This window comes from Pituophis catenifer, unplaced genomic scaffold (genome assembly GCF_029215685.1).
Source record: "Pituophis catenifer annectens isolate HBS135680 unplaced genomic scaffold, rPitCat1.0.hap2 SCAF_7, whole genome shotgun sequence".
NCBI classification, from domain to species: Eukaryota; Metazoa; Chordata; class Lepidosauria; order Squamata; family Colubridae; genus Pituophis; species Pituophis catenifer.
Window position 1 is genome coordinate 74,526,894 of NW_027256887.1, and position 111,090 is coordinate 74,637,983.

The 111,090-nt window shown below is 39.3% G+C and overlaps 2 protein-coding genes across 2 annotated transcripts; both read left to right on the forward strand.

The window, feature by feature from the left end:
• The first annotated feature begins 6,523 nt into the window (after positions 1–6,523).
• On the forward strand, positions 6,524–43,095 carry CAPRIN2 (caprin family member 2). The gene is made up of 20 exons (XM_070946607.1): positions 6,524–6,775; positions 7,694–7,756; positions 9,250–9,336; positions 10,476–10,714; positions 11,758–11,840; positions 13,214–13,369; positions 17,028–17,071; positions 21,698–22,420; positions 24,099–24,140; positions 24,429–24,545; positions 25,703–25,834; positions 26,393–26,468; positions 27,042–27,094; positions 28,636–28,731; positions 33,084–33,267; positions 35,395–35,577; positions 39,575–39,678; positions 40,295–40,358; positions 41,039–41,080; positions 42,527–43,095. The coding sequence occupies exons 1-20, from the start codon at positions 6,524–6,526 to the stop codon at positions 43,093–43,095; spliced, it is 3,309 nt and encodes a 1,102-aa protein (XP_070802708.1).
• Positions 43,096–48,291: 5,196 nt separating this feature from the next.
• Positions 48,292–99,123, forward strand: IPO8 (importin 8). Its single transcript, XM_070946796.1, has 25 exons — positions 48,292–48,375; positions 54,628–54,709; positions 56,355–56,511; positions 58,931–59,089; positions 60,091–60,247; positions 63,177–63,266; positions 64,719–64,813; positions 65,122–65,206; positions 65,962–66,096; positions 69,142–69,241; positions 71,005–71,081; positions 71,856–71,972; positions 73,090–73,179; positions 74,027–74,192; positions 76,168–76,328; positions 78,087–78,212; positions 78,517–78,583; positions 80,104–80,229; positions 83,357–83,454; positions 85,849–85,944; positions 88,241–88,461; positions 91,294–91,499; positions 92,947–93,171; positions 94,138–94,254; positions 98,075–99,123. The coding sequence occupies exons 1-25, from the start codon at positions 48,292–48,294 to the stop codon at positions 98,167–98,169; spliced, it is 3,132 nt and encodes a 1,043-aa protein (XP_070802897.1). The 3' UTR covers positions 98,170–99,123.
• The last annotated feature ends 11,967 nt before the right edge of the window (positions 99,124–111,090 follow it).

A 111,090-nucleotide genomic window follows, 5' to 3' on the forward strand; every position in this document is an offset into this window, starting at 1 on the left:
TACAGTATTCTTCCCCTGCCACACCTACCAAGCCACGCCACGTCCACAGAACCCGTAGTAAAAAAATTTTAATCCCATCACTGCCACAGTCCAATTTGCCTCTCCTCCAATAGTGCATAGTATTGTGGCAAAAGCAAATCTGGATATTATAAAATATCTAAATAGATATTTGATATATTGGTATTAAATATCCTATTTATCTAATTATTCCTCTCTCCTTCATTTTTGAACAAAATTAATAAAAGTTAAAGCATACAAACTTACTAAAATAAAATATCAATATTATCAGTTAAATTAAATAGGCTCTTAAAAACAAATGGCCAAGAAACTTGTAAGGTACAAACTCACTTACACAGGAAATTATAGCTTGTGTTCATACAGCAGGCTAACTGTTTACCAAAAATTTTAGCATAGCATGTTATGAATATCCAACCTCTTTAGTTAGCTTGGGTTCAAATGTCACGTATAATCCAAAACCTGGGATATTTGAATTAATGAATAAATATTTTTTTAATCTTAGTTCTTTAGCAAAGAAGGAAAGGCTGCATCCCTACAACCATGACTAATTTAACTAGAGTTTAATCAATTACCTTGGTTCTTAATTTGTGAGACACAAATTAGCTAACCCTATTTTAGGTTAACATTGCAATTGTAATCTCTTTTATGTACTGCAGCAGAGGCACTTGCAAATAATTCATATTATGATTGCAAATAATTCTTTTCAAACAGATGCTTTCAAACTTCATTTATTCTTTTGTAAAGGAGTAATTTGTTTTCTCAATGAATAGATCATCTTTTCTCCAATAGTGTAATTGTTGTTACATCTTATAGATTTGAAGCCTCATATATACTGCTCTAGAAAAAATGAAAGGCAGAAATAATCTCCTTTTGATATATTTCAAATAATTAGAAATGTAAATAAGAACATTTATGAATCTGATAAATATTCTATGGACTCATAGATGCAAATATCAAAATGGATATTTCTTTAGAGCAAAATGGCAAATAGATTCTAATTTAAAATAGAAAGAAAAAAACATCCTACAAATTGAGTTACCTAAATAAACCATTTGCTTGTTGTTTACTGTATTGTAAGTTATCTAGTACACTAGTTATTAAAGCAACTAATCAGAACAAACTTCAATTTGATTCTGATTCCAATAATACCTACTACCAATATATAAGCATGCTGTTGAATGTTGCATTTTCTGTATATTTATTTTTATTTATTATATTTTTATAGTTAACAATTCTCACATTAAAGTGACTCTGGGTGGTGCACAACACTTAATTAAAAAGCAATAAATACATAAAAACAAACAATTTAAAACATAACAAGGGCATACAATTAACCACAATAAGGAAGCCATCACAGAATTTCTCCAGTCCCCTGGGACCCTCAGGCTGTTAACTCTTCAAATGCAAACAGATTTTCCACTAGAGCAGGGCTGTCACTCCTGGCTTGCAGGCTGGATGTGTCACGTGTTGACCATGCCCACGTCCAGTTTAGCGAAGGGGAAAAATGTCCCGATACGTCACGTAATGTCACCGTGATGACATGAGTTTGACACTCCTGCAGTAGAGCAAAATAACTAAGATAACTAAGGGTGTTTCAAATATTCACTTGAGGACTATCTTTCCATGCTATATTCTCCCCCCGCCCCCAAAAAATAACCCTCCTGAGTTCAGATTACAGAAAGATTAGCTGCTTAAAAAGTAGATAATAGTTTTAATTAAAACAGTTTAGAATTGTGTTTCTTAAAACGTTTTTCTCTCAGGACACTTTCCCACTGTTAAAAGTTATGGACACCAAAGGAGATTTGATTGTTGGGATGTTTATCAATATTTCCTGTATTTCCTGTATAAAAAATTTAAATTGGCACTTTCAGTACCACTATCAATTCTAACAACTGTTTAGTGGAATTTTATTATAATATTTTTCAATATAGGCTGGCAAATAATTTTGATTTCATATATCTGAAAGGGTTTTTGGGGATCTCCCAGGGGTCCTTGGACCATACTTTGAGAAACACTGGTCTACAGAAAAATGATTATAGAACTGTGTTACAAAAGGATTGCAAGTTCTGTTCTGGTACCAAAAACAAATCTGCAGTGTTGAGAATTAAACCAGAGACAGGGATGAAATGCTACCGGTTTGCACCGGTTCGGGCGAACTGATAGCGGCAGCAGTGTGTGGTTTGGTGAACCGGTAGCAGCAGCAGCTTGAAGCTCTGCCCACCCACCCGGACATTGTTACTTCCTGGTTTTAACTGAACCAGAAACCGGTTTGCAAACCACAATTTCATTCACATATTACACTGAACCAAACTACAAACAACTGCATTTTACTAAACCAGATAGAACCTAGACTGTCCAATACTCCTTACAAAGATTTGGTACAATGAAAAAGCAGCAATTAGCCAGCCAAGATTTCAGATCATCACAACAAATATTCAGCAAAGTCTCTGATCAGCTTCAGCTTTTAAAAAAATCTTAGTGTTTTTTTTTTTTTGAATAAGTAGATGCAGATTAGTAACCACAATGGGCTTCTTTTCAGTAGAGACCTAATCATGAAAGCCCCACCCTTCCTCCCCTATTCTTTTATTAACTCCTCCTCTCAGCTGGTTCCTCCATTCTTTTCCTATTTGCTTCCAAACAAGTAAAAACCATGTAGGCTGGGCAGATAGGTAGAAGCTAGTTAGAAGCAATTCTACCTGGCTTTCTACTTTTATATTTTGCTGAAAAGCTGGAATCTCTCATCTGGGTCATTATTTCATGGCTCTTTGGTAAGTTATTCGTTTCTGGGGATGGACTGTTGTGTACAAACTGAAGTACCACAGGCTTTTTCAAGAATTAGAATCATAGTTTTCTACAACAATTGGAATGTTCACCTGGGCTAGGAATTAAAATATAAACTAAATTCCCTAAAAACATTGAAATGAGACAAAGTTGTCACATTTAAATGCTTTTTAATTTCTGGTTACATTACTCTGATGTAATTCAACTCAACCTCTGAAATGATTGTGGCCTGGTAGTTGTTAAAAATTTCAAACTAATATTTAATTTTTAATTAATTTGTAAATTATAAAATACAAAAAAAATGGATCCATGAAGTCTGGAAAATAGTATTTGGGGAGAATGCCCATGGAGTATATATATTGAAGACTTAATCCTTTTATTTTCAAATATTCTTTGTAGTGGCTATTTACATTGCTTTTATATTTATACAAATGCTGTATGAATATAAGAGCATATTTGCCAGGTTGTTCCTTGGCAAGAACATGTTATAATTCTTTAAGAGCATGTTCTCTGACCACAAAATTTGCCTTTCAAGTTTCCTTTGTGGAAAAAAAAATAAGCAACAATTGTACAAAACCAAATATAATGATATTAAGCCGGAGTTCCCAGCCAGGGGTGCGAGATGATATTCCAGGGGGTGCGAAAACTTACTTATTATACTGTATAATTATATGCATATATTTATTTTTAAGGGGTGCAAGAATATATTAGTAGCGTTCTAATATAGGGTATAGAAAAGATTGGGAAGCCCTAGTGTAAAGGAATGTCTTTTAAAAAAAAAAACTTACTTAGATACCAATGAGGGTCAAACTCTATAGCCTGAGAACCCCTAATCGTTGGTCATCTGCTTTTCTATAAAATATTCAGTTATGGATTATGGCCGAAAAACCTAGACAAGTATAGAAAGTACTTAGAATCAACTGCCAGTCTTAAACCAAGCAACTTTAAAAGGCAACTGGAATGCTTTATAAGTAAAAAAAAAAATCCCTTTAAATTTAGGGGTGCTTATATCTGGCTATAACCTTATAGGGTTAGGATCATCACACAATTACGCTGAAACGGGAGGGGGGGGTGTAGAGAAAGTGGCCCCGAGTGAGGGGAAATATTGCTTATTTATTCTGATGGAAAAACAATTCTAGGTTTGTAACTAAAATTGCACGTAATATAACTTTGAAGGAGTAAGGGAAGACAGGGATGCAAGGGCTTCTTTTGCGCAAGCCCAATTCAGTTCCCTCCCCTCAAAAATTGCTTTTTTGTGTGTGTTTCGGTGCACTCCTGAATGTGGCTTCTTTTCCTTCAATGAGAAAGCGAGGTGAATATGCGTTTTTTGCCGGCTTCCACGGGTTATTAACACACCCGAAGCTAAAACTACGGTCTGCTGGCTCATCGCTTCTGACACACGCCGCTCTTATTTTACAAGCCGCTCGTTCTGCCGGGTTGCGCCGACCCAGCCAAAGGATGCTTTTTTCCCCCCTAACCTAACTCGGTGGGAAGCGGGTCCTGTCTCTCGCTTTGCAAAACCTCCCTTTCTTCGATCAAAAAAACCCTACAGGGACCCATGACGAGCCGCAGCGCCGAATTTCCCTCAGCGCGATTAGAACCCGGCATTCCTTCGCTCGCTCCCCCATCCCCACCTTTCCCTCCCCTCCCCTCCCCTCCCCCCCCGCGGTTAACGGTCCATCCAGTCACGTGGCGAGGCCCCGAATGCCGGAGACGAAGGCCATGCGGTTGCTGGGGTGGGACAGGGCGGCCGAAGCCGGTTGGTGATTGGACAGGCGTCGGCTGACCTTCCGCGGAGGCCCCGCCTCTTTCGCAGCTCCGGGGGCGTAGGGTTTATAAGCGGGGATGCGAGCGGGCGGGTGGGCTTGAGCTGCTTTGGCTGCTGAGGTGAGTTGATGGCCGTGGAGAGGGGAGGGGTAGGGTAGAGGCGGGACGGGTGTGAGGGACCGAACGGGGCTGTGATGCCGACGGATCGCGGAGCCTTGAGGGTGGCGCGTGTTCTTGGCTTGACCGAAGGATGTCGAGGGAAGAGGAGACGAGCCCTGTCACGGTCCCAATTCGACGAAGGGATGTCTCGGGAGCTCCGGTCCGCCGACAACATGGACGGCTTTGAGCGGAGGATGACCCAGCGCTGCCTCGTCATTAGTCCCTCACCAAGCTTGGCTGCGGGCACTGAAGGGGGTCCCTCTTTCCCTCCCCCCCCCAGTTCTGGCAGGGATGGAACTTTCCTGGCTTCTTCTTCTTTTTTTCTTTTTTTTCCCTTACCTGCTTTCAAAAAAAAAAAAAAAGACAGAGAGGTGGGCTGCGAATTGGTGTCTCCACCGTTTTTTTTTCCTGGGTGGGAATTAAGACTGATGCTGATGCTCCTTTGGAGAGGATAGCTAGGAAGTGAGTCCCTAGTAGACTTTGGGTGAGGTGGTGGAGCTGCAGTCCTTCTAATTATCTTTAGAGTAAGGGACTGCTTGTTTCTCTTTGGAAAGAGGAAAAAAATACTGATTGAATAGAATAGAATTCTTTATTGGCCAAGTGTGATTGGAAACACAAGGAATTTGTCTTTGGTGCATCTGCTCTCAGTGTACATAAAAGAAAAGATACATTCGTCAAGAATCGTAAGGTACGACACTTAATGATAGTCGTAAGAGTACAAATAAGCAATCAAATCATATTGGGAAACAAGTCAATATAAATCGTAAGGATACAAGCAACAAGGTTACGGTCATACAGTCATAAGTGGGAGGAGATGGGTGGTAGGAACAATGAGAAGATTAATAGTAGTGCAGACTTAGTAAATAGTTTGACAGTGACATTGGTTTACCTTTTACTACTCTTTTCATCATTCCACTGGATGTTGGTACAATATTTGTAAAATGGGACTTTAGTCTTCAAAAGCACGCACACACTTACACTGTATATGCCCAGAAGCATGCACACAAGCACACACATGCATACAAAGGTACTCCCAAGATCTGTTTTCTTCTGCATGGCAGGGCTTCTATCCCTTTGGAAGTTTGTATTTTTATTTCGAGGGATGCTGGTGCAGTGTAGCCTTGTTCTACCTTATGTGCGAACTGTCAGTAGTAATTATTCTATGCTCCCTTGGTCATCAGAAGACAGGAAGGGCAGAGGTTTGGCTGCTTTCTCTGCCCTCTCTGTCTCCCTATAGGTTGCTGCTAACATTTCATTCCAGAGCCTGTGTTTTTTAGTGCATTTGACAAGAGCCTACAAGCTTCTTTAAATATCGCTTTGGGATTTTAAAGAAAGAAGCATTTGGAATTGAATTCTATAGATTGAACGGTATTGTGTTTTTGGCTTGGTGTGAATTGTGGATGGTCCTTAGTGGATATGGCTGTTAGCACTGTACTAGGGCAATAACAGCAAATCGGGAGAAATTAAAGCGTGAAGAATGTTGGTACTTCTAGGACTCTGATTAAGGAGCTATAAAGTCTGCAATTCCTTAAGGCTGGAATACTGTAGCGAATATCCTTGAGAATTTCTAAAGTGATGCCCGCATTCCACATTTAAAGGAGAAAATAGTTTGTTCCTTGAAAGTTCTGTGGTTCTGGAAGCATCTTTTTGCATTGCAGTGTATAAGGCATTTTCTGCTGAAGGCACACAGCAGATCTCCCTGGATTGCACTCGCATATTGATGCCGCTTGCTTTAAAGACGCTGTGAGGGAGAGAACAGCTAATCAGTGCCAGTTTCTTTGCAGCCCTAGCCGTTTCAATGGTGCAACTTTCACAGTCCCCCCTCCGCCGCCCTTCACCTTCATGCCACTCTGAGGAAGGGGAAGAGAAGAGCATGAAGCCAGATAAGCAGCAGGTGACCCAAGGTCCTCGAGGGGATAACCAGCCTCCCATGAGCCCCCTGCAGGCAGCTTTGAATTCTGCAACCACAGCTTCTCAGGCATACGAGACTTACATTGATAATGGACTTATCTGCTTGAAACACAAAATTAGGAATATTGAGAAAAAGAAGGTAGGTATATTTTCTAAACAGAGTTCAAGAAATAATACTGTAGTACCATAATTGTGTTTACTGTATAAGCTGCCTTTGCTTATGACTTTCCTCCCTTTATAGATTTGGAAAGCAAGGTGCTGGGGGAAATAATGTAGACTTACTGCTTATAAAAAAATAATTTGCTCTATCCATTGGTCCAGAATAAGTGTACGGGTACTTTAGATATTTGCAGCTTTTAAAAGAAATTTTAAGATGGACTTTACATTTAATTTTAAGATAGCCTTGTGATTACAGAGGAATGGCTTTTAAGTAGATATGACATACATATTCATTTCTTTACTGTGTCCTTTATTATACAACAGCCCCTTGTAATAAAAAGTATAAGTTAAGTTACATAGAATTGCTGTGTAATTTTTGTGCTGTCAGTATAATGAAGCCTGCCTGACTGGAAATAACTTCATGCTTCATTGATCCCTTTCTTTCTGCTGAAAGATTGCTTTACAATACAGCTGCCAGAGATTTGAATTTAAATATGTTAAAAAGCTATAGTTGTTAACTATAAATATATATTATCTCTAAATCACAATGGTGCTTTTGATGTTCTAACATTTCTATTCATCAACAGTCCTAAAACACTTTCTGTGTTTAAAGAAATGCTAGGTCATATTAGCTCTGTTTGCAATTGCCTATATAGAGCCTGGACTGCAGCAATGAATTATAAAGGGTACTTTTTGATTTATTGTTTCACTGATGCCTAAATATGCAGTGTACTTAAATATCTGGTATATTTTCCAGAGATGTCAGATTGAAAGTTAACCTTGCAATAGCATGATATAGTATATGGTAGCAATGAAGGTTGCAATTAATGATGGTGCTTGTGTGGTTCAAGCTTGGCCTGTATCTGAAGAAAAAACTTGTTCATACTTGTGTTTGCAGCTCAAATTAGAAGACTACAGGGATCGGCTGAAAAGGGGGGAGGTCCTCAATCAAGATCAGTTGGTAAGATTTCTGGTTTTATACCTCATTTTTACCGTTTTAGAAACATTTTTTTACATCTACTCTTTTCATGATCAGTTAAATGGTACTTGGGAATGTCAAATCTAGCTAGCTAGGCTAAATTCCTGTTTAACTTTCGAAACCTCTTGGTTTTTTTATTTTTTTGTTCTGACTAAGATTTAACAGAAAATATTATAGGCTTTAACAAATAAAATGGAATGAAGATTGACACTAATGGAATACAAGGCTTCTGGGAAATGAAACATGCTTCTTTCAGTGAAACTGCATCATTCAAGTTGCCCACCCCATTGATAACCTATAATTTACTTAACTTTGGCCTGTTTTATTAATCTAGTTGATAAAAAGATCAAGGTAGTGGTACTGGGTTCAAACAGCATGCTAATCAACAAACTAGCCAACAACATTTCAATTTAGCATGTTTGTGCAAACCATAGCTTATACCACTTAGACACAAGAGCTGTGGACATTGTCAGTAGAATGGACCTGTCTCATCTGCTCTTTACAGCCTTTTCTTATTTCCTGCAGCATTATCTGAGTATCTTGCAATATAGCCAAATAATATTTTTCTGGGTGTTTCAAGAGATTTCACAATTTAAGGTACTTGAACAAATTTGGTTAATCTGTAATGTGTTAGCAAAATCAATTGTCATGATCTTTCGAATAGTACCATAATGCAGATTTTTATAACCTGGGAGCATTCTATTGTATTGGGATCACAGCTCCTACAAATAGAAATAATTATTTTAAACTGCATTATAATCCATTGAAAAGGTGGTAGTTAATTTGTAATACTTTAGAACTTTTTAATACTTTTTGGCTTTACTTTTAACAAAAATTTTATTATAAAGTTATTTATAAATTTTATATGTGGTGTATATTCTTAATGCTGTGTTTACAACAATGTCTGTTTATGTGAATATCTTTCAACAATCTTTTATTTAAATAGTCACAAGTATAATTCTTAAAATGTTGCTTCAGCATTAAGCCCTTAGACTCAATGATTGTTGCTTGTTTAAGTTTATTTTTACAAAAGTAAACCAAAGTTGTTTTTCAAGTTAAAAATGTCATAACTGCTGGGGGAGCAGGGGGGGTTTCAACACTTTAATATGATGTGGAAACCTTATTGATGAAAAAAAATCATGTTTTAAAATCTAAATTGCCCAAATCAAAATGTGAAGAGTATTTATTCTGATCAATATGAAAAATAGAATGCTTGTTTAAAATTAGCCAGAATGCTGTATAAGCAAATAAATCCTGACCAAATAAGATTGGCTGATTTTTCACTTGTGTTTCATTTTGAGTGTAAGACGGGCAGAAAACATTTTGTTTTAACATGTGCACTTTGCATAGTAAAATCAAGTTAGTGTTTAAATCCACCCAAATATGCCATACATTTATTTTATTTGAGGTGCTTCAAGACCTATCTCATTAAACCTAGATGCATTTTTAAATGAATAAAAACTGACTAATTGCAGGAAGCTGTTGAAAAATATGAAGAAGTTATACATAACTTGGATTTTGCTAAAGAACTTCAGAAGACATTTTCTGGACTAAGTCAAGAGGTGAGTAGAGCATATAATTGTGCTATTAGGTAATTAAGTTCACTCATTAGAAAATGTGTGAGTAATTGGATAGATTTCCCCGATTACTAAGATAATTACAGACTTGACTTATGCCTCTTCCATGGCAGAGAAGCTGCTTCTGACCAGTCATGATATGTAGGATGTTTTATTGTACAGATAGTCCTCGACTTACAACAGTTTCTTTAGTGACTGTTCAAAGTTACAACAGCTCTGGAAAATGTGATTTATGACCATTTTTCAGTTACAAATTTTGCAGCATCCCCATGTTCATGTGATCAAAATTCAGATGCTTGGCAAATGGTTCACATTTATGACCATTACTGTGTCTCAAGGTCATGTGATCACCTTTTGTGACCTGACAAGCAAAGTCAATGGGGAAGCCAGATTCGCTTAACAACCGTGTTACTAACTTATCAACTGCAGTGATTCATTTTACAACTGGGACAAGAAAGATTGTAAAATGGGGCAAAACTCCCTTAACAAATGTCTTACTTAACAACAGAAATGTTGGGCTCAATTGTCATAAGTCTAGGACAGTGATGTTAACCTTTTCGGCACTGAGTGCCGAAACTGGAGTGCATGCGGCAGCCAGCTGCTCTTCCGGGTTCCATCGTGCACATGTGCGCTGGCCAGCTGGTCCGGCGTGCATGTGCGCCGGCCAACTGCTCTCTTCTGGGCTCTGTTGTGTGCATGCACACCCAGTGTGCATGCGTGCACCAAAGCTCGGAAGAGAGCAGCTGGCCGGTGCGCATGCACGTGACAGAACCCAGAAATGCAGCTGGCAACGGTGTGCGTTCCCACAGAGTGGACTGTGCGTGCCACCTCTGGCACACGTGCCATCACGGGTCTAGGACTACCTGTATCTACAAACAATCAAAAGAACCTTACAGAATATGGCCCATATTGTTTTGATACATTATAGGATATTATTCTGACAATTCAGTTTCTTGTATTTTAGGCATTAGTGTTTGTAAAAGCTTGAAATTTGGGACTTGGGAAGTTCCTCATGAATGTGATTAAAATAATCATTGACTGAAGGGATTTTCCTGAGCTTCAGTCTGTCCATTGTTTAGACCATTTATGAACCCACCGCCAATCTCTTCCTCACATTGATACAGCTACTAAAAGCACAGCGGAAAGCGCAACGAAGAGAAACTTTACTGAAACTTGAAGCAGAGAAGAAAAAGCTCCGCACAATACTGCAGGTCCAGTATGTGCTGCAGAATTTCACTCAAGAGCATGTGCAGAAAGACTTCAGAAGTGGCTTGAATGGTGCAATATACTTGCCTTCTAAAGAATTAGACTACCTCATTAAGTTTGCAAAATTGACATGTTCAGGAAGAAATGAAACTGTTAGGTAACTTTTCTTACTTTACCTTTCAATCAAATCAATCTTGCAATAGCATATTGAAAATTACGGTTTTAAACCATTGTTGTCATATTGCTGGATTCAGTTTTGGGAGCCCCTTCAGGATGTAGTCCCTGAAATAGTTTGTTTCCTTGTCAAAGAGAAATGAAATAATCCTTTTGTGAATTTTTGGTCTCAGTTCTCTTGTGTGGCATAACTACATCAAGCAAGAAAAGTGGTTATTTGCTCTTAGCTTGCCATGCTTCGAGCATAACAGGCATCACCTTGAGCAACAGGTAGATTTAGTGGGCAGTGGGTTTTGATTAAATTAAGCATTCAAACCTGTATGAGGAGAATCTCCATAATTCTGGCATAATACATACCTTAAAGACTACAGAGAGTGGCCATATGTACTCAGTTGCCTTGACAAGGAAATTTCATACATTACCAAATGAAACAAATTTATTTTAGTAATATGTGGTCTATTATGACTACTTTGGGACTTATCAATACATTGTTTTATTACTCATAGATAGGTTATTTTAGATAGGTTAGGTTATTTTAACCTATTCAGTCTAGAACTATGTATAACATTATTCATTCACATTCATATTCAAAAAATTCAGTTTGATGTGCCTAATTTTACAGAAATACGAACATAATTTTCCTATTAAAATGTATTTTGAAGATATTCCTTAAAATGTAGTATTTTAGGCTCAGTTAAATTCTCTTGGATTGGAGTATATAAATGGACGTTATCATACTGCCATCAAATACAAAACTAGATTTCAGGCAAAAATGAATTATTTCTTAGTATTCTGAAAAAAATGAACCTTGTTTTAATATCCATTCCTACTGAGGTGGCAGCACAGGAAATTGGATTGACGTATTTAGCTGGAATGAAGTATATATCAATTGCCTCCTTGGTTCGAACTTAGTAAAGTAAAAAGCCTGTTGTCAGCTAACCCTAGTTTGCAATAAATAGTAAGCCAACCTATTAGTTAAAATTTAATTGCAAACTAATTTTTTGAAAACTTTCTTTTCACTTTAAGCATTGAAGACCAAATGGAGCAGTCATCACTCTGTTTCTGGGACCTGCTAGAAGGCAGTGAAAAAGTAGTGGTTGGGACAACCTGTGAGTAGCTTAATAAAAAGAGGCTCTTCTGTTATAGTAGGATCTGGTTTTAGAGATGTAACTACCCTGTTTTCCCGAAAATAAGCCTCCCCCTGAAAATAAGCCCTCCCCGAAAATATTTAAACACAGAGCTGGAAATCAGGTAAGATGGCAAGAGGAGCGCCATCTTGCTTCACGCGCCCCAAAATAATAAGACTTCCCCAAAAATAAGGCCAAGCGCTTATTTCGGGGTTCAGAAAAATATAAGACAGGGTCTTATTTTCGGGGGAAACACGGTATTTAAGGTAAAAGGCAAACCTGAGATAACAACTTTTATTTCAGTCCATTCATTGCTTGGTCTTTCCATTGTCTCAGAAATAGAACATTGCCAGACTTACAAATGTTGTTGACCACTAGGGCAAGGGTTTTAATCAGACATAAAAGAGAAGACCATATTAGAATAGTGGGATTCAGTAGCAGAGGGGCTCCTCCGGGTGCCGTCGGCCAAACAATGTCGACTGGCAGCCCCTAGGGGGAGAGCCTTCTCTGTGGGAGCACCTACTATCTGGAACAAGCTCCCTCCGGAGATACGGAGGATTCCGGATCTGTACACCTTCCGCCACGCTCTTAAGACCTTTTTATTCCACCAGGCGGGCCTAGCCTAATCCTTTCCCTCTTTTTAATTATGCAAATTTTAATCGGTTTTTAAATGATTGGGGTGTTTTAATCTGTCTGGGCCAAATTGTTTAATTTGATTTTACTTTGTTTTTAAATTTTGTATCTATGTATTTTTACTGTTTGGCTGTTCACCGCCCTGAGTCCTTCGGGAGTAGGGCGGTATATAAATCAAATAAAGTAAGTAAGTAAAGTAAGTAAGTAGTATTGTAGTATCATCAGTAGTACCTGTGGTTTATATCAGTTTTAGCATCTATACATTGCGGGTGGTAGATAGGACATTTAATTTATGAAGCAATTTGAGCTTGATACCCTTATGTTTAAGGTATATTTTCTTGAGAACATGTTCATGGGATATATAAGGGTCTTCTCTGTTAATTTGTGTTCTCATTTGGCTTAACACCGATTCCCACATTTTGTCAAGCTATAATATGGCTTATTTGCATTTTGCTTAGTAATCCACCCATTATTGCAAACTAGGTCATTATGGCTTATTCACAAAACGTGATTTGAAATCCTGGCTTAGCATTTGTCTGTATAGGGTATGAGCGTTTCCAGTAATGGGGGATACTGCTATTGGAGAAACCCTGATTTAGATAAGCTGCAAAATACATGTCACTAACATGAAATATTTATTTTTTAAGATGCGTGGTTTCTGCTAACCAGAGTTTTAAAATACTTCAGGAATATCATTCGACATTGATCACCTTTTCTTTTAGATAAGCATCTGAAGGATTTGTTATCAAAGCTGATAGATTCTGGATATTTTGAAAACATTCCTACCCCTTGCAACAAACCAGAAAAAGAGGAATTGAAAGAAGAAATGCTTGAAAAACCCAAACTGTTACCAAAACCAGAGTCTGTCAATGAAATAGGTAATGTGTACATTTAAATCTTAAATTACATGATTGACCTTGTCTGGACTTTCAGGTTAAGATGGGCTTGTATCAAGGTTTGTAAGCAAGACTGGGAAATTAAAAATGTCCCTGAAGACAGACAGACAAATTCCCAAGACATGGTGTTTGTGAAGTCATCATCAGTCCCATTTGACTCAAAGGAAATGCCACTGAAAAACCAATAACTTATTTCTAGCCTATAACCTTTTGTGAAACCACATCAGGGACAACATCTGCAGAAATATATCTATGTTAAAAAAACAGAAATATCGGTTGGGGTCTGTCCTTTGCACATAATTCATTTGCAATTCAGATTAACCATACTGTGTTCATTTAGTTTGAATTGTATTAGATTTCAGGATGGAATTGGTTTAATTGCTTTGAAGTTGGTAACATAGTTTCTTAGCTAATTGTTAAATGTTTCTGATTTGGCCATTTGCAGGCTAGATTGGTGCTTTGAGGATTTTTAAATCTTCAAAACCTCTTGTAAACAAGCTAGAAATATATTTGATAAATTTTAGACACCTAGGATTCCAGATACCCCAGAAGTTATTGCTAGTTTAGTTTAGGTTAATTTTCAAATGTTATTTTCCTTCCCATTATTTTTTGCAAATATTTTTTGGTTTGTCGGTACTTTTCAACCCACGCAGAGCTTTAATTTTTCTAGATTAATAGGAAGTCTCCCAAATACTATGCAGCAGGATAGTATGAATGATCAGGATATTTTCATGATTTCTTTCAGTTTTTATTTTATAAGATAAACTATTTAGTGTGTCATGTGGCCCATAATAAGAGTAATAAATCATTCAATGATACATTTAACACCATCAAACATTTGCCTGTTTATCCCAAGGATCTGGTATCACTTAGGACTCACTAGGTGGATAATAATGCCAAATACAGTCTAAACATCTGGCCAACTGTGCAACAAACCATAATGATAATAGCATGATTTTATTACAGGTAGTATTCAAGTTACGAATGTAATGAAGCCTGCCCATTCCATTCGTAACCGGAGGATTCATAGTAAATCTTGTACCTTGATCGCCCACACATTTGTTAATTGAAAGCACAGTTTGTTAAGTGCACATGAGGTATTTCAGGATGGGGAAGGCCATGGCGGGGGGGGGGGGGGCTAGTAATGGAACAGGCCACCTGCCTAAGACTCCCCTCCCCCCAAGGCCTCCCTGATCCACTGAAATACCTCATGCTCCCCACAGTTGCTTTCCCCACTCACCCAACCTGCCACGCCAGGTCACTTACCCTGCAAAGATCTAGCAAGCTGTCTCTCCAGCCTCTCAGCTGTGTGCGCCCCTCCGAAGCTCCGTTTTGGCGTATCCAGGCCTCGTCCGACTCTTTGCAGCCCAAAATGGAGCTTCAGAGGGGTGCCCCCAGCTCTCCGGAGCTCCACTTTGGCACAGGCCTCGCACTTTATGATATCAACAATAATATAAAGTAGAAAACATATTTCAAAATTACAGAGTGCGGATTGCAATAAAGTATGTTGATCGAAAATATAAAACTTTAGGAAGTTCAAGACCTGTTTCCAATGTACCATATCAAATGTGCTCTCTCTAATACTTGCTGGATTATGACTATTGAGTTAAACCATTTCATCAAATAAAAATCTAATACTATTGGAACCTTTATAGTCTCAGCTTGAATAAGATACAGAAGAGTTGAGAGAACAGTTGGGAATAAATCAAGTCTACTCAGAAGTGACACTGATTTTTGGGGATTATTTTCTGCAAAAATGGACATTTGTACATCCGCTATGCAATTAGGGTTTTCTCAAGGTAAGGTAGTTATCCATCACATAATGCACAACTAAGTACAATACCTTTCTTCTTCAAAATTCTGTGAGGCCTTTACTTTAGAGCATGGGTGTCCAACCTTGGCAACGTTAAGACTTGTGGCTGTCTGGGGAATTCTGGAAGTTGAGGTTCACATGTCTTAAAGTTGCCAGGGTTGGACACTCCTGCATTTTAACAGGATACCTTAGTCACCCTGAAAAGAAAATACCAGTGTGTCCACTTCACAGAGAGGTTTTATTCCTGTCATTCAGGAGTTGTTGAAATTGTGGATCATGTATTGCTGTTGTGCTGGTTTTATGATGAAATTTATTATCTGCATTGAATTCCACTTCTAAGTACATTTTGCAGTCCATAAGTCAAATTTTGAAATTTCATTCTTTTGTTACAGATATTACAAAAGTATAAAGTTTTTATTTTTTAAAGTTGCCAAATTTTGTTTCAGAGCTTTTATCATTAACAAGCAGATAGTGAAACAAAACATCTATTATTAAACTGACTAAAACAAAAGATAATTTGTCATCTCTTAATTTTTAGGCTCATTTTATATGATTTGTCATGTAATTGAGTATGTTCTTACTACATTTTATACAATAGTTGAATAATATATGATTAATCATAAGTATTTACTTGTTAAGCACTAGTATAGTACACTTGTATTTTATTCTATTTATTTTTCTTCCTAATTGAATTTTTAATGTAGTCTCATTAATACAGTAATGTAAATTCTATTACATAATTACACTTGTTTTTCAGTGACCATAATATTTTTGGAATATTATTCCAAAATAAAAGATACAGCAAACCATTACTAAATTGTTTAAATAAAAAACAGTTCTTAAAGATATCTCTACTTAAATTGGATTAGCACAGCTTTTCAATACTGACTGGTTTTGACAGTAATTTAATTAAGTCACTGTTAATCTGAAAAAAATTACTATCTCCTGTCTGCCTAATAACATTTTTCATTCAATAAAGATAAATTCAAACTTCATTTAAAATGTTTTTTTTTTTTTAAATTATTGTAAGATAGGGATATAAGCTTCACAGATGTGTGGTCTGTTACAGTGTTTGTGCAAAATGCTTTAATTTTAGATTCAAAGAAAATGAAACTCAAGTGTTGCATTATGGTTTAGGGTGTTGGGATTAGGCTTGGGAAAACACACTTTTAAATGTTTTAAGCCACAAAAGTGTCCAGAATAATTTTAGGCCAGCCGCTGTCCTGATTGATCTCAAACTTATAGGAGGAAATTGAAGGAGGAAAAGTTATGCAAATTTCTGTCAATTCCTATGGATAGAGAATTTAATAATGATTGCATTGTTTGTCTATGATTAGATGTTTATGGTGCTCTCTTCATGCATTTTTAGGATTTTAAGGAGCAGTCATAAAGCATTGGTAGGAATCTGCACAAATATAATAAGCCTAAGTACAAATCTGCAGAAGTTGTTTTGTCATCTTTTGCTCTATTAGATTTACTGAACATGCATTTTGACCAAGATTGCCTAAATCTATGCATGCAACAGTAACAATGTGTGTGCTTTGTACTGAGATAAATTACATGTTGCTAACTTGAAGTAGGAAACAGAATTATGTCTGAAATCATTCAGTCCAAAGTCTGAGTCTAGTTTCATATCTTGCCCTAATCTGTAGTGTATTGATTTTGGCTTAATACATTGTGTGAAGTGGGTCAAATGTGTCTTCATCAAATTACGGTTAACAAATTATAATATATTGTGTTAATTAACTTCACTCTCTTCACACAATTACAGCACTTGCTTATGCAGGTACTTGAATTAAAGTTGCTTTTTTTTCCTTGCGTTTCCAGAATCTCAGAGACAGCATGTTCAATCGGAGATACAACCTCAAGAAGTAAGTCCATCATATTATCTGGTACATAGTACACAGCGGGGTTACAAGTAGCTTTTAATATAACTTTGATTATAAGGTTTGCATAATATAAGATCTCTTTAAAATCTTGAAGAATTTCAAGTTCCAACAAAATAAATTGATTTTCATTTATTATTATTGACTTCAACTTGTGTTTGCTAAATTCTTTCCTCCCTCCCACCCTTCCTCCCTCCCTCTAGGAGCAAGGTCACAGATGGAAAATGTCTATTTCTATTATTTGAAAAAGTAAAAATGTACCAGGGCATCATCGGTATTTGGTAATTCTGAAGAATCCTAAGTTTTTCTGAGGCACATTACAAGCTTACAATTGTTCATGACACAAATTGGCACCAAAAATGTAAAATTATAAATCCACACCAGCAAAAATTCCCCACAAAGCAAGTTCAAATAAAAGTAGACCTGTGCAGAATGTAGATTGAAGCTCAAACTAAAAATAGCTCTAAAATGAACTGAGCACAATATAAAATCAAAGTTTTGACCTGCTCTAAATTACTTACATCTGTGAGGCTTGGATTCCTCCCAGGTCTTACTGTGTGTTTACATTCTTCCTCATAGCTAACTGCTGCTTCTGGGAAGATTTGAATACTTTTTTTTCCAAGCAAACTTTTTCCTTGTTATTTAACTTGGGGTGGGAGAGTCATATTAACTTAATATGTCAACTGGCCTTCTTCAGTTTTCTTATTAGATAACTGCCAAGTTTTGTGTGAATTCTGATTTAACAGAAGCCTGTCTGTCCCAGGTCACGTCTAACAATTGGATTTATTAGACTTTTAGGGTATGCTGAAAAATCTGTTAATACAGCACTATATTTATTCTAAATTCTTGATCAAAATTTGTGTTTCACTGAACTTAATTAAAAAAACTTGCATAAGTTATTTAAGAAGCTAAAGCATACAATTCAGCCTTAGTTTGTTCAATTACAGGATCTGACATGTAATCAGTAAAAGAAAAAAAACCCAATAGTTGGATAATAGCTGGATGGGGAGGAACAGGCTCAGACTCAACCCGTCCAAGACCGAGTGGCTGTGGCTGCCGGCGTCCCGATATAGTCAGCAGGTGCCATCGCTGACTATTGGGGGTGAATCTTTGCCCCCCCACAGGAGGGCTCGCAATCTGGGTGTCCTCCTGGACGCACGGCTGTCTTTAGAAGAACACATAACGGCCGTGGCCAGGGGGGCCTTTTATCAGGTTCGCCTGATCCACCAGTTGCAGCCTTTTCTGGACCGGGACGCCTTGCGCATGGTCACTCATGCCCTTGTCACCTCCCGGCTGGACTATTGTAATGCTCTCTACATGGGGCTCCCTTTGAAGAGCACTCGGAGGCTCCAACTGGTCCAGAATGTGGCCGCGCAGGTGGTTATGGGCGCAACCCGTTGTGCCCGCGTGACACCCCTCCTGCACGAGCTGCACTGGCTCCTAGTGGTCTTCCGGGTGCAATTCAAGGTGTTGTTACCACCTTTAAAGCACTCCATGGCATAGGACCCGGGTACCTTCGAGACCGTCTTCTGCCACCAATAGCCTCCCACCGACCAGTCCGCTCCCACAGAGAGGGTCTCCTCAGGGTGCCATCAGCCAAGTTATGTCGGCTGGCGACACCCAGGGGGAGGGCCTTCTCTGTGGGAGCCCCAGCCCTGTGGAATGAACTGCCCCCGGAAATACATAAGATCTCCGACCTCCAGGTGTTTCGTTGCGCATTGAAGACCCTGTTGTTCCGCCAGGCCGGGCTATCAACATAATAATTTTAATTGGGGTATTTTAAATTTTTGGGGTTTTAATCCGGCCAAATTTATTTAATTATTTTAATTTTTAATCATTGTTGTGTCTTGTGTTTTTAAATTGGCTGTACACCGCCCTGAGTCCTTCGGGAGAAGGGCGGTATAGAAATAAAATTATTTATTTATTTATTTATTTATTTATTTATTTATTTATTTATTTATTTATTTATTTATTCATTTATTCATTTATTTATTTATTTATTTATTTATTTAAAAGGAATCCATCTTATTAGTTCTGAAATAATAATATTTCACATCCATTAATATCCATTACATTTGCCATATGCAGTAACTGGACTGGAAATTGTCTATAAATATTGGCTATGCAAGTGACTTATTTTTATTTATCTTCTCAGTATATAGGCTAAGCAGGAATAGAATTCTTTTTTTTTTATTATTGAAAAGTTTTATAAGAAATACAAACAATTTTCTCCCCCCACCCTTTCCCCTTCCCCACATAATAGAAATTGTACATTTTCTTATACATAAGAAATCCTACATATACATATTTCCCTTAAAGAAAGCATTAAAATAAGACATTCTAATTACATTCGGAGTTGCTCTTCTTCTCTTTCTTCCCTCATTCCACAACAAACCTTCTTCTTCTCCTCCTTTCTTTCCCTTCCCTCCCTCTTCTCTCCTACTTTCTCCTGCCTCCTCTCCCACCTCATCCTATTTCCTTTCCCTTTCCCCCACTTCTCTCTTCTTTTCCTCCTTCTCGCCTTCACTCCTACTCCTGTCCCCTTCCCTTCCCTTCCCTTCCTCCTCTCCTTTCTTCCATTCCTCACCCTCCCTCTCCTCTTCCTACCCCCTCCTCCTCTCTCCTTTCTAACTTCTTTGCTGTGAAATATTTTCCTCCTTTAGTTTCTGAGCAACTCCTGTATTCTACTCATAGAATATACTTTCTTCTGCTAAAACATTTCTCTATTCACCACTTTCCCCCCCCCATCCCTTATCCCACCCTCCCCACCCCACCCTGACTTCCCAGAGCAAAAACAGGGTATAGCATCTAACAAACATATGCTAAAATAAACTAACAAATTATAAAGTTCAGAACTCCCACATGTTCTTTAACTCCCTTTGCTCCAATTCATCAACCTCCCATTTATAAATTCTCAAAACCAATTAAACTAAATTCATTCTTCCTACTTATTAGAAAAAAAACGTTTTCTTGATGTATAATCCGATACTTTAGCAGTCTTGCAAACAGTAAAAATCATGAATAAATTCCATTTCTATACCCTCGAACATCATTCTTTTTGAACATTTTTGAACATTCTGTTTTTGAACAGAAGAAAAATTTTTCATCTTAAAATCTTACACATTTTATCTCATATATCTTTTAAAATAATATAGTCTTATGTTAAGCATTTTAAAAATCTCTTAATACCTTTAAAACACTTATTTACCAAATATAAATATATTTATAGGAATAGAATTCTTTATTGGCCATTAAGCTTTTATATCTTAGTGATAGATTACATTAAATTTATAATTGTTGAGCTGACCAAAATGAAGGTTTGTAAATTGGTTAAGGCAGTAGTCTAGAAAGCAAGAGACCTTGAATTCAAGTCCCGTTTTAGCCATGAAAGCCAACTGGGTGACTTTGGGCCAATTGCATTCTCTTAGCTCAACCTATTTCACAGAGTTGGTGTTTGGGAAAAACAGGAGGAGGAAGTTCTGTTTGTTGGATATGTTTGGCATCTTGAGTTATTTGTAAAAATAATAAAGGTGGAATACAAATAAATAAAGATGTTAAAAGGAAACATGTTTTATTCCTTTCATATGTTTCCTTGAATATTTTTAAAACAGTGATCAGTTCCTTTAACTTAATGCAGAAAAGGGCATCTAAATTGTCAGAAGTAAGAATTAAAGGCTGAGCTTATTTATGAAGACAACTCTGAGCAGATATTTAAATTAGGCAATCTCTTACAGATGCAATAATAGTGGAGTGGGAAACGAGCCAATCTGAAAGACAAGCTTGTTAGTTGGCCACTTCTCATGAAGCAAAACATGATGATGGAATTAAAAGTCCCATTCACTAATAAACACAGTTCACAGGGAGGCACTGCTTCAGAGAGCCGGGAATATCTTGAAGTGATGTGTTATTCACCTCCCCTCCTTCCAGTCTCATCTGTCTGTCACCTTTGCCAGTGAAAAAGGCAAAAGAGTTAGTCCAGTTGCAAGAGAATGACATTTGAAAAGGTGAAGGCTGCATGGCTAAATTGGCAGGCTGAATTCGGCTCACAAATTGGAGACCAGACATTTTCTGAACCTCCCATTTCCTTATACCACTAATTTTAAATTTTAATAAGGAACAACTGAAGAGCTGAATAAATATGCTATATTTTTTATTTATTTTTATTTTTATTTATTTTTATATGCCGCCCTTCTCCAGAGACTCAGGGCGGCTTACAATGCATTAAACGCTTGCTTACTGTTCCCACTAAATGCAAAAGGAGAAGGCAGTATATTGGGGGGGGGGGGGAGATATGTTTGGATGATTGACAACAGCCTCTTCAGTTTGTCTTCTGGTAAGTGGACATGTTTTGACTGGATATACAGTATCCACTTTGGGATTAATAAGTATTTCCTCTAAAATTTGGAAATGTCCTCACTGGCCCTAAAACATGCCCTCCCACAAAGTAGAGATTCTATTGTCTTTACTTGTTGCTTTAGCAATAAGGTATATTTTGATTGATGTCTGTTGGCTCCTCTGATGAGAACTAGTGTGCACATTAATACAGCTTATGCTGAATTTTATGCTACTCTACTGAAATGTTTCGTTTTTGTTTCGGTCTGTACTACACAGTTTCTTAATAGGCGCTATTTGCCTGAAGTGGACTGTACTGCCAAGCCTGAAGGAACTAAACACTGGGAAATAGAACATGCTACAAAAAGTGATCCCCCCAAATCCTGGGAAATGCTGGTTGATGTCGAAGAAGAGGAACAGAAAAGGCAAAATCCAGAATCCATGAAATCATTGGAATCTATAAACCAGGAAGGGAAGAAGAAGCTGGAACTTTCACAGCCTTGGGAATCGCCTCTTCAAGAAGTTGATGATCATAAGCTTGATGTTCCGAAGCCTTGGGTGGCTCCAGTTAAAGAAGAGCAGGCCTCTTCCAAATCCTGGGTAGCAAAAGAGAAAGAACAGCAGGAACCAAAGCAAGAAGGTCCCAAGCCTTGGGTAACTAAAACTAAAGGAGGATTGGAACAAAACCAGGAAAAGCCAAAAATTTGGGTGTCTCAAACTAATATGGAAACTTTGAAAAAAATAGAACCCATGAAGCCTTGGGATGCACGTGTCCGAGACGAGATGGAACAAAAGAAACAGCAACCCGAAAAGCCATGGGTGGGGCATATAGGAGAAGAGGATGAGCAAAAATCCCAACCTCCAAAAGTTTGGGGAACATCTGAGAGATCACAGCAAGTGGTCCAGCAGCCATTACAGAATACTCCTAAGATCTGGGGAGTTGGGAATCTTGTACCAAAGGATCAGACTGAGCTGAAGAAGCTTGACGGGGAAATGAAAGAAGTGAGTTGGTATAAACAATAGCATCCAAATTAATGTGCTTTGCTCATATGATTTGGCTTACTGAAAAGTAATTGCTTCTACACCTATTATCCATTTCTATTAAATACTAATCAATATACTAGTGATAATTTAGTTATTTTTCTATGTAGATTCTAGGCTAAAGAGAAGGAACCCTGACATTTCATACTATGTTAATCTTCCAATGCCCCTAATAATGTAGCTGCCCTGAATACTATTTTTGCTTTAAATGTAATGGCTAAATGCAAATAATGGTCTGGTTTTGGCAAAGCAGAAAACTTCTATTTTATGTTGCATGCCTAAATTCTATGCTAGTCCACTGCCCTCTTTCTTCCTGATGCACAGTGGAAATTTAGGTTCTTTTTCATGACATTTGAACTTCAAGAATTGCAGTTTTCTATTTAAAAATTAGACAGGCGTTTATATTTAAAAGCTGTAACAGCATCTTTTGATTCACATGGAGCTTCATAACAAATATGTATAGGAGATGAAATTGTGGCTTTATGTTGGAACTTTCAATATTATTGATAACCATAGGTATTGAGATGATTATGTAAGTAAGGTTATGTATGTAGGGTGAAACTACACAATTTCTAATTGATTACATTCGCTAAAAATAATTGGTTTCAAATTACAGAGCAAATCTTTGTGTACTTAGACATGTACTTAGGACAAAGCAGATAATTTCTTAAGAGGCTTTCAATCTTATATGCGAGAAAGGAAATATATTGAACACTTCTTTCCTCCCCTATTATTAGATTTGGCCAATACTAATATTTTAATTCAGTTTTAATTGATTTCAGTCATAAAGATATATCTCACTGAAAACATAATTTCACTATTGCATCTTTTTAAAAAAAAAAAAAAAAGCTGAGGGTATATAATAAATGGTTATTTCATTGATAACATTGCCATATAAAAGCTTAGTTCCAGTGAAACTAAGAAAATCAAAAGCTTTAAGAAGAATATTATTCAGATTTTAAAAACAATACATTTAAAAGATAGCAGATCAAAACAGGAAGCATGTAGAACCTTGTGCTTGGGTTAATTTTGTAAATTGGCAGCAATCTGATGCCTCTTACTAGTTCTGCCTTCCCCTCTATTTCCTGCTTTCCAATGGTCAAGCTTGGAGCAACTCTGGACTCCAGCTGGTATTTCTGAATGCCAGGTCGGTCTGATAAAGCTCACTCATCTGGGATTTAAACCAGGATGAATAGGGCAATCTGGCATGCATTATTTAAACTTGCTTTTGGCAAGTTATTTGTATCTTGCTCTTATCCTGGGGTCAAGATGAATAAGAGTTCCCATTTCATGGGTTATAGAGTATTTCAGTTCTAATTGCCATTTAGTGTATTAGTAAGTTTTAATGAGACATGTTGTTCTCTAGGGGTTGATGATGTTTTTTATTCTTTTTCTTTTGGACATTGTCCAAAGGCATATGGTCTGAGTTAGGCAGCCATATAAATGTTTTAGTAAATAATAATTTAAAGTATTTATAAAGGGGGGAAAATATAGATAACTTGTTTGTTTCTCATTCTTACTGAATATTTCAAAATACAGTAAGCTGATTTTACACCTGTTGATATGCATTGAAATTAGAACTTTTTCTATTAGAACTATTGTAAGTTTGGTCAAATATTTTGCATGCTTTTTAATTTAGAGACGAGAATGCAGATCAAAGCTTGAATCAGATGTGAAAAAAGTGGGTAAAGTAAAAATATACGGTGATGGAGTTTGTAAAAGCAAACTAATCTTGCATGGTGTTCATAACATTGTTTTCTCTGTGCATTTGCATGAAAGTTGTTGAAGTAGAAGTAGAAATAAAATGATGTCTGGGCATCCTATGTAAAAACAAAATTATTGAGGTTCACAGAACAAAATAAGCACTTGACATACTTTGGTTTTTAGCAGAAGGAAATCTTGGCTTTCAAAACTTGTTGCTGAATTGGGTTCTAATAAATAGATTTTTTTTTTTTTTTGGCTTGCATAGGGTGGAAAGACTGGTGGAGTAAATGAACACAGCATTGATGCGTCAAAGAAAAAAGGGAGCTTTCAGTCAATTGGAGAATCATGTAAATTACCCAGGAATATCCAAAACGTCATGCAGGTGTGCTAGTCAGATTATTACAATATTTTGGAGTATTTAAAATATTTCTATGAGTAGATGTTATACTTCTGCATAAAATGCAGTATTCTGCTTTAGCCTTTTTAAGAAAGTAACCAGTGTCATAGAGAGAGAACTACCTCTACTGTGATACTCCCCCCATGGGAGCCTCAAAATAACTGGCAGAGCCATGTCTTTAAGCCAGAGCTGCCAATGGCGCATGCGTGCGCCTGAAAATGAACGTCTTCCAGCTTGTCTTCTGGGTTTCTGATACGCATGCACTTGCAACGATCAGCTGGCTGGCGCGCATGCTCATGCAAGAAAACAGAAGCTCTTCCAGTTTCCAGCACTGCCGCAAGCAAAAAGGCCAGCTGATCGTCGTGTGCGCACCAGAAAAGGAACAGGTGACGCCACATGTGCCAGGCGACATGGCTCCGCGTGCCACTTCAGGCACACGTGCCATAGTTTCACCATCATGGCTTTAGGATCTTATGGAAGACCAGGAGGGTCAGCACCTTTAAATGATTACATATTCCAGGTTCAAATTGTTGACTAGGTAAAAATCGTTTTGTATAAAAATCAACTTACTGCCTTTGAAACAGCTTTATATTTAATTATGTATATTATTCATAGCCCTTGAGAATTTTGAAATAATATGAGCTCAAGTAGACAGACACTGAAAAATGTTTAAAAAGCTCATTTTAATATAATAAACAGTGGTTAACTTCTTATATTACGCTGAGCCTTAATCTGGTTTGTTTTGCTTTGATTTAGTGTTTTGTGCCAACTCTGTTATAGCCTTTATTAGGACTTGACTTCTCTTATAGAGTAAGAGCAGCAAAATGGCTTTGCTTTTCTGCTCTCATTGCATCTATGGTAGCTGATCAGTGGCCCTCTTTTGGGTGGCCAGCTTCCTCCTAGGTAAGGAAGAACCTGAAGACTGAGTCACTATGAGGGCTGTTCTAGGCCTCTAACAGATAAAATGGCTCAGATTTGCTTGTTTGGATTTTTAGAAGGGGGTGTATACATTTAAATTACACTATAAGGGAAATATAATGGCAAAGAGTAGAGGAAGCCTGATTTAAGCAATCTGAAAAGAGCTGAGTGCTCTGTGCAATTATATGCTCTTCCCCACTGCTTGCCTTTTTCTGTCGTATTAGGTAGCTAAGCCTGTGCACCAAACAGCTGCAGAGTTTTGCTCTACTTCTAGCCTTCCAAAGGATCCAGTACTCAGAAAAGAAAAACTGCAAGATTTGATGACTCAAATTCAGGGGACTTACAACTTCATGCAGGTAGGTTTATTGGTTAATATAATAGCATGGGAACTACTGGAATTAATGATGAACCAGGAAAGGTAGGAATATAAAGGAAGAATGACTTCAGTATCAAAATTTTGAGGCCATATCTGTGAATACATCAAATACACTAAAAGGTAGATTCTGAAATTTTCCATCTCTCAAAAGATATTGGCCCTGAAACGTCAATGATCTTGAAAAGGTGAATTATATATTTTTTGCATTGTGAATTTTCAGCATATCTGGCCTATTTTAAAATCAAGACCAGGGAGAAATATTCCTCAGTATGTTAAATTTTTACTTATAAATTAGGATCCTGAAATTATCGTGGCAATAGTCAGCTTTATGGTGATAAAAACAAGGTGTTCAGTAAGATATTAATTAGTCTTAATTAATATTTACCCATTTATTTCATTGTTAAACTAATGATAACACTTCTAGATTATATTTGCATTTTGCTTTTTGGATCTTTTAGCTGTGTATATAAATGTGTGAAAGTGTGTATATTTTTATACACACATGTATATCCAAAAGAGTAACACATTTGTCTTTAAGGAATCACTTCTGGATTTTGATAAACCTTCACAAAGTGCTGGCTGTTCATCACAAGCCTCTTCTGTTGATTCTTCTGGTAATTCTATTTAATACATTTAAATGAATAAAAATACATATATTATAAGGAAATAAAACAATAAAATAAATAACAAAACAGTTGCTTAGCGTTCATATTCTAATTTTAACTAGTTGATTGTGTTTATGGCAAACAAAGTGACTTATTTGAATGTCTGACTTTATAAATAAAAAGAGTTTGTATGAAAACTTTAATTTTGAATCTTTGCCCAACATTTCTATTTCAACATTAATTGAGATAAAGAATGTATCAAAGCTGTATCTAAATTATATCAACATATTGAGGAGGTAATGTGGTGTGTAAAAAAATACTGCAGTATTTTTATTGTTTATTTAATGAAGCATTTGGAGTTATATCTAATTTTGATTTCAAATTGAAGACTTTAAAACTCTATCCTTGTTTAGTCTCAACTAGCTATTCAGATGCAAATCAATAATGCTAAATATAATTATAGCTGTCAGCCTTTATAAATCTAGAAATGGTAATACTGTGTTACCTAATACAGGTGACTATCGAACTGACTGTTTTCTTAAATTATTGGAAACAGTTATAACCAACTTCTTATTTTTTTAGCTTCTAATGAACAACTTTCAAGCCAAAATGACTTCCCTGAACAATCAATACAGGTAAAATTGAAAGTTGTCATTTGTGAAGAAAGATGTCAACTTTTAAATATATTATTATATGGTTTATTTGATTCAAAATTTATTTTTATTTTTCCATTATGTAACGGCTAAATTTACTTTTCTGTGTCAGGAAAAAGTAGCATTCCCTTGAAGGACAATAAGGGGGAAAAAAATTGGCTTATTTGGATCCTTGCTACAGGTAGTCCTCAATCTACAGCGGTTTGTTTAGCTAACCATTCAGAGTTACAATGGAACTGAAAAAGTGACTTATGACCATTTTTCACACTTATGGCTATTGTGGTATCCCCATAGTCACTTGGCTCATTTATGATGGTTTCAGTGTCCTGTGACACTGGTCACGTGATCATTTTTGCAACCTTCTGACAAGCAAAGTCAATGGGGAAGCCAAATTCACTTAACAACTGTGTTACTAACTTAACAATTCACTTATAAAGTATGGCAACAAAGGTCGTAAAATGGGGCAAAACGACTGAAATTTTGGGTTCAATTATGGTCATAAGTTGAGGACTACCTGTATAATGTGTACTATCAGGGACAGTATGCCTGACTCCCAGCTGTTGGGAGAATTTCAGTGGGAAGATTACTACATTCCATCATGTTCTATTTGTGGGATTCAGTATAATGGTGATCAGAACACTATATTGAACTAAATGTATCCTGATTTAACAAAGTCTCGCTGAGCAACAGAAATTTTGAAGTCATAAATTGAAGACTCCCTGTATTTTCTGAAGTTAGTATTAGGGTTTGTCCTCCTGTGAAAAATGTCTAATCTTCTAAACTAGTCTGATTCCAAAAGAGACATGAATAAATGGAATTTGGAGGGTTTTTTTTTCCCAAAACACCTGTTCCTGTTTAATGCTACTTATTATATGGCACACCAGGGAGAAACTAAATTAGGCCTCCCAACATTCAAAGCAGAATCATTGGAAAGTTGGACAGTTAGACATTTTTTAAATTTTTTTCCTCATTTAATCTAGTTATCAATGATGGAATGTTTTCCATGATTTGGCAGAGCAAAAGTCATTCTTTCCAAAGAAGTTGCCTTCAGTTATCTGCTATCTTATACATAATTGAGGATAACATTAAGAAAGGAAGAAAGACTATGGCTTGCATAACAACATTCAACAGGCAACCAAGTTCATCTTTGTGTAGCCTTCTCACTGATAAAATATAAGCCTTTGCCGAAACCCAGTATCTTCAGTTATCATTACTATTATGGTTCATTGCATAGTCAGCCAGATGTTCAAACTGGAATTGGCATTTTTATCCAGCTATCAAGTCCTTCCCAAGGACCTGGGATGGGCAAATGTTGATTTTTTAAAATGATTATTATTAAACAAATTCATATAGCCATGAATACATAGATGATTCCAGGCAGCTTACAACATTATTTTTTTTTAAAAAAATCATAGAATAATGTCTTAAGTGAACATTTAATGATGAAGCAAATGTCATAATGTATTTCAAATTATACTTTTAAAGATCTCCTTTAATGGTCTTGTGTCAACTTTTATTGTCAGAGCGCTTCTTCTCCCGTGACTTTGCATGGATCAAACACTTCCTTGATTTCTGATAATACCTTGTCTGGATCAGAAACTGAACTTCATTCACCACAAGTAAGACAGCTTTACTAATTCTCCTCCCTGTTTTTGATTCTCTTGATGCTAATTTATGGTATTTCCCACCTTCAATCAGGGAATTGCTTTTGCAGAGCTCCACCAACCTGTAATAGCTTTTGAGAAAGAAGTATGCGGCCTTATGCCTGTAATAGATGGGTGATTGGGGGAGGGGGGCTGGTTAATGTTCAGTAGTTCAATAGTATCAATACACCTTTGCCAGGAAAACAAGAAACAGTCAAGTATGGAAACACCCTGTACCTCTTTTCCAGAGCCCCATTTACATTCTATCTGTATTGTGCAATATACTTCGTATGATGTCCCCAATACAATATTAGTGTTCCTTTCTTTAAATATTGATCTCGTTCTGCAGGATAATTTTTTGCTGCACTGATTTCTTGGTATGAATTCTGCAAATTTCCTGTTTTCTGAATGTGACATGATTAGCATTTCCAGAGTTCCCAGCCTATATACTGTATTTTTCGGAGTATAAGACACACCAGAGTATAAGACACACCAGAATATAAGTTTTTGAGGAGGAAAATAGGAAAAAAACTGATTGACGGGTGGATCGGCCTCCTGGAATACCCCCAATCAGCTGTTCCCGGAGGTGAATTTTAGTAACAGGTTTGTTGGTTGTGAGCTCTGTGCCTTTTTTTTCTGCCTCTGAAACTTCTGAAACGCTGTTTCAGAAAAAACTTTTTTTTCTGCGTCTGAAAGCCTCCGAAACAGAACTTCAGAAAAAAAGCCTCTGAAGCTCTGTTTTGGAGGGTTTTTTTTCTGAAGCTCTGTTTGGAGGCTTTTTTTCTGAAGCTTCATTTCTAATGCTTTTTTCAGCCTCTGAAACCTCCATTTGAGAAGCTGGGCGGGGCTACATAAGACCCACCCTCTTTTTGGGGGAGGAAAGGTGCATCTTATACTCAGAAAAATACGGTAGTTAAAGAAGGGGGCTCTAAGAGAAGTAAATGAAAATCCATTTTGTGGTTCTTTTTGTCCTTAAAGGAGAAGCCCTCAGAGTATCTATCATCTGTAATATAAAAAAAAACCCAGTTCACTAAAACAAACTGAACTTTGCCTTTTTTGCCCATTCTTTGCTTTTTTTCAATTGTAAAATGTTCTTACTAGAGGTAGAACTAGATAGGATTCTTATTGTCTTGTTCAATAAATGATTTAGTAAGAAGCTTAGCTATTTATTAATTTGATTTTATTTCTGAGGGGTCCTTGGTGCTCTCTGAGTTCGGTGCACTGATGACCTTATCTAGAAATGGATAATGAAATATCTGCAAGAAAACAACCAAGCCGAGAGACCACCACGGACCCCTCATTTCAACCCTGAGCTACAAATATTCTTTATTGATCTTATTTTTATATGTGTAGTCAGAATGTTCATTGCCTGTTTTGAGAATACTGGTTTGCAAAAGCCTAAACTATGAATTTTACATATCTTGATTTTTAAACAAGTTTCTCAAAAGCTATACATAAAGCAAATTCTATTTGCATACTTAGCTACCTCATTTTTCTATGTTACTGTAGGTTTTTTTATGCTACAATAGTGTGGAAACAATGTGGAATTCTTTTGTATATTTGCTTTGACTTTACTTTCAGAGAAGTAAATAAAATATTGTTATTGTGAATGTGGCAGAATTCTAAAATTTACATTGTAAAATGTACTAACAGAGGCAAAAAGCTACTGATTATTATAGCAGAGCACAATGTAAGAACAGAATCTTTTTGGATTTCTTTCAACTTACCTCAGAGGAACCATATGGAGATTGTACAAAATTCTACCTTGCTTTGCCACTTTAAATCTCCGCTTTATTCTTCTTCCTTTTTTTTTTTTTTTTTAATTTGATTTATATGCCGCCCTTCTCCGGAGACTCAGGGCGGCTTACAATGCGTTAAGCAATAGCCTTCATTCTTTTGTATATTTTATACAAAGTCAGCTTATTGCCCCCACAAACTGGGTCCTCATTTCATCTACCTTAGAAAGGATGGAAGGCTGAGTCAACCTTGAGCCTTGGAGAGATTCGAACCAGCAGAAATTGCAGGCAGCTGTGTTAATAACAGGGTGCACTAAACCCCTGTACTATCAAGGCTCTTTATTTCTCCCACGCCCATTAGCTGCTGTTATTTCGCTGGGGCACCTTTTAACAATTTAAAAATATTTCTTTTTTGCCTATGAGTGGCAATCACTCACCCGGCATCAATACTCTGTTCAAATCACCGCTCCTGCTCAAAACTTGGTCCGGTTGGCCCAGCTTTATGACTGCTGCAATGGCCCCCGCCACCGAGCTGAAGAGTTTCCTCCAACCTCCGAGGAACTTGCCTGTTCCTCTTGGTCATTTGAGGTGCCTCTCCTTCTTCTCCGTCCCTACAGGACAGATCTGGTCCGAAGACCCCTCGACAGCTGTTTGTCAGCCCGGGATTTTGCAAGGCTCATCAGAGCCCGCTATTCCCTGTCTGTCTCGCCGCAACACTTCTGGTCGAATCCATTCTACCTTGGTTATATCTTGAAATGAGCTTCTCTAGAAATTACCTCCATCAATCTTTTAAGGAAGACCATATTTAGCTTGGCCACTGAGTGCAACTTAACACCTTTAAAATGGTTTCTCCAGACTTCTGTTCCATATTCTTCTCTTCATAATTTCAATTTCCAATACAGCTAGTCCTCAACCTATGGCCACAATTGGGACCAAAATTTCCATTACTAGGTAAGGTGGTTGTTAAGTGAGTTGCACCCAATTTTACTACCTCTTTTGCAACAGTTAAGTGAATCATACCCTCTTTAAGTGAATTCAACTTACTCCATTGACTGCTTCTTAGAAGCTGGCTGGGAAGGTTGCAGATGATGATCACATGATTCTGGGATGCTGCAACCATTATAACATGCTAGTTGCCAAGTGGCCAAATTTTGATCATGTGACTGGGAGGATGTTGTGATGATCGTAAATGTGAGGACTAGTTGTAAGTCAGGCTTTTTCAGTGCTGTAGTAACTTCACTGAACAAATAGTTGTAAGTTGAGGATTACTTGTGATCTTTGTGTAACATAACTCAAGAAATTACTGAGCAGTTTATGTCATAAAAGACTGTAATTATTCTGCTTAAAAAACAATACATTAAGAATAGGAATTGAGAGAAAAACTGCTCTTTTTTGCTCTTTTTACTTTTACATATCTTTGTTTCAGAGAATCCTTCCAAATATTTAGAATAATGTAGGTTATTGAAGATAAATATAACTGTTGGCTTGCAGAAACTGCTAATGTTTGATCATTTAGAGCAGGGGTGTCAAATTTACAGCCCGTGGGCCAGATGCGCTACAATCTGGCCATGCCCATCCCCGTTTTAGCGAATGGGGGAAAAGTCGAGATATGTCATGTGATGACGTGACACCTCGAGTTTGACACCCCTGATTTAGAGTTTTAACAACCTAACCTGTTTCACTCTGCTTCCTCTCGTCAAGGTTCCTACTCCACTTTCAAGTGAATCACAGACACCACTGACACCCTCAAGAAGTACCGTGTCACCAGTACATCAGGGGAACGTTTTTCAATCTCCTCCATCAAGTAGCAGTGCTGTTAATGTAAAAGCACCTCCTTTTCAGGCTATGCAGACTGTAAGTATAATGTAATTAGATGTTTGACAACATAACAAAATATTGGACACATTTTTTGTTTTTGGCAGCTCTTTTACAAAGAACAGATGGTCTTTATATAAGATATAAGACAACAAAACCACATTTGTTGAATAGACATTTCAGATAATCTTTGCTTAACAGCCATTCAAAGTTATGGTGTTCCCCCCTTACTGGCTTGAATTTATAGCCATTTGCAGCATCTTGCGGTCACATGACTGATTTTTGGCTCCCTCCCCCCCGCCCCCCCAGTTTCAATTATTACTTCCAATTTCTGGCCAAAACCATCGATTGGGTATAATGAATTTGTTTAATGACCATGTTCATTTAATGACTGCCAGAAAAAAAGTAAAATCGGCCACAGTTGTGTAATAACCTGCTTAATGACCTCCGCAATGTACAACCATAATTCTGGGCTCAATTATGATCATAAGTCAGGAACTACTTGTAATCTATTTTTCACAATGTTTCATTTTAGAAATTAGAACGTTAGTAAATTAGAAATCCCAACATATAACCCTAGATGAAATTAAACATTGCAAAGAAAAAAATGTGCAAGCTAGACATGAGACTTTCTGGAAGTTATAAAATCTCTTTTTCATTTCTCCATAGCAAATTATTAACATTTCAATTTCCCCTATGAATTATATCTGTTTGATTTGGAGCACTAAAAGCTGCTGCTTTAGGCCAACATAGTTCATAACATGTCTTCTTTTGTAGGTGTTCAAAGTGAATGCACCTTTGCCACCTCGTAGAGAGCAGGATGCGAAAGAGAATTCTCTGCATTCCACAGGATACAATCAGAATTTTTCGACAGCCAGCACACAGACGCCACCCCCATGTAAATTACCATCCACACAAAATGCGGAACAAGCAACTTTTTCACAAGAGTCTCTTTCAAATGGTAAGAATTTCAGTGCAAATCAGTAACTGAACTGATAATGCCAGAGATGATTCTAAACTCATTTTGAACATTCCATAATATTTAACGCACATTACTTTAAAAATGACAGAAAAACTTAAGTCGTCATATTTGGTTTTTTAGTTCTATTAGAAAACCTTTTACTCATGGAGCCATCCTTTGAAAAGGTAGTGCAGTCTGATGTGACCAGAATGAATGTTAAATTTTAAGCTGACCATACTTTTTTTCACCCCAATAGTGGAAAGTCCCATGATCATCTAAGGGGTGTGTGTGTGTGTGTGTGTGTGTGTGTGTGTGTGTGTGTGTGTATGTATGTATGTATGTATGTGTATACATATACATACCTACCCTGTTTCCCCCCAAAATAAGACATCTCCTGATAATAAGCCCAATCGGGCTTTTGAGCGCATGGCAATAAGGCCAAGCGCTTATTTCAGCGTTAAAAAATATATAAGACAGGGTCTTATTTTCGGGGAAACACGGTACGTACATACATACATACATACATACATACATACATACATACATACACCGTGTTTTCACCAAAATAAGGCCGGGTCTTAAATTAATTTTTGCTCCAAAAGACACATTATGGCTTATTTTCTGGTTAGGTCTTATTTTGGGGAAAATACAGTACTAAACGCCTCCCATCTGGTTGACAATCTTAACTGAGGCTTATTTTTGGGGTAGGGATTATATTATGAGCATCTTGAAAAATCATGCTAAGCCTTATTTTCCAGTTGGGTCTTATTTTTGGGGAAACGGTATCACTCTGAATAGCATGTCAAGGGCACACTGCAGAAAGGGGCACAACGTACATATTTGAATTAGATTATATATAACACAATATATAAATATTGTTTCAGGTGTCAAATATATGTCAATTATTTGACAATTAAGTATACCCTCAGGGTGACTCTCTTTCCATGCATTTACACTGATGCTAAGATTTAAAATAATTTAATAAATGTGCAAGCAACAAATTATTCAAACACACACACACACTGGTATATATCTTCCATGAAAATAATTTTAATAATTTTAATTAAAATTTTAATAATATCAAGAGGGTAAACATAATGACCACTGAAAATTGGAAGCATTTCTATTACAGAACTGTAAATTGTTTTCATTTGATTTGACTTCTTGAAGGAGGTTTATTTCTCAGCTGATTCATCCAACCTGGCCAGACTGTTCTGATTTTTTCAGTCCTCCCTTATGTCCTCCAATCTCCACCTACATCTAAAATGCTAGAAAATGTTCAGCTTCCACCTCCTTCCCTGTAATCTCACTTCCCGTGGGAGTATAATTGGAGACATGTCAGAGTTTTTACTGTATAGCAATCTTAACCTACCATGGCATCTTCTTTTTATCATTTCTACATTTTTCCCCCACACTCCCACCCCATGCTGGGATTTTACTTTTTGCAGACCATGCATTCCAATGAAAGGTTTTGATTTTGTCTGCTATGATTATATGGGCAAGGAGAGAGATTAGTAACTTTGTTGCAAAACTATAAAAGTGTCCATTTTCTCCATTCCATTAGTTGGGAACCTATAGTAGAATATTCTCTTTTGGGAGGTAAATGTTCTGGACAGCTTTTGCATGTTTCCAAATGGAAATGCCCACTTCTGAGATGAATGTTGCTTTTGAGTACCTTGTACTCTTTTCTACTGTAAGGAAATAGAATGTTGAATTAGTTCTTTAGTAATTAGTAACAAATAGAGAGTGGATCATACCCATTTTGACGAGATGAATGGCAAGAAAACTTAAATTGCCAAATTTGTTTTCTTAATGTCTTATTTTAATATATTGTTTTGTTTCGTAGCAAGAAGTGTTAAGTACATTTAAACTTATCATTGTCTGTCTTAACACTGCTAAGACTGGATAGTTTATGTTAAGTTCCAACTACTTAATGAAGTCTTAAATTCAACAAATTCATCTATTTTTAAACGGTTATTAACAGTAACAAGGTGATATTCCTGTACGTTACAAGCAGAGTGCAAATAATGAATAATAAAGGTTGAGGGAAAAGGTCAGGAATCACATCCTTTTCCTTTGCAGTAGCTTACAGGCGTATGTAAGATGTGTACTTCTTATTTTAAGCAGGTACTTGCCAGGCTGAGGGAGCTGTTCCTGTCAGCAATGGTACCCTCACTTTTTATGCAGCACAGACAGCCACTTTTCCTAGACCATCACAGCCTTTTATTGGAAACCGTGGATCTATCAGAGGTTCTCTCAGGGGTGTAAGATCGATGAATAATTCCTATCGCTCTCCTGGTGGATATAAAGGTAAGTTCCAGTTCTATGAAAATGTTGATGTATGTTTTGATGCAGACCTATTTCTAACCCTATTCAGAAATGAATCCTGAAAGAATGATCATTAACTGTAATTGAGATTCTATGGACTTAACATTGTAGAATATGAAATACAATTCTTATTGGACCAAGGACAATACCATGTTTTCCCGAAAATAAGACCGGATCTTATATTAATTTTTGCTCCAAAAGATGCATTAGGGCTTATTTTCTGGTTAGGTCTTATTTTGGGGAAAATACGGTACTAAATGCACCCATCTGACTGACAGTCTTAACTGTGGCTTATTTTGGGGGGGGTAGGGCTTATATTATAAGCATTCTGAAAAGTCATGCTAGCACTTGTTTTCTGGTTGGGTCTTATTTTCAGGGAAACGGTACCACTCTGAATAGCATGTCAAGGGCACACTGCGGAAAGGGGCATGACATACATACTTGAATTAGGTTATATATAACACAATATATAAATATTGTTTCAGGTGTCAATTGTATGTCAATTATTTGACAGTTAAGTACAGGTGAAACAAAAAATTAGAATATCGTGCAAAAGTTCATTTATTTCAGTAATGCAACTTAAAAGGTGAAACTAATACATGAGGTAGACTCATTATATGCAAAGCGAGATAGGTTAAGCCTTGATTTGTCATACTTTTGATGATTATGGCTTACAGCTCATGAAAACCCCAAATTCACAATCTCAGAAAATTAGAATATTGTGAAAAGGTTCAATATTCTAGGCTCAAAGTGTCCCACTCTACTCAGCTAATTAAGCCAAAACACCTGCAAAAGGTTCCTGAGCCTTTAAATGGTCTCTCAGTCTGGTTCAGTAGGAATCACAATCATGGGAAAGACTGCTGACCTGACAGTTGTGCAGAAAACCATCATTGACACCCTCCATAAGGAGGGAAAGCCTCAAAAGGTAATTGCAAAAGAAGTTGGATGTTCCCAAAGTGCTGTATCAAAGCACATTAATAGAAAGTTATGTGGAAGGGAAAAGTGTGGAAGAAAAAGGTGCACAAGCAGCAGGGATGACCGCAGCCTGGAGAGGATTGTCAGGAAAAGGCCATTCAAAAGTGTTGGGGACTGTTACAAGGAGTGGACTGAGGCTGGAGTCAGTGCATCAAGAGGCACCACACACAGACGGATCCTGGACATGGGCTTCAAATGTCATATTCCTCTTGTCAAGCCACTCCTGAACAACAAACAGCATCAGAAGCGTCTTACTTGGGCTAAAGAAAAAAAGAACCGGTCTGTTGCTCAGTAGTCCAAAGTCCTCTTTTCTGATGAGAGCAACTTTTGCATCTCATTTGGAAATCAAGGACTCAGAGTCTGGAGGAAGAATGGAGAGGCACACACTGCAAGATGCTTGAAGTCCAGTGTGAAGTTTCCACACTCTGTGTTGATTTGGGGAGCCATTTCATCTGCTGGTGTTGGTCCACTGTGCTTCATTAAGTCCAGGGTCAACGCAGCCGTCTACCAGGAGATATTGGAGCACTTCATGCTTCCTTCCACAGACGAGCTTTATGGGGATGCTGACTTCATTTTCCAGCAGGACTTGGCACCTGCCCACACTGCCAAAAGTACCAAAACCTGGTTCAATGATCATGGGATTACTGTGCTTGATTGGCCAGCAAACTCGCCTGACCTGAACCTAATAGAGAATCTATGGGGCATTGTCAAGAGAAAGATGAGAGACATGAGACCGAACAATGCAGAAGAGCTGAAGGCCGCTATTGAAGCATCCTGGTCTTCCATAACACCTCAGCAGTGCCACAGGCTGATAGCATCCATGCCACAGTAATTGGGCGTAATTGAGGCAGTAATTGATGGAAAAGGGGCCCAAACCAAGTACTGAGTACATATGCATGCTTATACTTTTCAGAGGTCCGATATTGTTCAATGTACAATCCTTGTTTTATTGATTTCATGTAATATTCTAATTTTCTGAGATTGTGAATTTGGGGTTTTCATGAGCTGTAAGCCATAATCATCAAAATTATGACAAATCAAGGCTTGAACTATTTCGCTTTGCATGTAATGAGTCTATCTCATATTAGTTTCACCTTTTAAGTTGCATTATTGAAATAAATGAACTTTTGCACTATATTCTAATTTTTCGAGTTTCACCTGTATACCCTCAGAGTGACTCTCTTCTTATGCATTTACACTGATGCTCAGATTTAAAATAACTCAATAAATGTGCGAGCAACAAATTATTCTCCCATGCGCTCATGTTCTCCCATGTATATTGAGACTTTCATCCACCACCTCATGCATGCATATATTCTCACCTATGAGAGTCTCATAGATATATAGTGGTGATTTGGAATTCTTGCTGACAACCAATAGATAGGGGGAATATAGGAGGCTGCACCCTAATAGGCTGCAGATTATGGATATACATATCATTATGCATATCATTATTATGCATCTCTCTAGATCTGAATTCACTCAGTGTAATCCGGGTGACAGATTCTTAGTGATGAACCTAATCTCACCTCCCAGAAGTATGGGTGTTTTCAAATCTTATTCACAAGCCTGTACTATTCCAGCAAGCTTTTGGCCTATATATGTGTTTAGCAACCACACATTTAGGATTTTTTTCAACTTACAACTTGCACTGAATGGGTAGTATTTATGATCAGAGTATCCCCTGGTTTCAGGTCCAAGATCAAGGATGACAACAAAATCCAACCCAATCCAATCCTTCATTTGCTTACACTTAATGGACAGAATCTTGCCAAACTAAAACTATAATCTTCTAACCTACTAGATATATCTTGAGAGATTCCAGAGTAAACCCACCCTGAACCTTCCTCCTGCCCCAACTCAACTCAGGATCGCAGTCTCTTAATCTGGGAAAGCTCTGTGTTGCCAAAACTCCTTCCATCACAACTGATATCTATCTATCTATCTATCTATCTATCTATCTATCTATCTATCTATCTATCTATCATCTCGCCCCCCAATCTTTTTCTCTCTATCGTATATGGCCACCCATCTCAGAAGAAGGATAAAGCAAAAAAAAATATGTATCAAATACCTGGATTCTTGAAGAAATATTCTTCAAAGAATATTTGAATTATCAATTTAATCACATAAAAAGGACCCAGTCTAGCATGCTCAAATTTTGAAGTCAGATACCAAAGTGAAATGCTAAGGATGCTGGTTGCTAAAGAGCATCTTAGACATTGACTTCCCTGTCCTTGGAAGAGTTGACTATCTTTTTATGCATGGTTATTATATAAAGATAGATAAGTTACTGAATATTCAAAATTTTGCTCACTTCCTCTTGGACAACAAATTGGGTCTGTTCCTTTTTTATGACACAAGGTGCAGAGCAGTGGTGAAATGTAAAATTTGTTACTACCGGTTCTGTGGGCGTGGCATGGTGGGGGGATGTAATGTGACTGGGTGGGCATGGCCAACTTTTTTTTTTTACTTTTAAAAGCATTTTTTCTACAACCTCTTTGGTCAAGGGGTTCTTAAAAAATGCTTTTAAAAGGCTCTGCCGATTAGGTAACTCAGCTGGGATCGTCAGAGGCTTTTAAAAACATTTTTTCCCTACAACCTCTTACGCCGAAGAGGTTGCAGAAAAAAATGCTTTTAAAAGCCTCTGAAGATCCCAGCTGAGCCGCACCATCATCAGAGGCTTTTTTTTTTTAACTTTTAAATGCATTTTTTGGCCGAAGAGGTTGTAGAAAAAATGCTTTTAAAAGTTAAAAAAAAAAAGCCTCTGATGATCACGGGACTCAGCTGGGCATGGGGGAGGGACGCAGGGATTTTCGCTACCGGTTTTCCGAACCACCCGCTGCCATCGCTACCGGATCAGGCGATCCAGTCCGAACCGGGAGTATTTCACTCCTGGTGCGGAGTATTACAGTTCTTTTAATACACCAGTAGAGAAAGACACATTTTTAGTATTTAATGGAAATATGAACTGTTTCACACACCAAACAATGTTTTATTCCAGCAGGTTTTGAACCTTACAGAGGATCACCTTCAATCCCTAATGGAACCTATAGCCAATTACAGCTTCCTGGCAGAGATTACTCTTCAGTGCAGTATTCTCAGAGGGTAATGACTTGACATGCTTTGTTACAGATCGCTTTACTATAATTTGGCATCCTATGTTCTGTGCAAAAGTCAAAATCAAGCATTAATTCGACATGAGGGATGCTTCATAAAACCTGACAGCATGCTGTGGCTAGTAATTTAGTATGGCTAACAGTAAGTGCTATCTAGAGCAAATAAATGGAGCATAAATAAATAATGATTAATATATCATAGTTTACATCTGGTTTGTATGTCATAACCTATTGATAAATTTTAATTTGGGGTTTATATCTCTGAAATTTGTTCACTTTGCCTATTTGAATATCAGACAGTCTTTCTTATGAATAATATATTTGAAAATAACCCCATCAGTTACGTATGCTGGAAAATCAGAGCAAGAATTGGCTGTAGTTTAACATTTACAGGCATATGATATATCCTAATTAAACTAGTGCTAATTGAGGATATTGGATTCCAGATATTTGCCAGGTATCAACAAACGTTTGATGCAGGACATAGCACAGTTCCCTCCCACTCTACTATCCCACTAATCATGACATGAAAAATTCAAGTGACGGTAAGAATGATGTTGTTGCCCTTCACTAAATTCACTAAACACTAAATATTTATTTTCTAGGATATGAATTACCAACCAAACTATAAGCGAGGAGGTATTAATAGTGGCCGAACTAATTCAAGAGGTAAGTTTACTTTTACTTTTAACATGATTTAAAATGTTAGTCTCTGTTAAGTCATGCTGCAGTGCTCAGGTTGCATTCCACTATGATTAATCATTCCAGCACACTATGGATTTACGTGTATTGTTGCCTAAACAGTCAAGTACAGACTTCATGTTCTTAGGCACTTTTATCTGATATATGCCTGGAAAGGAATCTGAGGTGCTTCTGAAGGAATCACTACCCATTCAGTGCTGTTAACAATTTACAGTAATTGCATACATAGGTGCTAATTTTGAACAGTTAATAACTGCTGGGAATTTAAAACTTTTGCAAAGGTTCTTTTCATTAGAGCAGGAAGGAAAATGTCCATCCCCACGTTTCCTCAACAGGGATGACTGATGTTCTTAACTTTTTCTGCTCTTCTCTTCCTCTGAACCACTTCTGCCCAGATTGACATCTACATTTTGTTCTGTGCCTGGAACAAATTGAGCCATTTTATTCAATGTTTGAATGCAAACACTTAAAAAGGATCCATTTGGATTCAGACAACCTGAAATCAGCGATTGCAGGCACAGAACATTTTGCCCATCTGTATTGGAGACTATAAAACAGTCCTTATTTTCAGGCTATTGAAGAAAATATTTAATTCCAGTTTAGCCATATCAACTTTATATAAAATCCTTAAAGCTTCTATGTTTTAGGTTACAGGCAAGAAAACAGACAGGAAGAAAACTGCTCAGCAGGTAGAGCTCGAGGTAGAACACGTGGTAAAAAATACTTCAGAAGAAGGGAATTGAGAAAAACTGAGAAAAATGAGAAAGAAGCAGAGTCTGAAAACAATCTTGTAGTTGCCAAAATGCACCAATTCAGTTAGTGCTGATTAACAATATAGTTGACAGATTGGTAACTTGGTTTTCTACACTAAATAAAAACACATTTTTAAAGATGTGTCTTTTCTTGGAAGTAAGAGCAATACATCCTTACAAAATATATTTCCTATTGTATAATATAATATTTAAGCAGCTATGGTTAGTTGAGTGAGTAAGCAGCCAGTATACATTCATGATAAAATGTAAATACATATAACATTGCAATTCTATCTATGGGTTTTTAGGCATTCTGTTATGTAAGCCAATGGGTTGTAGTAATTTGGAGTAAACAGTTCAGTTTCTGTTTTCATGGTCAAAAGTTGTGAGAATTAAGCTTTAATTTGAAGAGCATCATATAACGTGAAGTAGTTCTGGAAATCAAATTTAATAACTCATAATATTCTAGTTGTCTCCAACATAGTATCCTCCAAGTATGTTTTGGATGATAACTTCCAGAATTCCCCGAGCATTTACAGAACAACAGTTTAGGGAATATAATATAGTTTTGGTAACTATACAAAAATTTCTTAATGGCAAATTTATATTTCTCAACATGGTATTAAAGATACTGCAGATGTATTTAAGTCTGGTGTCTAAAATAGATTTAAATTATTTCAATGCTGAACCCATTGCAGAAATATGTTCAATGCATATATCACCTCTACTCAGCTTTTAGAGAGTGAAGGCTGAAAAATCTGTTTCTAATTTAAACATGCTGGATTGGAGCATAGTTACTTGAGTTGTTTTTAATGAAATAATACTATTCTAAGAGCCTGGATCCACAAGGGACTAATAAGTAAAGTAAGAGCCAATTAAAAGTGGCTAATTTTGTCATTTAAAATGGCAGAGAAGACTTCCTAAAATTTCAACAAATATTGGGGCAGAGAAGCATAGTCAAAATTGGAAGTCAGGGAAAATAAAACAACCTAGTAAACTGAAGGATATTCTCAAGTCATAGTTATACTTGTTAATTAACTGTTAAAACCAGAGGTAACACAGTCTCTCAGCCTTAAAAAAACCCAAATTATTCATTTGTGAAACTGTATGTCCTCTTTTCACAATTTGAAGAACACAAATTTGTAAAAACTAGGGATGAACCAGTAACTGGCACTTGTCTAGATGAGCTTTCTTATACATGATGCCATCCATATTATGACTGTGGCTAATATGGGGAATTGTAGTTCCAACAGAATTGGAGATGCTCAGCTGGGGAAGGCTGATCTACTCTATAAATCTTGGCAAACTGAACTTTGAAGACTTCTAAAAATGGATTTCTTAATGGTTATATCAGAACTAACAATTGCTCATGATCTCCAACAGCAGGATGGAACGATTCTTCTCAGGTGAGCAGTCCAGAGCGTGACAATGAGATGTTTAACAGTGGGGAGACTGGGCAGGGTGATTCCCGCAGCATCACTCCTGTCGATATACCTGTGACAAGCCAAGCAGCCACCCTACTACCTGTACACGTCTATCCCCTCCCACAGCAGATGAGAGTTGCCTTTTCTGCTGCTAGAACTTCTAACTTGGCTCCTGGAACTTTAGATCAACCCATCGTGTTTGACCTCTTGTTAAACAATCTTGGCGAAACCTTTGATATACAACTTGGTAGGTTCAATTGTCCTGTTAATGGTACTTATGTATTCATATTCCATATGTTGAAGCTAGCTGTGAATGTACCATTATACGTGAACCTCATGAAAAATGAAGAGGTTTTAGTCTCCGCGTATGCCAATGATGGTGCTCCAGATCATGAGACTGCAAGCAACCATGCAGTCCTCCAGCTCTTTCAAGGAGACCAGATTTGGCTACGCCTTCATAGAGGAGCTATTTACGGAAGTAGTTGGAAATATTCTACCTTCTCAGGATATCTCCTGTATCAAGACTGAACATTAAGCTGCTCCAACGGTTTGGTGAAGGAAGGTGAAAACTGGTGGGCTAGTTTCACACTGCATACTGAATACTAAAGTGGGAAAATGGTGATCTGTCTTACAATGAGTTGGAGTTGGATCAGCACTGATGTGGCACTTTATCAGTTGTGATATAGCCTTGATAGTAAAGCTCTGAATGTTATGTTTGCACTTACTCTTGAACTGTAATTTATTAGCTTACTATGCTACTCAAATTTGCCTCAAGTTTAGGCTATTCGCAACGCCTTGTGCCTAAATAAAAAAAAAATAATATGCCTTAGTATCAGTGTCTGTGCTACTGTGATAATTCTGGGTCATATTAACTTTCTGGAGGGCTATGAAGACTTGGCTTGTTCATCCGGGCATTATGCTAGGATAGAACTGAATAAATAAAAGTGTGAATTTAAAGCTAGTGGGATAGTGCTGTGATTGAGTTAATGTGGTGTTGTGAGGTTCAATTGACCAGATTTCATTCTGTTTTTAATTGGACATTATTTTAAGCTGCAAAGGGTTATCACATATAAGATAGGTGGCCATATAAGTTTATAAATAAATAAAATAAGATTCCACTGGAAAAGGAAAACAGATCCACACCCAGTTAGGAAGCATGTTCCTTGTATGTGAAAAGTTGCAGATTTAATCCTCCCAAATCTTCTGGTAGGAGGAAGAAATATGATGGCATTCCCTGGAGAATTACTATTAAAAATTAAATGGAACATCCCCCCAATCTGCAACACAACATCATTTTTATTTTTTAAACATTGAAAGCAAGTGGAATATTGAGACTAAGATTCATTTCGTATTTATGTAATTATGTAGAAAATTTGAGTTCTCAACACAACAGCTGCGGGAACATCTCTTGATTTCCAGGATTGGGAAACTAGCACCCCACATAGCAAAACATCAGCTGCAAGCATCATCGTTTCTAAAACTGCTTCTGGCCTTGTATTTATCTGGCAGTAGTTCAGGGCTTAAAGCTATACTTTACTGCCTGGGGGAAAAAAAGGTAAGTTAAGGTGATAGAAATGGGGCAAGCCACCATATAAATGGGCACTGTGACTGTCCATATTAACCATGGTGTGAGACCATAAGATGTTCCTCAAGCTCTAAATGTGTCCATAAGCCCCAAAAGTTGGAAATCTTGAGTCATTGTCCCTTCTAGTTTTGATGCCAACGCTACAGCAGAAAAATAACCTACAGATAATTAAATAAATGGGGAAGATGGTAAACCTTTACCCAAGCAGGAACGTTGCATCTTATTTTATTAAACCACTAGTTATATTGGTCACTTTGCTTCAGATTTTACACCTTTGTTATAAAACTCTGTTGTTGGAAATGAGTGGCTGTGTCACTCAAGGTATTTGTTAGGAACTGTTGCCCTTGGACATCTGAAGACTAAAGGCTTCAAGATCTGCACTATAGCATCACCATGGAACCACTCTGGAGATAATCACAATTGAGGACTTTATTTGAAACTACCCGAAGAGCAGATTGGAAGAATACCTGTAAGCGGAGATGGTAAATTCTCCTCTGCGTTCTCCAACTTTTCTCTACAACTTTGGTTCTGTTTTATTTTACATTCCTGGTATTGGTGTACAAGAACAACTACTAACCATCTAGAAACTGCCTCTCTCTCTCTCTCCCTCCCTCTCTCTCTCTCTCTGTCTCTAAAGTTCCCATTTAATTTGACTCAGCATTTTATAAATTCTAAAAGGCCCTCCTATTTTTCCAAATGACAATTATGTTAGGTGAATTATTTGTGAAGCTTCCATCACAAGCTCTAGCCTTTTCTCTCTCTCCATCAAAGGATTCAGTTGGCTTATGTCCTGAAGGCACCTCCAGATCTTTTTGTGAATGTGTGCGGTATTGAAAAGCTTGCAAACATCTCAATATGGTGAGGTAATAAAACATTTTAAACGTGCTTTGTGTGTTACCCTTTTTTTAAAAAAAAACAACGAACAGGTTAAAGAATATTAAAGCTATATTTGTCTGACTTACTGAAAGTAAAAAGAAACACATCTGAAACTTGCCTGTTTACTGTGCAATTTTTTTAAACAGTATATTTTAAACAGGTTATATTTTTATATAGTAACTTTCCTGCAAGCAGTTTTCTGTTATTAGCAATCCTATTGATAAAATCTTGCAACTAGCAAATCCACAAAAGTTATTCCTGAATTCTAGCTGTATGGAACTGTATCTGGCCCCTTTTGGATGTTCTGAATGTTTGCTTTCTTTTGCAATTGAATATGATCAGGGCTTCACATGGATCCATCTGATAAAGTGAATGAAGAAATTTAAAAGTTAAGCACTTGTTTCATTTACTTCCCAAAGCCGTTCAATCTGCAGTTTGTCACTGAAAATGTGGTTGGCTTCCTTCAGTAACTTGTTGCATCGCATTTAGCTGCAATAGCGTTTTTAACAAATGCTTCCTGTAATTGGAGATCAACCTCATATTGCTGTGCAGGAATTTTGGCCAATTCCTCCATGGTGTATTGTTTTAATTTGATAGCATTCTAGGATATTCTGGTGGAACTGCTGCAGGCCTAAACTTTGATTTAGCAACTCAAGAACACTGAGTTTGTTTTTCTTTATCCATTCTCTTGCAGATTTGCTTGTATGTTTGGGATCGTTCTGTTGCTGCATGAACAACTTCACCTCAACTTTAGCTGTCAGAAAGATGGCCTGATACTGTTCTGAGGAATTATTAAAAGTAGAATTCATGCTTTATTCAATGATACCAAGTCATCCAGAGGTTGAAGCAGCAAAGTATCTCCAAACTATGACATTACCCAAGCCTGTGTTTGATAATTGGTATGAGGTTCTTATTGTGGAATGCAGTGTTTGGCTTCCACCAGTTCTAATTGAACCTGTGTGACTTGAAAAGTTCCACCTTTATTTGCCCATAGAACATTTCTGCAGGAGTCTGGAGATTCATCCAGCTGTTTGGCAAAATTTAAATATCTATGGCTTCTTTCTCACTACTCTGTTTGACACAGTGCTTTTCTAATGGTACCGATCAAAATATGCCCAGATCCTTGGATGGCATTCTAGGGTTCTTTGTGATTTCCTAGCCAGTTCTATTCTATACTCAAAGTGATGAGAGCCACTTTTTTTTTTTTTGAAGATTTACAATGATCTCAATTGATCTTAGTTGCAAGATTGTCTCTGGTGAAGCTTCAGAGGATTAAAATGGTTTTGTAGCCTTTTCTGGCAAATGGGTATCACCCATGTTTTACAGATGTCTTCAGAAATTTCTTCTGAGGTGAGAGGGATGTGCCTTAGATTTTTTGTGGTGTGAACATCAGTGATGTGGGGCCCTGATCATTAGCCATAATTATGCCCTTCGGTTGAGGGCATGATTTTCTCATACTGTTACACATGGGTTGATTTGTTTATGAAATAAAGGAAACAAGCACCAAACTTTGATGTTCTTTGTTCATTTAGATTATATATCAGTAGGATCTGTAGCTCTGATACAAGTTAAACTGAGCCAAACTTGATCCGAGCTAAAAAGATTGAGAACATCCAAAGGGCCAGATACTTTTAAACTGAATGATATGTTGAACATAAAGAGGCTTCCTGATCTCTCTCTCTAGAATACTGGAAACATTTAAACTCATGTCAGGGATAATGTTGCTGAGCATGGTTGCTACATGTTTGTGTGGATGGTGAATGCACCAGGATCCTGTATTTTATGCAGAATATATAGGGTTTTTTTGTGTAGATTTCAGTGCCAGAATTAAATGCTTAAAATCATTTCAATAAGTGTCTCATCGTGTTTTTATTTAGTAGGTAATATGAAAACTAGGTATCAGTTACATAGCATATGAACAATTCAAGAAATCTGTAAATTTAGGTCTTAGCCACCTTAGATGAAGGTGAAAATTAATCCTTTACTCAACATACATGCTGTTTATTGTTCCCCATCCTATATCTGTATTTGTTTTCAATTTTCTAAAAGAATTTTGCATTTGTCTTGTTACATTTAGTACTTTAGCAAGTTATTGATTTTATGTTTTCTAATGTTAGCTACCCTCTCTTGTTTTCCATCAGCTGCAAATTAGCTAAGGTATTCCTCCGCTGCTTCGGGAAAAGAATAAAAATGTTAAAAGTATGCTGAGCCAGCATCCCACTTGGTCCAGTATCACAATCCAATTCAATGAGTTACAAAGGAAAACTCATGACTTTCAAGCCAACTGTGGCTTCTAACATATTTCAGCCAATGTAGAATAACATACGGGAGTTTGGGAACGGAGGGGACTTCCATTTAGCAAATTTACAAAACCCCATCAAAAAGTGAAACATCTGATTATTGTTAATTGGAATAAAATGAATATGCACATCCTGTAAATAGCCAGTGGGAGAAATTCCCAGGAAGGCTGATTATATATAATCGGGATATATATATATATATATATATAATCTCCCGATTGTTTTTCTAATTCTATAGATCATTTTTCTAATTCGATAGAAATTTACAGGTAGTCCTCAATTTACGACCATAATTGAGTCCAAATTTGTTAGGTGACACATTTTAAGTTTTGCCCCATTTTACGACTTTTCTTGCCAAGAGTTATGTAAATCATCGCAGCTGTTAAGTGAATCTTCCCCCCATTGATTTTGCTTGGCAAAAGGTGATCTTGTGTACTTGGGACAGCGACCGTCGTAAGCACGAGTCCGTTGCCCAGCTTCTGAATTTTGATCACCTGATCCTGGGGATGCCACACAGGTGAGCGTGAAAAACGGTCCTGAGTCACTTTTTTCACTGCCTTTTGTCACTTTGAACGGTCAATAAATGAATTGTAAGTCGAGAATTATCCGTATAGGAAAAGACGAGATAAGAGGAAAGCCTGAGCCTCCGGTTTCCCTGCAGGGAATTACGATCCTCCCTCTCGCTCTCTCTACCCCAGCGAGCAATCCCCGCACCGGCCGCCCAATTTTTTTTTTTTCCGTACAGCAACATGGCGGCCGACGCACGGGCGCCGCGAGAAAGGCGAGGTGGGGGTTTGGGTTGGGTGGGGAGGTGGGCGCGCGGAAGCCGCAAAGCTTCGTCTTCGCGACAGTTCGGCTGTCGTAAACCGGTGAATGGCTCCTGTGTAGCCAAAGGGGAGAAAGGAGGGAGCCGGCGAGCGTGCGCGGCGGCCGCTGCCTTTCCCGTTGAGGCGCTGAGAGATCATGGATCCCAACCGAATTATCCAGGCGCTCAAAGGCACCATCGACCCCAAACTACGCCTGGCGGCCGAGAATGAGCTCAACCAGGTAAGTCCGCGGATGGGCTGCTTGGGCCTCGACCGGGGCGAGGGCGGGGATTGTGTGAAAGGGTCTCCCTTCGCCCCGGAGGGTCTCTCGGTTCTAGATCCACCGCCGCCCTTTCCGCCCGGCAGCCTCGTCTCCTTCCGACGGAGCGCCTGTCATTGCTTCTTTGCCGACGCCTCGGTGGTGGAGAAAGCCCGCCTTATTCCCCATCTAACCTACTACAGCCCGTAGGGAGGTTGTGTGAATCCAAGTTAGTTTAGGGTTCCGTGTTTCAGGCGCATCCAGATCTTCCTTGCCGCTTTCACGTTGTGCAAAAGGGCACAAAAGGACCGGGAGACACTCAAAAGCTGAAGAAACGAAGGCGCCAGATGAGACAAAAAGAGAAACTTGCATGCACCAGCTGAATCTGATTCGCCCCCCAATTTCTCCCTCTGCTGCCTACGACACCTCTTCATCTTTAAACTTATTGTCTTCCACATTTTCAGGGTTTTATTCAGCTCCCACCCACCGCAGCTTGCTTTCTTTTCCCTCCTTCCTTAATATTCAATCAGGGTTCATCTCTTTCTAGAACCGCCTCATGCCAGTCATGAGTTCCTGTATTCATTTCTCATTTATTCGCTGCCCATTTCTGTATGATTTACTCATTGTGCTAAATACGCTGCTTCTTCCTGTTCCCACTGCATTTCCGTTATATTCAGGGTTTGTTTCTCCTGACTACCCAACTCTCATTTCTGTAAAAAAAGAAACCATTCCTCACAGCAGATTACATACTATGCATTGTCTTTCTGCCACCATTTAAGCATACTAAAATTTCTCAAGCCATTCCCGCCTTTGTTAAACATTCGACCAAGGTACACAATTGCATGTATTTACTCTAGCTTATTGTTGTTTATGTTGCATTCATTTTCTCTTATGTTTTCTCAGACCTTTGTCTTTCAACCACTAATACATAGGTCCATGTTGCAGCATGCAATCTATGATACGCTGTAAGTCATTCATGTTCTTAGCGAACATCTTTGGTATGGTCTGTTTACAAAAGTATACAGGTATCTCTTAAATCTTGATCTATCTCCTACCCTCAAAACAACGCTATAGAGCACTGCACACTAGAACAACTAGACACAAGAACAGTTTTTTCCCGAATGCCATCACTGCTCAACAAATAATTCCCTCAACACTGTCAAACTATTTACTAAGTTTACTATTACTATTAATCTTCCTATCACCCATCTCCTCCCATTTATGACTGTATGACTGTAACTTTATTGCTTGTATCCTTACAATTTATATTGACTGATTCCTAATATGATTTGATTGCTTATTTGTACCCCATGACTATCATTAAGTGTTGTACCTTATGATTCTTCATGAACGTATCTTTTCTTTTATGTACACTGAGAGCATGTGCACCAAGACAAATTCCTTGTGAGTCCAATCACACTTGGCCAATAAAATTCTATTCTATTCTATCCTATCCTATCCACTCCACTCCACTCCACTCCACGGCAGGACGAAGGTCTCTTCCGCATGTTTCCAACCAATACGGTCTTGAGCTTTCTTTTGCCAGTTGGGCCAGCAATACTTGCTGATGTCATCATTCTATCTTGTTTTAGGACTCTTTTGTGGATGCTTTTTATCATCTGGAATCCATTTTATGACTGCCTTAGTCCACCTGCTTCTTACTATGTGACAAGCCCATTTCCATTTCAATTCTTTTACTCTTTTGAGGGCATCCTATATTTTCATTCATTCTCTAATCCATGTGCAGATCTTTCTAGTTTGTCTTGTGGTACCAAGCATGTATTTTTCCATGGCTCTTTGCACCATTCGTAGATTTTGTATTGATTGTGAGGTTAGTGTCCATGTTTCGTTGGCATATGTTAGACTAGGTAGCACACTATATTGATCTATAAAAGCATTAAACCACCAAGAGGACATCATCCATCCATCCATTTCTTTACTCTCTGCTTAGAGCGGAACCATTCACTAATCATTTCATTTATTCTCAGGAATTGGTTTATTTTCATCATACATTGCCATTATTACATTCAACAATCTCCATCTCCATATTCATGCAAAACATTCCATAATTCAAATCTATTTACATGATCAACAAGTTATTTCCCTCACATTCATATATGACCTGCTGAAAAACAAAAACATGATCTGACATAAAGCGAAACTGTATTTCCCAAATTTTGTTCATTGATACGATCTTTCTTGGAGCCTTCAATCAGAACTTTGCAACAACATTATTTCCAGGCATACTTAACAAACTAAGTCTCTGGTAGTTTTGCATTTACTCTTGTCTTTGTACTGTATAAGGGAACTTTAACATCATCCTTTCTGTTGTTCTGTTGATATAGCTGCCTCACATGCACATCCAATATCACACAGCTACTTCATAAACTGGGCACACCCATAGTTTAATATTTCACCTGTTAATTTCTCCAGCCTTACAATGGTTCAACTTTGTCATAGCATTTACAACTTCCTTCTCATTTTTTTCATGGGACACAAATATTTATGGTCTTTGATTCAGTTTTACTCTTTGACACAGGGGTCCCCAATCCCTGAGCCGAAGACCGTCAGTGGTCTGTGGCCCACCAAGAACTGGTCGTGCAAGTGAGCAAAATCCCATCCGCACATGCGCAAGGTACAGGCTGCAGTCCCCATCTGCAGTAATCTTGGAGCCCAGGAAAATAAAATCTGTCACTACCTCCATTTCTTCCCCATCTATTTGCCAGGAATGGAGAGGGCCGGATGCCATGATCTTAGTTTTCTTAACTAAGAAAACTTAGTTTTGCACTCTCCTTCACCAGCATCAAGAGGCTCTTTAGTTCCTCTTCACTTTCTGCCATTAGAGTGGTATCATCTGCATATCTGAGGTTGTTGATATTTCTCCCGGAAATCTTAATTCCAACTTTTGATTCATCTAGCCCTGCCTTTCTCATGATGTGCTCTGCATATAAGTTAAATAGGCAGGGCGACAGTATACAGCCTTGCCATACTCCTTCCCCAATTTTGAACCAGTCAGTGGTTCCGTGTCCAGTTCTCACTGTTGCTTCTTGACCCACATATAGGTTTCTCAAGAGACAAATAAGAGACAAATTGCACCTTTAGACATTGATAAATATTTTTGGCTTTCTTCTGTCTTTCTTTCTGGTTGCACTTTGAAAACAGGGCTGCATTTATCCTCAAATGTACATTGTCCTGAATATGTAATGCTGTAGAAGCATTAAATTAATATAAAGGTGTGATAGATATCTGCATGGACTGAAATGTGTCCTTAGTATGTTACAGCTTCAGTTGTTTAGTTTTATCAATTCAATAATGAAATGTATTGTTTTAAACCTCTCTTTTTCTTAAGTTTGGCCTCTTATTAAAATTACAGTAGCATCTTTTCCATGTTATAGTATATGTAGTTGCACACAGCCTATATTATGTGGCATATAAAGGGAGTAATATCTACACTTCTACGCTAACCTTGTCTTAGATCAAAATGTCAGACCTTAGTTGATTCTTGAATGACTCCAGGGCTGTAGATCAGACTGGAATTTGTTTTAACCTGTTCTGGTCATAACCCTTAAAAAATAGTGGCTAATCACTTTCCTATTGTTGTCATAAAAATTGCATGTTCATGAAGTCATCAGGTCAACTCAACCCAAGTCACTCAACCTTTGAGTCAAGGTTGACTCAAAGAAAACTTCAGTTTGTAGTCTGCGTGGGGTGCTGTCCAGGAGAACCTAGTGCTGATGCATTGACACTTCTTTTAGGTTTCCATTATGCATAATTTCATTTTGCAGAGCAACTTGCATGATGGCAACCTGAAGAATTAATTGAATTGAGCATCTCCAAGAAATGCCAGTCTCATTGTCTTCTGGAAAAACAAGGGCCTTGGTTAGACAATATAATATTCTAAACCCAATTTGTTAAGCACATTGCATCACAAGACATTTAGATTATAATAAGATAAGGTGAATGAGATAGTAAAATATCCTCTACAATAAAATTGATCTTCTGTCCCATAGGAATAAATTGAAACTAAAACTGAAATAGTATAAGGTTTACATTCAGTCTCCCTATTGAATTTTAAGCTAAAATAACTTGGCTGAACTTGGTTTCTATATCTATAAAGTTGTTTATAGCTATAGAAACTTACAGGTAGTAAATAATGTATGCCATTGGTGCTATAAATTATGAATCAAATTAACATATGAATGCTATCATCCAAATTTTGGATGTGGCACTATTCCATGTATAAGATTGTAATGCAGGAATGTTTCCAATTAGAATTAAATTCTTTGTTTGTCAGACTGTAGATTTTCTTGCCCATATTTCAGTACTTGTACCTGATTTATCTGTGCCATCTATTTGTTACATTCTTTCAAAAGTATATAATAATGAAATAGAAAATAAAGAAGAAAAAATAGAATAAAACTGGTTGGCCTATTCTGTGAGAGACCTAGTAACATTTGAATTTGCTACTGACTGGAAGGCAGGAGACCCCCCCTAAAACATAGGATATTTTAATATCCCACAGTTCTACATTTTAATATACTACATTTGTTTTTATTTAGAAAAAGTTATCTTAGTTTGTACTTGGCAAAACACTCATGGACTGATTTTTGTAATGTTAGAAAGTATATTTTGCTGAACAGTGGCAATCCAGAATTTCTGTTGGATATCTTTGAGCCAAGATCTTCTCTAGGGGCTTAGGATCTGAATACATAAAATCAGCATAGAGTTTCATGTTAACTCTTATATATACATACCAGTAATTACATGCTGTCTAAAGTAAATAAATGAAGACACACAAACTTTAAATCCATAGCAGTTTTAAGTTTATGACTCCCTCTGTCCCCCTCTACGGTTACATGCATTCCAAAAGTGGCCTCTTGTGACCATCGAAAGCAGAACTTTCAAAGGGGGACTTTGCAAAATGCATTTGGCTCAGTGTGTTTTTTTCCCTATGGCTGCCCAGATTATCTGCACCTGGTTGTAGAAAGCACATCTGGTGGGCCAGCCAACAAAGTGAAGTGGCTCTGCATGCAGCTCTGAGACATCTGTGTCCAACTTTGCAGAAGATCTGATGAACCATTCCCAACCCCCATCCTTAAAATGAGACAAAACTGGACTGGAAACGAGGGAGTCAGTGGGGATTTTAAGAGTGGGAATTGTAATAGTTTGCTTCCTGGTAGCCTCCCTCTTTTTCTCCTTTCTTTATTAATGAACCAGCATACCAGCCATGTGCCTTACCCATTAAACCATTCTGCTGCTGAATTTCAATGGCATTACCGTGGAGACGCATGAGGCAGTGGTGGGTTCCTCCCGGTTCGGCCCGGTTCTCCAGAGCCGGAGCGGTGACGATATGACATCACTGAACCGGTTCTCTGTTTAAACTCTTGCCACGGGGCTTCAAAGGGCCACCCTACAGCTGATCAGTGTTAAAAGAAAACAAACCAGTGCCTGGTTTTGCAGACCAGTGCCTGCAAAAATACATGAGTAGATCAGTGTCTGCAAAAATAAATGGGTAGACCAGTGCCTGCAAAAATAAATGGGTAGACCAGTGCCTGCAAAAATACATGAGTAGATCAGTGCCTGCAAAAATACATGAGTAGATCAGTGTCTGCAAAAATAAATGGGTAGATCAGTGCCTGCAAAAATAAATGGGTAGACCAGTGCCTGCAAAAATACATGAGTAGATCAGTGCCTGCAAAAATACATGAGTAGATCAGTGTCTGCAAAAATAAATGGGTAGACCAGTGCCTGCAAAAAATAAATGGGTAGATCGGTACAGCTCTGCAAGCAGTTAAAAGCCTGGTAGACCAGTACCTCTGCTAAATCCTAAATAATTGTCACATGACCATCAAGCCACGCCCACAAAATAAGCCACGCCCACAGAACCGGTATTAAAAAAATTTAAAATTTTTTCACCCCTGGCGTGAGGGCTACATGTAGGGTTGGGTTGTTGATTCCTGTTGTATAAGATGAAAACAGACAATGTCAAGTGAATGTTTTAGTATTAAAAGTGCTGCGGATAACAGATTGGATATTAAATTCCTGACCTGCTTTGGAGACGTCCGCAGCAAAAGATAGCAGAATTGCTTCTTAATCTTAAAACCACACAGTCTTTGTTGAGTCTAACTCAATTATTTTTCAATAGGAGAGTGATGCTTAATTCTCTGTTAATAACTGAAGTACCTTAAGACTGCTATCTATACTTTGCCGATTAACCTTTTATATCCCTTTCAGTCCTACAAGATAATAAACTTTGCTCCCAGTCTGCTGCAAATCATTGTTTCTGATCAAGTGGAATTCCCAGTCAGGCAAGCAGGTAGGTGAAGTTCTGCAGCTTGCCTCCTATTTATTATGTTTAGAACTGAGGGGTTAGTAAACAAATTGAAATTATACTTAAAAAAAAACCTATTTATTTATTTATCTATTTGTTTCAGTTTATGCTGCCTGACTTCAAATGACTTCAGGCAGTTTACAATTTACCAAACAATAGAAAAACTATACAAATAAGAGACCACAAAATGGAAAAGCAGGGGTGAAAAAGGACAAGATGGTGAACCTTGCAGAAACCCCAGACCATCCTATCAACATCTAACATCCAACAGAGGGGCTGAAGCCACCCTAGTCCAGGGTCTGGGAAAGCAACTTTATGGGTTGTTTTATAGCAGGGGTTCCCAACCTTTTCCATTCCCCCTCACCCCTAGAATGCTTCTGATATATTCTCGCATCCCTTACAAGAGTAAATAATTATATGCATGTAATTATGCGTATACACTATAATTTTGAAATTTCTAAACCCAAGTTTTTGCACCCCATGGAATATCATCTCGCACCCCCGGTTGGGAACCCCTGTTTTATAGGGTATATATGGCCCTCTGGAAGGCCAACAGTATGGGAGCCATCTTGATCTCAAGGGATACCTCAGTCCGATAAAAAGCCCATTTTAGGGATATTAATTTTCTGAAAATGGAAATGCCATTCTTGATTATTATTGCTAATAGCTGCTGGTAGATCTATACCAGTGATGGCTAACCTTTTTGCCATCGAGTTCCAGGAAGGGGGGAGAGGGGTTGCATGCGTGCCCACGCCCATATTTCTATGCGCCCCGCGCATGTGCGTGTGACCCCCACGGTGGGCCTGGTAGGCCCGTTTTTCTCTCTCCATAGGCTCCAGAGCCTTTCTAGGAGCTTGGGGAGGGTGAAAATGGCCTCCCCCCCCCCCGGAAGCCCTCCGGAGGCCAGAAACAGCTCATTTGCCAACTTCTGGCAAACAGCCCGTTTTTCGCTCTTCCCCAGGCTCCAGAACCTTTCTAGGAACTTGGGGACCGGAAGTCGGCAAACGGGCCGTTTCCGGCCTTCAGAGGGCCTCCGGGGTAGGGGGAGCTGTTTTCTCCCTCCCCAGGCTCCTAGAAAAGCTCTGGAGCCTGGGGAAGAGCAAAAAATGGGGCTTCCGGTCCCAAATGGGCCGTTTCCGGCCTCCAGAAGGCCTCCTCGGGGTGGGTGGGAAAGGCTGTTTTCGCCCTCCCCAAGCTCCTAGAAAGGCTTTGGAGCCTGGGGAGAGAGAAAAATGGGCCTTCCCCACCACCACCCCGAGGCCCTCCAGAGGCAGGAAACAGCCTGTTTCCCTGTTTCCGGTGGCCAGAAGGCCTGAAAATCAGCTGGCTGGCGCGCGCATGTGTGCCAGAGCTGAGCTTGCGTGTGGTGGCACGCGTACCATAGGATCGCCGTCACGGATCTATACTTTATGTATTGGGTTATCTCTTTCTAAACATCATCTACATTTGGCGATTTCACTACCAGGATTTAAGTTCTTAGTTTCTTGCATGTCCATTGGTCTTGGAATTGTTATTCTTCTTACAGGTGGCCCTAACTCTTGTTTAAAGCTAGATTTATCAACAGCCCTTTTTATGCATGTCTCTCTCCCTCTCTTTCTCTCCCCTCCTTTACTTCATTCTTTAAATACAGCTGCTATTTACTTGAAAAACATGGTGACACAATACTGGCCAGACCGAGAGCCCCCGCCAGGAGAAGTGATATTTCCATTCAATATTCACGAAAATGATCGTCAGCAGATTCGGGATAATATTGTAGAAGGAATTATTCGTTCTCCAGACTTAGTGAGGTATGTCGAGGTTCACACTGGGACAGGCCCCAGAAAGTCCTGGATTTTACACCAAGGAAAGCATATGCTTCTTTTTAGAATAAATTGAGGATATTTAAATAAAACTTAAATAGATGTTTATTCAGCGTAGTATTGTTTTGAAAAATAGTATTTTGAAGGGGTATCAAATTATAAAAGCATATAATGAGCCAAATGAATCACTTCTGAAATTGTTCTTATGTGGAAACATATTCCAGAACTTTTTCTAAATGAGATGATTATAACAATTTCTGTAGAAATCTACGTAGAGAACTGTTGGGATAGAAAAAGGGAAGAGTATAATTATAGTTCTTAAAATATGCCTTGTTCCTTTTATGACATCAGGCCAAAATTGTTTTCCAGATTTTTTTTTTTTTTAATTTGATTTATATGCCGCCCTTCTCCGGAGACTCAGGGCGGCTTACAATGCATTAAGCAATAGCCTTCATACTTTTGTATATTTATACAAAGTCAGCTTATTGCCCCCACAAACTGGGTCCTCAATTATCTCTCCTAGATAAAGCTAGGAGAGTAGAAATTTAAAATACCTTATTGTACAAAATACTGCAAATAATTCAGGAAATGCCTTAAGACTTCAGAATCATATATCCAACACATATAATAAAATCAGAGTTGGAAATAACTAAGAGGTCATCTATTCCAACTACGTGCAGCCTGCAGGATTCACTACACCATCGCCAATAGATAATTATCCAGCCTATATTTCAGGGGTGAAATCCTACCAGTTCGGACCGGTTTGGGCGAACTGCTAGGGATTTTGGGCATCAGTTTGCCGAACCGGTAGTAATTACCCCTCCTTGGCCCCACCCACGCCTGGCCGGTCACTGCTCACCTCTTCCGGCCGCTTGATATTCCACAGAATTCAATGTTAAAATGCAGCAGAGAGAATGCTAACTTTTCTCCCTCCATTCAGAACGGAGTTGCTGCAGCCTGTCCCTTTTAAGGTAGTCCCCAGGAGGAAGGGGGACGGGGGTGGGAGCAGCTGGAATGGAGCCATTTTCATGAAAGGCAGGAAAATGGGGAAGGGGATTTTCCTGCCTGTCATCCATTCCACAATCTCAGCATAGACTGAGGGAAGGATGGTAGGCAGGAATATTCCCCTCCCCATTTTCTTGCCATTCGCGACAAGGAGTGGCTGGGAGGGGAGGGGCCGGTGAGGAGCCTCTCGAGTGAGTGATGTCGAGTTGGTCATGCCCACCCAGTCACATGACCTCCCCCCAACAAACCACGCCCACAGAACCGGTAGGGGAAATTTTTTAATTTCACCCCTGCTATATTTGAAACCTCCAGTTTCAAGCACGGAATATCCTGGGTTTGGAAAAGTTTATCTGCTTCTGGATTGTTTAAGTGAGAATATTGTCTGAAAGATGGGAAATCTTACTGTCATTATTTCCAAAGACATTTATAGTTGTACATCTTGACTTTTGCATCTGGTGAATATTAATTTGAATATATTATTTATTATTTAATAAGTGTGGGAGCAGAGAGGAGGAAGGAGTGATCCTTTCTTAACAATTAACAGCCCATGTTGAATTTTTTTTTGGCCTATTCTTTAAAATAGGTCCCCAGCTACGGGGCCACAGTCCACTACTAGGCCGTGGCCCATTTGGAACCAGGCCATGGAAGCGGCAGGTGAGCGTGGGCACATTTGCACAAGTGATAGGCATGTGTCCACCGCTCGCGCAAATGGAGCTGCGCCATGCTTGCCCGCCACTCAATGCGGAACCATCCTCTCTCGCCCCCACCCCCACCCCTGATTGGTCCGAAAAGCCAGAAAGGTTGGGGACTACATATCTGATCTTGCATATACTAACTGCAACTAGAATTGTATTTGCGCAACAATAGAAAAATGATGAGGGGAATGTAATTAAGAAAATATTAGAATGTGCAGAAATGGATAGACTAACGCTTACTATTAAGGAGAAAGAAGAAACTGAATTTTTTTTTGATATGGGACGTATTTTATCAGTGGCTAGATAACAGAAACAGAAGTTAAAAAGGAGGCGATATAAAAAGAGGAAATGTTAAAGTGGAGAGTTGTTAAAGAAGATGATGTTAAGTATTATTGTTATTATATTATTATGTTATTATACTATCAATATTATGGTGATGAATACCACAACAAAGATGTGTAATATGACTATTTAAATATAACCGTACCCAGACCACACACTGTTTGATGAAAATTGAATGTTATATAAATAAAACAAATAAAACATTAAGAAAAGAAAAGAAAAGAAAAGAAAAGAAAAGAAAAAGATGCATGCATTGTTTCTGGTGTAGTGTAATTCAGGAGTTGATGAAGCAGGTCCTTTCTCAGATCCTCTTTCTGTTTTTGCCTTCACTCCATCCTTTCTCAGTCTTCTTTTTTTTCCCCCAGAGCCCAGCTGACAATGTGCCTTCGTGCTATTATTAAGCATGACTTCCCAAGTCACTGGACAGCAGTGGTGGACAAGATTGGGTTTTACCTACAGTCGTCCAATAGCGGAAGCTGGCTTGGAAGCCTCTTGTGCCTGTACCAATTGGTAAAAACCTATGAGTAAGTGGATCTTCCTCAAGGAGAAGGTGACTCTCCTAGCAGTCTAGAAATAACCTCCTAGTTCATGAGTGCATCTTCCTGGTTTCTTGCAAAACTAGCTTTCTAATTGTGTAAAGCAGGGGTGTTAAACTCAAGGCCTGGGGACCGGATCTGACCCGCGGGATGCTTAGATTTGGCCTGCGAGAATGCCCTGGAAACAGCAAAGGACTACCCTGCAGTGCCTCTGCCAGAGAAAACGGACTGACTGGCACGTGGCCCTCCCGAGCTCCATTTTTGCTGGCAGAGGCTTGCAGGAGGTTGTCGCAGCCGAAAATGGAGCTCGGGAACCCATTTTCGCTGGCAGAGTGCTCGGGTCACCACAGGCACCCCCGACACAAGTGACATCGAGCTGGCCACGCCCATCCTGGCCACGCCCACCCCTGAAGTCAAACACAACCCTGATGCAACCCTTAATGAAATAGAGTTTGACGCCCCTGATGTAAACATATATAGGTGGAGACTGGAGGGTGTTGTTCACCCAGAGGAAAGCATTTAATTTGGGGGGGAAATCCTCACACAAAGTAAAATAATGTATGAATGAGAATCTAATTCCTGGAAACTCAAACTTTCCCCTTTTTACCTACAATAGATTTTCTCCAGGTAAATTTAGGGAAATTTGAGCACCCAAACAATGAGAGATCAAGTGAAATGGGTGACTCAGTTGTAAGTTTCTGTATCGGACCTGCAATCTCGTATCTTTTTATTTACTCTGAGACTGTGTTCCAAAATGCCACTGATCTGGGGTGCTAAAAAATGGTTAAAATGAACCGTAGTGTGCTGCACTAGGAAAATTAAAATAGCTTCTCCTTTCTGTTTTATTTGGATTTATTGTATTGTCCTGTGGAGATGAGAGGAGGATTACAACAGGTACCAGTTTCATTTTTTAAAAAAATCAAAATGAAGCAAAATGCAACAAGTAAACTTTACTTCTGAAATGTGTTCGGTTCGGATTCCTTCCATAGATATAAGAAAGCTGAGGAACGAGAGCCTCTCATTGCCGCAATGCAAATATTCTTGCCTCGACTTCAGCAGCAGATGATCCAGCTTCTTCCTGACAACTCCCATTATTCTGTGCTTCTTCAGAAACAGATCTTGAAAATTTTCTATGCACTTGTTCAGGTATGGACCTGTATAATGAAAGCAGCAACAGTAAGAAGAATTCCCAAAAAACAACAATCCCTTTTTGGAATTGTGACCTACAGATGCATATTTTGAAGTATGCATTTATTGATTTCAGGGCAGCTCCTTTCCAACCCGTGTGTTTAATTTTTAGAAGTACAGCATTTGATTTAAAAATGTGGTAATGAGACTGTATCTTATTTATTTACTGATTAGATTTTTATCATGCCTTAAATAACTCAGGGCAGCGAACATACCTAGTACTCCTTCCTCCTCCTCTTTTACCCTACAACAACAACCCTGTGAGGTGAATTGGTCTGAGAGAGAGAGTGACTGGCTCAAAACCACCTTTCATGGCTAAGGCAGGACTAAAACTCAGTCTCCCAATTTCCAGGCCAGCACCTTTACCATTACACCAAATTGGCTCTCTTCCAAACATCTTCCAAACATTTATTTATCGTTTACATTGAATTTTAGAATAGAATAGAATAGAATAGAATAGAATAGAATAGAATAGAATAGAATAGAATAGAATAGAATAGAATAGAATAGAATAGAATTCTTTATTGGCCAAGTGTGATTGGACACACAAGGAATTTGTCTTTGGCGCATATGCTCTCAGTGTACATTAAAAAAATACATTCATCAAGAATCATAAGACACAACACTTAGTGATAGTCATAGGATACTAAATATGTCATCAAATCATACTAGGAAACTAAATAAAACAATATAAATCGTAAAGATACAAGCAACAAGGTTACAGTCATAAGTGGGAGGAGATACGTAATAGGAAGGATGAGAAGAGTAATAGTAATACAGTCTTAGTAAATAGTTTGACAGTGTTGTGGGAATTAGTTGTTCAGCAGAGTGATGGCATTCAGGAAAAAACTGTCCTTATGTCTAGTTGTTCTGGTGTGCAGTGCCCTATAGCATCATTTTGAGGGTAGAAGTTGAGACAATTTAAAGCAGTTTTTTCCATCAGAAGAAAAGGGCACTCTTTTGAGTGATATTTGCCAGCAGGGTCCAAGGAAAAGATTTTCTTGCTATAACCTGCAGAACTTCCTTTGTGTTTTGGGATTAATACTTTTTTAGTCCTGATCTATGCACCAGAGAAAATATGTAAGAACTATATAAGTATACATTTAGGGTTTCCTTTGGAACAGAATGGGAATAGGTTACAGAGATTCCATATTGCTGTTTTTAATGAAGCTGAGGTTTTGTGCAAATTAGAGACAGCAGATTGCATACGATTGTTGTAGAAATTTTTCATGGGCTTCCAGGAGATAGGCTTGTTTTGTTATTAATACTTGTTAAATGTATATACACTCCCATCTCATTCACATGACTTGGGGCAGCTAACAACTAAAAAAACAATAAAGTGGTAAGCAAAACTACAGGTAGTCCTTGGCTTATGGCCCAACATTTCTGTTGCTAAGCGGCACATTTTCTAAGTGAGTTTCACCCCATTTTATGAACTTTCTTGCACATTTGTTAAGCGAATTATTGAATTTAGTGGTTGCTAAATGAATATGGCTTCCCCACTGTTTTTGCTTGTCAGAAGGTCACAAAAGGGACCCCACCACCCTGCAACTATCATAAGAATAAATCAGTTGTCAAGCATCTGAATTTTGATCATGTGACCATGGGGATGCTTAAGTGATCATAAGAGCGAAAAAACCTTTTTTTCAGTGCCGTTGTAACTTCAGATGGTCACTAAACAACAGTTGTAAGTGGAGGACTACTGTATCACAAAACGATTCCAATAGTTCCATGTGCTGCTTCCAGTCCTGAATGTTGTTTTATTTCTGGACTGAAGTTTTAACCCTGTGGAGATTATTGCAACTTCATTTTCTATTGTCTAAAATGGTACAGCAAAATCTGCCTCTTCCAGGTCCTTAGAAAAGGCTCTGTAGATAAAAATGCCATAATCCAGTCTAAACATCTGCCTGATGGGGCAACTAATCATAATAATAATTTATTAGACGAAGGTACATTTTCTCATCCTTGCCTCAGTTTGCAAACGCACATTTTAAACTTGCATTTTAAATGTTTTCTCAATATTCGCTTATATTTGGTGGGCATTCCGTAAGAGAGGAATTAAATGAGAGCGAAAGAATGTCCTGGGATGGAATAATCCACAATAGCAATCCTGTCTCTTTTTTTTTTTGTCCTTGTTGCTGATTATGTGTAACTATTAACTCACTGTCATAACAGAAAGCCAATCCCAAGCCTTTTAGCACGGGAAAAAATTGAGATGATAACTAGCTGCTTCCAATGACTAACTAGCTGGCTATCATAGTATATAGGTTTCAAAGACAACAAAAAAATACTGTATTTTTCAGTGTATAAGATGCATTTCCCTCCCCCTAAAAATGGGTGAAAATTTCAGTGTGTCTTATACACCGAATGTTGCGGGGGGGGAGGGTGGTTGGTGTGGCGCCGATCAGCTGTTCTAGAATGGGCGGTGGTGGTGAATGGGCTGCGCTGAATGGGCTGCAGCATCGGCGAATGGGCGGTGTCAAATGGGCCACGGCAGTGGCGAACGGGCTGCACCAAACGGAGCGTGGCAGCAGCAGCGAATGGGTGGCGGCAAACGGGCGCGGCAGCAGCAAATGGGCCGCAGCAGTGAATGGGTGGTGGCGAATGGACCAGATGAATACCTGATGGATACTGGGAGGCAGAGGCAGATTTTTTTTTCTTGTTTTCCTCCCCCAAAAATGTAGGTGTGTCTTATAGTCCGGAGCATCTTATACTCCGAAAAATATGGTAGTCTCTGGTCATTGGAGGTTAAAAAAAAGAGTATTGCAGCTCCCAGTTAATACATTGTCTAAATTGTCTGTATATTTTGTAATATACAGTCAGGGACTGTATAGTTTAGGTATTCAGCGATATTGATATTCTCTTTTTCCTCTTCTTTTAACTTCAGTATGCTTTGCCACTTCAGCTGGTGAATAACCAAACGATGACTCAGTGGATGGAGATTTTCCGGACTGTCATTGACAGAAGTGTGCCTCCTGTAAGGTTTACATTACTGGACAGCTTTAATATCCTTTGAGCGCATTGGCAAAAAGGGGAAGTTTAGGGTTGAGGAACATTTTTATCCAACTATATGGAGGGCTTGTTCTGCTTTTGCCGTGTTCTTGTACTTTAAAAGAAGGCATTAAGGAGGAAGTGGAGCCATTGCTCACACTCCCTTGCTTTTCGCTCAGCAAGAATATCATGTACAAAAAGCGAAGCAGTTCGAAATCTAGGTATGTTAAATTGTGGTTCTGACTAAGGTTATTAAACACTGCAGTGCCTGGATCATGCAGGTCTACTTTTCCCTTTGACCATGCTTTCTCTGGCTCCCACGCTGGGAGGAGGTGCCTGCTGGTGGTATATGGGAATATAATTGTTACATTACCTATATGAGAGCTTATTTTATTGGTTCAAAATAGGGGTGGGCAACCCATAAGCCTTTTACGACTCCATCTCCAGATTGTGCTGCTGAAATACGGCAACAAGATGGCTAATTGTCATCTTGCTTTGGCCTATTTTTGGGATGGGTTTGGAGTATTGGGAGTGGGTGTGTGAGAAGCTGGTCTACCAATCCTACTCTTAAAGAGTCAAAAACCAAGCCCCTCCATTTTGACTCCATGGTTTCAGGAATATCACTGTAGCACAGAATGGCTTCCTGCAGCTCTGGAGAAAGTTCTTGCTACTCACCCCTGACAAACTGAGTTTAAAGCCTGTGGATCACTTTATATGAATGGCATGCCTCCTTAAGAACACGCAAAGATAAGATCCTGTTAACAATAGGCCCTTGTCAGCACAACAATTTGAAGGTCTCTTTCTAAGCTTCTTTCTAAGAGCTGTGATGGTGCAGTGGTTAGTTTGCAGTATTGTAGACCAGCTCTGCATTCCATTGCCAGTAGTTCGATCCTGACCCTCTCAAGGTTGACTCAGCCTTCCGTCCTTCTGAGGTCGGTAAAATAAGAACCCATATTGTTGGGGGCAATATGCTGACTTTGTAAACTGCTTAGAGAGTGCTGTTAGAGAGAACACTGTGCTCTCTAACATAAAGAGAGCACTCTTTCTAACATAGAGAGAGCACTATGTAGTGGTATCTAAATGCTATTCATCATCATCTCCTTTTAATAACCCCATAATCCCTTGCGGGATGGAGTCTGGGCAACTGAATGGAGCTGAGTGTTTACTGGCCAAATGCCCTTCCTGTTGCCAATGCGTAATTTTATTCAGCAGATATATTCTCAGTGTGCCCAGAGAGAAATATCTGCCTCTACCTAGGATCGAACCCACAGCCTCCTGTTTGTGAGGCGAGAGCTCCACCTCTAGGCCACCGCATCACTCAGGTATCTAAATGCTATTGCTAAATTGTGTCTCGAGGCTATGAAGGCTGTAGATTCTTCTTATCATGCTCCATTAATGTTAACTGCATTGATGGCTGATAGTTCTTTCTTTTGGTTAGGAAACTCTGCAGGTTGATGAAGATGATCGGCCAGAATTGGTGTGGTGGAAATGTAAGAAGTGGGCTTTTCGGATTGTTGCTCGTCTTTTTGAAAGGTTATTATGCTAATAACAAAGAATGACATTACTAAATCCTGTTTTGGCATGTTTATAATGTTTCCAAATCGTAAATGTTTAAAAAAAAATTGGCCCAAGTTCAAGTATCAGCAAATCTGCAGAAAAATTGCTCTATCGGCTATAAAAATGTGGCAATTTTAATGGAATTTGTGCGTTCCTTTTGCCATAAAGATTGCCTTTAATTGCATGAGTGAAAATTAATGGGAAGCTTAATGATAATGAGGTATACATTAGTATCTTTGTATAAAGTAATATATTTACGTTCTTTTGCGTTTACATTTTTAAAGGTATGGTAGTCCTGGAAATGTAACAAAAGAATATTATGAATTTTCTGTATTCTTCTTGAAAACCTATGCTGCGGGAATCCAGCAGGTAAAGGCTTGTCTTATTTAGTGAAATAACATGGCAATATTGTAGCAAACATTTTAACTTGCTCTTTGGTAGCATACACTGAAGACATTGTGAGGTAAAAGAGTAATGATTACACCACTTGGATAAACCCTGGATAAGAGGGTATGGAAGATGATTGATCATATCCTGAAAAACTGTTTATAAGTTGTTATGGATAATGAGGTGGCTTGTGTTCTCTTAGTCAAAACAACCTAAATTTTAGTATTTACAACCCATTAAAAGGCCCTAATTTTACTGACACTTCACTTAATCAGAAAGTTTTATTGCGGGAAGCAGTGTTTGTAGCTCTCATCTCTGAGATATCAGTAAGTTGACTGTTCGGAGGTCAACTGATTTGGCCCACAGTTTCCAGCTGATTAATGAATAGGCTAAATATTATTACAGGAATCTTCTTTAAAGGATTTCATTTTCATCATTTTCATTCAGGAAATTGTTAATGGATCAATACCCTCCTTAGGAGTCTAGGAAAGTCCAGGGTACATTTTCTATGGAAATGTGATTGCCAGCTTTTTCTTTTTTAAGTCAGAACATTCTCCATCATATCAACCTGTTAGCTAAAATTAAAACATCATCTAGGATGTGAGAAATATATTAGCTTTTCTCTTTTGCTTAAAACGATAGTGCAGATTTTTTTCCCCAGTACTTCAAACCTGATGGCTCAATGTTGAGTTCTGATTGTATATAATTATGTCACAATGCCTTCAACTTTCCTTTAGGTACTCCTAAAAATCTTGGATCAATACAGGCAGAAAGACTATGTAGCTCCACGTGTCCTTCAACAAACATTAAACTATCTGAACCAGGGAGTCCATCACTGTATAACCTGGAAGCAGATGAAACCCCATATGCAGGTCAGTATAAGAGTAGCAATTTGTGCCTGTGGGTAAACTCTGAAAACATGAGTTAGAACTTGTATGATAATTTTGAAATTGAGGTAACAATTGAGCGAGTTATAACTATAACGGCAACACAGCTGCAGGAACAAAGATAGCATATTTTCCCCAACAATCTGGGTCCTTATTTTACCTCAAAAGAATGGAAGGCTGAGTCAACCTTGAGCCGGTCAGGATCGAACTCTTGGCAGTAGGCCATACTGCATTCTAACCGTGGCATCACCGCGGCTCGGATAATTAATTCATTACACAGTTGTTTCATTTGCTTGTATTTCTATCTTACACAGTGCCTGTAAGGTCAATTTCCAGATATTGCATCAAATGTAAGGCTGTTACCAAGTGAACCTTTTCTTTTGCCATTTATCTCCCCACGTCATTATGTAAAAGGTGTGATATGATTCACTGCAGTGCAAATTCCCACAAATAGTACAAATTGTGCTAGAACTATTATTGCCGTTTCAGTCACAATGTGCCAAGGCGGGCAGTCAACTTGGCTTTAGCGTTCCAAATCCGTTTCTAAATGGGTAGAGAATAGCACACCCTTGTATGAAGGATCTATTGTAAAAGGAAAGATGGAGTGGGATGTAACAATCACCGTCATCTCCCCAGTGTTAAAACTCCTCCATCCAATATAAAGATTCATCTGAAGTCCTAAAGTACTAATTCCTGAATCCTGAGATTTTATCAAGTGGAGTTATAGAGCATAAGGTGGGCCTACAATCGCAGGAATAGAAGCAGTTGCTTTAAGGAGATGCAGAGAGAGACTCCACAATAGGTTTTGTGCAGCTCCAGAGTGCTGAATGGCCTTAATATTTTCATTTTTATGTTGTCTCTTTCCTAAAATCCTTTACAGATGATATTTCTATGCATACATAATTTTAGAAATATTTCGAGGAAAGTGTTATATTTGGCTTGGTAAACATTGCCAGTGATTCTCTTCAAGTTTCAATTCATAACTGCAAAATGAGAATAAACAATGAATTACGTATTTGCAATATAATCTTTAAAGCATAAAAGGTCTTTTTGGGCTTACTGTGAATAATGAGATTACTATTCTATTTTTTTTATTAGCAGTGATGTGTCTTAAATTAGCTTTTTTCTTCTTCCTCTCTGTTAAGAGTTCTCCAACAAGAATGATAATCCTTAGATTTCTTTCTGGCGAGTAAGAGATTGTATTGTATCTCATTCAATATAGTTTTTTTTTTCTCCCTCAAGGACCCTATCATGTACCTGGGCAAAATTGAAGGCTGCATAACATGCACTTTGTTTTCCCATAAGTATGACACAAAGAGTTTGATGCAGCTCACCTCTCAGATCTTTGGCTTGGGCCTAACTCTTTTGGGAATGAACAAATGTAACCGTGATCAATCTGAGTGAACAAGTAGCCTTTAATTATATCTCAGCTGGAGAGAAAATAATTGATGCGAGAGTTAGTTTAGCACTAGCAGTAGCACTTAGACTTATATACCACTTAATGGTGCTTTGTAGCCCTTCTCTAAGCCATTTACAGAATCAGCTTATTGCCCCCAACAATCTGAGTCCTCATTTTACTGACCTCAGAAGAATGGAACTCTGAGTAAACCTTGAGCCCATCAGTTTAGTCTACTGCAGGGGTTCTCAACCTTTTCTATACCCTGCACCCCTTACAAATGTAAATAATTATATGCATATAATTATGCATATACACTACAATTTTGAAATTTCTAAACCCAAGTTTTTGCACCCCCTGGAATATTGTCTCATACCCCAAGGCAGTGCGAGCACCCCCGGATGGGAACCCCTGGTCTAGTGGTTAAGGTACCAGACTAAAAAGCAGAAGAGATCCATCTTAGCCATGGAAGCCAGCTGGGTGACTTTGGGCCAGTCGCTTTCTTTCAGCCCAACCCATCTCACAGGATTGTTTGGGGAAAATAAGAGGTGAAAGGTATGTTGGATAGGTCACTGCCTTGAGTTATTTGTAAAAATAATAAAGCTGGAATACAAACAAACAATGTGGATAAATAAAATAAAAATAAATAAAGTTTATTGTCATTGTACGTGTATACACAGTATACCCATACAATGAAATTCACATAACATCCAGAAACCAGGTCCAACACACATGATAATCCCCAGACACACCCCCACCCACCAAAATTTCCCCATCCCTAAAACCATCCAAGCATCCACACAACAGACCAAGTAATGCTGTCCAACAGCTCACTGATGGTGGCCCTTTAGTTCATTGTTGAGTGCAATTATAGCTCGGATAAAAACTATTCAGAAAATGTGTGGTCCGAGTTTTAATTGTTCTGTATCTTCTGCCAGAAGGCAACAGTCCAAAAAGATTGTAAGCAGGATGGGGAAGAGTCTCTGAGAATGTTATGCAACTTCCTCAAACAGCGAGATTCGAAGATATCGTCCAGGGCTGGTAGCTGGAGTCCGATGATATTCTGGGCAGTTTTAATGATTCTCTGTAGAGCATTTTTGTCCACTACAGAGCTGCTCCCATACCATGCAAGGATGTCATATGTCAGGACACTCTCAATGGTGCTGCGATAGTAGGACAGAAGTAGATGCTGAGATAGATTTATCTTCCTGAGCATTCTCAGGAAGTACAGCCTCTTCTGTGCCTTAATGCTTAATGCTTAAGCAAAGCAACTCTGAACCGGGGAATATATTCCTGGCTTTAAGAAGATCTCCACAGGATATATTGTATATTGCAGCTTTATGAAGAAGGTTTTTTTTAGAATGATCAACTATATGCTTATTAACTATTAAGATACAGTAAATGATCATCAGTTTGTTGTAGTGGCTAAGGTACTGGGCTAGAAATCAGGAGGTCATGATCATCCTCCCTTAAGCATGGAAGCTGTCTAGGTGATTTTTGGCCGCTGGCTGTCTCTTGACTCAACCCACCGCATAAGAGTTCTAGCTATGGAGAAAAGAGAATAGATCAAAAATGAAGGTTGGATAGCAAACATATTCAACTACATTTGATTTCCTCTTTGCTTTTCTTATTAGACTTTGTGTGAAGACGTCATCTTTTCTCTGATGTGTTATAAAGATGAGGATGAAGAACTCTGGCAGGAGGACCCATATGAATACATCCGCATTAAATTTGGTAATTTTTATTTGTCAGTTGTCACTCGTATCTGCTCCTGGAAAATCCCTGGTGATGATGCACATTGCTATGCATCTAGATCAGCCAACATTTGGGGGGTTTTTTTGTATGTACAAATCCGGAGGGCGTATTATACTGTCCTGCAGAATGCCTGTGTATCTGATTGCTTACGCAGTCCACCCCACTCCTAAGCTCCTGTTTCCCATAACCCTTGTGAACTATGGTGGTAGAGAAAAGTCTGTAAAAAGTGGGAACAGAAGTTGAGAGAAGCAAAATAAAGATGTAGTAAAAAGATAAGATATTGTTGTGACCTAGGCCCAAGTAGGTATTATCAGACGCAATCAATTCTAAACAGATTTTATTAGAAAAGCTGAGAATTAACTCATTCTCAGCGTAGTCCAAACTAATTCAAAACAAATTCTTCATAACACAATTCTTCAGCCTTATCACCAACCTTGGTCTACTTTGGCAACCTGCCAAAGGCTTTTCTTGGCAAAAGTTCAGAAGCAGACGCCGCTGACAAGAAATAAATGCAGCAAGACAAGAAACAAATCTATCAACGTTGTTTTCCGACAAAGAGCCCAAGAACCGTTGCTGGTCTTTTAAGCCTTATGAGAGGGGCCAATCATCTCTTGGCCCTACTCCCGAGTTGTCCTTTTTGCTTTAGCTGCTCTTGCCTTCTGGCAGCTCTTCTCATGCGTGCACTAGGAACAGGCTCCTCCTGTTCCTCTGCCTCTCTGCTGTCAGCCTCTGGAGGCTCCGGAGTCCGCATATCACTCCCAGATGGCCCTGGCCCCATCTCTGCCTCCGACGCAGAGTCCTCATCCGGGCCTTCCCCAGCCTCCAGGACTGGCCCATGTTCTTCCTCAGCCTCCTCACTGTCTGACTCCACTGCCAGCTCCACAGGCTGCCGGTGGACCACAACAGACATTGGTTGTGAGCAGTTCATCTCCAATAATGATTACTGTATTATAATGATAAACTTGTTTGTTTCAGTTGAAGATTATGCCACGGACAGGTGATGAAAAATGAGATAGTAAAGTATTTGGTTGATGTGTAGAAAAATGGCTTTGGCAGTGCAGCTCAATGCTGCTCAGCATTTAGACTTCTTTTATGAAGTTCAAGGTAATCTACTAAAAGCTTGAAGAGAATCAAACTTTATTGTGGTTAATTGATTCCAAGGTATCTTATTTAAAATCAGATTTCTTGAACAACAGTTCAAGAACTATTTTCTGTTAATAACACACCGTTTGCACATGGCTATTTTCTCACTTCATTCCAATATTGAATATAAAAATGTAGGTGTTCGTCACTATACTAAGAATTAATTGATTTATTGAGTGGGGGGGGGGTAGAAGAAAGTCTTATTTTTCAATGATGGAAAGACCGACTCCAGATTTACCATTTTATACTATTGATATATATATATATATATATATATTTGTTTCTGTTTATGAATTGGCTGTTTATTGAGACGGGGGAAAAACTGATCAATGTTTATTCTGTGCAATTAATGATAGGTCTAAAAATGTAATGGAGATTCTTGGCCTTTTAAAACTCTTTTGATTTTCTGTTTTTTGTTCTTTATATTTCTCTTGTTGATTTTTCTTTTTATCCCTTTTACTTTCTTTTCTTAAATACTAAAGAAAAAAAAGAGCATCCAGAAAAACCAGTTACTAGCTTGTCCATGTTTTGTCACATTTATAATGATTTGTTAAATTGTCAACGGTTGTGTAGTAACATCCTTTTTCATATTTTTCAAGATGTATTTGACGATTATGCATCCCCTACAACAGCAGCCCAGATTCTTCTGTGCACTGCGGCAAAAAAACGAAAAGAGGTACGTCTCATAATTTTGTCAAAATATGATGGCTTTTTAAATGGTCAAATAGTAGTTGTCTGTCTGTTCTTTAACAGCAGTTGTTGATTTATATTCATATCCTTCCAGTTGTAGAAAAAGAAGTATTAAATACATATTTATCTTTAGGACCTCCGAGCTTAAGTATATAGCTTGTACCATTCCTACAATTGGAATGCTACCTTTGTATGTAACTAAATTATTTTTAGGTAAGGAATAGGATTGGCTTAAGATCTACTAGGATTTTTTTATTTTTGTGTTGATAGCAGAGTACAGGCTCACATTCCTTTGCCATCAGATCCGGCAGGTCTTTTTGACATCCAAGGACAGCTTTATTAGTTGCTTTTTCTTTTAATTTATTAAGATAGTATAACTGGGAAAATACATGGAGTATTTTGTACACCCACAGAAGACAGTGGAGTTTTTTCTCCACTCCAATATTGAGATATTAATAGATTTCCCTTGGACTCTGCTAAATTTTCTTGACTGTTTTATTTAAATATAAAAAACACATCTAAGACAACTGTCAATTTATTTGACCCCAAGGCAATTCTAGAATTTATAAATTTTTATTCTGGAAAAAGTACCTAGCTTTCAGAATTTCAGGCTATAAATTAAAATATATATTGTTCAATGTGTTTTACTGAAACAATCATCTACAGTAGTTTAAACTGATCTTAATGTTAGTGACTTTCCTAATGAATTTGCTTGAGGTTTCATTTCTTTACCTTTTTTGTGTATGTGCTGTTTGTTTAGGTGTTACCAAAAATGATGGCATTTTGTTATCAGATTCTCACTGAGCCCAACATTGACCCTAGAAAGAAAGACGGGGCATTGTATGTAATTGGATCACTAGCAGATATTTTGCTGAAGGTAAAACAATGATGTTTTGTGAAATGGTCTTATCTCTAGAGATTTGACACCCGGGATTTGTGATACTTCAAAATAAAAGCCTTATGAAAGAGCCCAGCTGCATAAAGGTGTCCTTGATTAAAAAGTTTTCAGAAGTGATTCTGTAGCTGTCAGGCTGGGCAAGAACTGAGCCAGGACTTAACCAAAAAAAAAAAAAAAAATGCTTTAGTGATGCTTTGTAGCCTCTGTAAAAATTGCAGGTTGAATTTGTCCGCTGGCTGAATGCATTCTGCTCCCTGCTACAAAATTGAGTTCATTTCTCAATTCCCCAACCTCCTGCCAGAGGAATCAGTGCTGATAGTGAATGTCCATGTCTGTACCTTGACATTTTAAAGTGCTTCTTATATATTTAGTTCATGATCTGCATGGCATGTGCTGAAGCCATGCAACATTGGAAATCTCCTCAAGCTAATTCTCGTATTAGGAATTGAGCTTTGGGTTATGCTGTGATTGCATACCCTTGTAGAATTCTTAATAATTGGTCATGGCAAAGCCACATCCTTTACAAGTACTCATTCCGTGTAGGCTTCTGTCCATCTATTCTATTTAAGAGCCACGGTGGCGCAGTGGTTAGAATGCAGTACTGCAAGCTAATTCTGCTGACTGCCAGCAGCCTGGAATTTGGCAGTTCGAATCTCACCAGGCTCAAGGTTGACTCAGCCTTCCATTCTTCTGAGTGGGTAAAATGAGGACCCAGATTGTTGGGGGCAATGTGCAGACTCTGTAAACCACTTAGGGCTGTAAAAACACTATGAAGCGGTATATAAGTCTAAGTGCTATTGCTAGTCAATCAGTTAGATTACTCCTGTTCAGGCTCACATGGCTGGGGTGATTGCAGTAAGAAACATTGTCACTGCATTTTGTTAGACAACCCAAGTAGTGTGATATTTTAAGTCCTTTTATTTGAGTAGTTTCAATTTTACATTTTGGCGTCTATCTTTTTCTTTTGCTGATATCAGGATGTTTTCTGAAAATTAATTTAAAGCCAGTGTAACCGTTTAAGAATTACGTGAGAATTATTATATGTAAAAATGGGGACAAAGGCGCTTCTTTTTCTGTTAATTATTACCCCTATTAGAAAAGCGTGTTCAAGGATCAGATGGAATTGATGCTGCAGAATCATGTCTTTCCGTTATTCATGTCAAATCTTGGATATTTAAGAGCAAGAGTAAGTGAATAGAACATGTGCCTTTTTTCATGATGGTTTGGGCTTATCTGCTTGTGCCTGGGGATAAATAGGTGTTTATAAAGAGAGCTAATAATGTGTTTAGTAGAATACACATTCATCTTACTCATTCTCATGCTGAAACTGTAAAGCTTGATTGGAAGGCTGGCATATCAAGGTTGACTCAGCCTTCCATCCTTCCGAGGTGGGTAAAATGAGGACCCGGATTGTTGGGGGCAAAATGCTGACTCTGTAAACTGCTTAGAGAAGGCTGTAAAGCAGTATATAAGTCTAAGTGCTATTGATAAGTGCTATATTGGGACAGAAATTACTACTCTCTTTAACATAATTATTGAGAAGCAGAACTCTGTGTAAGCTTTTGTAAGATTGGGACAAAGATTATTCTATATTTATACATTTTAATAGGCTGATTCCCAGAATGCCACACAAGATGGCATCTTGGTTGCTGTTTCATATATCATCCTATTTTATGCGGTTGTAGTTATTTTATTTGTTGTTATCTAGAAGAATGTAATAGGTAACTCCAGTCCTTCATTTCTATCAGTCTCCCATATTTCCTCTAAATTACATACAGTATAGAAGGTGAAGGAGAGTATTGTGTATAGAAAAGCCTTGAGCACAAAGAAAGATTTCTTTGAATCTCAGTATCTGGTTTCAATGCTGCTTTATTATGAATTCTTTTGGGGTGGGTGGACGATTGTGTTGTGGAGAGGACTGCCTTGAAAACGATAAAATATAATGAACTCGGAACTGTTAACACGCAAATGATTTCTCTATAAGAGTATCTGGTCTTGAATAGCATCTGATTTCCTTTTTTCTTCTGCCGCAGTCCTGTTGGACCCTTCGTTCATTCAGCACCTTAAAATTTCACAATGAGCTCAATCTAAAGAATGCCGTTGAACTAATAAAAAAGAGCTTGATTGAAGACAAAGAAATGCCTGTCAAAATGGAAGCTGCCATTGCACTTCAGTCCTTGATAAGCCATCAGGAACAAGGTTTGATTTTCACTTTTCTTGGTTGTCTACTGTAGTTCCTCTTCATGGACTGTTTTTGTGTCCCATCTTTTTTGTTTCTTTTCCTACCATCATCGTATGCAATGAATCTCACTTTTAATGTTCTGTTGTTTATCTCTGTTCATTTTTCCTTCCTTCCTTCCTTCCTTCCTTCCTTCCTTCCTTCCTTCCTTCCTTCCTTCCTGGTAATGATTTAAGAGCTGACCAGCTGCTATGATGATGTAATGCTAGGAAAGAATCAGCAAAGTTTTTGGGCTGATATCACTTTAAGAGCCTGTAATAAGAAGAGGCCCTGTTGGGGCGTAACTCTCTCTACGTGTGTGCTTCCGTGTTGTAACTGCCAAGTGCTGTTTGTTTGAGGTCTGACTAAAGTATGTGTATGTATATATTCTTTGTAGATAAAACCACTATTTAAATACAAACCTCTGTTTACTGTATTTGCTCCTGGATTGTCTCACATAGTCACACTGTGCGCACTCTGACCCTTCCTTCCTTCCTTCCATACATACATATATACATACATACATACATAACCTCTTCTTATCAAATACCTTTCTTAGTTTATGGATTATCCTGTTTCTTGTTTTTTCCCCAATATACGTAAAAATTAATATTAAACTATTTTGGCTTCTATTTTTACTCTGCCTTTTGTCACAGTTTTTGTCTAACTGGATATATATTTAGATGTGGTTGGAGACAGGGATTGCTGCAAAGAAAGATATTAGTTTCAAAATGTTTTAAAAATAATAATTGCATTTATATCAGAGTAAGTCTTCCTGGTGACTTTATAAATTTATGAATTTAGGGGTTTTGGTCAACAGTACGGAAGTGATTTGCATCTCTTTCTTATAGGATGATTTTTTAAGATTCCAAATCTAGCATTCCCCGTCAATGCAATTTTTGTGTGAGAAAGAAGCAGATAGACAGGTAGAAATGCAGAACATTGTTACCAAAGACAAAAGAAGGATACCAAGGGCAATTAAGAGCTCACTCAGACAAGCAGATATTTGTCTCGTAATCTGTTTTAGTCCTCGATTTACAACAATTCATTTAGTGACCATTCAAAGTTGCAACAGCAGTGGGGAAAAAAAGTGACTTATGACCGTTGCAGCATCCCCATGGTCACATGATCAAAATTCAGATGATGATGATGATGATGATGATTATTATTATTATTATTATTATTATTATTATTATTATTATTAATAATAATAATTTAATTTGTATACCACCCTTCTCCCAGAAGGGACTCAGGGTGGTGAACAGCCAAAATTAAAAAACATACAAATACAAAAGTTAAGATAATTAAAAAGAATTAAATCACTAGCTTCCCAATTTAAAACCCCCAAATCCATAAAATTTAAAATCCCAATTTAAAAAACCATTTAGGCTAGGCCGGCTTGATGGAATAAAAATGTCTTCAGGGCTTTACGGAAGGTCTGGAGGTCCGGGATCAATCGTATTCCAGGAGGCAGCTCATTCCACAAGGCGGGTGCCCCCACAGAGAAGGCTCTCCCCCTGGGGGCCGCCAGCCGACATTGCCTGACCGACGGCACCCTGAGGAGGCCCTCTCTGTGAGAGCGTATTGGCCGGTGGGAGGTTATCGGTAGCAGCAGGCGGTCTCGCAAATAACCTGGCCCTAAGCCAAGATGCTTGGCAATTGATTCATATTTATGACAGTCACATCATCCTGGGGCCATGTGCTCCCCTTTCGCGACCTTCTGACAAGCAAAAGTCAACGGGGAAGCTAGATTCATTTAACAACAGTGTTACTAACTTAAAGGCTGCAGTGACTCGCAGCCAAGAAAAGTTGTAAAAAGCTCGCTTAACAAATGTCTCAGTTAATAACAGGAATGTTGGGGCTCAATTGTGGCCGTGAGTCCAGGACTTCCTGTATCTATTTTAATTTCCCCCCCCCCCAGTGTTATGTTTGAATGTATGTTTGGTTTCTTTTTAGCAAAGGAATACATTAAGCCCTACATCAGGCCTGTCATGCAGGAGCTGCTGCTTGTAGTTCGAGAGACTCAGAACGATGATCTTACCAATGTAATTCAGAAGCTGATTTGTGAATACAGCCAAGAAGTAGCCACAATTGCTGTGGAAATGACGCAGCATCTGGTAAGTGAGGGCGGGGATTCCTTTTTGGCTGAAGGCTACTGAGAAAACGTGTTTTAGTCCCTTTCTGCAAACGTAATTTTTACAAAGGGAGGTGTATCAGCCATCCTGAAATGATCCCATTATTACTTTAGATCAGGGGTGGTATGAACTTACCTTTGCTACCGGTTCGCAAATGCGAGCACACGCGCCACCTCCAGCATGCACAGGGTCTTCTGCACATGCGCAGAGCTTCAAAAAGGGGACATGATGACATCCAGGCGGATGGGCGGAGCCTCCCGCAGCCGCTGCTACCAGTTTGCCCGAACTGGATAGAACTGGCTAAATACCACCACTGCTTTAGATTACTGAAGATTAGTCTAGACTTAATTTTCTTGTTGGGAGGAAAATAATGTCATTCATTTGTAGTGGGGAAAAAAACAAACATATTAAACCTGCCCCCTGTCCCTGAAGACTTGAGAATGAGAGCGAAGTGAGGCTTCTTCAAGTAAGTTCCAGACAATATTTTATCTGTACTCTGGCTTGACAGTGTCAGCCTTCCCAGGTAGTCCAAGCAACCAGATGAGCTAATCCTACTTTATTGTAAGGCTACATTAACAGAATCTTATGCAAGTCTAAAAGCAGAAATCTCCTGCTGTTTCCTTCACACCCTGATAAGTTAGACAGAATCTTTTCTGAGTTTCCTTTTCTGCCCCTTCTGCAGCTGCAGACTCTCCCACCTTATCTGATCCTTTCCTATCTCTTTCCTCCCCCCCTTTCCCAAGGTCATTCCCACACACCACTATAAAAAGTTAGCAGTTAGATTCTACACAGGCAGATAAACCTTTTGCAGTTTGAACATAATAAAAGAACATTGTTCTTGGGCTTAAAGGGGCCAGCTCAGTTCAGGAATAATTTTAGAACACTGCAAATGCACTGTAATCAGCACTGCCTTTATTTCCCTTTTGGAATATCCTTTTTGAATGTTAATATTTTCTGTGCTAATTTTGAAAAGGGTTAAAAAAAGTGTCTGTGAAATTTCTCTAACACCTCATCTGGATTCTCCTCTTTTCCTCATTTGACTCTTTAGCCACAGGGTTGTTTTTCAGACAGTTTAATTCCATACATCCTAAATCTCTCTCTTACACAAATCCCTTAGTCCATGGGTGTCAAACTCGATTGCGTCATGGATCAGATTGTGACATTTTTTTGCCTTTGCGGACCCGGGGTGGGTGTGGCCTGTGCGTGATGTATCCGGCCCGCGGGCCACCAGTTTGACAGGCCTACCTTAGTCAATATTCCCTAACCTGAATTTTTATCCAGAATAGCAATAGTGCCAAAATATGCATAGGTTCCCTTCTTTTCTCCTTCTATTTTAAAGTGTTGCACTGTAAGCTTAATGCAACAGAAAGCAATGCAAAATGACACCAACATGAATGACCTGCTAGTGCAGGGATCTCCAATCTTGGCAACTTTAAGCCTGGAGGACTTCAAGTCTCAGAATTCCCCAGCTAGCTTTGGCTGAAATTCTTTCAGCTTTACTGGCTGGGTAATTCTGGGAGTTGAAGTCCTCAAGGCTTAAGGTTGGAGACCCCTGTGCTAGTGGACTGCAAGAGTACCACATTTATGCAAAAGTAACAAACAAGTCCGTGTTGTTTCACTTGGGGGGAGGGGGAGGAAGCAAATCTCTAATTATTCAAAAAAGTCAAAATGCAAATTTGAAGTTGACGCAAGGATTTTGTGATTTATGATGTCAGATTTTTCTGCGTTTAATTTCTTTAGGCAGAGATTTTTGTTAAAGTTCTGCAGAGTGAAGAGTATGAAGAAATGGAGGATAAAACTGTTATGGCCATGGGGATCCTGCATACAATTGACACGATCCTAACTGTCGTGCAGGATCACAAGGAGGTGAATCTTCTCAACGCTTTGAAAACTGAATTCAAGAGTTTTTGCAATAAGATGCGATACAGAAATTCTTTCAGTAAATGAAGGAAACAGGGCATGCCAGGAGATGGCACCATAGACTTAACAAATGTATGAGACATTTGCATGCAGTTTTCACCTAGTAATAATGTAAAATATTTTAAATATGGAGGGCTTTTTGCTTGACTCTTTACTTTAGGAAAACTCTTTGCTTTAGAATAGTTGCTTATTTAAGAAAAAAATGTCTTTTTTCTTTACTTTACTTAAGTGGCTTCTTTCTTTTCTTCAGATAACTCAACAACTGGAGAGCATTTGCCTGCAAATCATTGGTCTTGTCTTGCAGAAGCATGTAATAGGTACATTGAAAAGCCATCCGGACAATATTTGCTTTCTTATTTAATGTGGCAGAGAGTTAAGTTATTCTCTACCCTGCTGTAACAATACAGCTTCCTGTCCATTCCCCCCCCCCATCTAGATTAGACTTAAGCCAAAGTTACTATGAAGTTACCGTATATCATTTATTCACTATTAGAGTGCAGCATGTTCTATAGCCAATTCATTTCTGGCTGGAGAAAAGGGCGGGAAAATAGAACCAAAGATAAGAATGTGAAACTTGACAAATGGGACTTCAGTTCAAATTACATTGGACTTAAAATCTTCTTCAGAACAGAACAGAATTGGAAGGTACTTTGAAGGCCTTCTAATCCAACCCCCTGCTTAAGCAGGAAATCCTATAGCATTTCAAACAACTGGCTGTCCAGGCTCTTCTTAAAAACCTCCAATGATGGAGCACCCACAACTTCTGAAGGCAAATCATTCCACTGATTAATTGTTCTAAGTCAGGACATTTCTCCTTAATTCTAGGTTGCTTCTCTCCTTGATTTGTTTCCATCCATTTTTTTCTTGTCCTGCCCCTATGGTGCTTTGGAGAATAGGTTGACCCCTTCTTCTTTGTGGCAGCCACTCAAATATTGGAACACTGCTCATTGATTTTAGATAAGATGTTATCTTATCTGTGAAAGAATATCATTAAATATAATTCCTGTAGGAAAAAAGTTGAGAATAATTGTTGAAGTAGCAGGTTTAGAGGGAAGCGACATCACCCTTTGTCAATGGCCTATTCCTAAAGTTGACTGCTTATATTTAAAATTCTTCTCTAGAATCTGGATGGCCTTTGGGTATTTCCACAATAGTGGGGACATATTGCTTGGTTTCTCCCATCTCTTCCCTGTTATATCACTGATAGTAGAATCCCATGATAAATATCTATGAGTAGCAGAGGTGTCCATTCATGGTCACTTCTCCCACCACGTTTGCAGGTTCTCCTAATCTGTTCCAGCAAAGATTCAGTCCTCCAGGGTGGTTTTTAGGATTTAAGTGCTGCAGTTGGAAGGAAAATTAGTTTAAGTTTAAATAAACTTACCTCAGAACTAGCTGTCTCTCAAAAGTTTTCCTTATTGCAGTCTAAGTCATTCCTATCTTCTTTCCAAAAATATTGAGATATGCTTTAATTAGAAATAAACATTCATATAATATTAGGCACATTAGTAAACGGAAATTAAACCTGTAGGCATTATTTATTCCATGTTCAAGGAAATTTAGAGGCATATTGTGTAGTCATAGGGAATTTTGTTTAGTCCCACTAAAGTATCCTTATTGGTATCTAGCAAATGCAATATTTTAATTCCAGGCTTAAGACTGTACAATTCCAATAAATGTGGTGCTAGCCTCCAAGCAGACCTGGGAAATGTGTTGTCAGAATACGAAGATCTTTTCTAATTCACTTAAATTAGCTTTTAATAGGCTGGGTGGCATTTGCAGGCATGGTTTCTATATCTCTTATGTCTGTTTGCTTGCTTCCCCCTTTCCCTTTCAGAGTTCTACGAAGAAATTCTTTCTCTGGCATACAGCTTGACATGCCATCTTATTTCACCCCAAATGTGGCACCTCCTGGGTGTCTTATATGAAGTGTTTCAACAGGATTGTTTTGAGTACTTTGCAGGTAATAAGCTTTGCCGTTTGCTCAAAAAGAGCACCGATCAATAGCAGGAATAAATTGAACGTAGAAGAATGTTGGCTAGCAGTGGTTTGGGAAGTTGTGAGTTTCCGTTGTCACTTTGTCTTAGTGGAAGCACATTGATTTGTTCCCCCAGTGCTATAAATTCAGGATTAGATTTGCTTAAGTATCCAATGTAGAGTTGTGTGCCTTTAAAATGCCGAAGTCGAACAAATTTGTGTATTGGGGTCAGATTTTGCTGGCTGTGGGGAAGATCAGGAACGTATTCAGGTTTTGCCTGCTGAGCTATTCAAAATGTATTCAATGAATCATCTGACTTTTAAGAGTTATCCCATTTTGCTTTATGTCATTTACAAGACTGGAAACCAGAGGTGAAATTTTATTTATTTTATTTTATTCATATTTATATGCTGCCCCTCTCCCGAAGGACTCAGGGCGGCTCACAACAATAAAAACAACCAAACAATAAGTTAATGCTAAAATAATCCAATTAAAATCCCCAACAGTTAAATTAAAAACTCCCAGCAGATCAGGAGATTTGCTGAAAAAGCCATGTCTTCAGGCCACCGCGGAAAGAGCAGAGGTCGGGGGCCGTCCGAAATCCAGCAGGTTCTGGAAAACCGGTAGCGGAAAATTTGAGTAGTTCGGAAGAACCAGCAAATACCACCTCTGGCTGGCCCCAGAGTGGGGTGGGAATGGACATTTTGCAATATCTTCCCCCACTGGGAGGATTAGAATGAAGACATACCCCCCCCCCGGTTATCTATGCCCACTGTTGATCCAATGTTGTCCCTTTCTTAAAATAAGTTTTCTAGCAGCAGCTACACACTGATATACAGTCAGGTCCAGAAATATTGGGACATCGACGCAATTCTAACATCTTTGGCTCTATACACCACCACAATGGAGTTGGAATGAAACAAACACAATGTGCGTTAACTGCAGACTGTCAGCTTTAATTTGAGGGTATGTACATCCAACTCAGGTGAACGGTGTAGGACTTACAGCAGTTTGTATATGTGCCTCCCATTTGTTAAGGGACCAAAAGTAATGGGACAATTGGCTTCTCAGCTGTTCCATGGCCAGGTGTGTGATATTCCCTCATTACCCCAATTACAATGTGCAGATAAAAGGCCCAGAGTTCATTTCAAGTGTGCTATTTGCATTTGGAATCTGTTGCTGTCAACTCTCAAGATGAGATCCAAAGAGCTGTCACTATCAGTGAAGCAAGCCATCATTAGGCTGAAGAAACAAAACAAACCCATCAGAGAGATAGCAAGAACATTAGGCGTGGCCAAAACAATTGTTTGAAACATTCTCAAAAAGAAGGAATGCACCAGTGAGCTCAGCAACACCAAAAGACCCGGGAGACCACGGAAAACAAGTGTGGTGGATGACCGAAGAATTCTTTCCCTGGTGAAGAAAACACCCTTCACAACAGTTGGCCAGATCAAGAACACTCTCCAGGAGGTAGGTGTATGTGTGTCAAAGTCAACAATCAAGAGAAGACTTCACCAGAGTGAATACAGAGGGATCACCACAAGATGTAAACCATTGGTGAGCCTCAAAAACAGGAAGGCCAGATTAGAGTTTGCCAAACAACATCTAACAAAGCCTTCACAGTTCTGGAACAAGATCCTATGGACTGATGAGACCAAGATCAACTTGTACCAGAGTGATGGGAAGAGAAGAGTATGGAGAAGGAAAGGAACTGCTCATGATCCTAAGCATACCACCTCATCAGTGAAGCATGGTGGTGGTAGTGTCATGGCGTGGGCATGTATGGCTGCCAATGGAACTGGTTCTCTTGTATTTATTGATGATGTGACTGCTGACAAAAGCAGCAGGATGAATTCTGAAATGTTTCGGGCAATATTATCTGCTCACATTCAGCCAAATGCTGCAGAACTCATTGGACAGCGCTTCACAGTGCAGATGGACAATGACCCAAAGCATACTGCAAAAGCAACCAAAGAGTTTTTGAACGGACAGAAGTGGAATGTTATGCAATGGCCAAGTCAATCACCTGACCTGAATCCCATTGAGCATGCATTTCACTTGCTGAAGACAAAACTGAAGGGAAAATGCCCCAAGAACAAGCAGGAACTAAGACAGTTGCAGTAGAGGCCTGGCAGAGCATCACCAGAGATGAAACCCAGCGTCTGGTGATGTCTATGCGTTCCAGACTTCAGGCTGTGATTGACTGCAAAGGATTTGCAACCAAGTATTAAGAAGGGAAAGTTTGATTTATGATTATTATTCTGTCCCATTACTTTTGGTCCCTTAACAAGTGGGAGGCACATATGCAAACTGCTGTAAGTCCTACACCGTTCACCTGAGTTGGATGTACATACCCTTAAATTAAAGCTGACAGTCTGCAGTTAAAGCACATTGTGTTTGTTTCATTCCAACTCCATTGTGGTGGTGTATAGAGCCAAAGATGTTAGAATTGTGTCGATGTCCCAATATTTCTGGACCTGACTGTAAAAATGAAAGTTTAGCCCAGAATAAATAATTCAATCTGTATTAGCTACGTTCATTTTTCCTTTATTTGCTTTATATTATTTGATACGTTGTAATGAAGAGAATGGGAAGTTTGTATTGGGATTTTGAGCCTCCGCTGCGGTACAAAGGTTATCTGGAGTCTTTGTGAGCATGATGTGGGATCATGTCTTGTACACTTTTCTGAAATTCTTAGGAGGGCCTGAATAAATCCAATAAATCTTTTTACAATACATTGACAGGTCATGACTTGGTGTATCTGCTAAATATAGAATTTTAAATAATTTACAAATGAATGAATTTAGTGAGTGATTATAAAACAAAGCAAGGATAATTCTGTAGGGTAAATCGGGGTGAAATCTACTTACCTTCCCTACCGGTTCGGAAGTGCATGCACAGAGGGTAAAAAGCAGATTACTTCCTGGTTAAAACCAGGAAGTAATGATGACTGAACGGGTGGACGGAGCCTTGCGCTGCCGTTGCTACCAGTTCTCCAAACCATCTGCCGCCATCGCTACCAGTCAGCCGAACCTGTCCGAACCGGTGGCATTTCACCCCTGGGGTAAATTAATTTGTATCATTCTCAGGATGAACTTTTCTCTCCTTCTAGATATGATGCCCCTATTGCACAACTACGTCACTGTTGATACTGATATTTTATTGTCAAATTCCAAAAATTTGGAGATAATTTATACTATGTGTAAAAAGGTAAGTTTTCGAAGTTGCTCATACTTTGATCAACCTGCTGTCTATGGTGAATGTGAGAACGTGAATGAAAAGTATGGTGCCCATTAAAAATAGACATGCTTAGCTTAACTTTCATAATAATTTAATGTTTAATGTTACATTATTCAGACCTCCAGTCTGTAGTACATGTGGTTTATTGGTTAAGGTGTTTGGTTTAGGGTAAGAAGGCTTACATTTAAGACTTATTCATGAGAGAACACAAGTGTAATATAATGTAGTTATGTAAAGGCCAGAACAGACAGAAACAAATAAAAGACGTCTCCAGTTAAATTTCCAAATTTTATAACTAAGAGCTCATGCCTGCCCTTGTTTTCTGCTGACAATATGCATCATTGTTCGTGTAATGATTTAGAAGGGGGTATTTTTTAAAACAGGATTTTTCTGAAAACTGTAGGTTAGTGATGGTTAACCTTTTTGATGCCGAGTGCCCAAAATGCACACACGAATGCACTCGCATATGCCCGAACCAAAATGTAATGCAAGCGCCACCCGCGCATGAGCCCCCCCATGCATGCGCCCTGCCCCCCCCGGTGCATGTGCCCCCCTCACACCCCGTTTTGGCTTCCAGGCTGGTGCAGGAAGCTTTCCATGCCCAAAATGGGGTGCGGGGGGGGGCTCACCCCATTTTGGGCCTGGAAAGCCTCCTGCACCTACCTGAAAGCCAAATGGGGCATGGGGGGGCGCCGCCTGAGCCCCCCCCCCCGCACCGCATTTTGGGCCTGGAAGGCCTCCTGAACCAACCTCCACCACCTGCACATGCACCTCACGCCCTGCGCAAGTGCGCCCCCTGCATGCACCCCACCTCTGCACATGTACAGCAGAGACCCGAAGACCAGCTGGCCGGTGAGAGGCGTGCACGCATGTGCAGTGAAGCTGGACTGGAGCAACAGCTAGTGTGCCCACAGAGAGGGCTCTTCATGCCACCTGTGGCACATGTGCCATAAGTTCGCCATCACGGCTGGAGGGGAATCTCTTCCACTTGAGGGAACCCTTTCCAGCTCTTTATTTTCTTTCCTTTTGCCATATAGTGCATTCATATCGTACATTCACAAGAATGTTTTTGTCATTTTTGTTTTCACAACCCTATGGGGTTTTTTTTTCTCCTGCTTTTCACTAATATGAGGTCTCTTCTTGAATGCTCACTCTTGCTACCTGCTGAGGAAAATATGGGTTATCTTCCTGCTGCAAAAGGCTCTGCCTTGATTTGTTACATTTGAATCACGAGAGGCTCTGCTTGCTATTTATGCTGCTTGTAGCTCATGGAGGTCTGTGCAGCGTAGATTGCTCTGTATGGGGATTGATGTTTTTGACTCACGAGTTTTGGATTAAATGGACTTTTGCTCTATTGAGCTTCTATAAATCTGAGAAACCGGACCTGAGAACAGAATGAAAAATGTGGCTTCGCTTGCTTCACTTCATTCATCGATTCCTGTGGAATCTTTTATTTTTAAACAGTTCTTATAAACAGATCTGATCTGATTTGGAAAATGCTGGTCCTAGTTGAAAAAAAAATATATCACTTATTGTTTACAATAGAATCAATTTTGATTAATTATTAGTCGTTTATTATTTACCGTGGACATTTTTAAATGGCTAATAGAGGTCTTTGTTAACTATTTTGTAAACTGCTGTGTATCTATGGGGATTTGGCAATATTCAAGATGAATAAGTAAAAGTAGTATAAATAAATAAAATGTTGGAATATAATAAGTACATCCATTATGGAAATACCTTGAAATCACCAATTCTCAGTGTTCTAATCCTGATTCGACATTAAGGCAAAACAAGTGTCTGGTCCCTTGGAGATTTGTCACATTCAAATATACTAGACAACAATTCTCTTCATTAAGGCCGAATGCTTGGACAGGACAACTGTATGTCTTATTTTAGTATAACATAAAAATTCCTTGAAATTCAACTTCACTCATGTTGACTTCGTGTTTTCTTGAAACAATATGGAAAGAGTTTTTTTATTGCCTGATCAGAAATAACCTTGCCTAGTTTTCAAAACCAGTCACATAATTGGCACTTCTGTGTTTGAATGCTTTTTTTTTTCTATCTAGTGATTTCAGGTGTCAGGAAACTCATTCAAGCATCTGATTATTCAGAAAAAGTGTCAAATGTTGTTGTTGTTAGTTGCGAAGTCGTGTCCGACCCATCGCGACCCCATGGACAACGTTCCTCCTGGCCTTCCTGTCCTCTACCATCCTCTGTCAAATATTACATGAATTCAATGAAACATTTTTTTTAAACGTTGTGTTGCAGCATTTTTTTTTATCACCAAAAAAAAAAAATGTCAATTTTTTTTCCCCAACAAATCTGAAGGGTTAAAATGATCTTTGATTATTTTGACAGGTCCTAACTGGAGATGCAGGGGAAGATGCTGAGTGCCACGCAGCCAAGCTCTTAGAGATTATTATACTGCAGTGCAAAGGAAGAGGTATTGATCAGGTAATTATTGATTGGAATTTTTTTTTTCTTTGCCTGGATTGTAAGCATCAGCTGGAATTTTGGAGACCTGTATGTCTAAGAAAAAGAATTTAGGAGGGGTGAAGCTTGTGCTTTGTAGACACATTTTTTTTTTGTTTTGGGATTGTCTCATATATAGAATCCAGCTTGTTTTGAAAAGGGTTCCTTATTCCTCCTTTCTCACTTGTTTGAGCCATCAGGGAAGTGGGGTTGGTTTAAATTTTTTCTGGCGTGCCTTTCCTCAGTCAGAGTTCAATAACAATAGAAAATTTAAACATCACTGCAGTACAAGGATCTGCAGACCGTGGGAAAGATTACTGAAGAGTTCCACAGATGCATGAAAGGCAGCTTTCAGCTGAGTGAAAATAATGTTCCATTTGATCTTAAAGCATCTAAGGCCCCAGGACTTCCCAAGTGGAAGGCCTTCACTTCTTGACAATATTTATTAACTAGAGGGCAAAACACAGTGGAACTGTTTCATGACGCCCTTGAAAGTTACGCTAAGTGGAAGCCGTTGAAAACTCCCAAAACATGGCTTAGCTTTGGGCGCTACAGAGGATGGGAATTCGATAGGCTCTTTTTTTAACCATGCTTGTACCAAAGATGGTAATGGATTCTCTTTCAGGGTCTCTAGGCAATAGGAGGAGTGTCACTTGTTCTCTTAAACCATTCCTGAAAGAGAATATATAGAGCCGGGATGGCGAACCTATGGCACTCGTGCCAGAGGTGGCACGCAGAGCCCTCTCTGTGGGCACGCGTGCTGTCACCAGCTGCTCTTCTGGTTTCCGGTGCACATGTGTGCGCCGGCCAGCTGGTCTTTGCGGGCACTGGAGCACTGGAAAACGGCTTGAAAAATGGCCCAAAAATAGCCAGAAAACAGGCATGCATGTACCAGCCACCTGGATTGATGGTGCTCCAGTGTGCATGAAGAGCAGCTGGCTGGCGTACATGCGAGCGCCGGAAACCCGAAGACCAGGTGGCCAGCGCACGCATGCACTCTGGCCAGCTTGTCTTCAGCTTTCCAGCTCTCCAGCACATGCACGCACGTTACAGTTTGGGCACTCAGTGCTGAAAAGGTTTGCCATCACTAATACAGAGGAATATATTAAAGAGTGCCTTACTGCTCTTAGATAATCAGCAAGATTGAGAAGATGTTGAAAGTGTGAAGGAGACTGTGGGACAAATAAGGGAAAGAACTAGTCACCTTGTTAGGGGAAGAACTGGGGATGTCAGAAGTTGGAGGCTTCCTACCCACACCCCTTGCTCTTCATTTGATGAGGAGGGATTTATTTTCTGCGTTCACCCATCAGATGGTGCTCAAGCTTTGAAAATGAAACCCAAATGCTGCTATGAGAGGTTCACGAGAACCTAGAGCTTGCAGTTGTTTTGGGATATAGTAGCTACTAACCTGAATCCACATTATATATAACCAGGATTATATTGTCCAGTACATCTGGACAAAGAACATGAGATTGCTAAATGAGGAGTGCTAGGTTTGGCCTATATTACATGAATATTAGTTGTATTTAAAAAAAAAAAAAGGTGTTAATTAAGGTTGCATAACCAGAAGAGTTTGGTTTGTTCTACCTCGTGCCCCTTTTTTCCCTTTTAAAAGAATTTCCTAACCATGGGGTGGAGCAAAAAGGAGAGTGCTACTTCACTTCCTGACCTCTGACAATCTTACACAACAGTTCCTGTTGCTTCTGGTATTTCCTGCAATAAATCCCAACAGCGATTATCACAGTGCCTTTAAAAGGAGAGAGAGGAGAAAAAAAGAGAAAGAAAGGGGAAAAACAGCTGGGTATTTTTTAGCAAAGAGAATTCTGTAGCCAGTATCCCATCCAGTATTACAAAACATACTGTGTTTCCCCGAAAGTAAGACCCTGTCTTATATTTTTTTGAACCCTGAAATAAGCGCTTGGCCTTATTTTCAGGGAGGTCTTATTATTTTGGGGCGCGTGGAGTAAGATGGGGCCCCTCTTGCTGTCTTACCTGATTTCCAGTTCTGCATTTAAATATTTTTGGGGAGGGCTTATTTTCGGGGGGGAGGCTTATTGTAATGCATGCGCTCAAAAGCCCGATTGGGCTTATTATCAGGGGATGTCTTATTTTCAGGGAAACAGGGAATATATCCCTCAAAGTCATTTAAGAAAGTCTGTACTTTGAAAACAGAATTGTAACTGATTTCAACAAGGAGAGGGCTGAATTGTGTTTTGAATAGACTCAATATCTGAAATATTTCCACTTATTTCTCCCCATATCTCTGTTCTCCCCTTAGTGCATCCCCCTGTTTGTAGAAGCTGTGCTTGAGCGCTTAACGCGAGGGGTGAAAACCAGCGAGCTCCGCACCATGTGTCTCCAGGTTGCCATTGCTGCCCTCTACTACAACCCCGAGCTCCTTTTGCACACTTTGGAAAACATCCGGTTTCCTCATAACCCAGAGCCTATCACTGCGCAGTTTATAAACCAGTGGATGAATGATACAGACTGTTTTCTTGGGTAGGTGTGTGTGATGCTCTCTTTTTCAACACCTTTGGGGTCTTTGGGAGTCCGTACCTTGAGAGGAAATGCCAGGATTGTCTTGCTTTCCTACCTGCCCTAAGGTGTGCTATTATAGCACGAAATACCACATAGTAACCTTTGGAACAGCATAAAAGAATAGAATTGATATGTTTCTCTTCGGAGTAATATTTTCTCACGAGCCCTACTTCATATGAATAGTGATGATTTTACTTTCCCCCCCTCCCCTCCCCAAGTGGCATTCAGTGCACGGAGCTACAGCTTGAAGTCTTCATTTTGCTTGAATTTAGCTGTGATGTCAAATTCAGAGCGAAAGCACATACATTAACATAATCTAGCTAAATTAAATCAAGATATTTAAAACCATCATGCATTTAATATGGGAGACTTTTGCAGTTGGTTTAATACACATATTTTATAGGGAATTGGATGAGTTTCATTAGCTGGGCAACTTGTCATCGACACTTGTTACTGATTTTATGTGACACTAAATATATGTTTTGTCTTTAAAAAGTAAATTACTTTGTACAAGTAGTCCTCGACTTACAATTCCAATTGAGCCCAAAATTTCTGTTGTTGCTTCAATTTAAATCAGAATGTTTTGGCTGATATCTGGTAGTTAAGCAGTACTTTGCTCTTTGCAATTTCTGCATATATTCACATATTTAACAAATAATAATTTTAGTTTATGTAAGTATCCATATGTGTGTGTGTATAAATAAACAGATAATCCTCACCTCATGATGGTAATTGGAACTGGACTTTCTGTCACTAAGTGATTCAGTCAAGTAAGATCCCATATCATTGCTTAGCAATGGAAATTCCACTTCCGATTGCTGTTATTAAGGTTATTAAGATGACATCGTGTAGTTGCCATGCCAGCTTCCCTACTGCTTATATGCAGCTTGCAAAGAAGTCTTGATTGTCGATCACATGAACTCAGTGACGCAACCAACATAAGGACGAGGGTTGTGAACACCATTTGTTGAGCACCGTTTGAACCAACACCGAGCAAGCGGTCATTAAATGAGGACCTGAACATCTGTGCCCAAATATAGATAGATATAAATATAGATATAATCCATATCTATATATCTATATGTATGAATATATAGTGTGTGCATATACTATATTGCACACACATGCTTCATTTAAGCAACACCAAGAAAAATAAAATCAATCAATAAAAAAAGATAACAAATACAGGATAATAAATATTTTCAATCAAAAACTTTTAAAGAAAACAGCAAAAGAGACCCTAATTGAATATGGTAGGTCTCTTTGGAAAAGAGTATTGTGGTAGTGTCATTAAGAGAGCTGTGACCAGGGCCTCATTGTTCTCAATGATATAGCTAAAGCCTAGAATAGAATTTTCCAAGTGGATTTTAAATGACAGGGACATCCATTCAGGATTCTCCGTAAGAGCCTCTATTGTTCTGTCCCAGTCTCACACACGCACACAAACAGATATCCAGGGGTTAAATAAAACTGGCAGACAACAAATTCTTTCGATAAGAGGATTGGCAGCAACCCAGTAGCTGCTTGCCAAGAACTTTACTCATAGAGGGAGGGGGTGTTCCTCCGACAGATAAACCCAAACAAGATACACATAGTTCAAGAATTGTCAAGTCCAGTCCGTATTAACTCCAAGGCAGATAACGTTGTTTCGAAGATACAATGTGACTTGCTAGTAGTTAGTTTTGTCCGTCACAGAGCCTGGGTGGCCACCTCACCCCCTTTTATCCCCTGTGGGGTGTGGTCCAGTGACTCAGCTTAATCTCTGGCACGGCTCCTTTTCTGCTGCGTGCGCCTGTCTCTCCGACTCTAGCGTGGATCCAGCCAAGACTTATCTCTGTCACTGTCCGACTGCGAGGAGATGCCTGGCTCCTGGCCAATCTCTTCTCCTTCGGGAGACACCTGAGGCATTGCCAGAGAGGAGGGTCCTGGAGAGGGAGGCCTGGCCAACTCCTCTCCTTCATGTTCGGAGCCTTCTCCCTCCGATAAGTTGGCCTCGGGGGTCGGAGTCACAACATCTATAACACTGATGGCTAACCTTTTTCTAGTCATGTGCCGAAAGTGCGTGTGCACATGATAGCACACCTGTGTGCTGGCATCCATAATGCAATGTGCCCCCCTGCGTGCACGATCCCCCTCCCACGCTCTCCCCCCATGCGCCCTGCCCCCCCCGTGCATCCCAAAAATCAGTTGGCCGGCAGGAGGCGCGCGCGCACGCGCAGTGGAACTGAGCTGAGCGACGACTCGCGTGCCCACAGAAAAGGCTCTGCAAGCCAGCTGCATAGGTTCGCCATCATGGCTCTGTAACTACCTTCTCAACTGAGTATCCATCGATGTTTCTGACCTCATGTTTCACAATCCTCCCCTAACTTACAGAAAGCTATTTGTCAAGTTTCGTGGTTGTCTCGAATAAAATGCATTTCAAACAAAATCTTTGAAGAAAAAACTCCTATTTATTGAGCACGACATCCTAACATGACTCCAAACGAAGCCAGCACTGACTTCCTGACCCCAAACCTTCCCTTTCCGTTCCCCAATTCTCAGCGTCCCATTGGCCCTCTTCCAAATCACTCTCCCCATATCTAGTACTTCGGCTCCCAGGAATGTCCCCCCTCCCATCTCATCTCCTAGGGGACATTATCTTCAGGGAAAATAAGTAGGTGAGAAGTCAAGCGTCCTCTTGCCAGCTGCCCCCTCTTCTCCTTCTTATGTCAGCACTAGAGTAAATGCAGGTTGAAGTACTGACACTATTCTGTTGGGAAGATTAATTCTCACTAGTGAATTGTGTACATCCAGGCTTCATGACAGGAAGATGTGCATCATCGGACTGAGCATCCTTATGGGACTGCCGTCTCGACCCCCTGCAGTAGACGCTGTGGCTGCCCAGATTGTCCCATCTGTTCTCCTCCTATTCCTGGGGCTAAAACAAATGTGCGCCACCCAGCAACATAAAGAACACGAAGAGCATGGGAAAGCCGAAAAGAATGATGCAGAAGATAGTGGTATGAGAAAACAACAGTTTCCTGGCTTTTGTGATCAGCATTTATTAATAGCACGCTACTTATAATTTTATTTCACTTGTGCTTAGCAATAGCAATAGCAATAGCTGTTAGGCTTATATGCCACTTCGTAATGCTTTAAAGCACTCTCTAAGCAGTTTACAATCTCAGCATATTAATCGGGATCTTCCTTTTACCCACCCCGGAAGGATGGAAGGATGAGTCGACTTTGAGTCAGTCAGGATTGAAGGATTTGAACCAGGGGTAAAATGCTCCCGGTTCGGACTGGATTGCCCGATCCGGTAGCGATGGAGACGGGTGGTTCGGAGAATCGATAGCAAAAATCCCTGCCCTCCCCCCCCCCCATGCCCAGCTGGGCCACACAATCATCAGAGGCTTTTTCTTTTCATTTTTAAAAGCATTTTTTCTATAATCTCTTCGGCTGAAAAAATGCTTTTAAAAGTAAAAAAAAAAGCCTCTGATGATCGCGCGGCTCAGCTGGGATCGTCAAAGGGATCGTCAACTGATGATCCCAGCTGAGTTGCCTGATCGGCAGAGGCTTTTTTTCTTTTAAAAGCCTCTGACGTTCCAAGCTGAGTTGCCTGATCGGCAGAGGCTTTTAAAAGAAAAAAAGCCTCTGCCAATCAGGCAACTCAGCTGGGATTGTCAGAGCCTTTTGAAAGCATTTTTTTACAACCTCTTCGCCGAAGAGGTTGTAGGTAAAATGGTTTTAAAAGAAAAAAAAATTAGCCACGCCCACCCAGTCACATTACCCCCACCAGCAAGCCACGGCCACAGAACCGGTAGTAACAAATTTTAGATTTCACCACTGATTTGAACCCCTGTTAGAGAACAGAGTTTGCCTGCAATACTGCATTCTAACCACTGTACCACGATGGCTCAAGATTGACTTGAATCTTAGAGGGAAGATATTTGCATTTTCCAAATAGTTTTGAATATTCCCAAGCACTTTCCCCTACAGGAAAATTTTAGATCAAACTAGCCAAGACGTTATTCTCTTAACTGCAACCTTTTTTCTTTTTTCTTTTTAGAACTTTATTCTTACAACACCAGTCCATTACACTCCCTCAGCTGTGAGACAAAAATATTCTCCTTATTTTTAAGGACAAGTGTGTCCCCGTAACTGCATACCTGATATACTCCTCAATCTAGTTTTCTCCAGAAAAAGTTATTTCGAAAGAGTCTGGTGATCCTTTCAGATTGTATTAATCAGAAGTCACTTTTCCCAAAAACTAGCCTTCCTCAGTTAAAAAAAAAACCATCCCATTTTGTTTTCATGATCAACCTTTACCAAGATTGTAATTTAAAGAATGTTTGTTCATAGGGTACTCCCTGGGGGAGTCATTGATTTTGAAACTCTGCTTTTGGTTCCTTGTCTTCCTTGTCTTCTTTGTTCTTGATTTTTTTTAAAAAAAAAACATGTTTTCAGAAGAGATTCCAAGTGATGAAGAGGAAGTGAATGAAGCAAATCAGGACATGCAGGAGAACCATGCCGGGGGTGGTGGTGATACAGGGGATGACGATGATGATGATGACGATGATGAAGACTGGGATGATGAAGCATTAGAAGAAACTGCTTTAGAAGGCTTCAGCACTCCTATCGATCTAGAAGATGGTGTGGATGAATATCAGTTCTTCACACAAGCATTGTTAGGTATAGACGTTTATTAAAGTACTTCCGATTTTTCTAAGATTACTATTATTTTTAGGGTTTGTTTTTTTTTAAAAAAAAACCCAGCTGATTTGAACAACTAATTTTAATTAGTTGTATAACATTAGTTTTATAACCCCTACATCAGGAGTGGAAAACCTGTAGCATTGGCAGGATTATTGAAATAATAATTCAATAATAATTATTGAAATACAACAACAGTGCTAATTGTATCTGAAGACAGATTGGAGGCCAGCAATATCTAGCAGGGGTGTCAAACTGGCAGCCCGCAGGCCGGATGCGTCACACATAGGCCACGCCCACCGCAGCTCTGCAAAGGGGAAAAAATGTCGCAAAATGTCACGGGACAGCAATGCGACGCCACGAGTTTGACACCCGTGATCTAGAGGATTCCAGTGTTTTCTATTTGGGGGCACAAGATTAACCAGTATTCAATACAAGCCTCAGTTCATTAAATGCCAATCATCAGCCAGATGTACGTAAGTCTATTATATTTAGGGTAATCATAATTAGAAACTCAAGTTCAAATCTTGCTATGAATCTCAGAGGCTGGCTTTGGGTAAATCCTTATCTCCCAGCTAACTTGCTACTTTTATTTGTCCTTCATAATTTGTTTATTTTTATTTTATTTATTACACTTCCCATCTCACTGTCCAAAGCTATAATTAAGTGCTCTGAGAACTTAAGAGCGGCAGCAAGATATAATACTCTTTATAAAGGAATTCATGTTTCAGGAAATAAAGCTGTTGGAAGAACTGAACGGTTAATGGAGATCGATCGCTAAGAATATTAAAACTGTCTGTCTCACACACACAGCAGAAACCTCGGCTCAGTATGCTCACTTTAAAAGTAGGTCTCTCTGTGCTTGAGAAAATGGTGATTTAACGATGTAGACTGGGAATTTGGCAAGTCGCATGTCTCTCGAAAGAAATATATTCTGTTTTTCAGCTATACAAAGCCGAGATGCTGGCTGGTACCATTTGTTGACTGCACCACTCAGTACTGATCAGAAGACTCAGTTGCAGGAAATCTGTGCATTAGCTGAACTCCGGAGAAACTCTGCAGGTCTGTTGCAAGAACGTTTGCAGAAAGCTTACAATCAAAAGTCTTATCAACAGGAACTCTCAGTTATTGCAGCCCTGTAAAATAATCTAAACCCGTGGTGGCGAACCTATGGCACGCGTACCACAAGTGGCATGCATAGCCATATCGGTGGGCACGCAAGCTCAGCTCTGGGGCGCATGCAAGCGCCGTCCAGCTAATTTTCGGGCCTTCTGGGCCCACCAAAAGTAGGGAAACAAGCTGTTTCCTGCCTCCAGAGGGCCTCAGGGGGTGGTGGGGAAGGCCCATTTCTCTCTCTCCCCAGGCTCCAGAGCCTTTCTAGGAGTCTGGGGAGGGCGAAAACAGCCTTCCCCTCCCGCCCCGGAGACCCTCCAGAGGCTGGAAACAGTCTCACTGGAAGTTGGCAAATGGGCCATTTCCAACCTCTGGAGGGCCTCAGGAGGGGAGGAGGCCAGTTTTGCCCTCCCCAGACTCCTAGAAAGGCTCTGGAGCCTGGGGAGAGAGAAAAACGGTCCTACCGGGCCATCACATTCCAGGAGCTGGGGGAATGGGGGAGATTGCACTTGCATGCGCCGGGGAGGGGCGCATAGAATTATGGGTGTGGGCACGTGCGTGCGACCCCCCCACGCTCCCCATGCTCCTGACACACGATGGCAAAAAGGTTAGCCATCAATGATCTAAATTGTCCCAAGTTAGTTTTGTTTATCTTCGTCCATTATCAGAAGTTTTTTTATATATAGGATATTGTTTCATGTGGAAGTTTTGAGGGGTGTGGGGTGGCACGCCCACATACTTTTTACTCCTTTTAAGAGAACGAGAGCAGAAGCTTCGGGAAGCAAAATGATGAAATCCACAGTAAGTCAGAATCAGAATAGAGCTTAGAAGGGACCTTGGAGGTCTTCTTGTCCAGCCCCCTGCTCAAGCAGGAAATCCTATACCATCTCAGACAAGTGGCCGTCCAGTCTCTTCTTTAAAAACCTCCAGTGGTGAAGCACCCACCACCTCTGAAGGCAAACCGTTCCACTGGTTAATTGTCCTCACCATTAGGAAGTTTCACATTGTGGAGGTTGGGTGTCAGGGAGAGCTTATTGTAAGATGCTTACAAGTCTAGTTGAGCATTAATTTCCTTTAGACACAGCTGTCTAATAGTCAAGAAGTAAACTCTTTCCGATGAGACAGGGCATATGTAGTATGTACGTATGATTCCTATATATCACGGGTATCATTTAGGGCCACATCAAGGTTATGTTTGACTTCGGAGGGCCAAGGTGGGCGTGGCCAGCTCGATATCACTCAAGTCAGGGGCACCTGTGGTGACTTGAGCCCCGTGGGCCAAATCTGGCCCCCGGGCCTTGAGTTTGACACCCCTGCTATATATAATATAGGAATCTGCAGGCAATAGTGATTTAGGGAGACACTGCAAACCTGTTCTCCTTAAACCTCCCACCCCCAACCCTTCACTACCTACCAGAGGTGGGTTTCAGCAGGTTCTGACCAGTTCTGGAGAACCGGTAGTGGAAATTTTGAGTAGTTTGGAGAACTGATAGTAAAAATTCTGCCTGGCCCTGCCCCCATCTATTTTCTGCCTCCCAAGTCCCAGCTGATCAGGAGGAAATGGGGATTTTGCAGTATCCTTCCCCTGCCACGCCCACCAAGCCACGCCCACCAAGCCACACCACGCCCACCAAGCCACACCCACAGAACCGGTAGTAAAAAATTCTGAAACCCAACACTGCTACCTACCTCTATCACCATTTCCAAAAGAAGCGACAAAGAAGCTTTAGAAGGATGCAGGGAATCTAAATACGCAGCATGTTTAAACATTCCATGTATTCAATTGTTAAAAAAATGTGTGTGAGGCGTTTTTTGCCTCATAGCTACTTCTCAGTATAGATTAAATATTCATTCTGGAGTTACAGTTCAGTGATACAGCATATGCTCTAAGTTTCCAAGTAAATTTCTTGACATTCCAAGTGATCTGTCCCCGTCCACACACACACACACAAACACAGCCAGCCGAGGGTTAAGGAAGCACTTGGAACACACCCAGGTCTTTATCTCCAACTTGGCAGCGATATACACACCGTCTTCCAAGTGCTTTATTTCCACAGAAACAGAAAGATAATATACTCAGTGTCCAAAAGTCTAACAACAATAAATATCCCTCTCAGCAGTTCCGGACGAGGCTTTAGTGACTATCCAAGGTTTACTTTTGTTCGTCACAAGGATCACTGGCCACCACCCTCTATTATATAGTCTCTGGGGTGTGGTCCAGTGACTCAGTTCTAATCCCTAGCACGCCTCCTGAGCTGCTGCAATCGTTTATCACGCCTTCGGAGGCGTGCGTCCAGGAATGATGTCTCTCCCTCACTCTCATCCAAGCCACCTGTCTCCCTGCTAATCTCCTCTCCCTCGGCCGGCACCTGAGACAGTGCCAGAGGGGAGGGGCCTGGAGAGGGAGGCCTGGCTGACTCCTCTTCCTCATGCTCGGAGCTTTCTTCTTCCGATGGGACAGGCTCCGAGGGCGGGGCCACAACACCAAGTTAAAAGGATTAGCTTATTGGTCAACCATTGTGGGGGGGAAAAATAGGGCGGGATGGAAAAAATGTTCTGACTTGGAACTTCACGTGTTGCTTTATTGCAGTTTGACCAGGCATGATTTCTATTAGGTTCACTTAAATGTACCTCCCAGTGCCCAGTTAGTATGTGGAACAAGTGCAATTTTTCTGGGATTGTCCCAATGGGTTCATGCTCCTTTCAGTTCCTAGAATTTCCAACAATGGTAGTGACTTGAGAAATGCTGGATGCTCACTCTGCCTCTTTAAAGAATGCTCAGATGTGGGAAGGTTGAAATAGTATTTAGTTCTACCTGCATGATTTTTTTCAAAACTTTTCTGCAAGTCAAAGATGTTAAATAAATTTATAATGCCTTGGTAAGGCCGCATTTGGAATACTGCATCCGATTTTGGTCGCCACGATGTAAAAAAAAATGTTGAGACTTTGGAAAGAGTGCAGAGAAGAGTAACCAAGATGATTAGGGGACTGGAGGCTGAAACATATAAAGAACGGTTGCAGGAACTGGGTATGTCTAGTCTGATGAAAAGAAGGCCTAGGGGTGACATGATAGCAGTGTTCCAATATCTCAGGGGCTGCCACAAAGAAGAGGGAGTCAAGCTATTCTCCAAAGCACCTGAGGGTAAAACAAGAAGCAATGGATAAAAACTAATCAAGGAGAGAAGCAACCTAGAACTAAGGAGAAATTTCCTGACAGTTAGAACAATTAATCAGTGGAACAACTTGCCTCCAGAAGTTTTGAATTCTCCAACAGTGGAAGTTTTAAAGAAGAGATTGGACAACCATTTGTCTGAAATGTAGGGTTTCATGCCTAAGCAGAGGGTTGGACTAGAAGATCTCCAAGGTCCCTTCCAACTCCTATCCTATCCTATCCTATCCTATCCTATCCTATCCTATCCTATCCTATCCTATCCTATCCTATCCTATCCTACTCTACTCTACTCTACTCTACTCTACTCTACTCTACTCTACTCTACTCTACTCTACTCTACTCCGTACCGTACCGTACCGTACCATACCATACCTTCCATTCCATTCCATTGATCTAGAAGTATCTATAACGGGGAATTCAAATGGCTCCATGTTTCTTCTTAAAAGAGCTATGACTTTTCCTCATATTTAGAGGGTCTTCAGAAATTGCATATCATTATCGTATCTGTTTAAAAAGAAATTGGAAGTGGCATTGGTAGCGCATAAAGATATACTTGCAGCCTGTCTCTTAATATTCATTTGTTTCTTTTCAATTTAGAGTCAAAGAGGATAGAACAACAAACGGGCTTCCCATTTGATAATAAAGGACTGGTCTCTGGATATAACTTTGGCACTGCTCCAGGAAGCAACTGAAAAGAGCTTAAAGAACTGTACAAAAACATTTCATTATTAAAAAAAAAATGTGACTTATGAACAGGGAATATAATCAAGAGGTCTGCAAGTTTTCTCCTTCGGAAAAGGCAGTATTTGACCCTCTTCCCCCCCGCTCATTAAGACATTCTTTCTAACCAGCTGCTGTAATGTATAAATCCTTGTGGGTATTTTTATAAGTTGTTGGACTGAAAAGAAAGCATCTGTCCCCTCTTCTTTCTCCTTAGGAAAAGGGGGGAACCAGCTATTTGAAACCGAATGGAATTGCACTTCTCAGGTTTTTGCCGTGTGAAATCGAAGGGGTCCTATGGATAACAGTGCCTTCTGTTGTATATACGGATTGCCCAACAAAAGAATTTTGGAACGCAATGCTTTTTGTTTATTTGTTTGTTTGTTTGTTTGTTTGATTGTTTGTTTCAAAGAAAAGAAAGGGCATAGAAAAGGTCATAATTCATACCTTGCTTTCCATACTCTTGTGTTAACTTCCTCTAAAGAAATCATGGCTGTATTGTGCCCGTCACCACATTTTACAGTTAACTATAGAAACCGTTGTTAACATCCCTGCGTATGTGTTGGCTTCTTCATCATGCCTCATTGAGTTATAAAAAAAAAACGTCTTCGCATTCACTGCTGTTACCAGATGGTGAATTGTTTTTAAATTCTTCTTTAGAGTGGTCAGGCTTTGTGTGGGTTGGTTTTGTTTTTTGTTTTTTTTCTCCAAACTTTGCAAAATATCCTCCTTGTTTACCATGGAATCCATCTGCATGTCGATGGATTCCTTTTGAGGTGCTCCCTCTGCTTACCTTGGACCATGGTCTGGCCTATGAAGACTCTCGCCCTACATAGCCAAGAATAGTGGCCTTAATCTGGCATCATCCCCTGTTGGGATTAGGTTTAAGATAAACTAGGAGTCTCGATCCTAAGACATCTGGAAAATCCCACTTTGTAAAGCAAGATTAGTAACTGAGCAGGATTTTTTTTTTCCTTTTCTTCTGCCACTGTTGACCATCTGAAAAAAAATCTCAGTGTTCTCCAAAACACTTTTGAAAAGCACTGAATTTTAACAGAATTTAATCTTCAACTCTGGATCTGTTTGAATGTGGATCCCAAGCTTTTCCCAGTGCTGTTGTGGATTTTGTGTCGTCTCAGTCATGAGCTTGCGGACTATGTAAATGGTTAAATCAACTTTGTACTGTATTGTTGTTGCTTTGAAGTGTTTCAGTTACAGGGTTATCATTCTTTTTGCCATATTAATGGTGAGATTTTAAACTTTCAGTAATTGCATATTTTGCCCAGCACTTGAGTTTGGTTTTGTTTCCCTCCTTTCCAGTTGCAACCACAGGGGAGCAAAGGAGAGAGAGGAGTCAAATGATGCATATGGTGTTACTTATGCAAGCCCCCCTTTTCTATATGGGTCATGACATTGCATACATGCTTCCCAAAAGGCACAGCTTGGGTCATAATACAATAGTGCCTGCAGGTGTCTGTCTTCCTTCCTTCCTTCCTTCCTTCCTTCCTTCCTTCCTTCCTTCCTTCCTTCCTTCCTTCCTGACTTACGTTTGCCCACGTTTGTATAGGAGAGCATAATAAGATCACATTCGGTGGCTTATCTTGCACAAATGTTGTTGAGGACAACGGACTGAATCTTTGTATTCCAGCTGTCTATCTCAAAACAAAAGACATTGGTTATCGTCTTTGAGCTTCTGTCCTCCATAAACAAAGACATCTATTTTCCATAACACACTAGCAAACTTTCCACATTTCTCCAAAGCAGTTTTTATAGGAGCCTAAACTTTCTCAGACAAACAGTACATTTGCAGTTATGTAAGTGGACTTCCCCCACTTTTAACATGATAGAAGAATGGGAAGGGGTTAGAAGCATATATCAATTGATCAAGAGAAACCTTGATGAAATCAATCTCTTTTCCTGAGCTCTTTTTACTTAGATATCCCATGGGATACATTAGATATTCCAGGCTTCAGGATCAAGACAACTTTCTCAAACCTGGCACATTTATAAAGCCTTGGCTGGGGATGAGGAGACTTGTAGTGCCCAATATCTAGAAAATGCTCATTTCAGGGACGACTATACAAAGAAAACATACCGAGTTTCGACTCTTTAAGGAGAAATATAAAGTATGCTAGTTTGGGAAACGAGCAACCTAATTTTGAGGTAAGAGCTCAATTAGACCGTAATTTACTAAATTTGGTCTAAAAGCCTTTCCTGCTATCTTGGCTTTTTGTAAACGGGGAATCAAACTTCCTTCTCAAAATGCTATTTTAAAACTACTTCACACAAGACAAAAAGCAAATCTGTATTTAATGCAGTGAATTTAATTCCCAAAAGACTATTGGTTGCAAGCACCCAACAGTCTCATTTAGATGTGATGCTTTTGGGGATACATTTAAAACATGTTCGATATATTTCTGTAGAGGAATTAGAATGTAAATATTTGGTTTCCCCTCCCCCCCTAATACAGTAGGATAAACATTCACCTCCATTTACATTTATTTTGGTTCTTTACTAATTCTGTTTTATATCCCAAAGAAATTTTCTGTAAATGTTTTAGCCTGTTGAAATGAGCTAAAACCTGGTTCCCTCATCTGTCTTGAATTTATTGTTGCACAGTTGATAGACCAGAGGCATTTGCCAGAAAATACTTAAGAAAGCAAGAGGGGAAAAAAGAAAAGAGAATTTGTTGTTCTAACCTCTTGGGATTTTTGTGAAAATATGTTTGCAAAGGAAAGTATATTTTTATTTGTTTGTATCTATATGTGAAGGAAATCCATTTTTAAAATATTAAGTAGCATTTAGACTACTGCTTCATAGGGATAACAGCTTGGCTTTTAAAAAATTCTTTGTGTTTTTGCTTATAAGATTCTAATCGTCTTCCAGGATTTTGCCCAAATTTTATCCTAACATATCCACCAATCACAAAAATACTACTGGGGGATTCAGGGAGGATTAATGCTTCTGTGGCATCCAAATCGCTACATAACTTTGCCGCTTTCTTGCCTCTTGGACTTGATCAGATTGAGGAGGAGAGAGGCATGAAATGCTTTTACCTCCAAGCTTCCTTTTATGTCCTGGTTTTTTGGGGGGTGGGTGGGTGGTGCAGAGATGATTTAGGATTCTACCATTTAAACATGCAATATGGAGATGATGTGTAAGATGGTCCAACTGCATGGATTTGTCAGCTGTTGCATGCAGATACCTACGCTTCATTGATGCCTAGGGAACATCAGGAACACATCAGTTGATGAGACGTTACCATCTCTGTTTCCCTCCGATGAATATGTCTTTCGTTGTTTTACCTATGTTACGTTGGGTTATGACAAATGTAACTTGAGAGAGAGCACTTCCTTAATTAAAAAGCTTAATGTGTAAAGCAATTGTTGGGAATGCAGAGATTGAGTGATTGATTCACATGTGTCTGTTTATTGTTGATGACTCATTCGTGTTATGGATCAGCTGTCACACATGCAGTATGACGGATATAAATCATATCGCTCCACACATTGTGCTTTATTTCTTTTGGTCAACCACACTTCGTCTAGTTTTCCAAATGAAGGTACCGGTAAGTGTCTGTCAATTTCTGGATAGCTTATCATAATTGATACAGTATCTGCTTTTTCAATTCCCACCCACGAATCCTCAAAAACATCTTTAGATAGCTGAAACCATATTTATTGCCACAAAATAAACAAAACATCACAACAAGCTCTACAAGAAAAACATAGAGCAGTGTTCTGACCTAGGCTTCCTTAGAAAGTATAAAGCACAATCTTAGTCCCGGCAAAACCTCTTTTATTTACATGGCTGTGAATTATTGTCATTCACAGTCCACAAGGCTTCACAAACAGTCTTTCAGGGGAATGTTTATAAACACCAACCTTATCTCACTTGGAATGCTGCCAGAGAACTAATTGCCAAATGCAGGGCAAGGCCAAACTTGGCACAGAGTCAAATAACTTTTCAAAGCTTGAATCGACCAGATGAAATTGCTTCCTGCAAAAGCTCACGCCCTGTTCACTCCTCTTTTATGCCTTATGGGAGGGGCCAATACTCCCAAGTCGACCCCATTTTCTCCAAGCCTTACTCCCAAGTCGACCCTGTTTTCTTAATTCTTGTCTTCTGGCAGCTCTGCGCATGCGCACACTGGGAACAGGCTCCCCCTGTTCTGCCTCGCTGAGGCAGACTCTGGAAACTCCGGAGGCAGCACATAACTTATCAGATGGCCTTGGCCCCCTCTCTGCCTCCAATGCAGAGCCCTTGTCCAAGCTTTCCCCAGCCCCCAGGACTGGCCCAAGTTCCTCCCCAACCTCCTCACTGTCTGATTGCTGCCAGCTCTGCTGGCCAACGATGGGCCACAACAGGTAGGGGGTTGGACTAGAAGATCTCCAAGGTCCCCTCCATCTCTGATTCTTTGTTAAAGCACCAGAGTAGCTCTGCTAAAAATGGGGAGTATCTCAGTTGCTCACAAATGCAATATAAATGAATTTTTTATTTCATCTTTAGCTAGCCCCTATACCCAGCTTCTGCCTTCATTTTAAAGAGGACAATATTATCTAGGTAGAAGAAAGGTAGGGCTTTGGGGTAATCTCCCTGTGTACCTGATCTTAGACCTGCCGTGGGCTTTAATGCCAATTATTTCCAGGTCCTATTCTAATTATCTGCCCATATGTTCAGTCTAATTCATGAATGGCAGAGACATGGTGACAAGGTCAGCCAATGAATAGGCATAGCAACTAAGTCAGCCAATGAGGACAGTTTGGAAACTGAAACAGTTTTGGAGGCTGGGTGTGGCTCAGCTCTGAGTGTGTGAAAAAAAAGAGTTCCAAACTAGTCTGCTCTCTGAACTGAAACTGTTCTCTGCCTTGTCATCTCTACCACGTTTGAAGAACCACTCTTGGTATTGTATATATGTCTCATGTGTTATTATGTATATAAAGAGAAGTTAATGAATCCTGCTGAATCAGTTATCTGTGTGTGCTTTCTGGATGTGATTTCTGCAACAAACTCTGACACAGCCTTCACCTAAAAACAAGATGCTGGACTTGATAGAACAATACTCTGGTCTTCTCAATAGTGACCATTGAGGTCAGCTGAAATTTTACTAGTTCTGCCTCTGTTTCTAAGGTCGTCCTGTGATGAACCATTATGCCTAGCATTATGATGGACAGTTTTGCACTGTTACTATTTGTGCTTATTTGATATCCCTTCAAATTACTGAGGGAACATTTTTAAAATAATCGTTTAATCCAATTCTTGACCACAGAAGCTATTTCTACAGCATGAATGTAACTGGGTTGTCACACTTGAACTTTCAAAAAGAGGATACTTTGGAGACAGTCTGCTTTCTTTAACATGCCATGTACATCGGGTGGGTTCTAAATTATTTTACTACTGGTTCTGTGGGCGTGGCTTATTTTGTGGGCATGGCTTGATGGTCATGTGACAATTCTTTAGGATTTAGCAGAGGTACTGGTCTGCCGGGATTTTAACTGCTTGCAGAGCTGTATCGGTCTACTCATTTGTTTTTGGAGGCACTAGTCTACCCATTTATTTTTGCAGGCACCAGTCTGCTCATTTGTTTTGGAGGTACCGGTCTACCACCACACTGCCTTTTAACACTGATCAGCTGTAGGGCGGGCCTTTGAAGCCCCGCCGCAAGAGTTTAAACAGGTTTTTTCCTTCTAGCCGATCAGCTGGGACTCAGGAGGCAGCAATAGATTGGGGGTGGGGCCAAATAAAAGGTAAGAACGCGGGGGGGCAGAACCGATTTGGTGACGTCATATCATCACCGTTACCGGCTTGGCGGAACCAGGCCGAACTGGGAGGAACCCACCACTGATGTACATGTTTTCATTTGTATATTTATGGTCCTTTCCCCCATTATAAGCATAGGTTGTACAGATAATTTATTAGAGGGTAGAATTTAACATACACTTTCTCGGATTGTTCTATATGTTTTTGACACAGGCTTCCTTAAGTTTAGCTGACATTCAAGAAAAATGATGCAAATTATATTCAAGCTTTTTCCTTTCAAAAAAAATTTTTTTTTTTCCTTTCAATGTGTGATTGGAATACCCTTAAGAACAAATGCATTGTCTGGGGTATATTTCACTGAATGCATGTTTAAATGTCTTCATCACGGTGGGGGGTTTTTTCAACTGTTACTACAAGAATGACTACAATGTTGGAAACATCTGGATTAGGTTTGTAATTCCTGAGAATAATGACAGCCATCATGTCTTGTGAGAAAACAGCTTTCAGGATCAACAAACTTATGTTCATCAGATGTTGGGTTGGAACAATAGGACATTTTGATAGAATTTTAAAAAGTGCTCATCCAAAGTTGTCAACATCCATTGTTTCTATCACAGGATGAATGTAATTGTTCAAAACTCCTGCTGGATAACCTATGATGAGACAGAGAAAAGAGGATGTCTACAACCACTTAATATTTGCAACTCCTTTCATCACAAACTTTAGTTAGTTTGGGGTCTAACTCCTCGAGTTCCCAAACTTTATAAGCATTTATCACCTATAAGCGCAATGCGTGAATCAAACAAAGCCGCCTGTTCAAGGTGTCCCTTTAGCAGCAGCATCAAGAGTATTCCGAACCAGTGGTGAAATCCACATTTTTTTACTGCCGGTTCTGTGGGTGTGGCTTGGTGGGTGTGGCAGGGGAAGGATACTGCAAAATCTCCATTCCCTCCCCACTCCTGGGGCGGTATTTGCCGGTTCTCCGAACTGCTCAAAATTTCCGCTACCAGTTCTCCAGAACCTGTCAGAACCTGCTGGATTTCACCCCTGTTCTGAACCCCAATTAGTTTTGACTGCACACTGCGGTTCTTCCAGTCAAAATACAGACTGGGAATAATTTTTACTGAACCATGATTGCTTCCATCTGTAGAAACAATTCCAGAATAAAGCTATGAAATTTTCTTCAAATGCTTTCAGAGGAGCATCAGTTGAATGCAGTATCATTTATAAAGTTAACCAGTCCTCCTGTCTTAATTTCAGGAGTTTCAAATGTTGGGACTCTGTCGAAAGCAAGGAATACCTTTTTCAGCAAAACAATTGGACAATCCATTGACCTGCAATTACTCGATTCCTAAAAGTGTGACATGCGATCACGTTCTTTGCTGCAGTAACAGCATCCTTCGAATCTCTATTTGCAAAATAATCTTGTCAGTTTTCTGATGAGCTTTCTTCTCTAACTGCTTTGTTTTGCTTGTCCAAGCGCACACGAGATTGACAATCAATAGTGAGTTTCTTTGCAAAACACCTATATAAAGCTCTATCAAAGATGTTGATACACACAATCATTTTTGTTTTGCAACAAGAAAAGTCTGGTACCTTGCCCTCACTTAGGAGTAATAAAAAACCATTCGCCCTCCTTGGGAGTAATTTAATGCTTTTTCTTTTGAAATGCTCGTCTACTCATTGTGTCTACGCTTTGTATGCAACGAAATTTCATTTTAATGTATGCCGATTATTGTACATTCAAAGTGACAATAAAGTTAGTCTAAGTCTAAAAGCCCCAGTGTTCCTCAGCCTCAGCTGTTTTAACATGTGGGGACTTGAACTCTCAGAATTCCCTAGCCCTCCACATCTTAAAAGTTGTTGAGGTTGACAAATAGTGCTCTGACCTAATGGAATTTTTTAAAATTTATTTATTTTAGTCAAGCATGTATTTTATGACAGATACAAGTGTAAACATAATTATGAATACATGAAATAGATACGAATAAAAGGGAACATTAGGACAGGGACGGTAGGCACGCTGGTGCGCTTATGCACCCCCCTTACAGACCTCTTAGGAATGGAGTGAGGTCTACAGTAGACAGTCTAAGGTTCAAGTTTTGGGGATTTGGGGAAGAAACCACAGAGTCAGGTAGTGCATTCCAGGCGTTGACCACTCTGTTACTGAAATCGTACTTTCTGCAGTCTACTTTGGATCGGTTTACTATGAGTTTGTATCTATTGTGTGCTCTTGTATTGTTTTGGTTGAAGCTGAAGTATTGATTGGCTGGTAGGACATTGTAGCAGATGGTTTTATGTACTATGCTTAGATCAGACCAAAAGCAGCGTAGTTCTAAGTTGTCTAAGCCCAAAATTTCAAGTCTGGTGGCATAAGATATTTTGTTGCGAGCAGAGGAGTGGTGAAATATCTTGTGAAATATTTCTGGACTCGTTCGATTGTATTGATGTCCGATATGCAGTGCAAGTTCCAGACAGATAAGCTGTATTCAAGAATTGGTCTGGCATTAAAACAACCCACCTGACACAACCAGGTTAATCTTGCTGATAGCGGCTAGCAGCATCTACGTATACACTATTTCATTTTCCCTTCTTTCTTTAGGCACTTAGGCAGAGCAAGACAACTTTCTTAGAGACAACTGATGGTTAGACGGTTAGACATAGTCCTCAACTAACAACCACAACTGAGACCAGAATTTCTGTCAAAATTTATTACAGTTGTAAGTCAAATTGGACCCAATTTGGTGACATTATGGCGGTCCTTAAGCCAATCCATCTTTCCCAATCGGCAAAAATGGTGATAGATCACAATCACAGGATCGCTGGACTCTGCAACTGGTCGCAAATGTGAATGTATTGTCAAGTGCCCAAACTGTGATCACATGACCATGGGGTTGTGCAACAGTCGTAAGCACAAATACGGATTGTATGTCACTTTTTCCAGAAGCCATCATAACTTTGAACCAATCTCAAATAAATGGTTGTAAGTAAAAGACCACCTGTACAGCAAATCTCAGACAATTATGGAACAGCACTTTCTTCATTCCTAATGCTGTTCGTAGCCTCTTCTAGCTCCATGATTCTTTGGAATACCAAAGGGCAATCTATACTTTAAATTAACATTTTTCAAATTGGGTTTCTGGATTTATTAATCAGAAGAAAAAATGCTCAAAGTCCTACTCATTGTCTTAGCTGAGCTAAGTATGATGTGTCGTGAGAATCAGTGGTGGGATCCTACTGGCTTAACAACCGGTTTGGTGATCGCGCGCTTTTCACACGTGCACAATTGAATGAAAAATCACCTTCCGCGTTAGTGGTAGAGAATTAAAACAGTGAGATGCAGCAATCCGCTCTGCCACGCTAATCATCTGCAAAGATATAGGTAAGTAAAGCGCAGGGGCGGACGGACAGACCCAGCTGATTGTCGGAGCTACCGGTTCACTTGAATTGGTCCGAACTGGTAGAATCCCACCCCTGGTCAGAATGCTTCCCATTTTATTTGCTTGCAATCATTTCCATGCTTCTTAATTCTCCCAACTCTATGAGGATTATTAACATATAAAATATGTATGTTAATTATGAATGAAAGCAAACAAAACCATTTAACCTGATGTACTCATTAGGAAGATGCCCACCTAAAAAGGATCATTGCCTCCATTTTTCTAAAAGGGTTCATTTCAGAAAAAGGGGGTTGCAGCAGTGAATATCTAATTACCCAATCTTTTCCAGAACATTCTCTCCCTGCTAGACCAGGGAGAGGAAGATTCTACCTCAAGAAGCCAGCCCCGATAGCAAAGGTCCACCCCATAAAAGATTTCACAAATAATCAAAACATAAAATATAAGATAAGATTCCAAAATTTCATTGTTGCTGCTGTGAGATGGAAAGTCATTTGTTCCTTCTGCTTCTTGTTCTGGTTTGGAAGCAGAATGCAATGACCACATTATTAGAGAATCCTGAAAAAAAAAAATCATAATACATTTCACATTCGTACAAGAGGGTGGGGTGGGAAATCCCTACATGAGTAGAAACTTTGGTACAAAATCCATTTTTTCCTGGCCCAAGAGGCTTGCTTTCTTTTCTTTTTTTATTTGAAAAGTTTTACAAATACATTTTCTCCCCAGTTTCCCCCCCCCCCAGCCCCCCAAACCCTCCCTGACCCTCCCCTTTTCCCCCCAGGACTTCCACAAAATAAAATCCTAATCAAAAATACATTTTATGAAACTTAAACCCCTCCACCCCCTATATACCATTTATACCTTTTTAAAACTCAGTTAATCTATCCCTACATAATACATTCATTCAGCTAAAAGCTATCTGATATTTCCTAGTTTGATATTTATTCTGCACATAGTCTATCCACTTTTTCCACTCCCATACATAAGTCTCCTGAGTTCGGTCTTTTAAATATGCTGAAATCTTCGCCATCTCTGCAAAACTGGCCATCTTCAAAGTCCATTCTTCAATAGTGGGCAAAGCATCATTTTTCCAATATTGACCTATCAATAATCTCGCTGCTGTCACCATATACAGTATCAGCTTTGTTTCACCCAATGTAAAACCCTTAACTATACCCAATAAAAACAGTTGTGGAGAAAACTGAAGTTTTTTCTTCAAAACATTTTGCATAATGCATATTGCATATTGCCCAAGAGGCTGTCTTGAATTAAGTATACGCCTTTGGTTCACATTTCGTAATTTGTTTTTTCAAGATGGATTTGGCACACCCTTTTTTTATTATAGTTTTTTTTTTAACAAACAAACATACAAACAAACAAACAATACATCCTAAATCATTCAGTGTTTCATCTGAGTACATATTTTGTGTCTTCTACTCCCTCCTCCATCATTTTCATATTATATTTCTGTCATACCTTTATATCCCTTTAGAGGGAGAAGTAATTAAGAAAATATTGGAATGTGCAGAAATGAATAGATTAACATTGGTAATTAACAAAAAAGAAGAATTGGAGTATTTTAAAGTATGGGGGCAATTATACCAATGGTTGGAGAAGAGATATATATAAAAGTTTAGATAATTGATGAATTAATATAAACATAAGAAATTTGGGAAGAATGATGTAACAATCTAATTGGCACACCCTTAAATGAAATAAGAAATGCATTTTTGAAAGAATCAAAGAGGCAGCACGTGATAAAATTAGAGGAATTGGCTTTTAAGATTCTCAGTGCTGGAAGTCATTTAGCATAAAGACGTATTATCAAGTTATGGTGGACATGAGTTACTACTGAAGCAGTCTGAAAAACTACTTTATTCCCTATGTGGAAGAAACCAAGATCAAGCTTTGCGTTCTTGTGCATGTGGGATTAGGGGTAAGAGGAGAGGAATTTTTCTGACATGGCCCCACAAATCTGATAAGCCCACCTCAAGTCAGTACACTTATCCTTCTGGTTCAATCTCTATCCTTGCTTTTCGGCAAGAAGAGAAATCTTTGTGAATATCTTGAAGGTCTTCAGGGCTACTGAGCAGTGGTGGGTTTCAAATTTTTTTACTACCAGTTTTGTGGGTGTGGCTTGGTGGGCATGGCATGGCTTGATGGGCGTGGCAGGGGAAGGATACTGCAAAATCCCCATTTCCTCCCGATCATCTGGGACCGGGAGGCAGAGAATAGATGAGGGCAGGGCCAGTCAGAGGTGATATTTACCGGTTCTCCAAACTACTCAAAAGTTCTGCTACCGGTTCTCCAGAACTGGTCAGAACCTGCTGAAACCCACCTCTGCTACTGATAGTCAGCTACAATTGTAGCTAGTCAGATACAATTATTTCACAGTATACCTCAGCATTCTACCCAAAGTCTTCTCAAAATTGCTAATAGTTTGAAATAAAATATAACTCAAAACCCCAGAAATCCCCACCCCATCCTCTATAATTAAATCCAGTCACAAAAGCTTGAGTAGAGAGAAAGATCTTGGCTTCTTTGTTGAAAGCAGAAAAACTGGACTAATCTCGATTTCACAGCTTGATGGAGTCCTTAGGAATGTTCATTTGATACCGTTTTGATGACAAGTTTATTTCTGACATTACTGCCTTTGTTTTAAATACCTAATTCCTTCAGAAGGGTTTCCACAACCATTTCAACAGGTTGAGTTGGAAGAAGTGCAGGAACAGCTTGACTAAACTCCTCCATGTGGTATGTTTCAGCTCTTCAGAATAGAACAGTGACTTTGGTGGCCATTCCAGCTGCTCACTGACAGAACAATTATAGAGTTTATAATTGAGTTGAAGTGCCTGAATATACTTTGGTTTTTTTGGTTTTTTTTAATATTCTAAGGATAACTTGCCTTTGGTCTTTCTCAACTGTGCTTTCTAGTAATGGTTGCATCAGGCTAGCTAGCTGAACTTCTGTTTGTGCAAAAATAGTAGGAACTTTTAGATGAGATGTTTATTGGGCAAATGACCTCCTATCCTATTTGCAGTGTTTTACAGCAGATCCATATGCGAAGAACAACAATGTGTTGCATTGCCATTGTCACAAATGTTCAGCCTACTGTAGATGATTGGATTCACACCTTGTACTAAACTACAATATGGATTGTTTCATTATCACTTAGAGAAATGACTGCAACTATCCACTGGAGCTTGAAAATTAGATTTAGTGTATCTAAACTAGATGTTCAGTGATTAGGTAATAAGATGCATGAGCCAAGTCATCATAAATAACTCTTACATGACATAGTTGTCCTCAGTCTAGCAGTATGTTAAAAATCAAAGTTAGTGACAACATCAGAAGGGAATTAGGGTTCACTTGAATAATGCAAAATTGATAGGTGTGTATTGAGCACCATGCTGCCCCCCATTTTACAATATTAGGAAATGGGCGATCACACTATCATGAGCGAGAAGAAAGTCTTACTGTTTCATAGTAATTGACTTTGGCCTTTTGAGCAGGACAATATCCATCCTCTCAGACTTCATTATTGGGAAAGGCAATAAGCATTGATTCTCCAGCAACTGAGTCCTGCATTCACAAATTTAACAAGGCTAAATAAGATTTGCAAACTGTGTGTATCTGGAGAGAGAGAGAGGGAGGGAGGGAGGGAGAGGGAGAGAGAGAGAGAGAGCTAGATATAAATGGATAGATGGGGAGAGGGGAGATAGAAATATACTGTCT

Coding starts and splice junctions, on each gene's coding strand:
- CAPRIN2 (XM_070946607.1), top strand. CDS start 6,524: ATGGTGCAACTTTCACAGTCCCCCCTCCGCCGCCCTTCACCTTCATGC. Junction 11,841..13,213: donor AGTAGTGGTTGGGACAACCT/GTGAGTAGCTTA, acceptor CTTTTCTTTTAG/ATAAGCATCTGAAGGATTTG. Junction 33,268..35,394: donor ACAAGAGTCTCTTTCAAATG/GTAAGAATTTCA, acceptor TATTTTAAGCAG/GTACTTGCCAGGCTGAGGGA.
- IPO8 (XM_070946796.1), top strand. CDS start 48,292: ATGGATCCCAACCGAATTATCCAGGCGCTCAAAGGCACCATCGACCCC. Junction 56,512..58,930: donor CGTTCTCCAGACTTAGTGAG/GTATGTCGAGGT, acceptor TTTTTCCCCCAG/AGCCCAGCTGACAATGTGCC. Junction 88,462..91,293: donor GATACAGACTGTTTTCTTGG/GTAGGTGTGTGT, acceptor GTGTACATCCAG/GCTTCATGACAGGAAGATGT.